The sequence below is a fragment of the Chelonia mydas genome, chromosome 1, assembly GCF_015237465.2.
Source record: "Chelonia mydas isolate rCheMyd1 chromosome 1, rCheMyd1.pri.v2, whole genome shotgun sequence".
NCBI lineage: Eukaryota > Metazoa > Chordata > Testudines > Cheloniidae > Chelonia > Chelonia mydas.
In genome coordinates this window covers 38399694-38526995 of record NC_057849.1, presented here as the reverse complement: position 1 = coordinate 38526995, position 127302 = coordinate 38399694, and the positions used below count along the sequence as shown (strand labels likewise).

Below are 127302 nucleotides of genomic sequence, written 5' to 3'. Positions count from 1 at the left end.
TAGAGGGCAGTGGGAGGAGTTGTTAGAGGGGTCACATGACATACCTTGCTTCCAGGCATGTGGCAGCCTTGACCCTGGAAGTAATACCCCCATGGGATGGGACTTCCGGTGAAGGGGGGCAGGGGTCAAGGGGTGGGGTTGGAGGGTCACATGACACACCTTGCTTCCGGTCATGTGGCATCCTTGACCCCTGAAGTAAAATCCCAGATGGGGGCGGGACTTCCGGGCAAGGGGGTGGGGTCAAGGGGTGGGGTTAGGGTTTGATTGACAGTAGGGCCCCCTTGAGCTGGGGCAGGGCTAAAGGGTCAAGGGGTGGGGTTAGGGTTTGATTGACAGCAGGGCCCTTATACTACTTTTATCTATTAACAGTTACTAAAACAGAATACACACACTAAGCACACAAACTCCAAATAAGGCAGATGAATTTTTACTGGTGGTCAGTCAAGATTAGATCGTCTGGGGACTCCAGCTTCTGCAAGATATAGCTGGCAGGACGTTGAGGTCTGGCAGCTCTGATCTTGGGCTGTGTCCTGGAGATAGGTTCCAAAGAACTTCCTTTTGGACCCCAGTTTATATAGTTAAACTTTAATCCTGCTGATATATACCTTAACTGATCATTTTAAATTAAAGTACTAAAAACCAGCATTTTTCATCAACCCCACCACCTTAGTTGATTTAAATCTTGCAAAATTAGTTTTTGCCTGTTGCATAACAATTAAAGAAATAGAGACTATTCAGATAAATAATAGAGAAGTGGGGACAATAAAGACAAAACAATAGCTGTATAGATTTCACAATCACAATTGTTGGTAAGTGATTCCTTGCCAGTCAGAATGCTATGAAACAAAGTTTTCTTTAAAGATCTGTTTCTTTATCTGGTGATGGTGGGTACTGTTAGAACAGGAGAACCTTCTTAACAGCCATCTGACAATCACCATCCCTGTATTTCTGTTGTCTTCTGGAATTTTTTTGAAAGTAATCTTTTTTTCCTTGTGGAAAATATAACCAGGCCAAGGGCCTATTAATTTAAACATTTTATGATTCTTTTAACATTTGAATAAAACACTTTAGTTTTAAAGCATGGCATTGCTAATGGTATTCTAATACTGGTATTGCAATAGTATTACACGACTATGGGTCGATTCCTGCAAATATTAAGCACATTAATAGATCTCTGTATATAAATTTAGTCATGTGGATAAATATTCCCAGGATGAACAGCTAGGACTCCATCTTGCAAATATTCAAGCATATCTGAGACTTTATTCACAGAGTGGCAGGGTCAAGGCCTAAACTATTAACACAGTAAACATTCCCATACTAGCCAAAGGCATAAATCTTGGATAACAGGATAAAATAAACTTGAAATTGTACACAACCATTTTTGAATATGACAAATCTAGGAAACACTACAAAAAGTTTAACCCTTCACAAAAGCAGTCATCTCCAAAATGCTTTATCCAATTTCCCTCATTGAGCCTCAGATCATACAGTAAAATGTCAGATGAATATATTTAGTTTTAGCCATATTAGGTCCCAATTCTGCAATAATCTGCACGGACCAACTGTTATGCTTGAGCAGAACCTCCTTGAAATCACTGGGTCTCTGTATGGGTACAGGGGATCTATACTAGCAGCTCTGATTGGGCAAGAATCCTCCAAATCCACTTTATACAGTCTTTCCACAGTTAAAAACCAAGTGTGTTTCCTATTATCTTTATTGTTCAATTATAGTACAGTAGCTTCTGTTAGTAGTTGTAACGTTATCTTTATAACCTACCTCTTAAGAATTGTGTAATTAGACATATATCTCTGAAAGCTTTCTATAAAAAAAAATAACATGCAGTAACCACAGCCCTTCTAGTAGTTTCACTTCTACCTCTAGGATGAATGCAATCTGACTACATTTCTAATGCATTATTGACTGTAAACTGTTTTGATAGAGATATGAATGCAATTTTACAGCCCTGGAGGGTGGGGGAAGTCACTATCATGTTTACAATGTAGATAAAACTACTTTATATACCTTGTGTATGTTTTATTGAGGGGTAATACAGCTATAAAAATACGTTATGTAATCAGACAGGATGTAAAGTATAATGTAAAATAAAAAAATTATAAACGAGTGTATCTGTTTTTAGAGGAACCTACCACCATCACTCTCTATTAATGCGTGTAATGACCAACTGCAACTAATTCAATACTTGGGGCTGGCTCAATGGGTTACCTGGAAGCAGCATTTGATGCAGTGTCCTGTCTCTACAACAGCCAACAAGAATGAACACACTACACCTGTGTGCTGTTGTCTGTATTGGGTGACAGTCAAATTTTGGTCCAGTTCAAGCTTCTTGCCCCCAAAACCCTGAATATGCTAGGGTCTGGATAGGTAAGATTCCATCTCTTTATGCTCCCCATCATACCTGCTGTACTCAGCAAGGACACTTCAATGGATGGGGGAGTGGGGAGCAGATCTTGTATTGTGGTGATTAAAGATAAGGAAGATTCGTGAAAGGCCAATGATTTTGGACCATGGTTCTGCAGAAGCCCAGTATTACTCTAAATATTAGTGCAGTAATGACATCAGATACTGGAGAAACTGACCACCCTTATTCTTTCACTGTAATGAATTGGCTCCAAAAAAAAAAGGGCGTGGGGGGGGGGCGACAGGAAAGAGACTTCAGCCTTCTAGAGGTAATTTAATGTACTTTTTATAGTGTGAGGGGCTCACATTCTATGGCATTGAGTGCCAGAGACATATCTATACAAAATATGTAATCTAAAATGCCTATTAAAAACTGTGTGGCCTCAACCCTTTTACCACCTGGACTCTACAACATTATTCTCTCACAGAAACTGGATGGAAGAGACCTATTGAACTATCTAATACTGTGGTTCTCAACCATGGTCCCTTGGGGGCCATGAACAGGTTTCAGGGGCTCCACCAAGCAGGACCAGCATTGAACTTGCTGGGGTGCAGGGTAGAAAGCTGAAGTCCCACTGCATAGGGATGAAGCGTGGGGCCCTGAGCCCTGCCACCTAAGGCTGAAGCAGAAACCTGAGCAACTTAGCTTCACGGTGCCCCCTGTGGCATGGGGCCTTGGGCAGTTGCCCTGCTTTCTACCCACCCCTTAACGCCAGCCCCGGCTTTTGTATGCAGAAAACGAGGTATTGTGGCACAGGTGGGCCATGAAGTTTTTATAGCATGTTTGGGGGACCTCAGAAAGGAAAAGGTTGAGAACCACTGATCTAATACAGTGGTTCTCAATCAGAGGTCCATGTACACCTGGGGATACACAGAGATCTTCTAGGAGGTACATCAATTCATCTAGATATTTGGCTAGTTTTAAAACAGGCTATATAAAAAGCTCTAGTGAAGTCAGTACAAACTAAAATTTCATATACACAATGACTTGTTTATATTGCTCTATAAACTATACACTGAAATGTAAGTACAATATTTATATTCCAACTGATTTGTTTTACAATTATATGGTAAAAATGAGAGAGTAAGCAATTTTCCAGTGATAAAGTGCTGTGACATTTTTGTATTTTTATGTCTAATTTTGTAAGCAAGTAGTTTTAAAGTGAGTTGTAACTTGGGGGTACACAAGACAAATCAAACTCCTGAAAGGGGAAAAGTAGTCTGGAATGGTTGAGAGCCACTGATCTAATGCATATCCCTCTCAGCATACAGGAATATTCTTTACATAATAGCTGTTTTGTCCAGACTAACTTTAAATGACTTAAATGATGCGGCTTCCATAACTTCCCTCAGGGAGATTATTCCACATGATTTCACTGTCAGGAAGCAGCTTGCTGCTGCTTCTTTTTTGTTTATTTGGGTTTTTTTGAAAGCTTATTTTTTTTCTTACTACTCTTTGAAGCAGCGGCTTTAATTAGAAATTCCTCTCTGTTCTTCCTCCAACCTTTCTTTCTTTATCAGACAGCCAGAGGTCAAGGTATATTAATAGCTGCTGCATGACTCAGAGTTGTTAACTCAAGTGGATCCCTTCATACAGAGATCTGCTGGTTGGTGTCCCTGGCTATACTGTCGCTCTAGGAGAGAGCACCTTTCCTATCAAACAACCAAAATAAAACAGCAAAACAGAGAAGCAGCTGGGTCTCCCTCAGTATTTTTATTCCCATTTTTCCTCCAGAATTCTCTTTTTGTTGCTACTCCCTCCACCCACCATGGAAGGAGGAATTTTATATGAAGAATAATATTCAAGAATCCACATCCCTACTTGAGGACAGTCTGAGTCTCTCCTCCATACCTCATGAGTGACAGAAAAGTAGTCAGAGCCCGAGCATTCCTTTTCTTCCCCCACACCACAAAAATCCCAGAATGTGTGAAGCAGCATCTTCGCCCCTTTTGCACGTGTGTGTTCACATGTGGCAAGGGAGGGGATAGGAGGACAGAGCCAGTGTGACCTTGGAACTGTAGTGTTCTTAACCTCCGTGTTTGCTTTCTGAACCTTCCCTTTCTCCAAGAGGGATGATGTCCTAGAGCAACCACCTCCTTTTATGGTGGGCAACACTAACCAGACCATGGGGTTAAAGTCCTTATTGGGCCTGTGGGTGCTGGCTGAGGCTAGTGCACTTTGGAGGTAAGGGGATGGCTGCAGTGTAGTGTCAGAATCCTCACACTCGTTATTTAGTCATCAAAATACGTAACTTTCTCTGCCTTGGTCCAGTGAAGCAATTTTTAACAGGAGAAATCTGTGTCAAATGGCTGCCTTCCCTCCCCCCACCCCAAGTAAGTTATTTATAATTAGGGCTCTGTGTCTATCATGCAATCTCCATGATTTCTGCAGCGGCCAGTGTAGCTGACCCCGGGATCAGCTGCTCAGGTGGGCACAGGGACAGCCACACCAGCCACTGCTTAGGCAGACCCCTGCAGCTGGTGCTGCTGGCCCTAGGTACCCCTCCTTCCCCCCCAAGATTTTCTCTGTTATTTTTAGTATAAGTCATGGACAGGTCACGGGCAATGAATTTTTGTTTATTGCCTGTAACCTGTCCATGACTTTTACGAAAAATAACTGAGTAAATCATAGCCTTATTTATAATTCTTTTCTCATCTGTCTATGCTGTCTGTGTAATATGTTTTCTAACAGAAATTATTGGCCTGCCAATTGTCCCCTGGTTTAGGAGGTGTTAACATTCTATTCTTCCCCTGTGCCCTTAAATCTCACTTTCCTTTGTAATCTTCCATGGTCTTGCACAATGCTTACTCAGGATAGTAACCTTGCCTTATTTATATAGTATTTTCATTGTAATTACTCTTTTCAGGTATGGTTACTAGCATGAGTTTCAGTTTAGTGACTAGGAAGAAATTATTTTCTGTTTCAAAACATGTTTCAAACCATTTCATGTTGAACAGAGTCACATGATTTACAGAGGCACACATCATGGCCCTAATTCAGCAAATACTTATGCACGTGCATGACTTTGATGATACTACCCAGGTGAATAAAGTACCATTGGGCCTATGCCTTTTTTAAGGCAGTGACTTCAAATAGATGATGGTGTGAAGTGAAGCTAGAGCTTCCTATGAGAAACTAATCAGGCGTGATTGTTAACAATACATAAAATATGGTGGAAAGAGAAAAATATTAAAATAAGGATATGAAATGTATTTTGTTGAGACCACAATTTTACATTTTTTCTAGAAGCCAAAAGAATTTGCATTCATGTGATCAACGGAATAGCTGTGCCCTACGAAGACTCTCAGGCCTAACTTCATATTGAAATCAATGGGTATATATATACCTGCTACTGTATTTTCCACTCCATGCATCTGATGAAGTGGGTTTTAACCCACGAAAGCTTATGCCCAAATAAATTTGTTAGTCTCTAAGGTGCCACAAGGACTCCTCATTGTTTTTACTCATGAAGTGTGAACCACAAAGGTACTTGAACACCTAGACGCCAGATTTAGTATCTGCTAATGTCCAGTTTTGATCCTCAAAACTCCTGATGAACCCTGTAAGCCCCTAAACTCACTAATGGCCTAATCTTTCAGAGAAAAAGTTCCCTCTAAGCCTGCATTTCTGCCTCTGAGCATGCACACTGCTGCCTATCTCCTGCCTAAGCCCCAGAGCCAGGACCAGCTCCAGGCACCAGCATTCCAAGCAGGTGCTTGGGATGGCACTGTGAAAAGGGCAGCAGTCTGTGTGCCGTCAGAGCGGTGTCTCGTCTTTCCGCGGCAGCAGCAATTCGGCGGCAGCTTCTTTCCTCAGGCTGCTGCAGTGGCAATTCGGTGGCAGCTTTAGTCTGCAGGCTGTGCCGTGGCGGCAATTCGGCGGCCACTTCTGTCTCCAGACGTCCTGCTTGGGGCGGCAAAAACGGTAGAGCCAGCCCTGCCCAGAGAGATCCACAAACCAGGGGAAGACAAGCATTCCGCTGCCTAACTTGTGTGCAGAGCCCAATCTGATAGGTGTGCTCAGAGTGCACCTACAGGATCGACTGCCATTCAAAATCTCCAGCTGGACGAGAGGAGGTAGTGCCCACCTTATAATGTTTAGTCTCGTCTCCTGGCATGTGGGAGACTCATGTTCAAATCCTCTCTCAGCCAGAGGGGGAAGAAAAGATTTGAATAAGGGTCTTCCACCTCTCATGAGGATGTTCTAACCACAGAGTTATGGGCTAGTTTAATGTGGAACTTCTTCTGTTACCTGCACACTCTAGGGCACTCCACCTTTACCCTTCCATGAGTTCAAGGCATAACCCAGTTAATTTACGCACTCCCACCCTTTCCCAGTTCCTAGGGCTCTGGGTGAAGGCACCTACCCATACCCAGTTCTTAGGGCTCAGGGCCAGCCATACTCAGTTCCTAGGGCTCAGACTGTAACCTGGTTAATTTAAGTACCCACATGTACCCATTTCCTAGGGCTCAGAGTGTAATGTTTTGCGGCTTTGCACCACAGGTCCTTTTATCAGTGAAAAAGCCTTACACAGTAATATCCTTAACCGTTATCTATTAACAGTTACCAAAACAGAATACACACGCTAAGCATACAATGCTCACCACTCCCAATAAAGCAGAGGAATTTTTACTCGTGGCCAGTCAGGATCAGGTCATCTGGGGCTCCAGCTTCTGCATTATATAGTTGGCAGAGCATTGAGGTCTGGCAGCTCTGATATTGGGTTGTGTCCTGGAGTTAGGTTCCAAAGCTTCCTTTTGGACCCCAGTTTATATAGTTAAACTTGACTCCTGCTTAGCTATACCTTAATCAATCATTTTCACAATCATAACTGTTGATAAGAGAGGGGGAATTGAATGTGAGTCTCTCATATGCCAGGAGACTGCTCTAACCACTGGGCTAAGTTATAAAATGGGCATCACCTCCGGCTGTTTTGTGTGGAGTAAGGCAGGTACCTTACTCATTCCCACAAGAAATGTTATACCTATTGAAGTCTGGGAGGCAGGCAGGTGTCTGAATGACCCTCCCGCAGCCTAAGGGGAGGAACTACTGAACCTGGGATTCAAATAATTACAGGGGATAATGAAAAAATAACAGGGTCAGGAATGAGGGTCACAGGAAAAAAATCAGGAATCTGGAAGGGGACACTGAGCAGAGAACCTTGGAGAGCACCCACTACTCCTTAAAGGTGTCTAGGGAACCAGTGGACAAGAAATGCTGTAGGCACCTAAGATGTCTGTCTCCGGGTGGTAGGTGCCTGTTCATGGATCACTAAGCCAAAGTATGTGTCTCCCAAGAGCCTGGACTTTTGTCCCTATCTCAGAGAGGGGATGCTCAGACCAAACCCCTGTTTGGTATCTCCCATGGGTGAGCATACTTAGCATAGGTGGTTCCCTGATAGTGAGCTAGATTTTGTGGATCGCTTTCTTAGTCACCTATCTCTCCCATTCATTGTATAGGAGCCTAGGGTTTTGTGGGTTGCAGTGTTGTTCCTGTGATTTTCTAGGTACCTAAAAGTTAGGCCCTATAACACTCAGCTTTGCAACACCTAAGACTCTTTGTGGATTCCACCCACCGTGCTTAAAGATCTGAGTCTTTTAAGAGCAGGGTCTAAGAGTGTTAGCAATGCCCCTCCTGTACAACCCACAGGGATCTTTGGCTTCATACCACCCTCCACAGGTGCTGAATTTCTCATTTCCCCAGGGTTGCTTGACCCCCTCTCCACCCCTTCCTGCCCCCACTCTGCTTCTTCCCACTCCATTCTGCCCCCACCCTCAAGTGCGCCCTGCCCTTGCTCCACCCCCTCCCCCAGCACCTCCTGCCCACCGCTGAACAGCTGATCCATGATAGGTGGGAGGCGCTGGGAGGGAGAGGAAGGAACTGATTGGCAGGGCCCGCTGGCAAGCGGGAGGTGCTGGGGGGGAAGGAGGAGGAGCTGATTGGCAGGGCCCGCCAGTGGGTGCTGAGCACCCACTATTTTTTTCCATGGGTGTTCCAGCCCCAGAGCACCCATGGAGTCGGCACCTATGCCACCCTCTTCTTGAAGTCCCAGCCTTAGAGGCAACAGCCTATGTGACTGAATCAGCTTCCCCAAGTAACTCCAGCTGAAACTCTGCAGAGCCCCATTCCTTTCAAACTGTGTGTGTGTGGAGGGGTGTCTGTCTGCACAGTGCAGGACAGGCATGGGCTCCTAAGGAGTAAAGCAAAGCTGTAGCTCACGAAAGCTTATGCTCAAATAAATTGGTTAGTCTCTAAGGTGCCACAAGTACTCCTTTTCTTTTTGCAAATACAGACTAACACGGCTGCTACTCTGAAACCAACAAAAAATAAAGGGACACTTGTAATAAGCTTTAGTGTGACAGAGTGCTGCCAAATGGAGCACTCAAAAAGATTTCACTAATGAAGCAGGTTTGTCAAGGTGCACCTATTAGAGAGGAAAGGTGGGCAAGATAAGATCTTTCACCGGACTAATCTGTTGGTGAAAGACACAAGCTTTCAAACTACACCAAGTTCTTCTTCAGGGCCCAATAGCTTGAAAGCTTTGTCTCTCTAACCAACAGAAGTTGGTCCAATGAGAGAAATTACCTCCCCCACCTTGTCTCTCTAATATCCAGGGCCAAACGCAGCTCTCGGGAACCACCCATGCAGCCAGTGTATGTATGACAGCTGCAGGCGTGCAGGAAAAATTTGTACAGTCAGGGTGCTCAGGGCCATTCAACCAAACCGTAAACCCTGTATATGAGGGAAACCACTTCAAACCAGGGGGTGTGGCACTGGCAAGTGCCCCAGCACCTCTGGACACGTGCATTAGACGTGAAAAATTAGCCTTACATCACCTATGTGAGCGGCGTCCACACGTGCCAAGAGCCATCTGGATAGACAGGAGGAGAGGAATGAGGGGTCACACTGGGTCTGGTCCCAGCAAGGGCATAACACGCCACCTCCTGCCCTCCCCCCAGCACTACTCTCAGGAGCGAGACCCCCTCCGCCGCTGTGTATTTGCACGCCGGGTCCCTCCGTGCTCCTCACCTCTCTCCCTACGCAGCCCCCAGTCCCTCTTGCCGACAACCCTCCCGCGGACCCTCTTTCACACCGAGGCTCCTCACGGTCGCGCGCTCTTAGCCCCCCGCGGCGGGGAGCTGAGGGCAGCGGCTTCCCGTGGCTAGTGCGCATGCTCCCACCTCTCGCGCATGCTCCGTAACAACGAGGAGGAAAATCTAAACGGCGGCAGCCGCCGCCATATTGCGTAGCTGTCAGCGGCGCTTTGCGCGTCTCCTGCCTTGACCCACCAGTGAACAGCCCAGGGCGGCCCCCAGCGACTGCTGCCTGGCCGCGGAGGGGCCTGCGCGGGGGCCCGGCCACAGCGAACCACCGAGCGCGCATCGGAGACCCGGTGGGAGCGAGTCCCCCGGCAGAGCCCCGCGCCGGGGAGCGGAGCCGCAGGTGAGGGGGACGCGGGGAAGAACTGGGGCGGGGGTTGGTGTCTGCGCCGTGCCGGACCCGCCGCCTACCAGGCCGCATTCGGCCCGCCCCCATCTCCGCTGCTTCCCGCCAGCCTGGGGCCGGGGTCTCGGGAGCGAGTAGCTGTCAGAGCCCGTTATCAGATGACCGGGGGCTGCCTGCCTGGTCCTTCCTCCCCCCTTCCCCGGGGCTGTCTGGCTCGTGTTCCCCTCGGGCCTATGTGTTTGTGCCCCCCCCCGGCTGCTCTGTGTCCCTCCCCCCCCCGTGGCCCCTCAGGGCCGCGTGTGTCCCCCCCGCGGCCCCGCCCCCAGGGCTGTTTCCCCCCCCCCGCCGCGTAATTCCTCTAGAGCCCTGTGTCCCTCCAGCGCTGTGTCTCTCTCCCCCCGGGCTGTGTCCCTCCCTGCCACCGCCACGCTGCCCGCCCCTCTCTCCCGGTGCTGTCCCTTCACCCTGTGCTCCTCTCGGCCCCCTTCTACACGGGGCGGTCCGCCCCCAGCCTCCTCTCTGCCCGCTCCCTTCGGAGACTGCGGGAAGGGGCCGGCTGGTTATGGGGAGAAGGGGTTTGGGGGGCTGCGACGGGGCTCAAGCCGCTGCGAGGCGGGATGGGAGTTGATGCTTTTCTTCTGCTAGCTCCGTCTCGTCCGCTGCCATCTAATCTTGGTTTTCGGTTCCCGGAGCCGGCGCATAAACCCGACTTGCTCGAAGCCCTACGTTGCGGGGAGGGGGTTGAGCGAAAGTGCAACTCGGTAAGGCCCCTCGGCTTCTTGTTGCAACGAGGACGATACTTTGTAACACATTCCTCAGGTCAGAAACAAAACACCCACCCACCCCTCTGCCCTCCGCAGCCCAGGAGCAGGAGGCGGCCGCGGTACCAGCCCGACGAGGATTGCTGAGAGGTTTGCGGGCGCGTCAGGTTCAGCTACATTCCCGCGCCGCCTCCAGGGCTTTTTGAGAGTTGGGGGGAGCTTTGAATTTGTAAATCGCTCCAGCTTGAAACTAGAGCTCGCTCCTCAGTTTGAAAATAAAAGTTGAAAGTGACTTAGTCCGTAAAGCAGTCAGGGGGGGAGCCCACTCTTCACTAACAATATCCTAAGGCTTTTTAACTCTTGATGTTCTTGTAAAACATCAGCTTGGATCAATGAATGTACAGATATGGAAGAATAATAAGGAATTACTTCATAAACAAGTGCAATGAAGCATCTGTTGCTATTGTTTACAACAAATGTACATTTTATAATATCTAAATACTGATCTACATAATGGTTGCAACAGCCTGAGCCATTGTACATTATGTTAAGTTGGATAAATGTCTGATACAGATAATGCAAATCTTTGTTTTCAAACTTACCATTAAAAACTAGCTAAATCAAGGAAATTTAAAACATGAAAATATATTTCTTAGCTAGATAATTCCCTTGCCCTTGTTGGTTTTATCAGCCTGAATGTTTAAAAATACCACTTTGTCTTAGTGCTAATGTAACTTACACTAATTTTATTTAACAAAGTGTAAAGTTGCATTTGTCAGACTATATCGTACTGATGGAGGATTTGATATTACTACTTACAGTACATGTTTGTTGACAGCCATTTATTAGTGTGAATCAACAAGTGCAGGGTTGGGAGACAAAGTCCTGAGGTGTAATGCTGTGTAGCTTTAGGCAAGTCCAGTTCACCTTTCTATGCCTCATTTTCTGTATTGATCAGTTGCAGGTATTTGCCTCCCTACCTGTGTCACAGGAATGCAGTACATGTATTCAAAGTGCTACATAAGGGCAGATCCACAAAGGGGCTTAGACTCAGTCTTGTAATGTCCAACATTCAGGTGCCCTATTGCCTAATGGAATTCATAGCCCCACATTAAGTATACAGACTCCCCTATACAATGCCTGGGGAGAGGTGTCTAAGAATGGGATCCACAAAAATGAGCAAGCTGAGCAGGGAGCCACCTAAGGTAGCCAGTAGCCAGTGGTAGGTCGAGGGAAGTCTCTTTCTGTCAACTTACCTAGCTGCCATCTCTTGGGGAGGTGGGTTACCTACGCCGACAGCATAGGTAGCATAGCATTTTAAGTGTAGACAAACCCTAAGACCTTTCTTACAAAAAACAAGGTGGAGGTGCTCCCCCCCCCTTAAATTTTTAGCCTGACTGATAGAGCACTCACCTTGGGTAGTCATTGGCATGGGCTTGAACTTGGGACTCCCATGTTTTAGGTGAGTCCCCAAACCACTGGTTTATAGTTGTTCTTCTCACTCTTTCCAGAGAGTGTTTATTTATAAGAAGTGGAACAATTTAAACAGGAGAGGTTGAGAGGGAACAGCCCCAGAATATCTTTAGCCCTAACTTCTGGGCTAAATCTCCTGAAAGGTGGAGACAAGGTTTAAATTCCTGCTCCACATCTGGCAGAGGGAGGAACTGAATCTGGGATTCCCACATCCTGAGTGAGTGCTCTAACCACTAGGCTAAAACATACAAAGGGGGCACCACCTCCACTTCTGGCATTTTGTACAGGGCTTGATCTATTAGGAAGCCACTGAGCATGTCTATCAGATCAGGCCACAAAGGTGAGATAGGCAGGGCATTGCATAGTTTGAGGATTCTGCTGGAGTTTAGGTGTGAGTTAGATGCCTGGTTGCCTGGACTGCGGTGGTGGTGTGTATGCCCAGTGGTAGATTTTTAGGGGTCTATAGGATTTTATCGGTTGATACTTAGGTATTTACAGGGTAAAGCAGCAGCTGAGCAGGGGCTTTGGGGATCTAAATTTTGGACTTGGACACCTAAGTCCCTTTCGGGGATTTAGCCCTAAATGCCAAATGTAACCATCAGTCCTTAAATCGTACAATTGGTGCTATAGAAATATGAAATAGAAAATATGCAGTGTAAGCGTGACCAGTGTGGAGCTGAGAATTGAGAATTGCCGGGTCTGGACATAAGTTAGACCTGCTGAGATAATCATGGCTGATAAACAGAGCACTGCAGCCAAGGCCCAGTCTGAGAGTGGGAGAACTGTTTGATTCCACCCTGAGACAGAGGTGACAGCTAGAGGCATGAGACAGACCTGAAGAGGTTACACTCAGAGACCAGGAGGTGGTCAGAGGTGCAGTCCACCCGGTAACTGTGACAGTAAGCAGTATTTCTTTGGGAATGAAGTAAATGAGGTTTCTTCAGATATACAGTCTGACGCCTAGACATTTTTAATGACATGATCTTTTACTGTTCCCCAAGATTTTTTGTTTGTGTGCAGGGATGGCATCTGCTGATTGGGATGAGGAGAGTCTAGCATAGTGTTCAGAGTGGGTGTCAGGCCGAGTGGTCTGATCAGGCATTGGCAACCAAGCAGTAGGGTCAGTAGTCAGAGGTCAAAGCCGAGGGCAGGAACTGGATACCAGAGTCAAGGGTCAAGCCCAGAGTCAGTAATCGGAAGCCAAAGCCAGTGTTCAAACTTGAACGAGCAGGAGAGCAGACAAGGAGGGATTCAAGGCAGTGTCGGGACAGAAGCAAGACTGGGTGCAAGGCAAGGGCAGCAGGAACAAGGTAACACAGGTACAGGCACAGTGGTGTGCATGAGCATACAGCAGACAATGAATTACTGCTACTGCTGGTGGCTTAAGAGCTGGCTTGCTGCCTCGTACAGCCAATCAGGTGGTGTGGCCAATCAGGCAGTCTGCTGCAGGCCAGCTGTACTGATGAGGCTGCCTGGAGATTAGTTCTGCTACAGGCCCTAGTTCCTGACAGTACTGTCCCTTGAGAGTGCCATCTAGAGACCTTGGGGCCTGGTTTCTCAGGGTAAGTATGGTGAAAGATGCACAGGAGATTCAGGCTGTACCCATCCCAGTCATTTAGATATTGTAGTTTCTCTCAGACCTGACTAGAATCTGCCGAACCACATATTCTTCTTGGCCCTGAATATTTATCTGTGAAGGAGGGGGAGTAGTATGGAGTGGGAAGGGATTCTTGATTAATGGCTTTAGAAGAGAGACATGGAAGGCTGGGTGAATCTTGAGGGAATCTGTTAGCTGTAACTTGAGTGTAACCTGGTTAATCTGTTTTGTAATCTGGAAAGGTACTAGATACTTATGGTCCAGATTCATGGGTGGGCGAGTTGATCACAGATTCTGGGTGGACAGCCACACCTTATTCCCTGTCCTGAAGCCAGGTTTTTGCTGGTGGGACCACTGGGCATACTTGTATGTAGGTTGCTTTGGTGCCTTCTAACTGCCTCTAGAGTTCTTGGTGTACCTGCTATATGTGGGCTGTGAGTTTGGTAACAACAGGCATCCAGAGATTGCCTCCAAACAATCAATGAGCATGAACATGGAAACCATAGTTAGTAAAGAAAGGTGTTTTCTTGATGGATGCATGTGTGGCATTTGTTTTAAGAAAACTCAGCATGACAGATCAAGAAAAGCCAATCATCTTGATGATAGTTTAGGAAGCATATGTGCAGGACGCAACAGAGGTGCGTATGGCAGGCCACCAAAAGTCCCTGGAAACTAGGTCTTGGGTCTTAAAATGGCTGATGTGGCTTGCTAGGGGAGCATTATGGCAGGGTTGTCGGACGTGAAGCCAGGTGGCCCCTTTGGGGGCACACATGCATTCCTCATGGTATAGACTTCTGTCCTGCAACATGAAGCCTGCAGCGGTCTTGTCCTCTTTGGGATCTCAGGCTTGATGAGTTTGGATGGCAAAGAGATCTCTAGATAACTGAGAGTGGATGGAGGATAACAGGTCGTGGGCTGTGATGCCAGAAATGAAGTTTGAGGGCTTGAGAATCATGGACATAGTCTCCTCACCAGGTTTGTCGTACTCATTCTTTTGGGACTATGCTTCTGCTTTCCTTATCCTTGTTCCTGGCTGGTAGGTGACCCCAAACTTGAAGTGCACAAGAAGAGGGATCAGCATGTCTTCTGCTGATTCAGGTTCCTGGCCGTTTTTAGGTATTACAAGTTTTTATGATGTCAGAACTTGGAGTGGAGCCTAGGACCTTCCAGAAGATCGTGCCATTCTGCGTAGGCTGCTTTGATATCCAGCAATTCTTTGTCCAGGTTGTCATAATTCATCTCAGCAGGAGTGAGTTTTCATAAGTAAAAAGCACATTGATGAATTCAATCATTGGGAGCAGTAGGTTGGGCAAGAACTGTCCCTAGTGCAAAGTTTGGAGTGTCTGCAAATTTCTGTTTCAAATTATCAAAGGCAGCTTGTGCCTCTGAGGACCATGAGAACCAAATCCCTTTCACAGCTTTGCTGTAAGAGGACTGGTGAGCACAGAAAATCCTGGGATAAATCACCTATAAAACTCAGCAAAACCCAAGAAGCATTGGATTCCGCAGACATCCTTCGGTGCCACCTGATCTGTGATGGTCATCACTTTGCAGGGGTCCACTGCCAGTCCCTTGGATATATCATCTCACCCAAGAAATTTAAGGTCAAACTTGCATTTCTCCAGCTTGGCATATAGATGATTCAGGAGTAGTCTTTCAATAACGTTACACACCTGCTGGTCATGAAAAGCTGGGTATTTGCGGAAAATCAGAATATCAACAAGGTTGATAATGACAAAGTGGTCCAGCATATCTCAAAATATATCATTCAGCACTCTTTCAACACTTTATGAAGCGTTGCATAGGCCAATCAGCATGACTAGATATTCATGGTGGCTGTGTCAAGTATGAAAAGTGGTCATCCACTCGTCTCCTTCATATACGCGCACCAGGTTGTAGGCCCCACACAGATTTAACTTTGTGAAAATACAGACTGTGCCTAGCCAGTCTAAGAGCTCGTTGATAATAGGGAGCAGGTAGCAGTTTCATATGGTCACCTTGTTCAAGGTCAGAGAGACAATACATGGCTGCAGAGAGCCATCCTGCTTCTTGACAAAAAAGATTGGTGCAAACGTTGGGGATGTGGATGGGGAAATGAAACCCTTCTGAAGATCCTCCTGCATGTACAGGTGGAGAACCTGAAATGTGGGTTCAGAGAGGGCACCTCTCCATGTCAGAAACATCTGCAAAGTCTCGGTATTTGTGGGTGATCTTGGCCACAGCAGGAGAAGCTGTGAGGACACTGAGGGTCGGGGGTCTTCCAGTGGCTGATGTGAACTGCAGAGCATACTGGTCTGATCCTTGATGCCTGAGACACTGGATAGTTGACAATACCAGCGAATGTGGGGGTCATGGGTTGCAAGCCAGAGCATACCTAGGATGATGGGAGCCTGAGGGCCTGGATTAATCCAAACTGAAGGTTTTTCTGGTGCCCCTGGAGGGTAACTGTTTCTGCAGGTCTGGTGGGTTACTGGTCCTAAGGAAAGAAGAGGCCCATAAATAGTCTTGACCAGATCTGGTGAGTCCTTGCATATGGTTGGAAACACATGGATCTTAGGAAAGTTCAAGTCCATAAAGTTACTTGAGGCCCCTGGGTTGACTAAGGCTCCTAGATGGATCTTGGCGCTTACCAGTAGTCAAATCAATACAGGTGTTTAGAGTTGCATTGCAAACTGACTTGGGGGTCCTGGTGTGCTCACTATGGCCTGTGGGGAATGAGCGAGGGTGTAGTAGGAACAGGAACTGATACTGGTTCAGAACCCCCCAACACTTCTCATGATTTCTGTCAAATTTGTCAGGCGAAGGAATCTTTGGCTCCAGGAAGAGCTGGGTAGGAGGAGCCAACAGAGAAACCTGCACCTGCAGGACCACATTCTGTGATTGAAGGATGGGTACTTGCACCTGCAGGTTTCTGGACGGTATCTGCCAGTTCCACTGGGACCTTAGAAGGGTCCATGCTTGTGCCAAGGACACCTGGCTCTAATTTTAGGGGTTGCTCAATCTGTCAGACAACTGGTACAAGAGCAATCTAGACTAGTGGTTGGAGCAGGTATCAGGAACCAAGGACTAGGGTCAGAACTGGAGTCGGTAGTTGGAAGCAGGAGCTGAGAGTCAAACCAGAGCCGAGGGTTAAGCCAGAGTCAGAAACTAAAAGTCGAACTGGAGGGTTGTTGCAGGAATGGTGGGTTTCAAAGCAGCGGCAGGACAGAGACAAGCCTGAGTTCAAGACAGGGGAAGCAAGAACAAGATAGTGCAAGAGCAGGTGCAGTGGTGGGCATAAGCATTGAGCAGCCAGCAATGCTTAAGAGCTACTGGCTTAAGAGCTGGTCTGCTGGCCCTGTACTGATGAGGATGTCTGGATATTAGCTCTGCTGCAGGCCCTGATTGCTGACATATCATGGTGGAAGTTGTTCAAGGCATTACTTTTTTGTATTGTACATTTTAAGCACAGAAAAATTGTCTTGCTATCATCTTGGGTTGAAAGTGTGTGGGTGCATGAAGGGGAGGCCTTTCAAGACTGTTTGTATAAACTAAAATATTGTCTGATTGCCACAAGATTTTTGGAAAAACTTCTGATTATTGGAAGGATGCATATGTATCTTAATATAGTCTCTCTTGCAGGCTGAATGAGAATACTTTATATACAAAAAGAAAAGGAGTACTAGTGGCACCTTAGAGACTAACCAATTTATTTGAGCATAAGCTTTCGTGAGCTACACTGAATGCATCCGATGAAGTGAGCTGTAGCTCACGAAAGCTTATGCTCAAATAAATTGGTTAGTCTCTAAGGTGCCACTAGTACTCCTTTTCTTTTTGCGAATACAGACTAACACGGCTGCTACTCTGAAACCTGACTTTATATACAAGTTTCTCTCCAAGCATCTTATTCCTTATCAGTATTGTACCACTGGTTAATTTTATCGTCAATAAGCTCAGGAGTATGAATTTTGTTTCATGATCCAAAACTACTGTTCTCCTTTACAGAGGCTTGGGCTACACTGGGGGGGAGGGGTTCGAACTAAGATACGCAACTTCAGCTACGCTATTCGTGTAGCTGAAGTCGAAGTATCTTAGTTCGACTTACCTGGCTGTCGTCATGGTGGCGAGTTGACTGCGGCGGCTCCCCCGTCGACTCCGTTTACTCCGCTTGCCGAGGTGGCGTACGGGCGCCAATTCGGGGATCGATTTATCGCGTCTAGACAAGATGTGATAAATCGATCCCTGACAGATCGATCACTACCCGCCGATCCGGTGAGTAGTGAAGACATAGCCTTAGAAACTAATTGATCATTTCATGAAGTGAGTCCAAGTTGTTTGTTTGTTTTTTCATTTCTGTCACGATATCCTATAGTACAGGGGGAAAACAAACCATGCATTGGCCTTAGCCTAAAGTGCTATGACTAAAGGGGTAATGAGTGTTCTACACTAACATATTATGATTTAAGAAACCTAACCCATAATATATAGAGATGGATAGAATTGTTATAATGCAGATTAATATTCAGAGGCTTACCATGACTTCAATCCAAGCATATAATAAAGTATTTCTAAAAGACTAAACTGCTATTTGGAAAGGAAAATAATCAGGTCTGAAATGAAATGTATCCAATTTTACAACTTTGTTGTTATCCCTTTAAAAACAGTGTTGGCAATGAACATTGTATCACTTCATACTGAAATGTGAACATTTAGATCAGTCATCTTTGTCAATTTCTACATTTATTTTAAATATTGGCTCTTATATAAGACAAATATATTGTGAGGTTATGTTGCTTTTTGTTCTGCTGTGAAATTTTCAAAAGTTGTAGCTACTCTAAACAAAAAAAACCCAAATTAACACTGGGGTAACTGGTTAACCTTACTAAAATAGACTTTATGCAAAATACATAACACGGCTGTTAAAAAAACAAACAAACAAAAAAACCCCAGAAAATTACATATAAAGCTAAATTGCATTAATGTTCTGCTACCATTATAGTTAATTAGTATTGACTACTTTATTGGTAAGTGGAAATTTATTTTATACCTTCCAGTAACATTAGCTGTAGGTCAGAAGACTCACATTTTCAAATTCTTTCAATGTATATACATAACTACATACAGCACTTAATCTTTTAACGCATAAGAATCTTAATGGTACTATTATAATTATGTATCTTGCATAAAAGTCAGCAACCTTACTCCAAAAAGGGTTTTTGCTTGGGAATTTCTATTTAAAAAAAAAAAAAATTAGAAACTTGAGAGTGACAAATGGGTCACTACATTAAGCTTAATCTGTCTTCATCCACGTTTTAAAGCCAGGAAAGCTACTCTTAGTTGTTTTAAATGAAATCAAAAGTTTTTGGTTCAGTTGCATACAGTCCGTTGTCACCAACTAGGTGTATGTTTTAATTATTACCTGGCTGCAGCTTGGACATCCAGGCACTTCTTGTGAGTTCCCTTACATAAGTCTCTTCTTTGGTTCTCTGATACCATGAGCTGTTGCATGGCCCACTTTTCTCCACATCTCTGGAACAGACATGAATTGTGAATATCTACAGACCTCCTAAAATCTGCAATAGAGGAACTCCTCTGCTGGGATTCAGGAAGTGTGCCATTAGGGAGCCCTTGGCCTTTGCATTTTAGAAGGTGCATTACTGGGGAAGATGATTGCCCTGCTGGACTAATAAGCTTAATTGGAGCAGTGAATCTTCTCCTGCAGAAAGTTAAGGCCACTTAGGCAGGCATCCAACTGTTCTTCAGCCTTTCTAGGGTATGTCTATACTGTAATTAAAAATCTGTGGCTGGCCCACGCTGACTTGCTCAGGCTAAGGGGTTGTTTAACTGTGGTGTAGACATTTGGGTTCAGGCTGGAGCCTCAGTCCTGGGACCATCCCCCCTTGCAGGGTCCCAGAGCTCAGGCTGCCACCTGAGCCCAAACTTCTACACCACAATTAAATAGCCCCTTAGCATGAGCTCTTTAGCCCGAGTCAGCTGGCACATGCTAGCCATGGGTGTTTAATTGCAGTGTAGACATACCCATAAATTCCAAGGCCAGAAGGGACCATTGTGATCTAGTCTGACCTTCTGTATAACACAAGCCATAGAACTTCCCCAAAATAATTCTAGAGCATGTCTTTTAGAATAACATCCAATCTTGATTTCAAAATTTCCAGTGATAGAGAATTTACCATGACCCTTGGTAAACCATTCCAGTGGTTAATTACCCTTATTGTTAAAAATTTACACTTTATTTCCAGTCTAAATTTGTCTAGCTTCAACTTCCAACTATTTAATCCTGTTATACCTTTCTCTGCTACATTGGAGAGCCCATTATTAAATATTCCCCATGTAGATACCTAGAGATGGTAATCAAGTCTCCCCGTAACCTTCTCTTTGTTAAACTAATTAGGTAAAGGTCGATGAGTCCCTCACAATAAGGCATGTTATCTAATCTTCCAAGCAGGCATCCTATTCAAGTCTCCCACTTCTTCTTTCCCCAGGCTTTTAGCTGTGTATATAAAAGTTTCCTTTGGAAACTAGCTGCTGCATAAAATATGTGATGACAGAATTTGGCATCAAGCATTTTATATGCTGCTGTTTTACAAAGAAACCTTTATTCGTCAGCTTTTGATAAATACATTTTTTGTTGGCTACAGTAGGAACTTTGATACATGCTAATAACTTAAAATCTGACTGAGTTGTAATTAGACGTCCTTTCTTAATCAAGAGCCTGCATTCTTGGAGAATTCTCAGATGGTTGATTTTGTGATGTAGACACAGCTGACAATTTTGACAGTTTTGCAGAAGGTCCAAATGACTGGTGTAGAGTATGGTTTTGAAGGACTGAAGGATTAAATAGTCACGGAGCATGAACTATCCCTTCATCTTAAAGGTGCCTCTTTCAAGTCAAGATTGAGAAATGTAGATGATGAGCCTTTTTTGGATTAAGGTAATGAATAGTTTGCGAAGTGCAGGAAATCCAAATAGATAATAATTTGGCCTCTTCTGACCCTTCTCAAGGATTTTGCAATTCAGTGTGACATGGATGTTTAGAGAACTTATAAGCAAGTACATGGAATTAATAAATTGTTCCAAAGCCTAAGTATTTTATTTGATAAAACTGAAATGTTTATTTACACTAAATGTGATATTTTTGGAAACACTTAGAGTAGAAATCCCCTTGTGCCATCTAATATGCTGTATGGCACTGATGCTAAATTTTCTTTGTCCAAATATTTGCATAGTATTTGCTTTATTGTAACAATAATTAGTGTCAGTAATTGGACAAGATGCACTTTATTCAACGACTGCTTATTTGATCACTCTAACACAATTTTAAAGCATAAATATTTCTTAATATTCTACTCAGTTATGAGATCATGGAGTTTGGGTGTCTACGTGTGGGATGGGGAGACTTGGAGATAGAGCAGTGTTTAGAGCCCTTGGCCAATTCCATGGGGAATCTGGTGTGGAAACATTTAGCCTGAGCGTGGAAAACCCCTCCACTTTGGGTGATTGTGGAAAAGGGGATGATTCTCTTAGGGCTGTGTTGCCAGGCTCCAGGAGAAGGAGCCCGGTGCTTCCTGGAGCTTGAGCAGACACACATGGGCAAAAAGGCCGCATGTCTCTGAGCAAGCTCTGAAGTCCCCTGCTGCTCTTGTTCTCAGTGGATCCTTTTGAGATGTTCCTGGGGAGCTCATTGCATTTCAAAGATTAAGTCCCCTACCCGGTTTCTGAAGGAATAACATGTCAGCAACTCTGCAAATGTAACGTTATAGTCTTTTCCTTCTGGTCCATTCCTGTAATAACGTCGGGGTGAAAGTAAGGATGTACAGGCCGATAGGGCATACTGGTAAAAGGTGGCCGCCAGTACCAGCCCCTACCGCCTTACTTAAAAGCGCTGCTGCAGCAGCGCTTTAATGTCGCTGTCGGGTCCCTAGCGGCAGGGCCGCTGACAGGGGAGCGCAAAAGGGGCAGCACTTTATTGTCGCTGCCCCTTTTGCTCCTCCCCTCCCCCCGTAAGGCTGCCAACAGTGGGGAGGGGAGAAAAAGGAGCAGCTGCCCTGGGGCCGGTGATTTAAAAGGGCCCAGGGCTGCGGCCACTGCTGCCACAGCAGCGGCCAGAGCCCCAGGCCCTTTAAATCACCACAGGAGCCCTGGGCGGCACGGGCCAAGCAGCGTGGAAGGGTTGGCTGGGGGACGCTAACCCCCCAGCCCCGCCCCTTCCGGGGGGTGGGGGAGCAGGGAAGGGAGCCGGCCCCCGGAACTGGTAAGTTTTTTAAATGTTACTTTCACCCCTGAATAACTTCCATGAGAAGTGATGATCTGATCCCAAGTTGTTTTGTTGTTTTGTTTTTAAATGTAAAATAAAATACCAGCTAACTACATCATCATGTAGTGTGTGTATGTGCCTTCTTTCTTCCATTATTATGATGGTAATTAGCAAAGGTTAATTGAAACATTTTATGAACATGTTAAAGGAAGAAATGGTCTGATATCAATCTTATAAAAATGAATGTCTAGGTACATGGCCCTTGCCATAGTATCTGAGTTTTACATAGCATTATAATATCGTGGTTATATTACACAGTTACAGAACCACATCTAATTTATTATAGCATGCTATTAAAATGTGGTAATAAATCAGTGGGTTTTCTCGTGGCTTGTGTTGGATTCAAAATCTTTACAAAGGTATGACCCTCATTAAATGTGTAAACATTAATCCAGATCTGGCTTCTTTGTTTTAAGAGAAGGAATTAATACAAAGATTACTTACATGTGGTGCGGTCAGCCAAACATTTCCAGGAAAATATTACTATGACTTACAAAGTACAGGAACCATTAGGGTAAAATTTTCAAAAGTGATTAACTCACTTTGGAAAATGAACTCCTAAGTCATTTAGGCATTTTTGAAAATGTTACCCTGAGGCAAGATCTACGCTAGAAGCATTTTTACTGCGATTACAGCAATACTGGCAATCCGCTGATAGTGTTGTGGATTAATTTGTACTGGCAAAACTATACTTTTGTCAGTATAGCTTATTGCAGCCTGCCCCTCTCCTCCAAATGAAATAAGCTGTATGGACAAAAGCACAGTTTTCTGGTATAACTGCATCTACACTAAGGGCTTAATGGTGGTTAGAGATCACATCTCTTCACACCCCTGATTAACATAGTTATGCTATCAAAAGTTTGTATTGTAGACCTGGTCTCAGTCTCTAATGAAATTTGAAAGAGAAATTTACAATGTAATACAAAGAGTCATTGCAGCCCTCCACAGTTTTATGAAGATATTGAAGCAGATAAAAAAGATTTTAGAAATATTTAATCAAAGTTCTCTTAAGCATATTGTTGACAAAGTTGATTTCAATCTCTGTTGAAGGTATCAAATTTAAAGAAAAACTGCAATGACTAGTTTTGTGACTTTAGATGTTTGCAGTATACTATTTAAAGAAGAAGTGCGTAAAAGAGTTTAACACTGTTTGCCTTTGTCACTTGTGTACTCTGCACAGTTAACCAGGTTCAAAAGCTCTGTGGGGCAGGGACTGTCATTAACCTACAGTTTCCAGCTAGCACAATGGGACCCTGACCTGACTGAAGCCTCTGTGTCCTACTGCAATAGAAACGATTGATAAATAATCACTTTGTTAAATTATGTACTGCTTAGTTATGATTAAGGCTACCTTTTAGTCATGGGTATTTTTGGTACAGGTCATGGGCAGTAAATAAAAATTCATGACCCATGATCTGTCCATGACTTCGTACTATATACTCCTGACTAAATCTTGGGTGCTCTGGGACAGGGAGCAGCTCAGGGGCACCGTGGGTGCTCTGGATGGGGGAGTGTGTGTGTGTGTGTGTGTGTGTGGGGCCCGGTGGTACCACAGCTGCTGATGGGGGTGGGGGGCAGGAGAGCGCCGGGCAGCAGCATGTGGCCTGGGACCCCCGCTGCTGTTGGGGGAGGGTAGTTCGGGGGCTGGCAGGCTCCCTACCTCACTCCACGTGGCTCCCCGGAAGCAGCGACATGTTCCTTGGCTCCTAGGTGGAGGCACAGCCAGGGTTTCTCCATGTGCTGCCCCTGCTCCGAGTGCTGGCTTCGCAACATCTATGGGCGGGCAGTGTGCAAAGCTGCCTGGCCATGCCTCTGCCTAGGAGCCAAGGGACATGTTGCCACTTCTGGGGAGCCCCCTGAGGTAAGTGCCACCCGGAGCCCTCACCCACTCCCATGCCCCAACCTCCTGCCCCAGCCCAGAGCCCTCTCCCACATCCAAATTCCTGCTGCTGCTGGGTCGGGGGGTGAGGTGGCCTGAGACTGCCCCAGCTGCAGATGTCACGGAGGTCCTGGAAAGTCACGGAATCCGTGACTTCCATGACAGACTTGCAGCTTTAATTATGATTGGATGAGATGACAAATTCCAGTGCAAGAGATTCTCTTGGCAGGTCTCCTGTTCAAAACTTTCAATAATCTTTTAGATTATTAGTATGATACAAAGGAGCCTAAAAAGATGTACAGACAAAAAACAAGAGCAAAAATTTAGGCTGTTTATGAGAAAAAACTTGCCAATAGCGAAATGTGTTTTGCTGTGGCATAGTATTTTTAGGGGGAGGTAGTGGAAATCTCATAATTTGGGACTTTAAAAATTGGATTAGATGACTAGTAAACATGGTGTAAGGAACAAACCTTCATTGGCAGGCATTATCATGCATGTCTTCCTTGGAGACCAGGTTAAACTAATATCAGTAATCTTAACTTTTAGTTTTCTTTTTCTCTTTTTTTTCACCATGTATCATACTGAATTCATCTCCCTACTTGGTGTTACTGTGTCTTCTCCTTTTAGATCCCAATTCAGTAAACCATTTAAGCACATTTTAAAGTCTCATTGAAATCAATGGGAGTTAACGCATGTGCGCGTAACTGCTTTTCTGTATCAAGGACTTAGTTGTTGTTTTAGCTAAATATAAAGAGTAAGGTTATTTACTGGTAAATCAGTCCTTTCAGCCCCTTAATTCTTTTGTTGCTCTTATCTGAACTCCCTCAATTTTGTCAACCTCCTAGGGCAGAGTACTTGCGGATGTAGAGCACTGTGAGTTAAACCAGCCCTCGGAGAGCGCAGTAGGGAAAGCACTGCAGTCTGTCCACATTGTCAGCTGCAAGCGCACAGGTGTGGCCACATTTGCAGCACGTGCAGTGGCATTGGGAGCGGTGCATTATGGGCAGCTATCCCACAGAGCACCTCTTCCCATTCTGGCGCTGTGGCTTGTGGGAAGGGTGCAGGGCATTCTGGGTCCTGTCCCAACGCCCTGTGATGCATTGCTTCGCATCCTAGCAATCCCTGTGATTCGGTCCACATTTGCTGCCATCTTTCAACGTTTTTTGTACTGCACGCTCTGTCTTTCCTTTCGTTCTGCGGGAATGGATCCTGAAGTGCTGAGGAATATGCTGATGGGTCTCGCCAGCATGTCACGTTTGGCAGTAGAGTTACTCCTTAAGCTACAAAGTGACAGTGAGGAGTCTGATGATATCGCCTCGCGTAACGCATATGATACGAGATTGCTTGTGGCATTCACAGTCATGCTCAACACCATGGAACGCCGCTTTTGGGCTTGGGAAACAAGCACTGAGTGGTGGGATCACATCGTCATGCAAGTCTGGGATGATGAGCAGTGGCTGCAGAACTTTCGGATGAGAAAATCCACTTTAATGGGAAGGTGTGATGAGCTCGCCCCCACCCTGCAGTGCAAAGACACAAGATTGAGAGCTGCCCTGCCAGTGGAGAAGTGGGTGATTATTGCAGTCTGGAAGCTTGCAACTCCAGACAGCTACCGATTGGTCGCTAACCAGTTTGGAGTGGGAAAGTCGACTGTTGGAATCGTGTTGATGCAAGTTTGCCAAGCCATTAATCACATCCTCCTCAGAAGAACCGTGACTCTGGGTAACGTGTATGACATCGTGGCTGGCTTTGCACAAATGGGTTTCCCTAACTGCTGAGGGGTGATAGATGGGGCGCATATTCCAAATCTGGCACCAGCCCACCTAGCCTCTGAGTACGTTAATTGGAAGGGGTATTTCTCTGTGGTTCTCCAGATGCTTGTGGATCACCGTGGGCATTTGATTGACATTAACGCAGGCTGGCCTGGAAAGGTGCATGACTCACACGTCTTTCAGAACACTGGACTGTTCAGGAAACTGCAAGCCAAGACTTTTTTCCCAGACCAGAAGATCACTGTAGGGCAAGTTGACGTGCCCACTGTGATCTTTGGAGATCCTGCTTACCCTTTAATGCCGTGGCTCATGAAACCCTACACAGGGAGCCTTGACAGCAGCAAGGAGTGGTTCAACAACAGGCTGAGTCGGTGCAGAATGACTATGGGGTGTGCTTTTGGCCGTTTAAAGGGCCACTGGTGCTGCCTGTATGGGAAGCTGGACCTGGCCTATAACAGCATCCCCATGGTTATATCCGCGTGCTGTACCCTCTATAATATTTGTGAAGGGAAGGGTGAATGATTCACTCAGGCATGGAACTCGGAGGCTCAACACATGGAGGCTGAATTTGAACAGCCAGAGAGCAGGGCTATTAGAGGGGCCCAGCGCGAGGCTGCAAGGATTAGGGATGCCTTGAGGGAACAATGAGGCTGAAAGCCACCAGTAATGTTTGGTGCCCTACATAGGAGTGAAGTACAGTGGTTCCGATGTTATTAGGAATCTGTGCTTGCTACACTGGCTTGCGGTGCCTGTTGCTTTCCTGGGCTAAGGTATCTTTTACTTAATGCAATAATAAAGATTGTTTTCAAAGCCAAAAAAGTGATTTATTAAAAGAAAATTAATTTATTGAAAAGAAACACAACTGCTTGGGAAACAGGGCAAGGGGGTGGGATGGGGAACGGTTCAAGATATGCGTATGTCCTGTTCTCATACTCAGCTTTCCTGTGTGGAGTGCTGTGCAATGAGTGCTGCACTTCAGGCTGGCTAAAATGCATGGTGATGGGGGTTAAGTGCAGTGGGTAAGGGTTGTAGTGGTTAATCTATAGATGTTGGAGGCAGCTGGTGGCAATAGGAACCCGGATGTTGGGGAAAGTGGGTTGGAGGTGACATGGGGGCACAAGGGAAAGAGTTTTGGGACAAGGGCTGGGGGGGAAAGGCGTGGTAGTGCTCCGCCTGCATGGTTATGAGCGCCTGGATCGAGTCCGCTTGGCGCTCCATAATGCTTATCAGCCGCTCCGCGCTTTGGTGCCGGCGCTCCGCGCTTTGGTGCCGGCGCTCCGCGCTTTGGTGCCGGCGCTCCGCGCTTTGGTGCCGGCGCTCTGCATTCTGCTGGTGGAACCTCCTTTCACTCCCCCTCCACTCCTGCACTTCTTGATTTTCGTCAAGGGACTGCTGCATTACTTTGTGCAGCATGTCTTCTTTGCTTCTACATGGCCTCTTCCTAATTCTTTGGAGTCTTTTGGCCGGTGATAACACAGACCGCTGAGATCTCAAGGTTGCAGCTGTAAAGGCAAAATGCAGCACTTAACAGAGGCAGCATTGTTCACACCAGACAGAGCAATGATTCGCCCATACTTAAAACAAGCACAGTCTAAACAATAGCAGAATTTGCTTCTCCCAAAGCGAGCACACACAACCAAGAGGAGCCCCAAAATGGTGAATAAGCACAGGATCGAGGGGGACTGATTGTTTCACTGTCTTTTGGGGTTCTGTGCCTTGGGGAGAGCCAACAGCTGCAGGGGCCCCTATATTGAACACTGTCCCCACATTTTCTACAGGAGTTCGTCCTGGAAGGTATCTCGCTGCTGAGGGTGACCTGGGAAGCAAGGGAAGGTCTTCTGGGGGGAGGGATAGCTCAGTGGTTTGATCACTGGCCTGCTAAACCCAGGGTTGTGAGTTCAATCCTTGAGGGGGCCATTTGGAGATCTGGGGCAAAAATTGGGGATTGGTCCTGCTTTGAGCAGGGGGTTGGACTAGATGACCTCCTGAGGTCCCTTCCAACCCTGATATTCTATGATTCTACTATAATGTGGCTTCTGCCGTGGCCCATATGCAGCTTGCCTGTGTGCAGCAATGGTTCCCCCACCCTCACTGCACAGTGGCGCGGACATGTTAGCCTGACTGGGAAAAGGAGTACAGTAGCGCTCCCAAGGAACCTGCACAAGTGCACTGCACAGCTTCTGCATGAGACCTTTGAAGAGATCACTGAGGCCGATTACTGTGATGTGAGAGAGCACATCAACGTCCTATTCCGCATCTAGGCATGCATGGAGCCCTAACCCTCCTTGCCCTAAGAACCCGAACCGAATAACTTCCTTCCCAAAATAAAAGCCACTTACCGGGCACCTCCTCTGGTGTTTGTCCTTCCCCAAGCACTGGCCACTGCGACTGGCTACTGGCTACCTTCCTCTTGGCTTGAGAACAGCTCCTGGCTGCATGCATCTAGGGATGCCGGGGTGTCCTCTTCCTTGTCAGCACCCTCGCTCCCGCTTTCCTCCTTCTCCTCCTCCTCCTGCCTTGTTGAACTGGACTCTGAAGTGTCCATGGTGGTCCTTGGAGTGGAGGTAGGGTCGCCCCCCAGTATTGCATCCAGCTCTTTGAGGAAATGGCAGGTTGCAGGGACAGCACCGGAGTGGCAGTTTGCCTCTAGGGCTTTGCGGTAGGCATTCCACAGCTCCTTCACTTTAACCCTGCACTGCAGTGTGTCCCGGTCGTGGCCCCTTTCCATCATGTCCCTTCATATCTGCCCAAAGATATCATAATTCCTACGGCTGGAGCACAGCTGGGACTAGCTTCCTTCCCCAAACACTGATGAGGTCCAGCACCTTGCCATTGCTCGATGCTGGGGATCGCCTGGCGCGTGGAGGCACTGTCACCTGGAAAGATCCGCTGAGAGTACTCCACCCCTTGATGAGCAAACAGGAAGGGGATTTTCAAAATTCCCAGAGAATTTAAAGGGCGGGTCTGACGGTTGGTCACCTGAGGGGAGGGCAGTAGAGTTCAAAGTGATGACCAGAGTGGCTAGAACAGGCATTGTGGGACACTTCTGGAGGCTGATCAGAGCGCATTAGCAGACCAGGGCATCCACAGTGGTGCTGCGGCGCTCCCGCTAGTGCACACCAAGCTTTATGCCTCTCACGGAGGTGGATTACCAGGAGCGCTCCAGCCGTGGAGTCAGGGTGCTCTACGTACCTTGCCAGTGTGGACGCATTGTGAGTTTGGGCGCACGGGGCTGCTTTAATGTGCTCTAACTCACAGGTGTAGCCATGCCCTTTGATCATGTGAATCTGAGAAATGAATACAATCCACAAGCAATTATTTTTTGCCCCCGTCTTCTGCCCTTTATTTTCTTGCTCCTGTTTCTGATCTGTCTAGGACCTCCATAAATTATTTCTTCATGGTGTTTGCAACTCCACTCAGTCAGCTTGGGGTGAGGAAGTAATTTTCCTTCAGGTCAGACTGGCGGAGATCCTGGGTTTTTTGTCTTCCTCTGGAGCATGGGGCACAGGTCACTTTCTGGTTTGAAGTAGAATAAATGGAGGATTCTTTTTAACGTGAAGTCTTTAAATCAAGATTTGAGGACTTCAGTAGCTCAACCAGAGGTTATGGGCATGCTACAGTTGGGGATTGGTCCTGTTTTGAGCAGGGTGTTGGACTAGATGACCTCCTGAGGTCCCTTCCAACCCTGATATTCTATGATACAGGAGTGTGTAGATCAGGTTCTGTGGTCTGCGATGTTCAGGAGGTCAGACTAGTCAGTGGTTCTCAACCAGCAGCCTGATCAACACACATGCGGCCCATATGACATCCTCAGGGCCATACAAATAGTATATATACTGTGTGGATGTGGCCCACAGGACACACACAACTGCATATGTGGCCCACAGTGGTAAATAGGTTGAGAACCACTGGACTAGATGATCATGATGGTCCCTGGTAGCCTTAAAGTCTATGAACTCTTCTCTGTGATTTTCAGTAATGTGCGGTTGATACCTTCTACCGTATTATAAATGAATATTTTAAATAAGAGTGGTTCCAGCAGTACCACGTTAGAAGCCTTCCTTAGCTTAAAATGAAATAACTTTCTGTTTTATCATTACCAGAACTATCTAAAATTATTCAAATGAGAAATGGGTCTTTTTCCTTTGAAAACTAAAACTTGTATGAAAAAATTGTTTTTATTAATTTTCTGGGGGTTTTATGAAATCTGGAAAAACTTTCATTTTTAGTTTGTCCCTCCTCCTTCCCAACCATCCTGTTGCTGGAACCCTGCCCCTCCCTATACTAGAGTTAAGGGGTACTGGAAATAAAGGGGGTTGTCTCCCTATGTAGAGGATGTTAGGACCCCCAAGCCACGTTCTGGATTCCTGAGGGGATGCCTCCCCCTAAATTCACTTACAATTCCTGTTTATCAGGGACTCTACCTTTTCTGTAATGAGTATGTGCATTGGACATGTGACAAGCCTGCTACCTTCTTAATTGCGACATCTTAATCTAACCTCCTTACCTACTTCACTGGGTCCATGACCTGCTGTATCATAGAATCATAGAATATCAGGGTTGGAAGGGACCCCAGAAGGTCATCTAGTCCAACCCCCTGCTCGAAGCAGGACCAAGTCCCAGTTAAATCATCCCAGCCAGGGCTTTGTCAAGCCTGACCTTAAAAACCTCTAAGGAAGGAGATTCTACCACCTCCCTAGGTAACGCATTCCAGTGTTTCACCACCCTCTTAGTGAAAAAGTTTTTCCGAATATCCAATCTAAACCTCCCCCATTGCAACTTGAGACCATTACTCCTCGTTCTGTCATCTGCTACCATTGAGAACAGTCTAGAGCCATCCTCTTTGGAACCCCCTTTCAGGTAGTTGAAAGCGGCTATCAAATCCCCCCTCATTCTTCTCTTCTGCAGACTAAACAATCCCAGCTCCCTCAGCCTCTCCTCATAAGTCATGTGCTCTAGACCCCTAATCATTTTTGTTGCCCTTCGCTGGACTCTCTCTCCAATTTATCCACATCCTTCTTGTAGTGTGGGGCCCAAAACTGGACACAGTACTCCAGATGAGGCCTCACCAGTGTCGAATAGAGGGGAACGATCACGTCCCTCGATCTGCTCGCTATGCCCCTACTTATACATCCCAAAATGCCATTGGCCTTCTTGGCAACAAGGGCACACTGCTGACTCATATCCAGCTTCTCGTCCACTGTCACCCCTAGGTCCTTTTCCGCAGAACTGCTGCCTAGCCATTCGGTCCCTAGTCTGTAGCGGTGCATGGGATTCTTCCATCCTAAGTGCAGGACCCTGCACTTATCCTTATTGAACCTCATCAGATTTCTTTTGGCCCAATCCTCCAATTTGTCTAGGTCCTTCTGTATCCTATCCCTCCCCTCCAGCATATCTACCACTCCTCCCAGTTTAGTATCATCCGCAAATTTGCTGAGAGTGCAATCCACACCATCCTCCAGATCATTTATGAAGATATTGAACAAAACCGGCCCCAGGACCGACCCCTGGGGCACTCCACTTGACACCGGCTGCCAACTAGACATGGAGCCATTGATCACTACCCGTTGAGCCCGACAATCTAGCCAGCTTTCTACCCACCTTATAGTGCATTCATCCAGCCCATACTTCCTTAACTTGCTGACAAGAATACTGTGGGAGACCGTGTCAAAAGCTTTGCTAAAGTCAAGAAACAATACATCCACTGCTTTCCCTTCATCCACAGAACCAGTAATCTCATTATAAAAGGCGATTAGAGTAGTCAGGCATGACCTTCCCTTGGTGAATCCATGCTGACTGTTCCTGATCACTTTCCTCTCATGTAAGTGCTTCAGGATTGATTCTTTGAGGACCTGCTCCATGATTTTTCCAGGGACTGAAGTGAGGCTGACTGGCCTGTAGTTCCCAGGATCCTCCTTCTTCCCTTTTTTAAAGATTGGCACTACATTAGCCTTTTTCCAGTCATCCGGGATTTCCCCCGTTCGCCACGAGTTTTCAAAGATAATGGCCAAGGGCTCTGCAATCACAGCCGCCAATTCCTTCAGCACTCTCGGATGCAACTCGTCCGGCCCCATGGACTTGTGCACGTCCAGCTTTTCTAAATAGTCCCTAACCACCTCTATCTCCACAGAGGGCTGGCCATCTCTTCCCCATTTTGTGATGCCCAGCGCAGCAGTCTGGGAGTTGACCTTGTTCGTGAAGACAGAGGCAAAAAAAGCATTGAGTACATTAGCTTTTTCCACATCCTCTGTCACTAGGTTGCCTCCCTCATTCAGTAAGGGGCCCACACTTTCCTTGGCTTTCTTCTTGTTGCCAACATACCTGAAGAAACCCTTCTTGTTACTCTTGACATCTCTTGCTAGCTGCAGCTCCAGGTGCGATTTGGCCCTCCTGATATCTTTCCTACATGCCCGAGCAATATTTTTATACTCTTCCCTGGTCATATATCCAACCTTCCACTTCTTGTAAGCTTCTTTTTTATGTTTAAGATCCGCTAGGATTTCACCATTAAGCCAAGCTGGTCGCCTGCCATATTTACTATTCTTTCGACTCATCGGGATGGTTTGTCCCTGTAACCTCAACAGGGATTCCTTGAAATACAGCCAGCTCTCCTGGACTCCCTTCCCCTTCATGTTTAGTCCCCCAGGGGATCCTGGCCATCAGTTCCCTGAGGGAGTCGAAGTCTGCTTTCCTGAAGTCCAGGGTTCGTATCCTGCTGCTTACCTTTCTTCCCTGCGTCAGGATCCTGAACTCAACCAACTCATGGTCACTGCCTCCCAGATTCCCATCCACTTTTGCTTCCCCCACTAATTCTACCCGGTTTGTGAGCAGCAGGTCAAGAAAAGCGCCCCCCTCTAGTTGGCTCCCCTAGCACTTGCACCAGGAAATTGTCCCCTACGCTTTCCAAAAACTTCCTGGATTGTCTATGCACCGCTGTATTGCTGTAGAGAAGGCAAAAACCCCAACCCTCCTCAACCAGTTTGGGAGTGAGGGAAATATTCTTTCCCAGCCTCCTCCCGTCCCCCCGTCCCCCCCAAGGTGACTAGCGCAAACCGACAGCAGATCATAAAACCTGGTTCTACTCTGCTCCCATGTGTGGGAGGGAGAGCTGCTGATCCGTGTTTGAGAGAGAGTTCCTTTTGGTGCATATGGTGGGTCAGTGTCCCTCCCTGGTCCAGCCATGTCCTATTCCACTCCACTCAGGTAAGTCCATTGCACTTCTGCCTCCCTTGCACCCCAGATGCAGTAGGGACCTTTAAAGGAACCTTGTCCTCTTTTTTTTTTTTTTTTTTTTTTTTTTTTTTCTCCTGCTGCCCAGACAAGTCACTGCATTCAGTTCTGATGGAGCACATTCTTAGTCACTTTTCAGAGTACGACTGCACTGAAAATGAATGTTGTTTTTGTGGATGATGCCTTACTCCCTGGCAACCTGTACAAAACGGTCATAGCAACGACTAACTTTAACAAATGATGCTATATCCAAAGGGGAGAAGGTGACTAGATAATAATGCTATCTGATCTAATGCTATAATGCAGGCAAGTTTCTTGTGGTACAGAAGAATTAAATTTAAATTCTAGAACACAGTAAAAGTAAATCTTTTTGCAGTTATGTCTATACGAGAGTGAAAAGCTTTTTTGTTTTTTTTTTGTTTGTTTTTTTTAAGCAAGTGGCACTATTCATTACTTCGATGCTTTGAAGTAAAATTCAGAGAGCAGATTTTGCTTGCTCTGCATTATTTCACTTTTTACCTCAACTTATGTACATTTCATTTTGTTTGGAAAAAGGGAATCCCTGAATTAGTGCACCTGATTGGTTACAAAATTAACAGGGTACTCCTCCTTAAATAGATTTTAAAAGGATATCTTAATTTTAAAGATCCTGTTTGGCTCTCTTCATGTTTGTGTACTGTTAAAGCTTGATTAGGGTGAACAAATTAAATTATAGCATAGGAATTCAGTGTGCAAATTTTGGTGGCCCAGGTATACTTAACTCTTATGCAGCACTCTTCAACTTTAAAGAAATTTTTAAATAGTGGCTAATCTTTAGAATCCTTAGTATTAAAAAGTCTGTGATATCAAAGTTGTTAAAGGAGTGCTAAAGCATTTTAGATCACTGTTGTCTCTTTATTCATTTAAAGTGCAGCTGCAGAAAACTAATAAAATGAATCTAATTTGCTTGCACTCTGCTCTTTTAGTTCTGGTAAAAGGACATTGCTGCTTTTACCAGATGTCCCAATTGCTTTTATGCAACCATGGAGTGAAGTGTGTTTTGGGCAGGTAGACTACTTATTTGTTTACCTCGGTTGGAATTTGTACTATTTGCTATGATGTACATGAACTCTACTATGATTAATTGCAAAACAACTGTACTATATTTCTTTGTCTTTGTCTTTAACAGAAGGGGACAAAATAATTTGCAGAAGATTTTTGACTGAACAAGATATTCAAGGAAGGAGAGAAAAATGCCGAAACCAGTAAGTGGATGCCTCCTTGCTCTTCTAGAATTTGACGTAATAGCCATAACGCTCCCTGGGCTAGGAGTACTTGTGGCACCTTAGAGACTAACAAATTTATTTGGGCATAAGATTTCGTGGGCTAAAACCCACTTCACTGGATGCTTGTGATGGAAAATACAGTAGGAAGATACATACACAGAGAACCTTGGCCAAACCGGACGGTCTCTACGCAAAAGAATAAATGGACACAAATCATATGTCAAGATTTATAACATTCAAAAACCAGTCTGAGAACACTTCAACCTCCCTGGTCACTCAATTACAGACCTAAAAGTTGGTTTCAGAGTAACAGCCGTGTTAGTCTGTATTCGCAAAAAGAAAAGAAGTACTTGTGGCACCTTAGAGACTAACCAATTTATTTGAGCATGAGCTTTCGTGAGCTACAGCTCACTTCATCGGATGCATACTGTGGAAACTGCAGAAGACATTATATCTAAAAAATTATATCTAAAATTATATAAAAAATTATATCTAAAATATATCTATATATTATATATAGACCTAAAAGTTGCAATTCTTCAACAAAAAAAAACTTCAAAAACAGACTCCAACCAGAGACTGCTGAATTGGAATTAATTTGCAAACTGGATACAATTAACTTAGGCTTGAATAGAGACTGGGAGTGGATGGGTCATTACACAAAGTAAAAACTATTTCCCCATGCTAATTTTTTCCCCTACTGTTACTCACACCTTCTTGTCAACTGTTCGAAATGGGCCATCCTGATTATCCATACAAAAGTTATTTTTCTCCTGCTGCTAATAGCTCACCTTAATTGATCACTCTCATTATAGTGTGTATGGCAACAACCATTTTTTTCATGTTCTGTGTGTGTGTGTGTGTGTGTGTGTATAATATATATATCTTTCTGCTGTATTTTCCACCGCATGCATTCAATGAAGTGGGTTTTAGCCTATGAAATTTGTTAGCCCAAATAAATTTGTTAGTCTCTAAGGTGCCACAAGTCCTCCTTGTTCTTTTTGCTGATACAGACTAACACAGCTACCACTCTAAAACCTGCTCCCTGGACTGTGATCTTGTCAGATCTCATAAGCTAATAATCAAGGTTGGGTCTGTTTAATACTTGTATATGGGCAAGTGTCCAAGATAAAAAAATCTAGGTACTTCAAAAAGTGGTGATTAGCATTTAATTTTGGGAGGCCCTACTCTCTGACAATACTGAACTAACATTGCAGCACCGTGTTAGGGGGAATTGTGCTTCTGGAGTTTCTATATTTCAGGTGAAACATAATGGTGAAAAGTGGCTGCAGAGATGCACTTCATGCATCTGATTCATTGCCTGTTTAAGTCAGTGGAAGTACTTCCACTGTCTTAATGTGTATTGGATTGACCCTGTGTGGGGGCTTGCAGGGAAAGGCTTGCTTAGCTGAGCAGTGATAACAGTCCCTGTGGTCGGGGTTGAGGGGAGTGATGAGTAACAATGTAATGAAACTTACGTGTCAATTTAGAATGCCATGGCCTCCACTGCACCATGGGACTGGCCTGGATGTCTTTTGGCTTGACTTCTTGGTGGAAATAACTTGGATCTTATTTGTGGTTTGGGACTGTAAATGCTAGAGGAAGACAAAGCACACACTTTTCATAGTCTGATTAGCGCCTCATTTGCATTGAGGCCAGGTCTCATCCATGTTCCTGCTGAGATGAGGGACACAAACTGGTTAACCCTTAAACTTCTGCTTCCAGAAAGGTTCCAATATTATTTGAAGAGAATATTATTGGGAGAATATTACTAAGCCACTGAATCACTCTGCCAGAGCTTTAGTAGGACTGTAAGACTCTCCTCTACCATCCATAAAGTGGCTTCTAGTTGTCCCTTCATCCTCCAAGTTTCATTGACATGTAATGGCATGTTTGCTTATTCTCTGTATTTAATGGGAGCTTGAATGCTATTTCTGCCTTGTACTCAGCCATTGGAATAAATGATTTTGGTAATACCTAGTCCTTATGTATCTCTGTTCAGTAGCTCTATAAGAAATTTTGCTGTTGGTTCAGACTTGTCAGTATAAGGAGATTGTTTTCTTTTACGGCTACACCCTTTCCATTGGAAGCTGTGTGTTAAATGTAGGAAAATGCCACAACGCACGGACTTGTGACCCAGTGAGGCTTGATTCTCTTAATAGGGCTTTCAGCAGAGCTTCCCAACTGGGTGGTGGGGGTTTTACTGGTCCTTTAAGACTGAGGAGGGAAGTCTCTGGGGCCATCCTACTGCATTACAGGGATTTTTATGCAAACCCAGATCCATGGAACAACTAAAGCAACTGGGAGGAAAGTGGCTTGAGGAGAAGCCAGGCTGCTACCTCTGTCTGGGGCCTGAGACCAGAACCTTGAAGTTTGGGTGGGCAAGGCTCCCTTCTACCTTGGCTAGCCAGAGAGAATCCTGGGCAGTATAGTCCCAGGGCTGCTGGGAAGAAGGGAGGAAGTAGGCTAGAAACTGCTTTCTTCCCTCATAGCTGAGACTGGAGGGAGTTAGAAGTGCTGGCACTCTCTCTTGGAGACCAGGAAAATTTGAATACCAGATCGCAGAGAAGAATCTGGACTCCTGTTAGGGAGGGGTGCAATTGTTTTACGGGAACTTTTATACAAAACTTCTCAATTTATTGTCTTGGCCTTTGCCAGCTGACCTCTGGGGAGAATGTGAAATCCATGGAGGAATACCAAGTGAAATAAACACATTAGGGAAGGGAGTTACAGTAACTCCTTGCTTAACGTTGTAGTTATGTTCCTGAAAAATGCTACTTTAGGTGAAATGATGTTAAGTGAATCCAGTTTCCCCATAAGAATTAATGTAAATAGGGGAGGGTTAGGCTCCATGGAAATCTTTTTTGCCAGACAAAAGACTATATATATATATATATATATATATAGTGTGTGTGTGTGTATGTATGTGTGAGTATATATATATATATATATTAAAAAAAAAAAGCAGTGATGATTGGGAAGCTTGGTTGAGGTGGTCAAGTCAGGGTGGAAGAGGGTGGGATATTTTCCAGGGAATGCCTTACTGCTAGATGATGAACTAGCCCTCGGCTGAGCCGTCAAGGGTTAACACGTTGTTAATGTAGCCTCATGCTCTACAAGGCAGCACGGATGGAGGGAGGGGAGACAGCATGGCAGAGAGAGACAGACATACACACCGAGTATGTGGGAGAGAGACGCGCATTGCCCCTTAAAGTACGCTGACCCCACTCTAAGTACACTGCCTTTTTAAGTAGATCAGCAAGTTGAGACAGCAGCTGCTGCCAGCAAGCTCCCTCCTTTGTGAGCCCTGTCCTGTTTTCCCCCTCTCCCCCCACCCACTCTGTAGAGATGGGGTAAAGGAACGGGGATAGGGGAACACCCTGATATTAGCACCCCTCTTCCCCCACCCCCTTGCACAGCAAGCAGGAGGCTCCCAGGATCAGCTCCAAGGCAGAGGGCAGGAGCAGCATATGGCCGTGAGGGGAAGGACAGCTGAACTCCCTGGCAGTTGATGGCCTGCTGGGTGGCTGCTGAACAGGGAACTTAGGGGGGCTGCAGGTCCACCCTGGTTCCAAGCCCCCACCAGCTAGCTCCAATGGGTTGCTCTTCCTGTAAGCAGTGGACATAACAGGCGGCTGCCAAACAACATTATAAGGGAGCATTGCACAACTTTAAACGAGCATGTTCTCTAATTGATCAGCAACATAACAATGAAACAACATTAACTGGGATGACTTTAAGTGAGGAGTTACTGTATATGATTGTATTTTGGAGAAATCCACTGGCATTACCTTCTATAAATGCCATCAACTGCACCTACTGTTAATAAGTAATGCAGAATGCAGGACCATACTTTCACACAGCATTGAGCAGCATTATGAGACTTATACTATCTTCCCTCAGGCTTTTCACTGGCTGCTTTTGAAGTGGTGGATGGACTTCTTTTTAGTTAGGCCGTTTTAAAAAAAAAAAAAAAAAAGACCGACTGGCCTAAACAGTGGTTATGTTCAAGACTTGTCTTTATGAAAATATATACTGTGACATCTGCTTCCTTCTAGGAGTCCTACTGTTGTGCCTGGGGTTAGAATGTGATTTGTGTGTTTCCCTGTGGCCAGTCCTAAGCAGTGGAGGGTCTGTCTGTCTCTCTCTCTCTCTCTCCCCGGGCATCTGCCTCATCTCAATTTAAAAACAGCCAACTAACAGCCAAATAACTCTTTTTTCCCAAGTTCATTGTGAATTAAATCCTTGTATGGACCTCTTTTTTTCATGTAATGGCTACTCTAACTTTTTATCGGTTCTGTATTTGTTGATTTTTAGTTGTAATGTATTTTAGACTTAACTCTAAGCTGTGACTGGTGCCTTAATTACTGTAGAGCAGGGATCTCAAAATCAAATCACCATGAGGGCCACATGAGGACTAGTACATTGGCCCTAGGGCTGCATCACTGACCCCTTTTAATACAAAGATACAAAAGCCCCCCCTCTGCCCCCGGCCCCACTCCCACTCCACCCCTTCCATGAGGCCCCACCTCTTCCCCACCCCCATTACAACCCCTTCCTGAAAGTCTCTGCCCCCTCCCTGCCCCTATTCCAACCCCTTCCCCAAATCCCTGTCCTGGCTCCGCCTCCTCCCCTGAGCATGCCAAGGCCCCGCTTCTACCCCTTCCCTCCTGGAAAGTCCTAAGCACCGCCAAACAGCTGTTTGGCGGTAGGAAGTGCTGGGAGGTAGGCGGATAAGCGGGGATGTGGTGCGGTCAGGTGGGGGGTGAGGGGCGGGGGGGAAGTCGGGGCCTGTGGCGGGCCACAGGAAATAGCATGCGGGCCGCATGTTTGAGACCCCTGCTGTAGCGCATCTCATGGGTTGGCACTTAATGTTATAATGAGAGAGCACTTTGATAATACGATGCTATAGCTCTCTTTTTACCTGTATTACTATGACTGTTCTAGCTGTTGTCTTTTTTATAATGTCTTGGTTGGAATGTGAGTGGTCTAATGTGTAGAATTCAGATGATCTAACAAATTCTTGTAAAGTGTGAGCCTGGGCAATATAACACATTCATTGATTTCCTTTTTTTAGGTGAACCTTCATACCAGTGTAGAATAAATTTTACCTTTTGATCTTGGAATCATCATGAAGCTCATATACATTGTTTCAACTTTGAAAGACTTAGTAACAAAGACCTCTGCCAAACTGTGTTTGGCTTCAGTGTATTAGCCTGCTATAAAGAAGTATTTTATATTTCACTGCTACCTCTAACACAGCTGCAGATCACAGTGAAATCGAGAGAGGATCTCAGTTTCACTATTTGTGTTTAGATGGAAAATAGATCAAGTTGGCTGAAATGTTGAACACAGAATCCAGTTGGCAGTTTTGTATCACAGATGAATTTAATAACAAAACCTAACTTCATAATTCTTAAGACTTTCTCAATACTAAGTCTCCTTCTGGGATCATGTTCATGCGACTGTGAATGAGATCTTTTGAGTGGTAATTGAAAGCCATTATTTAAAAGGTGGGAGTGTTTGATCACTTATACATTATTAGGCGAAATAGTTGGAATGAAAAATTGGAGTTAGGACTTTTAAAGATATTAAAGTGATGAGTACTCTAGAAATATCTAGGATTGATAATTAATGTAGCATACTTTTTCCACTAAGGCTATATTTGGGATCCATTTAGGCTATTTCTCATAGGCTATTTATTTAGCATTGCCTGTACTCTTCTACACTCTCAACTCTATTGGGCATCATGGAATTTAGCTCCAGATCCAGTTTCCATTGTAATCTTCTAGTGATTTCAATGGGAGTTGCATCAGGCCCTTAACTCTGATCACAAAAGATAATTATTATCAATGGATGTATGACCATTGAAAGGTTTAGTTACCTCAACAGCCTGAAAGAGTAGAATATTTGTTTAATGTTTTTTCCAGCATGATTCTTCCCAAAAAACTGAATCAACATCATTTTTAACTGTATGCCATTTTCCCAGATCTTCACCTAAACTAGAAGCATTGAGACTAAAATTAGATATAGTTACATAACTGTTAATCATTTCATAGCCTAAGAAGATTAGGTTTAATTGACTGTAGCATTTACAGAGAGTAAGAGGGCTTCTACAATTTTTTTCCCCACCAGCTATTTTTGGTCAGACTTTGGAGTATGTGCAAAGCCCTAGAAGAGAGAGGATGACACTACATAGGACACCTATTGACGGTAAATAGTGTAGATGCAACAAAATAAAAATCTACGCTGGAAGGGAGTGTAATTTAGCATATCTTTTTTCGATCTTTTCAGGTACAGAATACCTGAAAAGCAGTAGACTTCAGATTGTAGAACAATGTTGACATCCTAACATTTTCTTAATTATCTTAAATTTTGGAAGATTATAGTGAATTTTAATAATTAGTATTTAAATTTGACGCTTGAATTGAATATACTGCAAGTTTACTTTTTTTGTCTATATAAGGTTTAGTTATATCACTTTCATAGGAAAACCTTTCACATTTACTTTCCTGTTATGTGGTAGGCCTTGTGATCTCAGGACCACCCTGCAAGTGGCCCCTCAGCTCAGGTTTCCTTTGTGAGTAACCTAAAGGACTCCACTTTAGGCTCTTACTTAAATATCTCCCCTCCCGGGGTCCAATTTATTACAAAATATTGTGCAATAATCTCTAACAAGTCCCAACACATCATCCATATCCCCTCCGAACATACACTCCTTGCTGTCACCATACCCTAGTGTCTTCCATCACAGCAAGGTTCCTTATCTGTCCTCTTCCATCCATCTTCCAGGACAGCCATCCACAGTCCTTCCACCTGGGGTTGCAACCCAGCTGTTCCCGGTGGGAACTCCCACTGCCTCTCTGCCAGGACGATTCTTACGAGGAAAGCATTCCTCAAACACCCCCTGGCCCTTCTCACTGTTCCTTGGGGTCCAACTCTCAAGCAAGGAGATGTCAGTGGATAAGCCCCTCCACTGCTGCTCCTTCCTTTTGCCTTCTCTGTCCCTGGGCTCTGGTGCTCCAGCATAGAGCCAGCAGGCATCTCCCTCTGCTCTCTGGCTTGGGGGACATCAGCCAGTAAAATCCCTTTTTCTGCTCTCCTGCCTTCAGCCTTCTCGCAGGAACCACTTTGTCTCTGGTAGTTCTTATCTCCTAGGGCCCTTCTTCTGACTGACCTTTTCTAGCCCCCAGGTGCTGCCCTGTCTGACTAATTGGTTCAGCTGAGAGCACCTGGACTGGAAAAGGAGAATTGAGACCAGTTCCATTTAATGGGCCAGCTACTCTGTTATGGGTAGCTAAATTACAATTCAAATAGATTTATTTGGCATTTATTTTCACAGTATAAATGGATATACAGGTGGCCAACAGACGGTATGGTGTACACTGCAGTGTAAGCCAGGGGTTAGGGAGATTTGAGTCCACAAACCCTGGGTTTGCAAGCCCAGTGCTTTAAGCTTCCACACTGCATATTGACCATAGGTTTGGAATTTCCGGCCCAGAGCCTTTAGCCCAAGGCTTCAGCATCCACACTGCAGTACGCAGACTGAATCAAAGCAGTTTATGTCAGGCTTCCTAGTGCCTTCCACAGCTGTGGTTGCTCTAGCCCCTGGTTCGTGGTGCAGTGTGGGGAAAATTTGACTGTCCACCCTGCATGTTACAGGAAGTTATCACAGCCTGCCAGGTTCTCAACAGATCCTGCCGAGCTGTATTTTGGGTCTGCACGCTCCCAGCAATTGGAGCAAGCATCAGGGAGGAGTCACCATTTGAAGAGCTTCTTTTGCTTGCACTTTTACTCCAGCAAATGGGCAGAGCAGCCATGAGATGAGGCGGACATTCCTGCAGCAGTTTCTGACCTACCGAAGGCACCTGTTGGAGGAGGAGGGAGATACAGGATACTGAAAAATGGAGCTGACTGATGCTGCTCATGACTCTTTTTGTGTAGCCTCTGATGCCACCTATGTAGACCAGCACTTCTGGTGCAGGGTCACAAACACATAGTGGACCTGGGATGGCCAGCAGTGAATCCCAGACTTTCCCATGAAGAAAACTACATTTCTGGAGCTTTGTGAGCAGCATGCCCCAACCCTCCAGCATTATATGACATTCATGAGGGCATCCCAAATGGCCAGAAGCAGGTTGCTATAACTGTGTGTAAACTGGCTACCTCAAACGTCTACAGGTCCGTTGCAAACTCGTTTGGCGCTGGAAAGTCAATCAAGGGTAAAATGGTTGTGGAGGTTTCTAAGGCAGTCAGGCATGTGATTACCACAAAAGTCGTGGGCATAAACAATGTCCCTGAAGTAACTGCTGGGTTTTGAGGAATGGGGTTTCCAAATGATACTGGGGCCATTGATAGGATTCGTGCTCATAGTTTGGCCACTTCTTGCCCGAGAGTACATAAACTGCAAAGGGTACTACTCCTTTACTGTGTAGACCCTTGTGGACCACACAGGCAGATTTATGGACACCAACGTGGGCTGCACTGGAAAAGTCCATGATGCCAAGGTTTTCTGATGATTGGGAGTCTACATTCATGGACAGGCTGGGACACTATTCCCACTAAATGATATTGTTATAAATGGAGATACTGTTCACACTGTTAACATGGGGGACCCTGCATGCTCCCTTTTGCCTTGGCTACTGACACACATACTGATCGCAGCAGGCCTGGCAAAAGAAGGTTCAATTAGGCTTTCAGCAGGTGCATAATGGTGATTGAATGTCCTGCTGGAGGAGATGGGTTGAGGAGATTGCCTACAATGACACATGGCCCATCTGCAGCTGGTAGTAGCAAATATCCACAATAGCCAGAGATGGGAAAGTCTCTGAGCTATTACAGTTAATTCTTTCACAGGTATCTGACTGGTGGGTTTTGCCGACACGCTCAGGATCTAACTGAGCATCATATTTGGGATCAGAAAGGAGTTTTCCCCAGGTCAGAGAGGCAGAGACCCTGGGTTTTTTTCCTCCTTCTGCAGCATGGGGCACAGGTCACTAAGCTGGTTTAAACTAGAGTAAATGGTGGATGGCCTTGAAGTCTGTAAATCATGATTTGAGGACTTCTGAACTCAGCCAGAGGTTATAGGTCTATCACAGGAGTGAGTCAATGAGGTTCTGTGGCCTGTGATGTGCACAGAAAGTCAAACTCAATTATCACAATGGTCCCTTCTTTCTGACCTTAAAGTCTGTGTCTGTGGTGCTGTTTACAGTGTTTGGATGCCTATGTCATCAATGCCATTATTGTGGTTTGCTGGGCTCTTCATAATCTGTGAAGCCAAAGGTGAACCATTTGCCCCTGAATGGAGAGCTGTGACAGTAATGGATTGCTGAACTTGTACACTCAGACAGAAAGTGCACCTGCCACAGCTAGGGCAGGATGCATCTGGGCAATATAAGTCAGGAATGCTCTGTACTCCTATATTATGGATTTTCATGGGCCAATGAAATAGGGAGAATAGTACATTTGAGTGTGATTGTACAGTCCTTACAGTAAATGAGGTGCGATCACATCATGCAGTGAAATGTTGGGGAAGGGGTAGATTGCTATGCGTTGTAATTATGAATGACATGAGTGCTTCTAAACTGACAGGGACTGGATTTACGGGAGGATGTAGAGAAATATATTGAGAAATAGTGTTTGCATATAACTTCCCAGTTGTCTCTCATCATGTGTTTACCTTAATTATTTGAAGCACACATTACGTAATGTGATGCATTGATAGCAATAAAATTTCTTAGCAAAATAAAAACCTTATTTTTTAACATATATTAGAAAAGTACAGTATTAAGTCATTGCCAGGTAGGTCAGGTGCCATTAGCACATGAAAACAATAGTAATAAACCAAAACCAACACCAAAACCCTTAACAAAGTGCATGAAGAGGGCAAACCGTTTCATACAATAAACCCCCTTACTGTTGTGTGTCTCCTGGCCACCTGTTTGTGTTCCTTCCTATTTGGTGCCGCTTCCAGGGGTTGGAGTTGTTCACGAGGTGGAGCTTTGTCTGCACAGGAGTGGAAGCTTGCAGGGGAAGGGAGATCAGCATGGGGTTGGAGGACTGCATGGGACAGATTTGCCATGTCCAGCTGCTGCTAAGTCCCAATTGCACAGGCAGCCCAACCATAGAATTGATCTGCAGGATATCGAACCATGGAGGGGACTCAGGACAGGTTCAGCAGGAGCCTGTAGTACTCTGGGGGCTTTAGGCATTATCAGCATCTTGAACAGGTCTTTCTCCTGGGTTCCTCCTTGAGCTGATGTTCCTGCTCCAGAAACTGTGCTGGAAGCCTCTCCTCAAATGCTGAAACTCTGTCCTCTTGCTCTGCAGCCAGTGTCTTGCCTTCCACTTGCGCTCAGTTTTTCTTCCTCTGGTACTATACCTGCTTGTTGGCCCCATCCAGAATTTCCACCATCATGGAAACACTTCTGCTTGGACCTGTCCATGACCGTTCTGCATTCCAGGGTCCTGCTGGAGTGGGCCCACTTTACCAAGGTTGAAGGACCAGCAAGAGCTCGAAGGGACTAAAAGCAGAAATTAAACAGTACATTATTGTTTCAGTGCTTCACAATAGGTTCAGTGCCATCCACAGGCAAATGTGCCTTGTGGAATCTCAAGGCCAAAAAATGATACTTTGTAAAATTGAGCTTCAGTATATTCTGAGAGGAATGCCTCAGCTCAGTTAATCACAGTGAAAATACTGCACAGTCAATGGCAAGTTAGCTTACAGTTTTTTTTAATTGCTGAGCTCCTTGAGAGGCATGGGGGGAGCTTACTACAGAAACCTTCTCTGTACTTTCAGACATTGTACTTTCTTGAGGACATTACAATCCCAGAGGTTCCAGAATGGCAAAGGGAAATTTTATTTCAAGCTGCTTATTTCAAACTATTATGTTTGCAGCTATCAATGCCCGGGATTGGGTCAAAATTCATGGGGGAATCAACAGAATGCTGTGTTAGTGTTCACAAGAACAGAATTGTCAGACACATAGGTGAACATAATTTGTTGGGAAAGACTAAACATGGTTTTTGTAAAGGGAAATCATGTCTCACCAATCTTCTAGAATTCTTTGAGGGGGTCAACAAGCATGTGGACAAGGGGGGTTCAGGGAATATAGTGTACTTAGATTTTCAGAAAGCCTTTGACAAGGTCCCTCACCAAAGGCTCTTAAGCAAAGTAAACTATCATGGGATAAGAGGAAGGTCCTCTCATGAATCGGTAACTGGTTAAAAATAGGAAAGAGGGTAGGAATAAATGGTCAGTTTTCAGAATGGAGAGACAGTGGTATTCCCCAGGGGTCTGTACGGGGACCAGTGCTGTTCAACATATTCATAAATGATCTGGAAAAAGGGGTAAACAGTGAGGTGGCAAAATTTGCAGATGATACAAAACTATTCAAGATAGTTAAGTCCAAAGTAGACTTTGAAGAGTTACAAACGGATCTCACAACACTGGGTGACTGCGCAACAAAATGGTAGATGAAATTCAACGTTGATAAATGCAAAGAAATGCACATTGGAAAACATAATCCCAACTATCCATATAAAATGATGGGGTCTAAATTAGCTGTTACCACTCGAGAAAGAGATCTTGGAGTCATTGTGGATAGTTCTCTGAAAACATCCACTCAATGTGCAGTGGCAATCAAAACAGCTAACAATGTTAGGAATAATTAAGAAAGGGCTAAATAATAAGACAGAAAATATCCTATTGCCTCTATAAATCCAGGGTACACTCACATCTTGAATACTGTGTGCAGATGTGGTGCCCCATCACAAAAAAGATATATTAGAATTGGAAAAGGTACAGAAAAGGTCAACAAAAATCATGAGGGGTCTGGAACAGCTTCCATATGAGGAGAGATTAATAAGACTGGGACTTTTCATCTTGGAAAAGAAATGACTGAGGGGGGCATATGATAGAGGTCTATAAAATCATGACTGGTGTGGAGAAAGTAAGGAAGTGTTATTTACTCCTTCTTGTAACAGAAGAACTAGGGGTCACCAAATTAAATTAATAAGCAGTAGGTTTAAAACAAACAAAGGAAGTATTTCTTCACACAACGCACAGTCAACCTGTGGAACTCTTTACCAGAGGATGTTGTGAAGGTCAAGACTATAACCAGGTTCTAAAAAGAACTAGATAAATTCATGGAGGATAGGTCCATCAATGGCTGTTAGCCAGGATGGGCAGGAATGGTGTCCCTAGCCTCTGCTTGCCAGAAGCTGGGAATGAATCACTTGATGATTACCCGTTCTGTTCATTCCCTCTGGGACACCTGGCATTGGCCACTGTCAGAAGACAAGATACTGGACAAGATGGACCTTTTGTCCAACTCAGTATGGCTGTTCTTATGTTAAGTCTCGGTGTCACAGGCTCAAGTTGCATCCGTACTACAAAATGATGGAGTTTGGGTTGGAGCTCCATGAGACTTGGGCTCTCAAACACTCCATGCATGTGAGGTCAGGGGCTGGGCCTGAGTTAGAATTGTGTGTAGATGGAAAGGGGTTTGGGGCTTGAATCTGAGCATGGGTTTACATGCAGAGTAGACATACCCAGAGAGGACTGATTTATTCTTTAAAATGTGCACGCAGTGACTTTGTATAACCATAGTGTTGCTATTGTTGTTTACTGTGTCATGCTTTCCTTACCTTATTCTGTCAGCTTTTGTTACAACCACTTATGTGTTGTCTTTAGTTATATTGGTACAGAGGCTGCCCCTGGGTACTACTGTAATTCAGATAATTTAAAATGCACAATACAGTTTATAGGCAGTTGGCATTTGACCTAGAATGATGGAATGACTGGACGAAACTATAACTTTTAATATGTCTAGCTTAATCATGATTTGTTATCGGGTTTATACAGTTATGATTGCATCTTCAGTATTTAATTTTGCTTTGTAGTATTATATGCCAAACTTTGAGTCCTTGGAGCCTTCGGTAAAATAAATTTTAAAGAATGCATGTTTGGAATTTCAAATGTTAATAGAGATGAGAATATACTGTCCCACCTGTGTGCCCTCGTTTCTTGTCTCTCCTCCCTCCCCCACAAAAATCTCTCCATCTTCTTTTTCAGTTGAACGTAATCAGCCCTGTTTTCAGACTAATGTACCTGACTTCCAAAACAAACAAGTGCATGAAGAAAGATATTATTAAATGAACATACTAATAAATGCAAAGTAAAGCTGTTCAAAAGATTATTTCATTTTTTCATGTTTTATTCAAAGAAGGCAAATAGAAAATGGTCCAAAACATGTTTCAAAATTAGGTGTGGCACACAGTGGGATTTGGTCTACACATGGAACCTATGTTGCTATTTTGACATCACTCGAGGGAAAATCCACACCACTGAGTGATGTAGTTATACTGACCTAACCCCCAGTGGAAGCAGCACTATGTCTCCTGTTGACATAGCTACTGCCTTTTGGCAAGATGGAGTATCTGCACCAATGGGAGAAGTTCTCCTATTTGGCCTAAGTAGTGTCTTCACTAAGTGCTGAAGTGGCACAGCTGTGTCGCTGCAATGCTGTAGGTGTAGAAAGCCCTAAGTTTACTGCTTTCTCTAGTTATATTAAAATTAACAGGTGAGATGAGCCCAGTGGTATTTACTGTATATCAGCAGGTCCATTATCTATTCCCCACACTTCCTGTATTTTTTGGCTTTTGCAAGCTAGCTGTACTTATAAGTAAATCCTGATTATGCTAGATTACTGTGTTAGCATTTGGGGGGAAAAAAGTTATTTTGTGCTTAGTTTATATGAGCAGAGCAGTGAGATACTGCAATTTAGGGCAGACAGGTAAGCCAAGCCTGTTAGGTTATTATTTTAAAGGCTAAGTGATAAGTGACAAAAGAACCATGAGTTAACTTGAAAATAATTGAATTGCAATTATTTATTGCTATTTTAAGATATACACAAGATTTTATGCTATGGGAAACTTCAGTGCGCATAGAAGTTTCATTGTTGATGGGTAATTATTGTCTAACGTTTATCAGGTGTTCTAAATCTATTTGTCCATTCATTGTTGCAATACATTGACAAAAAGCATTTTTTAGAAATAAAAAAGAAAACTGATAAGTGCTGGGTAAGAGAGAAGATACAGTGCTGAGGGACCTCTCCTTGTCAGAGCCCTGATTTATTTTTTTAAACTTAATTTCCTTCCCTGGTTGCCTCTCCACCTTAGCTTCCATCAAGTCCCAGAATTGGTAAATACCCCCTTTTCTCTCTCAGGACTGGTTTACACTAGGAATTTACATCAGTATAATATCTCTCAGGGGGTGTGAAAAATCCAGGGAGTTACAGACCAGTCATCTTAACTTCAATACCCAGTCAGCTTAACTTCATTACCAAATAATGAAGCAATGAATTTGCAAACACCTAGAAGGTAATAAGGTGATAAGTAACAGTCAGCATGGATTTGTCAAGAAAAAATTGTGTCAAACCAACCTAATAGCTTTCTTTGACAGGGTAATAAGTCTTGTTGATAGGAGGGAAGCAGAAGATGTGGTATATCTTGACTTTAGTAAGGCTTTTGATATTGTCTCACATGATCTTCTCATAAACAGAATGGAGAAATACAGCCTAGATGAAGCTACTATAAAGAGGGTGCATAACTGGTTGGAAAACAGTTCCCAGAGAGTAATATAAGTGATTCACAATCAAGCTGGAAGGGCATATCAAGTGGGGTCCCACAGGGGTCAGTTCTGTTCAATATCTTCATCAGTGATTTAGATAATGGCATAGAGAGTACACTTACAAAGTTTGTGGACGATACCAAGCTAGTGCTTTGGAGGATAGGATGAAAATTCAAAATGATCTGGACAAATTGGAGAAATGGTCTGAAGTAAATAGGATGAAATTCAATCAGGACAAATGCAAAGTACTCCATTTAGGAAGGACAATCAGTTGCACACATACAGGGCTGGATTAAGACTTTTATAGGCCCTAAGCACTGAAAAGATTATGGTGCCCCCCCATATGCAATTCAAAATAAAAACAATACTACAGTGTAAAATAAAATTTTATTTTTCGAAATGACACAAAACTTGCATGTATGCTGAAATTAAAATAGCTTCTTTCTAGATTTTCTGATTGCAAAATTCTGGATAAGTTCATTGAAGCTGACTCAACGAAGCATGTCCGCTTCCATACGCAATAGGGAAAGTGAATCAAGTCTGTCCTGACACACTGATGTTCTCTGAGGGTTTTTTATTCTTTTCAGCTGAGAGAGAGAGCATTCTGCAGAGCAGTTAGTAATTATCAATGTTAGAAAAATACATAGTGAGATCTCTACATTTGGAAATACACATTGTATTTCGTCTTTCAGTATTGTGTCATGAAGATCAATGTGACTGAATTTCATTTTTCCTGTTTCATTAAACTTTGCGTGCATATAACAGTGGAACTGCTGTACTTCTCCACAGAGATTCATGTTCAAGTCAACAGGGTATGAGTCAACTAGCTTTTGGGAACCTTGTGAATATTGTTAGTCAGATAAGTCCATATCGTTTAGAAAAGAAAATCTTTTTCTTTAGAAAAGAAAATCTACTTGATACTTCTTTGTACACTTCACCTCTCTTCATATGAGCTTCAAGTGTATCAATTATAGCATAGTAAGTAGATACGTGAAATTTGTCTCTAGGATTCAGTGCTGTTTCTGTTGCACTGCTGTCATTTGCTTGTTTTTTTCCTGATTCGCTTGCAGGACTGGGCTTCTTTGTGGTTAGTATCAAGCAAGATATCTTTTGATATGTCTTCAAATCATTCCTCAAAGTGTGTAAGTGGTCTGCACATGTTTTCAAATCCAATTCTTTTTCTTGGAGAGCTTGACTTGTGTGGTAAAAGTGTTGTAAAATTTCATTCCATATGGTCAACATGAATACAAACTCTAGTTCTTGCATCTTGTTTGCAATGTTTTCTGCCTCTCGTATAGTTTTTTCCTTTTGTGATTGGTCTTCAGCTATACTTTCTAATGCATCCACAATCTTTGAGTAGGACTCCAGAATTGCACTTGTTGCCACTGCATGTGCCTGCCAGCGAGTATTAGAAAGAGATTTCAACACACGATCATTGCCCAAATATGTTTTAAGAACTGCCCATCGGTGTGTTGAGGCAGAGAAAAATGTATAAAGTAACTGGACTGTTGAGAAAAAACTTACTGCCACCAGACAACAATCAACAGCACTGCAGCCAACAAGATTGAGAGATTTCAGAGTAGCAGCCGTGTTAGTCTGTATTCGCAAAAAGAAAAGCAGTACTTGTGGCACCTTAGAGACTAACAAATTTATTTGAGCATAAGCTTTCGTGAGCTACAGCTCACTGCATCAGATGCATTCAGTGGAAAATACAGATTGAGAGTGTGTGCAGCACATGGTCTGAATATGGCATATTTGTTCTGTTCTAAAAGCTTCTTCTGCATTCCTTGATAATGCCCTGATGTGTTAGCAGTGTTTTCATAAGAAAGAAGAAAAAAAAAACGAATCAAGTACGTATAACTCAGAAGAATATATCAATAATAAAACATAAGTTTATTGCAATACATGACAGGATCTGATGTCCTTGCATTATTTTGATCTATGTTAGTAGGATGCCCCCCTGGTTTAGGTGGGGATAAGTAATAAAAAGAGAACAGAAAAATGGGGAAAGTGTGTAGTGGAGTGTAAGGAAGTCTAACAAAGTTCTGATTTTTCCCATGATGACTACTTTGATGCTTTTTTTTTTTTTTTTTTTTAATATCAAATTTTTTTCAAAAAAAATCTTGGTTTTTTGGGTGCCCCCTGCTTTGCTGGTGCCCTAAGCACGTGCTTAGTCTGCCTATTGGGTAATCCAGCTCTGCACACATACAAAATAGGAAATGACTGCCTAGGAAGGAGTACTGCGGAAAGGGATCTGGGGGCCATAGTGGATCACAAGTGAAATGTGAGTCAACATTGTAACACTGTTGCGCCAAAAAAAAAAAAAAAGCAAACATCATTCTGGGATGTATTAGCAGGGGTATTGTAAGCAAGATATTCTACTATGTGCTGATTAGGCCTCAACTGGAGTACAGTGTCCAGTTCTGGGTGCCACATTTCGGGAAAGATGTGGAGAAATTGGAGAAAGTCCAGAGAAGAGCATCAAAAATGATTAAAGGTCTAGAAAACAAGACCTATGGGGGAAGATTGAAAAATTTTGGTTTGTTTATTCTGGAGAACAGAAGACTGAGGGGGAACATAACAGTTTTCAAGTACGTAAAAAGTTGTTACAGGGAGGAGGGAGAAAACTTGTTGTTCTTAACCTTGGAGAATAGGATAAGAAGCAATGGGCTTAAATTGTAGCAAGCGTGGTTTAGGTTGGACATTAAGAAAAACTTCCTAACTATCAGGGTAATTAAGTACTGGAATAAGTTGCCTAGGAAGGTTGTGGAATCTCCATTATTGGATATTTTTAAGAGCAGGTTAGACAAACACCTGTCAGGGATAGTCTAGATAATACTTAGTCCTTCCATGAGTGCAGGGGACTGGCCTAGATGAACTCCCGAGGTCCCTTCCAGTCCTACGATTTTATGATTCTACAAACCTAAAGAATTGCATTTTGTAGGTATACACCTTTAAAAGCTGTTATGTTTTTTTTTTTTTTTTTTTTAGCAATAGAATTATTTGGAAGGCATTCAAAGCAACCCAGCTGCCAGCAGGCTTAAAATAGAAAACATTTTAACAATGAACTCCTTTTCTTATTCCTCTTCTTTTATTAAAAAAAAATTATTTTAAGAAAGGGAACATGTCTTCCCACTCAACATGAATCTCCTGTTAACAGAGGCAAGCACATAAATGTTAAATGTAGCTGGCTGATTCTTTTTCTTTGACTGTTGCTATAACAAAATAGCTGAAGACTATGTTGGTTAGTGTAATGTGTCTAAGGGTATGTCTACACTGCAGTTAGACACCTGTGACTGGCCCATGTTAGCTGACTTGGGTTCACAGGGCTCAGGCTAAGATGTTGAATTGTGGTGTAGATGTTCGGGCTCAGGCTGCAGTCTGAGTTCTGTGACCCTCCCATCTCGCAGGATTCTAGAGCCTGGGCACCAGCCCAAGCCCAAACATCTACACCGCAGTTAAACAGCTCCAAGCCCCGTGAGCCCAACTCAGCTACCACAGGCCAGCTACAGGTGTCTAATTGCGGTGTAGATATACCCTAATTGACCTAGTACTGCTAATATGTGTGTTTGTGTCTCTCCCAGTTGTACGTGTCAGATACTGTTTCAACACACCTCCCGTATCTGGACCTCTATCAATCAGAAACTTTTTTCTGAATTAGAAAACTTGCTCTTGTACAAATAGAAGATGCAAGTTAGATGTTCAGTTTGTATATTTTCCCCTTTTTTTAATGTCCCTTTGATTGTTTATATCTGGTAGATGATGCACGCTGTTGACTAATGACTTCTTGATTTGTGTCAGGTGGTTGTCACAACAGAGGATTTCTGTATACAGATCAGTACTATTACTCCAGAGAGCTTCTAGAATCATTTTAGAAATCTGATCACTTAACAGTATAACCTACTGCATTTTATGATGTTTTTGTGACACTTTTTGTTTGGTAATAATGGTGGTGTTTCATATTAAATGTCAGTGTATTTGTTATGTGCTAAAATCTGATCCAGCTTTATTCCTTCTGAGTCCAACTGATAAAAGGTCTATTAACTTAAATTGTTAGGTAGACTTCTTAGTATTTAATTTGAAAAATAAAGCAGTTTAGGAAAGGTTTAAATTTTAACTTAAAATTGATGAATGTGTCCTGCTGAGAGTTCAGCAGCCTTTTTTTTTTTTTTTTTTTTTTTTTTAAACGGATTTGTTCACTTTTACTTTTAACCTCCCTCCAGAAGAAGGAAATTTTTTTAAGCCAATCAAAAATCCACTCCACTGGTTGAGTTTACAATAAAAACTCTTTTCTCCAAAATCCTCTTCACTCCCTCTAATCTATCACTGTTGACAAAAAAACACCATAGAATCATAGAATATCAGGGTTGGACGGGACCTCAGGAGGTCATTTAGTCCAACCCCCTGCTCAAAGCAGGACCAATCCCCAATTTTTGCCCCAGATCCCTAAATAGCCCCCTCAAGGATTGAGCTCACAACCCTGGGTTTAGCAGGCCAATGCTTAAACCACTGAGAGATGCGCTCCCTCCCCACCTTTTCACCCAAGCCTATAACCTAGAGGTCATCTGTGCTTCCTCCCTCTCTGTCTTGCCTCACACATCCAGGCTGTGTCCAGATTTTCTTCCTGCATATCATTTAAGATTTGTCTGTACAGAAAAGAAAGAAGTAGACAAACAAAACTCTCATCGAGGCCATTATTTGCTCTCCTGATTATGGTAACCTCCTTCATGATACCCACATCTCTCTTCCAAATAAATCAAAACGCAGCTGCTAAAATAACTTTCCCTTGTTCATCACTGTAACCATGTCAGCCCCCTTGGAATCCTTTTATTGGTTCCCGCACTTTCCCTTAGTCAAGCTCAAACGACTTGTCTTCAGCTTCATGTCTCTTCACAACTCCTACCCCTTACTACTTGTCCAGCTTTCTCTTACTGCATTTCACCTAACCCCCTGACTCTTCCAGTCTACCAGCAATGCCTTGACTGCTGCCCATCTGTCAGTGTTTATAAAACAAATGTGTAGGTGTGTTCTTCCATACTATACTTCATGCATAGAACTATATTCCTGAGCTCCATAAGACTGTCTCCTTCAGATTCTTCCTGTAGACCCAACTATACTTTAGTATGTGTTAGGAAATTTAGCCAATTAATGATGGTGTCTGGTGAGATAGAGGGCAAAGAGGGACAGCTAACGCATTGTTTTACCTGCTCCTCTTTTCTCACCATTCATATATTGTCTTACATTTTACTCGGGGTAGGAACCTTGTCGTATGATTTTGTACAGCACCTAGCACAATGGAACCCCTATCCTGGTTGGGGCCTATGGGCACTACTGCAGTACAGATGTTAAACAATGATATATTAGGTTACCAGGACTTGACTTATTTCCTTCTCAGAGTACTCCATCTAGTGGCAAAACTAGAGTAATGTGTCATGGAAGTGGGTTTATATAGGAATTAGTGGAGTGGCAGGATTTCTATTCCAGGAGCTCATCAAAAAAATTGTAAATTTTGTGAAGGACAGGGAAACTTTTATGCCTTAAGTATGGTAAAACACACAATCAGAAATAATTCTGCTTCGTCTGCTATTTATAGCAAAATATAGTTGATCTCTCAAACTGTTTAAGCTTTTTCAGGTTTTAATTTTATTTCTTTTAATATCCACTATTTTTCCAAACCCATACTTGGTTTTATTTCTCACAAGTTACATCATTTAACACCTGTAATTCAGAGCTGCTACTCCTTTTAGATATAGTTTTTAATGATACTAGAAGAAATATAGGATTTTTTCATTTCCTTTTCATAGTGCGTGTAAGTGCTTCTAGAAAATGTCAGATAAATAAATGAGAGTGGTGTTAGTCTCTAGACAAGTATAATATGAATAGTGGTGGTGCCAGCTTCTGCACACTGCTGTGCTAATTCTAGGAGCAAGACCAGTTCTTGGAGTGAGACGGCAGTACTGTCTCTGTACCCATTCAGTTCTTGGCTTCTCTCATCAAAGGTCCCAACTGCGGGTGCATCAGTACAAGATATATTGAATACAGGCTGCCAACTCACCTAATGTAGGCCACCAAACATCCATCAAATGGTGCTATTTGACTGCTAACATCCCGAGCAAACTGAAATGGTGACCAGTAGCTGACTGGCTCCATATTCTATTTCAAGTTACTTTAGCTGTGCAGTTGCATAATTTTTAAACTTTGTTATACCCTTTGATTTTCAAATCCTGACTTAAATATTACACCATATATAGTTTAACACTGAATGAATGTAAATCTTTTTATACTGTAGGTTCACTTTTGGCCATTTGTATATCTGCTATGTCTTGTGTACAAGTAAGATGAAAGTGATATTTGCAATATGGTAAATGACTCCAGTATAGTAACATTTTTTCTTATAAACTTGTCATTAGTTGTATGAAAGCACTGTACAACACATACTGTCTAAGAATTTTGTTTTCTTCTCCATAGATCAATGTAAGAGTTACCACAATGGATGCAGAGTTGGAGTTTGCCATCCAACCCAACACAACTGGCAAACAGCTCTTTGACCAGGTAACCCTTTATGATATGTAATAATCATGGCTAAAATGGATAACATTATAGTGTTATAGATTTCTGTTCATGCTTTCCAATTAATATCTTATATTGATCTAAGCCATACTAATAATCCGCTTGAGCCACCTCTCCTCAATTTAGAAGGAAAGCATTAAATACAAGGACAACTTTCCAAGAGTGGATAAGCAGCCAGGCTTCAGTTGAATTACATATTAATTTCAAGATGGTTTGATATACTATGTTTTATAGATATTCTCAATCATATACTCAAAGAACACAGGAATTACTAAGTGTATTCATTGTATGTTTATATAACTTTAAATATCCTTTAATAATAAATCTAAGGTAGAAAATGTAACATTGAAAAATAACTAGACTACCTTCCTTTCTATCGAAGTAAGGAAGCAGGAGTATGACACAATTCTTTTGAGGAATGGAATCTAATTAGCCACTTTTAAATAAAAATGATTGCATGCTTTCTTTTCTTTTCCCTCCTCCGACAACCAAGACAGCTCAAAAAGTGGTATGTCTTTATTCACAAAGCAGCAAGTAGGTTAAAGACTGTCATTTATGGTAGGTGTATAAGCAAGCACCTTCCTTTCCTCCTAATCTGTTGGGTTTTTTTACTTATGTTTTTGCCTACTTGTACTGGAATTTGTGGAGTCATACTTCAACCTTCATGCTCTCTTTTTCTTCCAGTTCACAAATAGAGAATCAGGGAAACAAGACTTCTAGAAAAAAGAAAAAATGGAATTAAAAAGTGATTTAAAATGGTCTCTTCAATAGTTCACAAGTGTTTCGGGGCAGAAAAGTTTTGGGGACAGGGCAGTCATCTGGCCTCCTCCCCAAGATGTATGGGTGAGTTGCCAACAAGAACTCAACAAGTAAAAATTGTGCCATCTTCTGGTATGCGAAGGCAGCTGCGACTTCTCTTCTGCCAATCTCTGCTACCTCTTGACATGTGGTATTGGGTGGAGGTGATCTGCTGCTGCATAAAGTCTTGTGCCCAGATAATCAGTTTCACACATTCTGTAGCTTCTCTGAACAAGGGATAAAATATATAGATGCAAATTCTCTCAATACCTACTAGATTCTCTCCATCGAGCTGCCTCAGTTCCTTGCATGGCTTTCAGGTGGCCTCGGCAGTTCTTACAATTAGCCTGTAGATGTTTAAATTGAGAAATTGTTAGCTTGAGTCCCTTGGTTCATTTGCCATGCCTGTACATGAGGGGAGAAATCATTTGGACAGATCCGAAACCCACACATGGCTTCATAGACCCAAATCAATAGCTGAATTGCGCTGTGAAACAAATATGAAGTTTTCAGAGAAAAGGTGTAAAATTTCTCTGTGAATATTACTGCCAACAAAGTGAAGTGACACATTCTAAACTAACGGTAGCTTGATTAGTCATCATGGTTATCTCCATGTGGTGTACGCTGCAGTAAATTTTGTCCTTTGTAGTTATTGCTCAAAGCAAGTTACCTTGTCACAGCGTTATTTCTTGTCCGAGGATCCTGAGGGTGTTTGGATGTCAGCAAACCCCTTTCTTAGTCAATGGTGGGAAGATTTAATGTGGAAGGCTTTGTTTCCCACTTCAGTATGATGCTTTCTCCAAGCTGCTCTTTGTTTCCAGACTAGGGCATTTCCCTTCACTCTCCCTATCTGCTGGTAAATGGGAAGTCCAAGAACTCAGCATCTATGGCTTTCTCCCTGCTGTCACAAAGCTCAGTGAAGTCCTCCCTTATCCCACCAACATGATTCTGTTTTAACAGGCATCTCTCCATCACCACAAATTTTTTGTCTCATCCATTTGGAGGCCAGACTGGAGGTGAAAGGCTAATTTTGTGGGCCTTAACTAACCTGCTTTTCCTCCACTTCTTACTTCATAGGCGACACCGAACAGCATGAAGTATGTTTGTTAGCCACAAACTGATTTTTGTCAAGTTCTCAGAATTTAACGCTGAAGCCCCTGGACAATTCCTGTATTCCCAATTCAGGAAAAATTTGCGGTTTTACTCACCCCCATCTCCTCAAGTTATAGCCTCATCCTCCTTGCCAAATATCTCAAAAGTCCTCTACTAAGTTTCCCAGGGAAGACCCAGTGAAATCTATTTATTTGGTTGCCTAATAGAGAATTCTTGTTCTGAAACTTTGTGTATTGATTTGTTGAAGTATGAGTCCATAGCTCTGAGCAGCTTTTTTTAAACACTTGTTAAATATGCATTATAAAAGTCAAAATATGTAATAGTGTCCCTACAGCCTGAAATAAAAATTAGCTGAAACCACAGTAATAATTGTAAAAGCCCTATGTTATAGGGGGATCTGGCATCGATCTCTGTACTTAGGGCTTGTCTACATTACCCGCTGGATCAGCGATGGTCGATTTATCGCATCTAGACTAGATGCGATAAATCGACCGCCAAGCGCTCTTCCGTCGACTCCAATACTCCACCAGGGCGAGAGGCGCAGGCAGAGTTGACGGGAGAGCATCAGCTGTCGACTTACCGTGGTGTCCTCACTGCGGTAAGTACATCTAAGTACGTCCACTTCAGCCACATTATTCATGTAGCTGAATTTGCGTAACTTAGATTCCACCCATGCACCCCCCAGTGTAGACCAGGCCTTAGATTCCTAAATGCTTCCCATTATTAAAAGATTCTTATGATATTTTCTATTTTTTGAGAAGGTCTAGCATCCAATTTTTGCAGCAGGGCTTTGTTCTTCTGCAAGGGAAAGCCATGGGGCCAGGGAGGTGCCTCCAGCTTCATCCCATGAAATTCCACTGAGATTTATTTGAGTTACTAGCTGATGAAAATCACCATTTCTTTGCTATGGCATGTATTGTTACTGCTTAATTTTAACAGAATGTATAAAGCTTTGGGCAGCTGGAAGAACACATGCACTGGGCTGTCTGAAATAATCTCTCGTTGAATACTACTCAGTGAGGGAAAACTTATGGTACTTAACAAAACAGAGGACATGTAAAGGGTGTCCCAGAATAGAGAGGGATGGCAGAGCCTTGTTTGTGCCCTTAGAGACATCTGATGGAGCAGGAAGGATTCAGATGGCTAAAACCCTGAACATTCTCAGAATAGGCCCCCACAACAGTGACAGCATGCGCTGCAGTTGGAACCCCTGGGAACAGAGACTTAGTCTGACTGCTGCCAGTCTGACAGCTGTGCTGGTGGTGGGGAATGGGTGAGAACCGGGCCAGGTTTCCCCCGACTCAGTGCATGGACCCACTTACCCATCACTCTTGTGAAGCCATCATCTGGGGTAGTAGCCGATCTCTCAAGGTGTAGAGTGCCAGGCTGGGCTACCCTGGCAGCGTCCATGGCCCAGCACAGCCCCAACAATCCATCAATCCCATTGGGGGCATCACATATAGCAGGAGCCCCTGACTTCCTGGAGCAGGTCAGCAACTCCTGGGGTAGAGGTGAGTACAAATACCTGGAAATCAGGACAGCCTGAGTTCTAGACTTAAATCTTCTGCTGACTGATGTTAATAAGTCTGTATTATGCATAATGCTTATTATTAACCATGTCTGATAACCAACTGAGAGATTACACTAGCTGGGACTAAAGTGCAGATCTCTAACATTGCAGACCTGTATCTCATCCACTTAGCCACAGTTCCTTTCAGAAAAAGCCTGCCAAACCTTTATTCTTGGCTGTGTGGTCTGGAATATAGGGATACTCATGCATACGTAATCTACTGAGAGAAGTATTATTAACCGCATTTTACAGATGGGGAAACTGAGCGACTTGCCTGAGGCCACACCGTTGAATCAGTAGCAGGGCCAGGATTAGAACTCAACCTCCTGCATCCCAACTCTACTCATTTGTCCAGACCACAGTGCTTTACTAGCACAGGTGCTGAGTATAATTTCCATTGACTTCAGCTGCAGTTGTGAGTGCTTATCAGCACTTCTTAAAATCAGGACAAAAGGGTTCAGGTTTGGCACCCAGAAAGTGAAGAACACACAAATAGGGGCCATCTACCAAAACTTTAAGTTACTTGCTCAGCAGCATATTGGAAATCTATAGCAGAGGAAGGGATAGAACTGAGTTATCACTTGTGGCATTCAACCCTTACAAGACCATGCTTCTTTTTTCTTGCATACCCTGCTTCATTCTTTACACACCTCGCAACTTCTAGAGCAAATGAGACAAGGGTCCAACAGACACCAGCTTTGATTACTACAGAACTCTGATTCTGTTCCCTGAGCACTGGCCATCCTGTGTGCTGACCAGGGTCAGATAGAAAAAAATGGTATGGTGATAATTAGACTTATCAGAGTGCATGTGCAGAGGGGAGCAGAAGTAAGGTTGCACGGGCATCCTTAATTATGGAATTATCTCACTGTTAAGTGTTTTATTTTGCAACTTAAACAACATTCTTTGAATGTGGGCTTTTTGTGTATATGTATGTAATTCTATTTACCTCAGACGGATCTGAACACTTCCTTAAAACATAGGCTCCTGCAGTAGATTGGCTGCTACCAGAGTCCCATCTGGGTATTTTTTATTTGAACTTACTGATTTGATCCTTTGGCAATAGGGTCAAAAATATCTCCAGATGTTGAGGAAGGAGAGTTGTGTTAAACATTGTACTCCTCTCCCTAGTACATGAGGAACCAGATAGAACAGAGCAGAAGACTTTATGGGGAGAATGTCCAAAATCACTAGTTGATTTTTCAAGCTTCAGAGCTCTGGCTTAGATTTGTCACAGCTACAAGTGAGACTGGATCTTTTCTTTGCCTAGAGAGGGAGAAGTTCAGACTTCTAGCAGCATAAATATATGACAGCCCAATAGTGTGTGCAAGGATCTGCAACTAGCATGTATCTCAGATTTGTGAATCTTCAGTAATGAGATATGATCGGGGAGTTGTGACATGAATGCAAAATGAATAATATCTCATATCTTGGTGAAATAGGTTTCTCTTTACCACTGCCAAAACTTGAATCTTTACTGTCTCTGCATTTCAATAAACCACCTAATCAAGAATGCTGGAGATTACTGTTGTCCTTACAAGTCCTTACATCTATGTGGGCCAGCCTTTAAATTAGCTTATAGGAAGTTGATTGTGGTTCCCCTGTTGCACTGATTTGAAAAGCTGTCCCATAGTAAGTTTGTTCTAAACTATTTCCCAATTGAGGTTAATGAACCTGCGGGGTTATCCTTACACTCAGAGGATGAACTTGGATCAAGGTAACTTAATTCTTTAGGCCAATCATAGAATCATAAACAATTAGGGTTGGAAGAGACCTCAGGAGGCCATCTAATCCAACCTCCTGCTCAAAACAGGACCAACCCCTCCCCTTTGTCAAGCCGGGCCTTAAAAGGACTTTCCACCACCTCCCTAGGTAACCCATTCCAGTGCTTCACCACCCTCCTAGTGAAATAGTGTTTCCTAATATCCAACCTAGACCTCCCCCACTGCAACTTGAGACCATTGTTCCTTGTTCTGTCATCTGCCACCACTGAGAATAGCTGAGCTCCATCCTCTTTGGGAACCCCCCTTCAGGTAGTCGATGGCTGCTATCAAATCCCCCCTCACTCTCCTCTTCTGCAGACTAAACAAGCCCAGTTCCCTCACCCTCTCTTTGTAAGTCATGTGCCCCAGCCCCCTAATCATTTTCGTTGCCCTCTGGTGGACTCTCTCCAATTTGTTCACATCCTTTCTGTAGTGGGGGGCCCAAAACTGGATGCAGTACTCCAGATGTGGCCTCACCAGTGCCGAATAGAGGAGAATAATCACTTCCCTCGGTCTGCTGGCAATACTCCTATGAATGCAGCCCAATATGCCATTAGCCTTCTTGCCAACAAGGGCACACTGCTGACTCATATCCAGCTTCTCATCCACTGTAATCGCCAGGTCCTTTTCTGCAGAACTGCTGCTTAGCCAGTCGGTCCCCAGCCTCTAGCAATGCATGGAATTCTTCTGTCCTAAGTGCAGGACTCTGCACTTGTCCTTGTTGAACCTCATCAGATGTCTTTTGGCCCAATCCTCCAGTTTGTCTAGGTCACTCTGGACCCTATCCCTACCCTCCAAGCAAAGCTTCTGACATCTAAAATTTTCAGAAAGCAATCAGTTGTATTTGTCTCTAGATAAATGGATGATTCCATTGTGTAGCTTCTAAAAGGCTGGTATTAGTCTTGTGGTTTAGTTAAAATTAAGACATTCTACTTCTTGCATTTTTGGCTAGGGCATCAGCAGAGATCTGGGAAGTGGCCAGTAAGACAATGCCACTGACATCACTTGGAGCGCTCTCCTCCAACACTAGTACTGCTAGCCATATCCATTGGTTATAGGATGCAGGAAGAGGAGACATTAAACAATGAATTACTTACCAATAATCATGTCTGTTGTCATCTTTCCTCCCCATCCTAATCCCATTGTCTTCTTCTCTTGTTGTTTGGATTGTCTTGCACTAAAAGAAAGCAGTTGTTTGGCCTACATGTTCTTAACTTGAGTGAGAGACATATCACTTCATGCTGACTGGTTGTGTATGGAGGAAGATATTACTATAATTAAGAGTAAGCTATTCCTTCTTGCTCTGTCTTGTATACAAATCTTTTATGGGTTTATTTGCCTAAGCTGGTTGCTCACAAAATCTTGCTGTATATTGTATCCGAGTCTGAACTTGTGTTTTGAACCATTACACCCAAATCCAGGTGCCCTTCAGGTGATTGATTTAATGACTCTTTTACTTTTAGGTGGTGAAAACAGTTGGTCTGCGTGAAGTCTGGTTTTTTGGGCTGCAGTATGTGGACAGCAAAGGCTATTCAACTTGGTTGAAGCTGAATAAAAAGGTAAAATATTCTTGATTGTTCAGATGAACTTTCAATTTGAAATAGTTTCTATGCAGACTTGCTAAATATTATATTACAAATTGTAATCTAATTAATGGACAGATTTCTTTAAAGGTTAGTTCAGCTCAACTTTTTATAAACCAGTGGAATCTTACTGCACAATTGTATCGGCATTTTATTTGACTCAGATGAAGATGTGTTTTACTGTACTTCAGTTACTGTGGTGATTTGTACATTAAAAAATCTCTCTCATATTTCATTATCCTTGATCACAAACGAGCTTTCTTCCTCTGTCCCTTTCATGCAGCAGAATTTATTTTTGGGGAAGAAAAGTTAGGAATAAGTTTTAAAAAGCAATGCAGTATGAATATGGCTATGGAATTTCCCATTTATATTGATACCTGTGTTAGGCCAGGATTTTCAAAAATGGGTTCCATCAGAGGTGCTATTTCAAACAGAGGCAAATGCCTTTTGGTATTAATTTTAGCCTAGAATGCTTTTCATTTCATGTTTTAGAGAAACTGCCAGCCCTGCACGGCGCAGTGATTCTGGTTTTTTTAGGAGCAATCCTCAGATGTAGAGCTGGGTGGGAAATGATTTGCTCATCTCATGAAAACTTTTTTGAGATTTCAAAAATTTTCCTAGTTCACATCAGAATTAAAAAGACCTTTCCAGTTTCTTTTCTGCGGGTGGTGGAGTGGGAAAGACAGATATCCACCCCAGAATAACCAGTAACCTGGTGATTAGATGCCGGCCAAAGACTTACACTCACTTGGGATGTGGGAGATTCAGCTGTAAGGGACTGGGGTGCAGGAGGTCTGGCTGGGCTGGATAATCCCTAATGTGTGGTAGTAGGTGAGCAGGGGTTGGAGGAGTCGCTAGAATCAGGCTGAATAAACAAGAGTTAGGGTCAAAGTCAGGCCTGGGTTGGAGACTGGAGATCAGAGGTAGGATCAGGCTAGTGTCAGGAGGAAAGAGTCAGGGTCAGAATCAGGCTGGGATCAGAGGCCAGAGATCAGAAGACGAGGTAAGCTCTGTAGTCACAGCAGGCCTGAAGTCTGTGGTGTTGCCTAGACAGCTTCCTGAGGCACCCTTCAAGGTTAAATAGGGTGGTCGGCCAATCAGAGGACGCAGGGTAATGTCGCTCTGGCTCCCTTGGGCAGTACTTGTGGCACTTACTCTCCATGGTGCTCCCTGGCTGTGTTTCTGCATGGCACTGTGGGAATGTCAGCTGTGCTAGGCTCTACAGACCTGGGTTCTAGTGCTCACATCCTTACAGTGAGTGTCCTAACCACTAGCCTATTGGCTATTCTGCGTGACTTTCTCTTCATATCTCCTGTCGTATAAATAAATATTCATTGAGCCAAAATTGATTCCATTGGGGCACTCACCTGCTATGTGGGAGACTCAAGTTCAAGTCCCTGCTCTGGCTATTCTGGAATGGCTTTCTCTTTATGGTTTTGTCCAGTAATTCCCTCCTGAACCTTGAGGGCATATCTATACTGCAATGAAACACCCATGGCTCCATATCTCAGAGCCCGGGTCAATTGACTCAAGCTCATAGTGCACATGCTAGGGACTTGGGTTCTGAGACCCGTTCTCCTTGTGGAGTTTCAGAGTCAGGGATCCAGCCTGAGACTGAATGTATACACTGCAATTTTTAGCCCTGCAGCCAGAGCCCTACAACCCTGAGTTAGCTGACCCAGGGCAGCCATGATCTTTTATTTCAATGTAGATGTTCCGTGAGAAACCTTTAGTCAGATCTGGCATGTTCCTGTGAAAAGTCATGGGTTTGACAAGTGTGCATTTTCCAACACAAAATTGTTAAGTTGAAAAATTTTTCCAACTAGCTGTACTCAGAGGTTGCCATTTATTCAGCCTTTGCCCCACATTCTGATAGGCATGATGAACTGAATCTGTTCACCTGGAAGGTTATCTAGGAGATTTCAAACTCCCAGAAGCTCAGTTTCATATAAATAATTGTTTTAAAGCCTACAATTCTTTTTGGTTCGTTCTGGTAGCTTTCTTCCAATGCTTGAGGAATCTAGGACTTAATGGATAACTTGGCAGCAACGTTCCATTTTTGTCTCTAGGTAGGAACTAAGCAAAATATAGTCTTGGGAGGCAACTTACCTTTTGGAATAGGCAATTTACTAGAATTTTCTCTTGTCAGCTCACTTGATGAGAAGTAAATACTCTAGATAACCCATGTCATGGTGGTTCTTTCTGAACTTTCAGTTTGTAGTGGACATAACATTTTAAGAATGGAGTACTTTTCAGGTCTGTCTTCATTAGAAGCACGTATTCAGTGCCTTTTGCTTTGTCTTAAAAGTTGAAGAAGAGAACTGCAGCTGAAGGATGGATTTCTGATACAATGATGAAATAATTGCCTTTATACGGTCCTGCTATCTCCCTTGATTCTGAGAGCACTTTAGAAAGCAAGACCTATTGAGTCATTTAGGCACTATCATACTACAAATAATAAATAATGTTGTGACTCTCCTTGATCATTGTGTTCCCCAGCCCCAGCTGGCTCTGGTTCATCAGTAAAATATAAAAATATATTTGAAAATTGCCTATATCTTTGAATGGACATAATATTATTATGTTGGAAATTTAAATTTGTCATATGTTAATTAGGCAGATTCTACTGCAAAGTAGTAGAACTAGAACTTTTTTTCTTTTATAAAACAGTGTCCATACAGATTCTTCGGGGGGGGGGGGGGAAGAGGTGGGACTACATATTTCCTTAACCATTGGGTACTCTTTACTTTTAAGCCAGTTTGCACACACTTTTGGGCAACCTCCAGTTTACTGAACTTTAGCTAAGAACTTGTAGGGTGACAATTGGTCTTTACAAATGAAATCTAGGGTATTTTATTGTAAATATTTTTAAATTACTACATATATATTTGAGTTAAATGTGGATGGGGTTGATTGGATGTAGGTGTAAATAATAATAATTAATAAGAACAATAATAAAATAAAAATGCAAAAATCATAATTTTAGCTTAAAATAAAAGTTTTCACCATGACGTACTATTTTAATTATGTGCATTTTTAATTAAAAATGTTAACATCTAGTAAAACACCAAATCAGAGCCAAATATAGATAGTAATGAATGTCTTGCTCGAGAGCAGGCAGGCCAGGATGAAAAAGACCATGAGTGAAATCCTGGCTCTATTTCAGTCAATAGCAAAAGTTCTACAGATTACAATCCATAACTTTTGTGGACAAAAAATGTCTCAAGCATGGTTCTTGTCACAGAAATCGTAGACATAACAAGCATCTGGCCTTAGACATACATAATGCAGTCATCTTTTGGATCCATAGTTCTCAATAATTTAGGTATTTCCTTATTTACATTCCTCAGAAAAGGACTGTAAAACATAAACCCCAATATTTTTAAAATTTGGGATGAATTTTATTGAGATGAGAAGGGGAAAATCTACATATTTGTCTCGTGTCCTGCAAGCTGTTAAGCACATTTAACTTTTATGCAGTAAGAGTAGTTCCATAGAGCTCAGTAGGACTACTCACAATGCATAAAGTTAAGCATGTGCTTACACGTGAAGGACTGGGGCTTTTGACAGTGTTTTTTCTGAACATTTCTATTACCATTTGCTACATCTGCAAATTTTACTTTACATTAATTTTAACCTGTTTGTCTCAGCAATGGTTAGTATTGAAATGTAAATAGGACTAAGGAAAATAAGTAAAATCAGTTTATTCATGTCATATTGGTGATGAAAGCAAAATTTTCTTATGCCTTCTCAATCCATTGCTAGCTTCAAGCACTCAGCAGCTGACCTCTCAGTGATCTGCTGCATACTATATATCCATCTTCTCTCTGGTCATCCCCTGCTATGCTGACCTACCACCATTCTTCCATGATAACTTTCTCGGGTTATTTTCATCTCTACACCTGATGTGACCAAAGTACATAAGCTTGCGCCTGTTGATTTCTGAGAGCAAATTCTGCGTCTCTCCAACAATACTTTTGACATAAGCATTCATCATCTTTTCCATGCAGGAGATACACAAGAGTCTTTGCCAGCACCCTATCTCAAAAGCTTCAGGGTTTTTTTTTTTTGTCGGTCGCCTTAATGTTCAATGATTCCCGTCCATAAGTCACTATGGAAAAAGTTAAGCTTTTCACCAATCAACCTTCATACATTTTGAGATGCCACATTATTTCCAAACTTTTGTAAGGGAGGTGATGGCTGAGCAAACCATTCTTAGTCATTTTCCAATTTCTTTGGACAGCCTCTTTGGTGGGATATGTATGATCCCAGATAACTGAATTAATCTGTTGCCTCTGTCACTTGATTGTTAATTGTGATATCCACTGGCATCCTTTTTTGTTAATAATGTCAAAGTGGATGGATTTACATTTCACCTCATTCAGGGATAGTCCATGATTCTCACTATTTTTACAGACTCCCAACTTTTGTTGCATTGCATTGATAGTTGTGGCGAAGAGCGTCCTGTCATCAGTGTATCTGAGGTTAGTTAAGAGGTGTTGATCAATGGAAATCCCAGCTCCATCCACTTTGTCAAAATCTTCCAGGGCTTGTCTCAGAATAAATTCTGCATACATGTTGAAGAGGCTTAGGGATGGAATACACTCTTGGCTCATACCCTGCCTGTCACATGACCAGGATGTGGACAGTAATGCCTAGTGGTTGGAGCAGGAGTCAGGCTTAATGATCAGAACAGGAGTCACATCTGGTGGTTAGATCAGGAGTCGGCAGCCAGGAATTGGAGCCCATGGTTAGAGCAGGAGCTGGAGCCAAGGGGTCAGAACTGGGAGTGGGATTCCAGATGTCAGACTTGAGGAATTTGAGCTGAGGATCAGAATTCAGTTACTTGGAGTGAGGCAAGGCAGGGGGAAGGCTGAGGTTGAGCCCAAGGTGGGAGCAAGGCTGGGAATAAGTGGGCAAAGGGGCTATCATAACCACCAATGAATCTTTCAGGAGCCACCTAACTACTGCAGCTGCTGGGCTTAAGAGCTGGTCTGCTGCCTCCTCAAACCAATCGGGTGGTGTAGCCACTTAGGCAGCTTACTGCAGGCTAGTTGGTCTCATTAGGTTGCCTGGATACTGGCTCTGCTGCAGCCTCTGATTCCTGACACGGTCCAGTGGAAAACAACTAGTTGTTCCCTGCTGCTGCTTTCACCATAGTCTATTGTTGATGGTACAGACTTTCCAGGAGTTCAGTAAGGTGCTTTGGAATCCCCATGTCTGCCAGTATCCTCCAAAGATGGTCATGTTGGATGGAATCAATTGCTTTTGAGTAGTCAGTGAAACACATGATCAGTGAGTGACTGTACTCCCTGTATTTTTCAGTGACGTGACAGATGTTTGCGATTTGATCATGCATGCCTCATCCTTCTCTGAAACCAACTTGTCGTGGTTGTAATTCTGCTCCTATCATTCATTTCATGCGATTCTGGATTACGTAGAGCAGAGCTTAGCTTACATGCAATATCAGGGAGATAATATGATTGTTACTACACTGTTATGTCACCTTTTTTGGTAGGGCCAAAGGATTCCCTTCATCCAGACATCCAACCAATTTCTAGTCATCCATACATCACTGCAGATTTAACAGCTCTGCTGGTATGTTATCTACCCCTGGTTCTTTCTTTCCCAACCTTCATTTTCATGATAGTGTACAGCATTTCCTCTTGTAGGATTGATGGCACTAGCTCTGTACTCTCCTTTCTGTTGCTCTGTATTGTAAGAGGCATACAGATGGACACAGTAATCTCCATTAGCATTTGACATCATCTTCACCTAGGACTCTGCCTTCATGCTCATTTGTTATGTTCAATTGTAGGGGAAACTTTTTGTTAATAAGTCTGACCAATGTAAATATACCTTTTATATTGTTACTCTTTGTAACTTTCATGTTCCATGCATTTTGCCCTTACGTATTTGCTGTTGTCTCATCTAGTCTGCTTTTGGATCTGTCTGCTTAGTTCCTTACGCTCTCTCTGATGTTCTTCTGTCTCCAAGCCATTCTCTTTCACTCGGCATCATTTTTTCATCAGCTCAAATGCCTTCTCGGTTAACTATGGTGTAGTCTGACATAGATTTTTCAGAATGTGTGCTGTGGATGCTTTGAGCATGATAGTTTTCATTTTATTCCAAAGTTCATTTGGGTTGTTCTTTCACCTGTGACATGCCTCAAACCCATTCTGGACAGAAGTCATGTATTTTAGTTGATTTTAGACAAGTCCAGATGTATCAGAGCGGCTGAATGTCTTAAATGTTAATGTAATGTTTGAGGCTAATGTTGATGATCTGACCCTCAGTCTGCACTAGGGAAAGTCTTTGTCCATTACTCACTCTCCAGCATTGCTGTATCATTATATAGTCAGTTTGGTTCTTTGTCATGCCCTCTGTTGGCTTCCATGTATATCAACTTCTAGGATGTTGGGTGAAAATAGAGTTTGTAATGACCAGGCAATTAGAGCAGCACAGTTCAACTAGATGTCCTCCTCTCATTTTATAGACCACCAAAACATTGTTTCCTATTACTTCTTTGAGATCCTACACTTCCAACTTTCGCATTCAGGTCCCCGATTACAAGGGTAATATCTTTGCTTGGTCTATTAATAAGTATCTCTTCCAGCCATTTGTAGAATTCAGCAATCTGCAGCAGCAGCTGTGATAGGAACTTAAACCTGTATAATCAACATACTGACTGCCTTTGCTTGAAGGTGAATAGTGATGATTCTGTCGCTGATTGGGTTGTATCCAAGCACAAACTTTGTCTCCTTAGATAAGTTAAGTGCCACTCCATATTCTCTCGTTTTCTCAGATTCTGACTGTAGTACACTGTGTATCTATCCATAGTCGTGAAATTACCCATACCATTCCATGAGAGCTCTGAGATTCCACATATATCTATCTTACATTTTTCAAGTGATTTGGCCAAAGTGGTGAGATTGCCTTCATGCATACTCCTCACATTCCATGTTCCATTCCATCATTCTGATGATTTATCTATGAAGGTTCAGGTCATTCTTTTCCTTAGTGTAAATATCAGGCACTATACATCCCAAAGGAAGTACAGTGCTTGACCACGAAGGTCAGGCTGCATTGATGCTTGCCACCATGACAGTAGACAGTGCCACCTGTGATTGGCCGGTGACAGGTGTTAAGTGACATTCAGGTAACTTGGCAAACCTTAGGAAGTCCAATGGCTTCGGATGGATGAGCACTGGAGGTGGGTAGTGGGAGCAGCACTGGAGGAAACATCATCAGAAAGTGGAAGAGTTAAATCTATAGATTTAACCAAAGCAGCCATAGACTGGAGGGAAACCTACTTTCTCCCACAAGAACTATGATGATAGATCAATGTTTTGCCTTTGTTCTACGTATGGAGCTGGGTAGTGAGACCTCCCAGGCCAGAAGGCATGATAGATTATACTGGGAAGGAGGTTCCAGCCATTAAGTGTACAGATTTTGATTATGATGGTGATGTATTGAATCCTTTGGGGATTCCTGATGTTTGCACCAAGTAGAGCCAAGTGGAGCGGAAAACTCTGCACAGAAATACAGCTTTTGCCAAAATGCTAAGTAGGCATCTATTAATTGAGTTTATAAAGTAAATCTGTGTAGAAACGAAAGGTGGTATTATATATAGTATGTTAATGACTTGTAGCAAAATGAAGTGATTGCTGGAATCAGATTATACCCTCGGACATCAGGAACAAGCATTTTTGGCACATTTATAGCAGTAGACTAAAGGTTTTAAAAAGAACCTGACTCTCTATGCCATAAAAAAGAGTAGATTCAAGAGTGAATGTGCCACAATTCTTCTTTGAGTGATGGCCCTGTAGGTGCTCCACTTCAAGTGTTGGTGCATTCCTGTGCCTTTGATTGGAGAATTTCAGCAGCAGTGCCCGTCCAGGTCATGCATGTGCAGTCCCTGTCTTGTGGCGCTGTTGGCAACTCACCTAGCGCGTGCACAACCCGACCCCCTCAGTTCTTTTTCAACTGTGCTCTGCCTGAAATAGGGCTCCCAGTAGTGTCACAAAGTTAGCTCATTTCACGTTAAAATAGTTTACTTAGCATAGTTTTTAAGCTTAGCAGTTCAGTTACTTACCTTTTTCCCCATTTTTCTTCCTAGTTTTAAAAAAAAAATTGTTTTTCCTAGACTGGCTAAGTTCACACATGGGGTGAACCACCATCTTTTCAGTTATGCCTGGTTCACCAGGCTTTAAGTGCTGCCTGTCATGTCAAGATGCCATGCCGGTATCAGACGGATACTCGCAGTATGTCCGCTGCTTGGGTGAGTTGCACATCCCTCAGAAATGCGCTCACTGCAGCATCCTAAAGGCTCAAGCTCGGAGGGACAGGGATCTGTGCTTCAAGCTCATCTTAATGGAGAAGTCTCTGCACCCAGCTTCAGACCTCAGCCAGCAGTCTACCTCTGGAAAAATATTTCCAGAGACTTCACCCTCTTCTCAGAGGAAGGCTCATTCCTCTAAAAAATCAACGAGCAAACAAGCAGCAACTTCTCCTCAGAGAGACCGGACCAAAAAGAAGTGATCTCCAGCTCGGTCTCTCTCCTTGATACCGACCGCACCACGGCTGAGTACCTATGAAGCACTGGGATCCTCCAGCAGTGCCTGCACAGTGGCCTTTGCCAATCCCCAGCGATCCTGTGCAGAGGCAAGAGCAAGCCTACCTCCTCCACCGTCGACACCGCTGAAGATGACACCAAGACCTCCAACACAGGCTATGCCTGCTCCACCAGCTTCCTCAGGACTGATGAGTGCATCGACAATGATGCCATTGGTACCAGCAACTCTACCACCAAAACCATCAGCACAGTCGACTGTGATACCGAAATTGTCGGCACCAAGATCTTCAGTGCTGAAGCCATGGCACCACCCCACTTCCTTCATCAGAAAGACCTATTAGTATTGGTGATGCTGGACTCACCATTTTTCGGCACCAGCGGCTCTGTGGTGCACACAGTACTGAAACAACCCATCTGTCCAATAGTCCCTCCATTTTCCAGCATGGAGGAAGAGGATTTTTTTTCCTCACACCACTCCTCACCTATAGAACCGGACCCAACCCCTTGACCTCTGTGATTGAGGTCTCATTATAGGCATGACATACAGCCATGGTACGGGCACTTTTGGATGGCCTCACCCATGCCATTCCTCACACAATGGCCTTACTGGGACCCCTAGGCCACCTATGGAAGGCAGTACAGCAGGCTCCCCATTTCCTATAGGAAGGGGATTAGATTGACGTTGCAGGCATCTAGGGTGGTGGGGGCAGAGTTCAACGAGGCAGTTGTCAGTGGGAGGAGAACATAGAGCCACCTACTGTCAATTCCTCCTCTTCCCTGGACGAGGATTATACCAACACCGGAACTCCGTTCACAGGAGGTTCGTCAGGTTTATCCTGGGAACAGACCATTATTAATACGAGGTCCTACCTTTCGGCCTTTCCACAGCGCCTCAAGTTTTCTTTAAAATTCTTGCAGTAGTAGTGGCATACCTGCGCAAGCAAGGAGTAATAATATTCCCCCTACCTGGACGGCTGTTTACTAAAAGCAACCAACCCAGCAGATGCTGTCGACATTACTTACAGGGCGATTGATTTTCCAGAATCTGGCGTTACAGATAAACACACAAAAATTGACTTTAAAACCCGTTCACCAGCTAGACTTCGTCAGGGCCCATCTCGACACCCTGAAAGCCAAAGCGTCATTACCAACTAACAGGTTTATTATTATGACCAACCTCATCTCTTCAGTAATGAACAGTCCACACATATCAGCACACACTTGCCTTCAACTCTTAGATCACATGGCTGCAACCACATTTGTGGTACGACATGCGCATCTCCACATGCGCGATCTTCAAGGCTGGCTCAGAACCATCTACATGCCACACAAACATGGCCTAAACAGACATCTTACGATGCCAACCAAACTCAAAGATTCTTTACACTGGTGGACATAACCCAACAACTTGTGCATGGGGATTCCTTTTACTCGGGATCCACTCTCTATGATACTCACTCCTTGATAGGCTGGGGAGTTCATCTGCAACACCATACAATTCAAGACAGGTGGTCTCCCTCCGAAACATAGTTACACATAAATCTATTAAAACACTGTGCAGTTTGCAATGCGTGCCTCCCCTTCCTGCCGTTGATAACGAGACTATACAAGTAAAGACCGACAACATTGCTTGCATGTTTTTTATATAAATCGACAGAGAACAGCCTGATCCCACTCCCTATGCATCGAAGGCATGTCACTGTGGAATTGGTGTATCTGACACAATATCAGTTTCTCAGCCTCCTACCTGCCAGGCTGTCAGAACATTAGAGTGGATACATTAAGCAGGGAATTTTCTCACAATCACAAATGGGAACTAAACGATGTGGTCCTGCTGAACCTATTTCAACAGAGGGGACCCCCATCTATCCACTTCTTTGCAACATTGCAGATCTACAAGTGCCCACGGTTCTGCTCGAGAACAGTTTGGGATCCCAGTCACTGGGGGATGCCTTCCTCCTCAAATGGGAGGTGCCACTGCTATACGTGTTCCCACCAATACCATATTATTGAGGGTAGTAAACAAGATATGAGTGGACAAAGCCAAAGTCATACTGATAGCCCCAACGTGGCGCAGACAGACTTGGTGCTCCTACCTGTTGCAGATGGCACTACGTGCACCACGCACTCTCCCGCTCCAGCCGGACCTTCTATCGAAGAATGATTGGCAGGTCCACTCGGAAATACTTCACCTGAAGGCATGGCTCCTACATGGTTCCATCATGACAAACTAACCTGTTTAGTAATACTTTTTTAGCCTGTTCTGAACAGAAGGAGGTCAACCACACACCAGACTTACCTTCAGGAATGGAAGAGGTTTGCTATATGGTGCCAAGCCAAGCAAGACAGTTTCCGTAACTCTGCCCATGATATTGGACTACATCTTGGAGTTAAAAAAAACTTGGGACTATCCACTAGTTTGATCAAAGTCCATCTTGTGATGGAAGGCTATTAACGCCTTCCATCACAAGATTGATGGGATGTCATTGTTTGAGCACCTGATTACCAAACACTTTCTTATGGGCATACAGAACATTTACCCTGAAGTACGCACACCCACAGTGCCATGGGCCTTGAACCTGGTATAATGCTGCCTCACTGGAGACCCATTCGAACCCTTGAGGCATGCTATCTGATACATCTGTCAATGAAGGTAGCATTTTTAGTAGCCATTACATCAGCCTGCCATGTGGGTGACTTAGGGGCTCTCATGGCTTACCTACCTTCTACCGTTTTTTTTCTCCAAGGACAAGGTCACCCTAAGACCACATCTTATTTATACCTAAAATATCTTCATCCTTCCACATAAATCAACCAATCCACCTTCCTGTATTCTTTCCCAGGCCTCACGAGAACACATAGGACTACATACCCAGGGCATTAGACTTGCACTAGCGTTCTACCTCAATAGAATTGAGCCTTTCAGAAAATCCCCAAGGCTATTTGTCTCCACTACCAAACGCTCTAAACACTATGCAATCACCCAGAGCTCAAGATTGAATGCACTACTCGAGCTAACATGATTTTTTTCAGATTATCACGGTGAGAAACTAAAATTACCACAAGCCTTCAGTAAATTTAATGAGGCCTTAAGTAGTCTTTGAAAGTTGTCATGTTTCCCTAATTAAATTGAAATTATTCATAGTGCTGTGTGACTCAAGTCATTGCTACGGCTATGTTTAGTCACAGGTATTTTTAGTAAAAGTCATGGACAGGTCATGGGCAGTAAACAAAAATTCACAGCCCGTGACCTGTCCATGACTTTTACTATATATCCCTGACTCAAACTGGCGGGGAGGGGGGAGTTGGCTCGGGGGGTGCCGTGGGTATTCAGGTAGGGAACGCGGGTGCTGGGAGGACGGGTTGCTGGGACTGGTGCTGGTTCCCTAAGCAGCTCCTTGGAAGCGGTGAGCTCCAGCTCCTAGCTCCACGTGCTGCCTGTGCTCCATCCCAAGCCCTGGTTCTGCAGCTCCCATTGGCTGGGAGCCACGGCCAATGGGAGCTGCGGGGGTGGTGCCTGCGGGCGGAGGCAGCATGTGGAGCTAGGAGCTGAGGGAGGGGAGTTCCTGTTGCCCTTCCGGGGAGCCCCCCCAAGTAAGCACCGCCCTGCACCTCCAGCCCTGAGCCCTCCCACCCCCAAACTCCTGTTGCTGGGGGGCGGGAGAGCCCGAGCTGCTCAGGTGGTTCCCGGGCCAGCCACGTGGGTTGCTGCAGAATTCACGGAGGTCATGGAAGGTCACAGAATCTGTGACCTCCTGGACAAACACGGAGCCTTAGTCATTGCTAATAACTGGCTTGCCAGGGAGAGTTGGATTAGTCTGTTATTGCCAGTTAATTGATTGTTACTGAAGTAAATACACTAAACATAATATAGAGCTTCTTTAAAGTCTTTAATTTATATTTTCAGGTAACACAGCAAGATGTAAGGAAAGAAAATCCTCTGCAGTTTAAGTTCAGGGCTAAGTTTTTTCCTGAGGATGTATCTGAGGAGTTAATTCAGGAAATAACTCAGAGACTGTTCTTCCTGCAAGTCAAAGAAGCCATTTTAAATGATGAAATCTATTGTCCACCAGAAACTGCAGTTCTACTGGCTTCCTATGCTGTCCAAGCTAAGTATGGAGATTACAATAAGGAGATTCATAAACTAGGCTACTTGGCCAATGACAGACTTCTCCCTCAGCGGTAAGTGGGAAACTGCAGCTGCTTTATGGATGCTGCAGAATTGTAAACTTGCTAATGAAACATTTTTTTAGCTTTTAAAATCCGAGTATCAGTTTCTTCAATAATATAATTCATCTTCTCTTTAATGTTAGGCCATATGGTGGTGGTAGTTCTCTGAAGTGAGTGTTTGTTTTATTGGTAAAATTTAGGAGTAAAGGAGGAGATCATTTTGGCTTTGAGTAGTGAAGAGTAGGCATCAGAATTGTACAATTCTTGTGAGAACTGAATTTTTTGTAACTCTTCAGCTATGTCTTGAGGTAACTGCACATATTTAGTCGAGCAACTTCCTCTGTGTTCCAATGAGTTTATATTAAAGTGATATATAATTCACTTTCCTACCTCTTCTCTGGAATCAATTCCTTCTGTGAATAAATATTGGAAACATCCAGTTTGCAAATCAATGGGGATTTCTTAATAGAGCTGGGCAAAATATTTTGAATAGTTTATTTGCCAAAATATTCAGTTTTGGTAGACCTGAAACTACTAGTGAATTTGACATGAATGTGCCAAAAAATGTTGATGGGGCACTAGTGGTGGTGATGCCTTCCTTATAACTATTAGCCCAATTGTTAGGGCACTAACCTGGGATGTAGGAGACCTGTGTTCAGCTCCAACTGTACGGGGAGATGTCAGCAAACCAGTAAAGTGCCTGAAACCACTATGGTTTATTGCTAAAAGCAGCCAAGTCAGCAGGCCATAAAGTGGCCATGTAGCAAACTCAGCTTGACCAAGGCAAGAGGGGAGGGGGTTTCGAGTGCCACAGAAAGGGCAGCTTGACCCCATGTCCTTCCTGATAAGAATTGTGTTGAAGTTGCTGATCCATGCATTTTAGAAGAGCAGGATGTGCCCCAGGAATGTCTATTGGGGCCTCAAGGTTGCAAACTCTGGAAAAACCCACACCTGGTTAATCAGTAATCAGAAGGAGCCTCTTGCTCACCCATTGGAACTGCTTGCTTAACAAGTTTTCTTTAAGGGATATGTCATTCTATTACTAATATATAAATAAGGGGGAAAAGTTTGAGGTAGTGTGACTCTTCAGGACTGGACTTTCCCTCTGGATGCATCTTGTGTTCCCCATCTGCCACTGTGCCACTCGAGAGCCACACTCAGCTTCGGTAATTATCGCGGTTTGGGGGTGTTTTACTAACCTGTTGTGGATGTGTGTAAGTGCTTGAGACTAAGAAAAGTTTAGCTTTAAGAGAAAGCACTCGTGTTGTCCTGTTTGTGCCAGCCATCTATCGGTCGGATGGCTGTGGCTTCCCTGATTTGTTTCCTGACACCACCTCACACAGTAAAAGTTATCAAGAACTTTGGGTTGAAAGAACCCCGGGTAACACCCCCTCTGCCTGATGTGGAGAAGGGATATGAACTTGGGTATCTACATTGTAGGAGTGTGCTCTAGCCGCTGAGCTATGGAATATGCTAGCATTGGTCTCTTTGCCTCTCCTGATCAAGCTTCTTCACTTTCTAAAAATAATTAAGTAGTTCTTGAAGCAGCGATGTGAACTTCTCTCTCACATCCTTGGTGAGTGCCTTAACCATGAGCTTACAGATATTCTGACCCTTTCCCTAGCCCAGTGACTGTATTGTTGTTCATATACTCCTGGAGGAATTTTGTGCCACTGCGCATGCGCAGAATTTGTGTCTCCCACAGATTTCTTTGCTTGCCCACAGAAAAATGACTTTCTCGCAGGAAAGCAAAGGGAAGCCACAAGAGCGGTCATGTGACCCTCCCCAGCAGTATGTTTTCAGGTGCCCAGGGCAGCTGGCAGAGGCAAATCACTGTGGGGCAGGGGGTGGGACTGGGGAAGACCCAGCTGGTGGCTCCTACCCTTGCGCTGGGCTGGGCTGGTGAGGACGGAACTTCCTCTTTCTCTGCACAGCATCCAGGGCCGGGTCAGACCCACCCCCAGATTTCTCCCCCAGCTGCAGGATGCTCTGCAAACTCTTCCCTGCTTCCTGCACCCATCGCTCCTCAGCTGCAGGGGGAGGGATCCCTGTACAGGGAGCTGCTCCCCCATCAACCTGACCCCTTCATACCCAGACCGTCCTGCCGAGCCTCACCCCCCTGCATTCAGAACCTCCTCCCGATAAGCCCTGCTCCCCCTGCACCTGGAGCACCCTAACAAGCCACCCGGATCCCCACCCCACTTCCCCAGTATCTGGACCCCACCCCCCACTGAGCCCCAACCACCTTCACCTGTACTCCCCTGCAGAGTCCCATTACTGTTGCACCCAGAACCTCCCAACTAGTACCTGTGCATCCAGATGCCCCCCCACACCTGGATCCCCCTCTAAGCCACCTGCACCCAGATTGCCCCGCACAGAACCATTTTAACCCACACTTGGATCCCCCCCCACGCTAAGCCCCTCCACACTTGGATCCTACCTTGCTGAGCCTGCCTGTCTACACCTGGTGCATCTGGTGTGGGCGGGCAGCCTCACCGCTGAGTCTGTGTCCTGGAGGAGAGCTGCATAGTGATCTCCTACCTCTGCGTGGCCTGTGCTCCCCAGTGCCATGGTGGAGCCTCCACATTTATTTGACAAATAAAATTTGCAGAATTTTAAAATAATTCTGTGCAAAATTTTTAATTTTTTGGCGCAGAATGCCCTCAGGAGTAATTCATAGTGGTACCTCGTAGTTATTCAGAATGACAATGTTTCAGATTCATCAAAATTTTCCAGTGTGTGTTTGATTGTTTGAGCTGAACAGAATACTTGTTCTCATTTTTCAGAACTACCAGTGAACTGAAAAATCAGTTATTTGCCTGACTCTATTCCTTATTTCACATTTATTTTTCATCTCTTGAAATTTTGGATTTTTTCTGGTACTTCTTCCCCTTTTTTGTAACTTACGTTAAGTTACTTAACATTTTTATAAAAACATATTTTTCCAAAGAAATCTAAACGCTTTCTAATAAAAACACAAGGCTAAACAAAGTTTAGCCATCTAAAAAAAGAGAGCTTCTCCTGGCATCCTACCTAAAAACTTACAGCCTGTTAAGATTGAGATTATAATATGGTTTCTGAGCATGTCTGTAGCATTGTGTTTTCCTGTACATATTAGCAATCAAAAAGTATTAGAACACTAATGCCTATAACCATAATATATAGTTATGCTAGTGCTCTTTGTGTGGGTAGCACAGGAAGATTCTTACTACTGCTACTTAAAACAATGCAGTAAACAAGTGTATACTTGGAGGTAATGTTCCTGTTCATGCCACCGAATTGGAGGACAGGAGAGTGCTACAAGCTGTAAGGTGAATAAAAATCTGAGTTCAGTTGGCTAATCAACAAACAACCCACGGTTTATTTTCAGTTACATGTTTGTGTGACGTTATCACTGGTACATGTATTTCTCAATATCCCTCTACTCTGCCCGCTTTGTTCTCTTGAGCAGCCAGTTTCAAATGGTATTTACATGAATTCTATGATTAAAATTTGTGGAAACTTTAAACTCTGGTAGAGCAAGCAACAGAAGTATGGTATGAGAGGGCAGTGCAAAATGGGCCTGTGAAACAAAACCAAGCATGTCTGTCTAATTTTAGGCTTTCTACTCTTAATAAATTGTAGTTTCAACCTAGAAAATATGGAGCTACTAGGACTGCTCACGTATAAGATTTCAGTGATTACCCAGGATATTTTTGGCCAGATTGGCACAGTCAAGGCATTTCATGCTGCTTCTCTGTATGTATGTACTATAATGTGTTTCTCTAGTTTTTGTGTTAAGTTCAGGGCCAGACTTAAGGACAATGACAAGGGACTGCTCATCTCCCTGTACTTTTTAGACTCTTAAGATATATAAAGCATTTATGGCTTCAGATCATTTTAAAGGACAAAAAAACAAAAAACAAACCCTCCACCTCTGTGGGCCTCGCTTACATTTTGAAACGGTAGGGATACGAAGGCTGTTGGAGAGCTGTAGGTTGAGAGATAGTAAGTAGAAATATCAGACTGCTGCCATCTTAAGTAGATTTGAAAAGTGTACGTTTTAAATAGTTGTGTACAATGCATCCAATTGTTCATCTCTTGACCTAATAAAAATATATTGTACCTGCTCAGAATTCAGTTTTCAAATGCTCCGAACTATTTTCCAAATCAAGTTTTCCCCTCCCAGCCCCAACTCAAAGAAGTAAAAGGATCGTTTTTAAGTAGCTAAAGTTGCTTTCAGTTTCCCATAATTCAAAATCAGGTGGCTGCATTTTGCTTTAATTTTTATGAACAAATTTATTTTGGGGAAGAGATCACTGTGATGGAAAACTTGTGAACTAAACATGAAATTCTAGTGTTGATGTCAGCAAGTGAAAACCAGAAACTTAACAGAAAGTGTCTTGCAGGCTTAATAAGAATGGCCATGACTGGTGCTCACTATAGTAAGATCTGTTACTTAAATTGAAAGCTCTTTGGGCAGAGATAATCTTTTTTGCGTGCGTGTGTGTGTGTGTGGTGCCTTGCACAGTAGAGGCCTGGAGTGTATGTATTGCAGTATTACCTGAGTCCCAGCCACATACTTATTTAACAGTTTTAAATATTCTAATATTGAAAGCCTTTCTCAAAAAGAAAAGCAAGTTTAAGTATGTTGAAGTTTATTTTATACAAGATTAAAGCTTGGACAAGCTTACTACTCAGACTCCAAAGTGTGGTCTTTTTTTGAAAAGTAACTGTGATAATTGGGTTGTTTGGTCAGTTTTGTCTGTAGGTGAGCTCCAGCTGAAATATGCTTAATTTAAAATTCAGACATCCTGTTTGTCTTCAGTTCAGATGTACTTTTTAACAGCCAGCACTGGAAACTCTGCCCTGGGTATGATGGTCAAGTTCTGTTTTATTCTAACATCTGTATTGTCACCAGCAACAGTCAGTACTTGAATTGTATTGTATGAATTGAATTATTGGTGTATGAGGCAAAACAGAATCCAGTTCACTGACCCATCGTTGAATGGTGCTAGAAAGAGGAAAAAAAGTAGGTTTCAGAGTAACAGCCATGTTAGTCTGTATTCGCAAAAAGAAAAGGAGTACTTGTGGCACCTTAGAGTTAGTCTTAGTTAGGTTAGTCTCTAAGGTGCCACAAGTACTCCTTTTCTTTTTGAGAAAAAAAGTAGTAAATGTTACTTTTGTCAATAACAAGGAAGAGCTGGAACTCAATTGAGCCGATCTCTTCAGTAAGATTACTTCTGCACTCTCTCTTCTGACCAGTCACCCTTTAAAACAGTTTCTACAGGAATGTTAAAAAAGTTAGCAATGTGGACTAAAAGTGAGAGAGAACTTTCTGTGGTTTAACTTTTAAGAAGACATACAAAGACTTTTAATCTTAGTAACTAACTAACATAAATAAACAACAGTTCCTTATATTGTGCACTTGGTTTCTGCTGTTGCTGTGCCAGGCCATGTTGCTGTATTATGCTTATATGTTCTAAGAGGTTGAAACACATGTCCATGACTGTAGCTAACATGAACAACCCTTAAGTTTAAAAACTGCTTGTGACATTATTAGTTTAAGTCCTGAAACCTAGTCTTGTTTCTTTTGCAAGTACTCCCACGTTCTCTTCCAGCTAACAGCAGAACTGGTGGTTTAGTTCTAGGAATAAACTGAAAAGTTTGGGTGTATTTGTGGGTGTATAGGAGTTCTTTAATTCATGCTATAAGAGTTGGAAAGTTTTCTGTTCTGTATTTTGTCTAGTTCATATTCAAACCCGGTATCTGTATCCCACAGATTTAAATTGCTGAAGCTGTGAATTAAAATTATGCATGGATATGCTTGTGTCACAGTGAAAGTTTAAACAATTGTTAAAACTGAAACTGGGGTGGTTTTTTTCCCCCTCAGATGATTTATTTCATGCTTTTAGACATCTTGGAGTACTTTGAAAATCAAATTTTATAAAGTGTGTATTAATGAAAATGCCAGTTAAATATTTTACCCTGACTCTGTTAACCTTTTTTATTTGGCATAAATATTATGTATTAAGTTCAGGTATAGAGCTATAATTATCTGTGTATTTATGGATCAGATCATTTGTCCGTTTCATTTCATAGCAGCCTCTTTTATTGACAGTGTTCTAGAACAGCACAAACTGACAAAAGAACAGTGGGAAGAAAGAATACAGAACTGGCATGAAGAACACAGAGGGATGTTAAGGTAATTATGCAGAAATTGTCCCATGTAGCTTAAGTTTTGGGGGTGGGGAGGTATTTCAAATTATTTTGGTTTTGTTTAACACTCCTTTCTTTCTTCCCCCACCCCAATCCAGGTCAGACAGGAAGGATGACCTAGTTGATAGGGCACTAGACTTGGGTTGTGATGTTGGGCAAGTTAGTTATCTATCCTGTGCCTCCATTCCCCATCTGTAAAATGGATGTAATACTTCCCTAGCTCACAGTGGTGTTTGAGGATAAAATTTAATGATTGTGAGGAACTCAATACTATGGTGATGACAGCTGTATAAGTACCCAGATAGAATTCCAGGTGAATTCCTCAAGAGGAATTAAATAAAATTATTAACTTGAAGTGTCAAATGTAGGCATTCTTTAGTTTCTCCACTCATATACATCATTTATTTTCGTTTGTCTTAGTTACCCTATCTTCTCTCATCAGGGAAGATTCTATGATGGAATACCTCAAGATTGCACAAGATCTGGAAATGTATGGAGTCAACTACTTCGAAATAAAGAATAAAAAGGGTACTGAATTGTGGCTAGGTGTTGATGCTTTGGGTCTGAATATTTATGAGCATGATGACAAGTAAGTTGTTTTTATTATGTGTATTATTATAATAGTGTCCCAACAGAAATTAGGACCCCATTGTGTTAGGCACTGTACATACATGTAATAAGAGACAATTATTTTGTCCCAAATATGGAGGTTTTTGAATTCCTCTCAAATTAAAGGGGAATTTACTCCCACTTTGTGGGTTTCAATTTGGACTTCCACATTTTGAAGATTGAGTGGCTTACAAAGTGTTTTTTTGTATGGATGCTCTCTGTGCTTCCCACTCTCTTCAGTGAGAGTAACAACAAGGACGATATCTTGTTAGTATGGCGGAAGTGGAAGTACTCTTTTAAAATAGGAAGCATTTTATTTGTAATAGCTACAATTAAAAGGAGAGCTTGTAGAACAAAGCTGCACTGGTATAAAGTGTAATTTTTTTATTCAAAGAAAACTGTTAATAGATTGAAACATCTTGTTCTGTTTAGGAGGTCAGAGAAGCTTTCTGTCCACCCATTCCTCCTTTGTTCTCTTTCCCCATCATTTCAGATATAGAAAGAATATATAATAAAGCAACTCTTTAGAATCATGATACTAGCAAACAAAGTCATCATGAATTTTCTGAATTAAACATTGTGAGCTCAACATCACATAGCCAATACCATCTACATTCAAAATATCTGCCTTCAAACTAATAAATGTAGTCCCTGAGAGTATCCCTGACAAACCTAAATTGCCATTAGATGGCACTGTAGCTTCTAAGAGTTGGAGGAAATATTCATTTAGGGAGATGAAATAGAAAGAAATACCTCTTTCTGATCTGAAATACATCTTCAGTTGCTAACTGCTGCTCGTGTTTGTAATTGTGATACTGTAATGTAAATGGAAAAGACTTCTAGTCCAATTGAGAAAAATATTCATCGTTGATGTAATGTAATGCAATGCATAACATGTTCCAACTATTTCTGGTAAAAATTATATCCGAATGTTTAACTGAAAACAATGCAGGGGATGAAGTTTAAGTTGAATTATGGGAATCAGTGTAACAACTCAAATTGCACAACTAACTTTAATCAAAATGCAAAATTACTTAAGGAAGATGATTTGACTTCTGTCTTTGTTATAGTGACAGACTTTTGAGTGTTTCTTTTGTGAAAACAGTCACTCATTTTATAACAGGTATACTTCTAATTGTTTATAAAGGGGCAATAAATTATTGATTTTTGTACCAGTCTTATAACATGAATAGTATGTGTTAAAGATTAAAGGATATGAGCACATCAGTAGAAGGTGCTATAGTTAGCTATAAGGAAGCTTTTGATTCCATACGCTGTATAACTAACTATCTGTAACAATTAAACATTAATTAAAACATCTGTCAACTATTTATCATTGCTTCATTAACTGTTTGGTAATGTAACCATAACATATAAAGTGTGACTGAAAAAACAATACAAAGTTAATAAAGATGGATTTAAATATTTGGTGGAAATGCATATTTTTGTGCCTTTGATTTAAAAATAGTGTTTTGGTTTTGTTTTGTTTTTTGAAGGTTGACACCCAAGATTGGTTTCCCTTGGAGTGAAATCAGAAACATCTCATTTAATGACAAAAAGTTTGTCATAAAGCCGATTGACAAAAAGGCCCCTGTAAGTAAAGTCTGTGGGATATTTTTCTTTATGTATGAGGATTTTAAATATGATCTAACATGCTCGGACACTTTTGCATACGCACTAGCTCTTCTCTGCTGTGTAAATGGCACCAAGAGCCCCTCTCAATTACTTAGACTTCTCAGTTGTGGAATAACGCATAATCAAAAGGAAATGTTCATTTTAAAGTATAGAGAGAATATGCTATTTTTATCTTGTTCTTGTCCTATCCACATTTTGGATATTGTTTGGATGATTTTTGGATATTTTTCCACTAATACATTATTAGTGCAGGTTGGACAGCTGCTGTACAGTATCCCTTAAAGTTATACTTCTGCTTTTTCCCAGTTTTCTTACAACTTTTTGCTGCTGTCCACCACTGCAGCATCTTCCTTCTGAAGTATAGGTTGGGGCACAAAATTAAACTTCATGAATTAGCCAAAATATTAAAGTAAACAGTGAATATTCTCCCACTGTTTTCATAACATTGATAGTTCTTTCAGCTGGTAGTCCTGTAGATCAGTGGTTCCCAAACTTTTTACTAAGGTGACCCATGAACTGCTTTTTTAATCTTTTTTGTGTGTGAGAGATTCACCTAGGGTCCAAATTTGGGGGTTGGGGTTCCAAAATCATAGGCCAGCATCCTTCTCCTTGTCCCTCTGAAGGGGCACCACAACCCTAATCCCAGCTCAGTGCAGAGGGGAGGCACATGGGGTTTGAGTTGGAAAGTAGGCCCAACCCGCATTCAGTTCACAGTGGAGGGGTGACTGGACCAAACTGAGTGGCTCTGTGACCCTGTAGACCAGGTTGCAATGCCCCGAGCGGGGAGCTTGGCCCAGCCATGTAGGACAAGAGCTTCCACTATAGGGTGAGTGCAGTGTAGGCTCGCTTCCCCTCATTCCCTGGGCCTCCTTTCCATGCCAGGCTCATGGCCCATTTTACAGTCTTTCTTCAACTCATTGTGGGGATCAGGACCCATCATTTGGGGAACACTGCTATAGATTTCTGCGATTGGACTGGCAAGAGATAAAATGTCAAGATTGCTGTAAAATTATATTTAATCTTACAAATCCAAACATATAATGCATTGATTTTAGCTTAAATTCTAGATTTTTAGACTGTAAGAGCTGCACTTAAATTAAACTTAAAATATTTTGTTGCTAGGATTTTGTTTTTTATGCACCTCGTCTGAGAATTAATAAGCGGATTTTGGCATTGTGTATGGGAAATCATGAACTGTACATGAGGAGGAGAAAGCCTGATACAATTGAAGTGCAACAGATGAAGGCCCAAGCTAGAGAGGAGAAACATCAGAAACAGTTGGAAAGGTATGACATTAACAATTTTCTGTGAACCAGAATAAAATACATCTAAAGCATTTTGCGAGAACAGGCCATGGAATCACAAAGTACCTGGGGTCCCAGAAGGTAAAACTCTACCTGTCCACTTCTGAATATGTAAATTAGATCATGGATTGGTAAGGGTCATCTGGCTTTACTAGAAAACCTTGTCTTCGTCAAGTAGTGTTTCTTATGGGTGCTCTGTTCTACGTGCGCTTGCGCCTCAGATAGGAGATTTTACAGTATGCTGAGGGTATGCCTGATTCTCCTGCGTTTAAAAGTTCCCTTTCGTGCCGAGAGGCTGTCCCAGTCAGTGACAGACGCTCCCGGTGTGTCCGTTGCCTTGGGGAGTCACATGTTCCCCAAAAGTGTAATTTCTGTCTGAAATTGAAGTTGAGGGCCAGAAAGAACCAGGAACTTAAACTATGTCTCCTTATGATGGAGGGTTTGCTCCAGCCAGGGGCCACCCCACCGTACAACGGTCTTCGAACAGGTCTATCACTTAAACCTTGGCACAGCACGCCTCTAGAGTACTGAAGAGGAAATCTATGGGATCCTCTCAAAAAGACTCTAGAAAGTGGTCTTCTGGATAGAGAATCCACCTCAAAGAGATGGTATCAGATTCAGACACTCACTTTGGCACCTACTGATTGAGCAGGGGGTTGGACTAGATGACCTCCTGAGGTCCCTTCCAACCCTGATATTCTATGATTTCTGACGAGGCTGCAGGTTCCTCAGGTACTGTGACCACCAGCAAGCCTAAGGACTCTAAGGATTCCAGCTCGGGAAGATCAGTACCATCAGGTGATAGGAGTGGCAGAGAGTAGATGACCTGCTCTTCTAAATTGGTACTGACAGAGTCTTCTAGGTCCTCAGTATCCAGCACGTCAGCTCCACAAAAGACCAGACCGACACCTACTGGTCATTCATCGGAGAGCATGAGAGCTTTGGTACTGTCTGTGCCTTCTGCCACAGTTACCCCTGCCCAACTTGCCTCTTTGATACCGTACACTGTTCAGTACTGCAAGAGTTTTGATTTTCTTGGGACTTGGCAGTAACAAACACCTGAATCTCCCCTATTTGGCACCGACCCATTCTTGGTACCAACCACTTCTCGTTCACAGAGATTGCCCAGTACCGACGGAGTCTATGCCTATCTCTACCAAGTGAGGAGGAGGAGGATGATGGGGACTTTTCATCATTTTCTCACATTTCTGTCTGAGGCTTTCCCTTCCATTATCAAGGAACTTTCTATCCCGAGACCTGTAAGGTGTCGGACTATCCTTGTGAGAGATGTGCTCCACCATGCTGGTATGGACACACTTGGGTGCCTGCACCCATGCCTTATGTACCACCTCAGTAGCCATACTGGGACCCTTGAACCCTTACAGCAATTCTCCAGGGCCCTAGTTTTTCTTACCAGGAGAAGAGCAGACAGTTCCCACCAGCCTCTCTTTCTAAGGTTCCTGATCCACAAGTGGAGATCTTTGAGGGGCAGGAAGCAAGATTGGACAGATTGCCCTTTCTCCTCCTCAGATGAAGCTGAAACGCCTTCTCCATTGTCCATGGCTGATGATTTTAAACTGTTCCAGGTCCTCATTAAAAGGATAGTGGACCCCTTGCAAATTCCACTGGTGGAGGTTAAGGAATTGCACATAAATTACTTGATACTCTGCACACTTCATCATCTGCCGGCATTGCACTACCTGTTAGTGAGGCCTTCTTAGACCCTGCAAAAATAATTTGGCATACTCCAACCACAGTACCATCCACCCGTAAGAGGGCAGACAAAAAATTACATTCCCTCCAAGGTCTCTGAATTTTTATTTTTCGCACCCATCCCCCAACTCTCTTGTAGTTGGTGCTGTGAATGAACATGGTTGACAGCACCATGCTAAATTGATATGATACAGATTTAACACATCTTGATTTATTTGGCTGTACGTCATACACACTGGCTACCTTACGATTTAGGATTGCCTGTTATCAAGCCATCATGGTGAAATACAGCCATACTAACCATTCAAAGTTAAATGCCTTTTTTGAGCATCTTCCAACAGACCAGAAGGAGCAATTCCAGGTGATCATCACAGCAGGCTGACTACGCTCTAGAGCCACCTTGTGCTCTCTGGGAATTTACACCCCTGCACAAAAAAGAAAGTTCAGTAGGTCCGAAATGGCACAGAGATCTGATTCCTCCCAGAATCGTTACGAACCTCAATGTAAGGGACAGCGGTTCAGAAGAAGGGACCAACTACTTTTCAGGCATTGACCTCACAACCCACAATTTTGAAACACCAGATTTGACTGATTAAAACATAAGTACAGTCATACTGGGCCAGACCAATGGTCCATATAGCCCAGTGTCCTGTCTTCTGACAGTGGCCGATGCCAGGTGCTTCAGAGGGAATGAACAGAACAGGTAATCATCAAGTGATCCATCCCCCACCACCTATTCCCTGCTTCTGGCAAACAGAGGTTAGGAACACTTCAGAGCATGGTTTTGCATGGATTGGTCAAGGTGCTGAGTTACCATCCCCATTCTTATCTGCTGCAAGAATCTGCAAGTCTCCCTCACTTCGGTGACTGCCTTTCTCATTTCTGTCAGAACTGGGAACATACTGCTACGGACTAGTGAGTGTTGGAGATTATTTCAACAAAATACTCCATCCACCTTACTTCCCTCCCCGCAACCCATCCCCCTTGCTGTCCCTGTTCAGGGCCCCTCTCATGAGCACCTTTTGTGACAGGAAATCGACTCTTCTGAATCTGGGTGCTCTAGAACCAGTTATTTTTCTTGCTCATGACCATTCTATTGTAGGAGTGTGTGCTCGTCACATGCACTGGTGCTGGAAGTTTTTCCCTCAGTGGTATCCGTAGGGGATCAACTCTGGTGCCCTCTGGAGTGGTGCACGTATGCACCGGTATAAGGGGCACCACTTACCACCAGTGACGGTGCTGGAATGTCTCCTTACTTCAGCAAGCTTACTCTTCTCAACTGTGTCTAGTTGTGAAATTTTTGTATTTAGTTAAAAATTTGTTAGTTTTATAGTTCCCTTAGTGTGGACTTAGTGATAGTTTGTTAGTCGCAAACGGGACTTAGCCTAGGGATGGGGCATGCCCCGGATTTCAAATCTTGTGGCTGTTGCAAGAAACCCATGCAAGTCAGTGATCCCCCACAGAAGCTGTCTGAAGTACTTAGGGGAAACCCACATTAGCAACAAGTGTCTTATTTGCAAGAATTTCAGACCATGGACCAAAAAGGAGCAGGACATTTGTCTCCGAGCACTCCTTTATGGAGTCGACTCTTGCACCAGCCTCAGAGTCAACCAAATTGGACTCTGCTCCTAGCACCGTGGCCTTGGTGCAGAGCATGCTGCCGACACCAGTCTCAGACTGGCGCCGATCCCCATCCCCATTACCAGCTAAAAAGCAAAGAAAGGCCAGGAGGGGGCATTCTCCTATGTCCTGTAAAGGGAAGGAGAGAGCCGGAGGAGAGCAAAGACCCATGTGGGGCAGCTCTTCCCCTCCAGATGGAGGTCGGGCCCCGATTCCCGCTGAGTGGTTGAGCACACTCCAAGACCCGCCTGCCATCTCGGGGAGCAGCAGAGGCACTTGGCACTTGGCGGTGCCATCCATACCTGAGGCCTTTCAGGCCACTAAGAACATTCTGTCCCTCCCAGTGCCATCCACAGCAGCCAGTGAGGTGCTCTGTTCACGGGGTAAACCTGCGTTGGGACCCTTTCAACGGTCCCCATCAATGTGGCACTGCTTCCCGCCACAGGGGGTGCCCCCTCAGCACACGCCTGAACATCGCCACCAGTCCCCAGCCAAGGGGTTGGCTTGCCTGCCAGAGTTCCCAGCGTTGGTCCCTGGACTCCAGGCAGCATTCCTCGGGCTTGAGGCATCGATTGCCAGTGGGTTGGTGCAGACCCGCAGAGGCGTGGCACTGGTCCACAGAGCCCTGGTGCCAGAAACGCCCAAGCTGCTCTCCCATCTCATGCAACACTCCGGAGAGTTGACACGCCAGTCACCATCGCCAGAATGCCAGCATGGTTCACCGCGGGCGCATCTGCGGTCTCAGACACGTCGGTCTACTCGCCACCACTCAATGGAGTAGCGTCACTCGCTAAGTGTAAGGCATCTATTGCAAGGGTACCGTCCATGATCCACCGAACGCTGCAACTGGTTACTGGGATCGTGGCACAGAAAGCCATCAGTGAGGTCCAGGGCCAGAGCCAACGGGATCGGGGTAGACAGGCTGCCTCGTCATCATCCTGGTCCCCCAGATAAGTATCGCCCTCCTTGGGCTCCAACAGCAAGGAGGAGATCCTGCCTGCAGGCCAGGGCCATCTGTCGGGGGCAGCGACATTCCCTGCTGGGCCACCAGTGGCAGCATGGCCCCAGAGTCTGTGGCCTGCCCCCTGTCAACTCTGGAACCCCTGGAGATTTCCCCAACTGTCACAGGGGCATAGGTCGGCCTCACGGGCATCCGACAGATGATCAGCGACAGTCTCCCGCCCGCCCCTTGACTTAGACGTGGAATGAGAATGGGCTTCCCAGGGCGAGCCAGCCTCGGCTGAGGCTCCCCTGGCAGAAGTGGTGGAGTTGGCAGACCCATCTGTACCTGCCTCCTTGTCCTCTTCACCTCATGAGGTGATAGTGGGGCCCTCTCACCCGGTTCTCCAGGACGATGCCAAAGCTCACCAGGCGCTCTTGAAGAGGGTCGCCTCAAACCTGGGTCTGGAAGCTGAGGAGCTGGCGGAGCCCTCGGATTCCCTGTTTAATGTATGGAGTGCAGCAGCCCCCTCCAGGGTGGCATTGCCAGTGCACGAGGGAGTGGTAAAAATTACTAAGGCCCTGTGGCAGCCACTCTCCTCACTGCCCCCCATCTCCAAGAAGGCAGAATGAAAATACTATGTCCCCGCTAAGGGGTATGAGTATCTTTATACCCACCCTGCCCCAAGCTCACTGGTTGTGTTGGCAGCCAATGAGCACAATAGGCAGGGCCAACCGAGATTAATGCCTAAGAACAAGGAGGCAAAGAGGCTTGATCTCTTTGGTAGAAACATTTATTCTACATCCAGCCTCCAGCTGAAGGTAACCAACCATCAGGCCTTGCTTGGCAATTACAATTTTAATATTTGGCAGTCTATGGCCAAGTTCATGGACTCGCTGCCAGAGGAGCCTAGGAAGAAATTCCTGACTATCCTCAATGAGGATAGGGCAGTGGCCAGGGCAGTCCTCCAAGTGGCATCAAAAGCAGCAGTCTCTGTGGCGTTGACCATGGCCTCGGTCATTTCATGAGGCAGGTGTCCTGGGTGCAGTCATCAGGCCTTTTGACGGGGGTTCAACAATCCATCCAGGACCTCCCGTTCAGTGGCCTGCCACTGTTTTCCGAACAAACAGACAGTAAATTGTATGGCCTAAAAGAATCGAGGGCTACCTTGCACATCCTAGGGCTGTACACGCTGGGGCTGGCAAAGAATCAGTTTAAGCCACAACAGATCCAAAGGTTTGGGAACCAACCTCAGCTGGAGTCCTTCTGTAAGAATGACAAGGGCTATAAGCGCCGGCAAAGCCATCAGCCGGCATCCTCTGCTCACTCAAGCTCCACCTGTAATCAGCTGGGTGGTAAGCATGCATTTTGAGGGTGTGCTTGAGGGCAACCTTCTAGCCTGTGTCCTGGATCCTGCTCCCCTGTTATTTTCCAACCTCCTGTCCCTCCTTGAAAGGCTCTTTCCTCTGATCCGGGATCTGGTTCCCCAATGGGATCTCAACCTAGTCCTCTCCAGGCTCACGGGTCCGCCCTTCAAGCCCATGGCTTCTTGTTCCCTTTCCCACCTGTCATCGAAGGTTGCATTCCTGGTAGTGATTACCTTGACGAGACGAGTCTCAAAGATTAAAGCCCTCACTTCAGAGCCCCCATACACGGTATTCTACAAAGACAAGGTCCAGCTTCCTGCCTAAGGTGTTGTCGCACTTCCATGTCAACCCAAGATATCTTGCTCTCGGTGTTCTGTCCAAAGCCTCACATGACCAGTGAGGAGAGGCGGCTGCACACTCTAGATGTCAGGCGCGCCCTGGTGTTCTACCTGGAGTGCACCAAGCTCTTCCGCAGATCAACGCAGCTCTTTATCCCAATAGCTGACAGGATGAAGGGCCTTTCAGTGTCCTCTCAGAGAATTTCGAATTTGATCACCACCTGCATCTGTACTTGTTACAAGTTTGCGCAAGCTGTGCCTCCACCGGTAGCGAAGGCCCATTTGACAAGGGCACAGGCGTCTTCGGGTGCCTTCCTGGCACATGTCCCCTATCCAGGATATATGCAGGGCCATGACATGGTCTTCAGTACACACATTCACGACGCATCATGCCATCACTCAGCAGGCCAGAGATGATGATGGCTTTGACAGAGCTGTGTTGCAATCGACATGTCCATTAACTCCTCCCTCCCTCCGGTGGTACTGCTTAGGAGTCACCTACAATGGAATGGACATGAGCAAGCACTTGAAGAAAAGATAATTACCTTTTTGTAACTGTTCTTCGAGATGTGTTGCTCATGTCCATTTCATGACCCTCCCTCCTTCCCCGCTGTTGTAGTTTCTGGCAAGAAGGAACTGAGAGTGGGGTGAGCTGGGGGCACCCTTTATACTGGTGCATATACGTGCTTCTCCCCTACGGATAGCACTCAAGGAAAAACTTCCAGCACCAGTGAATGTGGCAAGTACACACACCTACAATGGAATGGACATGAGCAACACATCTCAAAGAACAACAGTTATGAAAAGGTAACTCTATTTTCCCACACAACACAGAGGGAGGAGATTGTATTCCAGGTAGTTCCTGATTCCAAAAAAGAATGGCAGTTGGAGACCTCTTCTAGAGCTAAGATTACTCAACAGATTTGTAAAGATTCAGAGGTTCAAAATGGTAACTCTTGCAGCAATAATTCAATCATTGGACCAAGGGGACTGGTCCTCAGTCTTCAAGATTTTACTTTCATATAGCAATCCAGCACTCCCACAGAAGGTTGCTATGCATCACTCTGGGTCAAGAGCATTTTCAATACATGGTGCTCCCGTTTGGTCTCTAGTCTGTGACCAGAGTGTTCTCAAAAGTTCTTTCTCTGGTAATGGCTCATCTTCGCAAACAAGGAACTCTCATTTTCCCATATTTCAGTGATTGCTTGCTCAAAGGGCAGTCCTTCAACGAAGCTTCGATGGCCACTCAGAGGGCTGTAGACCTATTTCTCAGACTGGGACTACAATTAAACATAGAAAAGTTCACCTTAACCCTAGTACAACGACTGGAGTTCGTAGGAGCTTACCTCGATGCAGCAACAGCCAAAGCATTTCTCCCTTCTTACAGGTTCATAGCCCTAGCCACTTTAGTCACTACAGTTCAAGTTAACCCTCAAACGTTGGCCAGAAATTGTCTTCAGCTATTGGGACATATGGCGGCTGGCAACTTTATAATAAATCATGGGAGACTTCACATGTGCTGCATCCAGGGGTAGCTCAGAACTGTGTTTACTCACCAAGCAAACTACTCTCCATGCCTTCGGTAGTCAAAAAAGCCTTGACTGGTGGAAGAACCCTCACAATGTTTTCACAAGGGTCCTCTTTGCTCAGCCATCTCCAACATCAGTAATGAGAGGCATCCTTACTGGGATGGGGAGCTCATCTAGACACTAACACTGTTCAAGGCAGATGGCGGTCTCCTGAGTCCACCCCCCCACACCCTACATCAACTTGTTGGAATTCAAAGCAGTCAGAAATGCCTGTATCCATTTCCTCCCACTGATTGGGGCAAATACATAAAGATCCCGATGGACAACATGTTATGCATGTTTTATATAAACCGCCAAGAGGGAGTGAGATCACCTTCCCTCTGCCCCAAAGCAGTGGGACTTTGGAATTGGTGCATACAAAACCAGATCAGCATCTTAGCAGCTTACCTTTTGGGCATTCAAAACACCACAGTGGATGCCCTCAGCAGACATTTCTCACAAGATCACGAATGGGAGATAGATCCCACTATACTCCACATATTTCAATGTTGTGGCATCCCACAGATAGACCTTTTTGCCAAGAAGTGGTCCCAGTTCTGCTCAAGAAGTGATCTGGGTCACGTTGTTGAAGTCCAGGCATTCTGTATGCATTTCCTCCAGTTCCACTGATATCCAAAGTGCTGTTCAAGATAAAGAAAGCCAAGGTTATTCTCATAGTTTCAACATGGCTGTGACAAACATGGTTTCCTTACCTCACTCAGCTTGCTGTTTCCAGACCATCCCCTATCTCCTCTCTTGGATGGTCAAATCATTCACCCCAACCTCCGAGTTCTCCAGCTGAAGGTATAGCTAATTAGATGGTTTGTGTGGTTGGAAACAACTCGTTCTGAGCCATGAAGAAAGTGTTGTTTCATAGCAGGAAACAATCTACTTATTACACATACACCAAAAACTGGATGAGATTCAAACACTGGTGTGACCTAAAACATCTTTCATCTACATACTCTCCTTTATCATTTGAACTAGATTACGTTTTAAAGCTAAAAATTACAGGTTTATCTTTAAGCTCTGTAAAAGTGCATTTGGCAGCTGTTACTCATGAGGGCATTCTGTACCAAAAAATTTAAAATTCTGCACACACTATTTTAAAATTCTGCAAGTTTTATTTGTCAATAAATAAATGCAGAGGCTCTAGCATGGCAGTGGGGAGCACAGGCCATTGACTGCACGAAGGTGGGAGATCGTCTTGCAGCCCCCCAATCCCCCATGCCTGGAACACAGACTCAGCGGTGAGGCTGCACCCAACCCTGACACAGCACAAGGCCTGGGCCTGCCCCAGAAACACCCTGGGACCCTTCTCCTCTGTGCCAGGCACACCAGGTGTGGGGCAGGCTGGCTCAACCAGGTAGGATACAAGTGTGGAGGGGCTCAGTGTGGGGGGATCCAGGTATGAGGTGAGAGGATTCTGTGTGGGAAAATCTGGGTGCAGGCAGCTCAGTGTGGGGGTCTAGGTATGGGTGGATCTGGATGCACAGAGGCTCATGCGGGGGGCAGTTCCAGGTGCAGGGGCAATGGGAGTCTGCAGGGGCTTCCAGGTGAATCTGGTTGGGGCTCAGCGGAGGGATGTGGGTGTCTCAGTGGCGGGGGCAGGGTGCTGGGGGAGCGGGGCTTAGTGGGGTGGCGGCCTCGATAAAGCTATTTGGGGGTCAGTGGTAGGGGGGTCTGGATGTCCGGGCTCAGGCTATTGCAGAGGGTAGGGCATCAGAGTGGGGGTTTGAGTGCAGGGATCTCAGTGGGGGTGCAGGGATAGGGGTCCGGAAGCAGGGGGGCTCCAGATGCAAGGTTTGAAGTTCAGTGGGGTGGGGTTTGGGTATGGAGGGCTAGGGGGCTTCTGGATGTACCGGGTGAAGCTTGGCAGGGGTGTTTTAGGTATGGGAGGTCCCGATGCACGGGGGTTGAGTGGCTGGGGGAGCAGCTCACTGTACAGCGACCCCTCCCCTCACAGCTGAGGAGCAATGAGGGCAGGAAGCAGGGGAGGATGCTGAGCTTCCTGCAGCTGCGGGGAGTCTCTGGGAGTGGGTCTGACACCAACCACAGCCACTCCTTGCAGGGGAAGAGGAAGTACCGTCCTCTCCTGCTTCCAGCCCAGCCAGGACTATCAGCTGATCCCGGCTCAGGGTAGGAGCCACTGGCTGGGGTGTCCCCAGCCCCACAGTGATTTACCTCTCCACTGGCTGCTCCAGGTGCCTGAAATGATGTACCTGCCCTGCTAGGGAGTAGTGCATGACTGCTCTTACAGCTTCCCTTTGCTTCCCTGTCAGAAAGTCTTTTTTTCTGTGGGGAAGCAAAGAAATCTGTGGGGAACATAAATTCTGCACACACACAATGGTGCAGAATTCCCTGAGCAGTAAGCTGTAACAGCCTTCCAGGGTTTTTTTTTGTCTTCGCTCATCCTCTAACAAGGAGGTTTCTCAAGGGACTGGACAACCTCTTCCCTCAAGTCAGGTGCCCTACACTGGCATGGGACCTCAACTTGATACTCAAATGTCTTACAAGGCCTCACTATGGCCACCTGCTCCCTTCTATACCTGTCTCTGAAAACTGAATTTCTAGTAGCCATTTCTTCTAATCAAAGAGTGGGTGAGATAGGGGCTCTGATGCTATTTACACAGCCTTCTTTAAAAATAAGGTCACGCTGCAACCTCATCCCAAGTTTCTGCCAATGTTATCTTCAGACTTCCATATAAATCAACCCTATCCACCTTCCAGTTTTCTTCTCTAAGCCACACCAGGATAAAGGAGATGTGGCAGTACGTACGCTCAATGTCAGGAGGACATTAATCTTTTACTTGGACAGAGCTAAGCCTTTAGGAAATCTCCCAGATTATTTCTCTCCATTGCAGACAGAAGTAGGGGATTTCCAATTTCCAAGCAAAGGCTTTGTAGATGGATATCTGTCTGCATTACCTACTGCTATCAATCTCATGATTTTCAATCTCCCTCTAGAGTATGAACTCATTTAACAAGAACATTCCCATTGCAGAAATATGTAGAGCCATGACATGGAGAGCTATTCATACATTTGTTGAACACTATGTAATCACTCATGCCTCAGTTTCTGATGCCGTATTTGGCCCTTCTGTTCTGTCTTCAATCCTAGACTCAACTGTGAACCCCACCCCTTCGTAGAGGATACTGCTTGATAGTCCTCTAGAGTTGAGCACCCATAGGGACACTACCTGAAGAAGAAGAGAAGGCTACTCACTCTATGCTGTAACTGTGGTTCTTCGAGATGTATGTCCCTATGGGTGCTCCATTACCCACCCTCCTCCCATTTGCTTCAGAGTTCTTTTCAGCGAGTTCTGTGGTAGAGAAGGAACTGAGGGTGGTTTGCGTGTACAGCTCTATATAGCATCGGTGCATGGCATGAAGGTGCAGGGCACGAGGCTGTGGGGGATGCGTGCATGGGCCAAACAGACGCTGCTACCCTAAAATCTCCAATCTGAGGTGCATGGACACAAGCACACCTAGGGTGGCACTCCCAGAGGGGCACACATCTCGAAGAACCACAGTTACTGCACAGGGTGAGTAAGCTTCTCTTTTCAACATGCAAACGTTGTCTTTGTGGAAAGCTCAATAATTTCTCAAAGCTATTCCTGTTGCTAAATATCTTTATTCTCTTTTGCTTAATTCTTTAAAACTTGTCTCTCTAAGGGCCCTTGACAATACAAGTTCAACCCAGTTACAACGTGGCTTTTCTCTGACCTTTTAAAAATCACAGTTGTGATTTTCAGCAAAGATTAAACCGGAACCTTGGCCATAACAGCACTAAACCCTTGGACGTAACTTGGCCAAGCCTTGACCCAGGTTCTGTAGCTCTATTGTGTTAAGAGTCTTTCTACATTCCAGATTGCAATAATGTTATAACAGTTATTGACACTTATCTGTAGGATAAACTGAATCTGAAACACTTAGTACTAAATTCTGCTCTTGCTTACACATCTTCGTGAACTGAGAATAAGTTCCTTGACTTCAATTGAGTTTGACTGGTGTAAATGAAAGCAGATTTTAGTCCTTTTGCACTCATGCACAGCTGTGTAATATATTTCTTTTTTGTTTTTAGAGCACAATTAGAAAATGAGAAGAAAAAAAGGGAAATAGCGGAAAAGGAAAAGGAAAGAATAGAACGTGAAAAAGAAGAATTAATGGAGCGCTTAAGACAAATTGAAGAACAGACAATGAAGGCCCAAAAAGGTAAACTCTCATTCATCATGTAATCCCTTTTATTTCAATCCTTGCAGAAGTGTTGAATAGTTTTAGTTCCACAATTTAGGATTGTTTATAAAAATTACAAAACTTAATGACTTTTTTACTAATGGACACTTTTGTATACAATTTTGATTTTAACATTCACTGACACTTGTAGTTCAAACACTGCAGCATTTTTTAGAAGTTGAATTATATGCTACTTTAATTGTGTGCCACTGAATTGTTTAAAACAATGTATAATTTCGTTTAAAAAGACGTATAATTCTCTGTGTTCTTAGCTTCAAATTTGTAGAAGCTTTGTGTCATGCACTTCAGAACCCTTTTAGTTCCTCTCAAGGACACCCCTTTGCAGATAGGTTTCGCTACCTTCACCCCATCTAGGTGCAACCATGCAGTCCTACCACTTTTAGTTTGGTTCTCTGGGCTGCAGTCCCCTGTTTACTAACCACATAAGCTCTTTTTCTCTGAGAGCCTATGACAGCAGCTGATTAAAGTAACTCAAACAGCCTAATGAAACAAAGCATTATTTATGCACCCAAAGGTACCTAACACGCAGAGCAAAGGGATAGAACAAAGTTCTGTACACAAGTTTCCCCTTACCTAAACACTAACCTTTCCTTGAAAACTTTAATAAGCTCTATTCTGCCCAGCTACTCCATCTCTAAGCTGGGAGAGGCAGCCTGCTTGCTGCAGTTTGTGTCTCTTTCTTAGTGTCTCTGTCACTGTCTTCTCTGGGCTGCAGCTGACAAGTTGCTCAGCCCCACAGTCTTTCCTAGGCCAGCATCTTTAAGGTTTTATCCTGAAACTAGTCTCAAGTCTGAGAAGAATAAACCCTACCAGCCTGGACGAAGCCTTATCTCGCTGAATGAGCCATTTTTCAATATTTTGTTTTATTCTCATGGATAAAAGAGTGTGGCCCTTAGCCGTATTTTCTGCACATGATTCAAACCCTGTTCTGAAGACAGATTTATTAATTTTTTCATAGGCTTTTCTGTGATGCTCACTACTATTGTATGTGTGCGCTTCACAAACATTAATCTCCACAAGACCTGTTAAGGGGTGGTATTATCTCAATTTTACAGGTTGGGAACTGAGGCAGAGAGAAAGTTAAGGTCAAATGTATGTACTAAATTGGGGTGTCCAATTTCAGGTGCCTAGGACCTGATTTTTCAGAATACTTACCATTACCTTTTATATGCTGAAAGCACAGCACCTATTGATTTCCGTTTCAGCTCAGAGTACTCAGTACTTTTGCAAATCAGACCCCTCACATCTCAGTTGGGGCACCCAGATAATGAGGAACACAATTACCACCACGTGTGACATGTTTAGTTTAAGTGACTTGTCCAGTACCACACTGGGACTCTGTGGCAGAAGCAAAGATAGAATCCAGTTTTCCAGGATAGCATTCAACTACCTTAACTGTGACACCATCTTTTCTCTTCCTGCAATCCCCTGCCTGATTCACTACATACCCTTCAAATTCTGCACCATCTGAGGCCTAGACAACAGTCTCCTTCATTACACTATCCTGATTTACTCATCCATCCTCTGCACTGAATGAGACAAGGTCCTGTGATCATATAATTAAAGACTGTATCATAGTGCATTGCATACCAGGGATCTGAATTACAGTTACACAGACAACCTTAATTCTGGCATGTCTTCATTTTTGAGTGCTCAAATTTAAACCTTAATGTTCCTTTAATGTAGGATTTTGTGTGTAATTATACCTAGGTTTTTAAAAAAGCAAATTGAAAAAACAAATGCATCATATACACCCAGCTGGTTGATCTGCAGGGTTAGAACCTTTAGAACCACCACACAGAGCTCAGCCACTTGAGCTAAAGCGGTAACTGATAGTAGTAGGCTATCATCCTCTACATAACCAGTGTTCAAGATGGATGAGATGCTGCCAGTGGGTTTCATAGGTATTGCTGACAGCAGAGGAATGGTGAGATTCAGAAATCTTGGGTTTCATTGTTGGTTCTGGAGGAGACTGTGCTCCAGTGTCACAGATTCTTCTGCCCCAGTTCCCTCAAAGCCTGCCTCTTCCACCTTGTCCCTTACAACCTGTCCTTGTCCCAGTACTGTCTGTTCCCCACCTCTCTTCCTTATCCCAGTCTCTTTGCCCAGTCAGTTCTAGTCTACCCCACTGGGCTCGCCACTCCCAGTCTCTTAGTCTGATCTGTGTGTAATCTTACCCTCTTTCCTGCTTCCAGTCATCCCTCCTTGGTTTATTTCTCCCTGTGCTAGTCCCCAGTCTCGCTGTCTGAGTTTTCTCAACAATCTCAGCCTCCTCGTCCTCAGCTCCGTGTCTCTTTGCCCACCTAGTCACAGTTCTCCGCCTGTATTCTGTCTCCTTGGCAGATCTGGCCCCTAGTGTCCTCTGCACCCCCTTCCTCCTCGCCCCCAGTTCCAACCCTTTTGCCCAACTAGTCCCAGCTCACCCACTCTGGCTGCCAGTCTTTTAGCCTAGCCAGTCCGAATCTCTCCCCACCCAATCTCCAAAGTCCCAGTCTCATTTTCTCTCTTCTTTCCCTATACTAGGTCTGATTCTTGTCCTTTCTGGATTCAGTTTGCACAGCCTCCTTCATCATGGTGCCTGAGCCCAGCTAAGGGAGCACTGAGAGTTCAGCGAATACAATCTCCCTGCTTTCAGTTCCAAACTGGCCCGAAGCAGCCACAAGCAGCAGTTGCAGGGAGAGTCCTGCTTTGCCCTTGCATCCCTAGACTGGAACATGAACAGTGTGGTTGGAATCTTTGGAGAATTTAGTTGTGAAGCTGTAATAATTGTCTACTGAGCATGTGCAAACTGCAATTTTTCAAAGACTGAAACGTTGGCCAAATTTGGGTGAAACTTCACCAGGATGGCAAAAAACACATCCCTGACAAAACAGCTAGCCCCCTGGCAAACTTCAAATCCCCTCTCCAAATCATGGGGACTCTAGAATGTCTCTTATAGAAGTTCACTGCAATTTTTTAATATGGCCGCTAACATCGTTCTCAGAAATGGCTGAACCATTTTGGCTCTAACTCTCCAAAGACTTCAGCCTTAAGGCAGATACTAGGCGTGGAAAATTTTGCTAGAACAGTTAAAATTTGTCAGTTGCATATAACTTTGACAACAGGATCTTATAATGGGAAGCATCAGGCACCTTAATAATAGGCAGTGCTGCTATCCCCACCTTCTAATTTTGTGATAATTTACTGAATGATCTTACTACAAGGAGTGTACACAAGAGTGTGTATTAGGGCATAAGAACATTAAGTTTTAGAGGTGAGTTATGTGACTGAAAAGGACTGTTGAAACACTGTAAAATTAAAATATAATTTTAATTGGAATTAAATAGTATAAAAGCACTTAGCTTTGTACTGTAGTAGATTTTTAAAAATTATATAATCTGCTAGAAATAAGTTTTTTACCCTGGAACCATTGTGCCAAACTGTGTCTTGCTTCTATTCTAATATTATTCCCAATGGCTGTTGTTCCCAGTTTTCTTTTAAAGAATTGATTCTTCATAATCCTTAAATTATTTGGAACTAAAAATTTCATTCAGGTAGGCCAAATAATAAAAATAGTAATAAATATTTATCTATAGAAATCTACCATAAAGGAAAGAAAATAGAAAGGAGAAACTGATTAAGAAGTTAGCAAAAGAAAAGTGAAAGAGAAACTATACAAATAAAAGAAGTATGTCCTCACTTCAAACTTCCCTACTGCCAGCAAGTCATTACAAGTTCCAACAACCTTCTGAAACAATACATTCAGTTTTTATTTTTGAAATTTTTAATATGAAATAAAATGTTCACATATTACTAAGTTCTGCATGTTTCTTTCAGTTTGTTTTAAGTAATCACATATATACAGCGATTTCTGCCATATATATATATATATGCTATATATCAATCTTTTATAGCTGGAACTGTAATTTTTGTCCATTTTCACAAAGGAAGCCTCTTTGTGTTTGATAGAACACATTTTTAAATATCTTATTTTTGAAATTGGTGAAAATACATAACTATTTTGGAGTTTCTTAGTAACTTGCTGCTCCATATTCTTAAGTTATGTAAATCCCTAGTCCTCTTATTGCTTGTCTGCCAAATCACAAAAGACATTACCGCTAGCTCCACCGCACTTCCAATAATTGTCAGTTTTGCACCTTGCCAACTAAGACAAGAAGGTGTCCAATAAATGTTATGGAATTTTAAAATGTGTAACTTTAAGTTTTGCTGCTTGTCATTTTTCTCAAAATCTAAGAATCTGTTCTATTGTCTAATATTAAAGTGGGCATTGAGATCTCTATCAGTTTAATAATAAATTGAGAAAAGTGGACACGCACCCTCCTGAGAGAGCATTGCCACATTTGGAATTATTCCCTCAGTACAATGAGCTAGTATTTACGCATGCATTTTCAGTTCCCTTTAAGTAAAAAGATTAGGCACCCTTTCTGTTTGTATAAATTCCTGCCCTTTTCAATATTGGAGATCCAAGATTTCTTGAGATTTCTCTCAGTATGTTCACTGCCCTCCACACAAAATAATGGTTTGTTGGTTTCATAACTGCCTGTCTATCCTGAGAGAGCTGAAGGCAAATGGGGACTGACTTACCCAAAAATGGATAAAGTATAAAACATTTTAAACTTTTACCACAAGACATGGCATGACATGATGTTCTTTCGTAGATGACTGTTTAAAATATTCTGCTGAATTAATGGGATTGGCAGATTCAGTTATCAATTCCTTTGTATTTCACGTCTATCACAATTCTGCCCTCCCACTCACAGTACTTTGATAAACTGGTGGTTAAATGACTTTTAAAAAAATATAGCTTTTTTGATTAAAATTCTCCTATCCACTCCCTTTTGAAATTGAAGTTATTTGGCTTCTCTGGATAGTAAATTAATTTCTTGCAGAGAAGCAATATCAAAGTTTTTTGGATCTAAGGTTCATAAAATATCTTTTTACATTGTTAGAAAAACTGACACTAGTCACATTTAGAGAGACTATACAATTTGACTTCATTTAGTCATACTGAAAATGTAAGATTGTATAACTTTTCTTGAAAGTTCAACGTAATAGAAAAAAGAAATTCACAAATGTAACCTAAAGGAAAAGGCAAAACTAATTGCAGATGCCCAGATTAAACCCAGACACTTACACCATGGTAATGAAAGAGTATAATTACCTAAATACGCACTTTGTGGCATAAATTCTGTTAAAACACTGTTTTCCAGGGACTAGCTCTCTGAACCTTACTGCTCTTATCTTCTAGTAGTAGAGATGCTTACTTAAAATGGCCAGCAGATTCCTCTGTGGATAAGGAATGGTTGCTACCCATTTTAGTGGGATATAATGGCTTTTCGCTTATCTTTTGTATTAAAATGGTTATGTGAAATGCCGTGGCAAAATATTTAACATATACGCCTTTCCTTTCCAAAGAGATGAAAGTATCTTTAAGCCTTATTTTATTAATAAGGAGATAAAGAATTTTCAGAGGTGCTGAGCCACCCCACCTCTTATTCTCTGCAAATTGTGTTGTAAACTGCCAGGGCTTCTGAAAATCAAGTCCTATGTGATGAACAGTTAAAGATAATGGCCAAGATTTAAAAACAACAGGAGCCTAACTTTAGGCACCTTAAAAATGTGTCCTGAATGTCAAAAGTGCTGAATGCTCAGCAACTTCCATTGGCTTTAATCAGACCACTTATTTAGGTGCTTAAATATGGACTTTAGGAGCCTAACCTTAGTCACCCTAAAATCTTGGCCAACTTTTTAAATAACTTACAGTTTGGGTAATTTATTGACTTAATAGAGAATATAAAATTTGATACATTTATATTTATCAGTACAAAAACCAACGAACGGTGTATTTTGTGAACCTTCCTTTGGACAGAGCTGGAAGAACAGACAAGAAAAGCTCTAGAACTGGATCAAGAACGAAAGCGAGCAAAAGAAGAAGCAGAGCGCCTGGAAAAAGACCGTCGAGCTGCAGAAGAGGCTAAAGCTGCTCTAGCCAAACAGGCTGCTGATCAGATGAAGAATCAGGAGCAGCTAGTAAGTAGTTGAAATCAAGTTACAGTTATTTCAATAAGTTGAAAATACAGCCTTTTGGGGTTTGACATTAATTACCTTTTTGTTGAAAGAAACAGATACTCTTCCTTGATGGAACATATGTACCTGTAAGTTACCTTGACCATTAGATTCCAGCTTTGATAAGCAGATTGATACCTTTTACATAAGTGGCAATCACAATAGTTTGACCTGTTCATTATTAATAATAAATTTAAAATGCCAAAAGTACATGGAATTTATACTGAAATATCTTACTCATAGCATGTAGTGACATCCTTTGTAGGTTTTCCCACAGTCACCTCCAGGAGCCATTGCAGTCCTTTAGTGTCTGGTAACATGCTGTGCTCGATTGCTCATTATGGGACCATATTACACTAATATACTTGTATTATTTAAAGAAATTGTACATTAAAATTTTAGGGTGAGTTTTCAGGAAAATTCAGTGTTGCCTAATTCTGCTTCCAATGAAATCAATCATAAAATTCCTGCTGACTTCTTTTGGGAGGAGAGTTGGCCAGTGCTGAGCGCTTTTGAAAATCCCACCCAGAATGTAGAAGTATTTTTTCATAATAACTAAAGTTCCCTGTATAGGTGGCATACATCAGCATACTCTGCTATCATAGAGATCACTGTTGAGAAGTTGCCAGAATATGGCTATCTCCCACTGTATTGCTACCCACAGCAGAAAATAAGATTTGGCGGCGGACACAGGGAAGCCATAGTATGCTTCCCTCACAGATACGTCCTATATAGCCACTCTGAAACAAACCCCTGCCTAATTTTCAGGTTCATCTGGTTGAGAACCAGAATGGCTTCCCTTAGTTTCTTTCACTGTAAGATAGCCAGTCATTTTCATCCCATTGAGAGGCTGATCTTTCTGTTAAATGGGAAAAAATTAAGCTTAAGAAAATATTATGTTTGACCTCAACTATATAAGTTTTTCCCTTTTCCATCACTGAGGGTAGAAAGTAAGAAAATATAGTAGGTTGATTCCAGGCCCTGGCCTGTACACACTATATTATAAAGGCACCATAGTTATCCAGGGAGAATTTCCTCCAGTGTAGGAGCAGCCCTACCCTGACCCCCTGCAGTCCCCATCTGTAACAGATAGGCCTGAGAGTGAGAAGGAGAGTTACCATAGCACTGAGGGCTGGTCAGTGTGGGCCCCTTACTGAATGAGGGAGGCAACCTAGTGACAGAGGATGTGGAAAAAGCTAATGTACTCAATGCTTTTTTTGCCTCTGTCTTCACGAACAAGGTCAGCTCCCAGACTGCTGCGCTGGGCATCACAAAATGGGGAAGAGATGGCCAGCCCTCTGTGGAGATAGATGTGGTTAGGGACTATTTAGAAAAGCTGGACGTGCACAAGTCCATGGGGCCGGACGAGTTGCATCCGAGAGTGCTGAAGGAATTGGCGGCTGTGATTGCAGAGCCCTTGGCCATTATCTTTGAAAACTCGTGGCGAACGGGGGAAGTCCCGGATGACTGGAAAAAGGCTAATGTAGTGCCAATCTTTAAAAAAGGGAAGAAGGAGGATCCTGGGAACTACAGGCCAGTCAGCCTCACCTCAGTCCCTGGAAAAATCATGGAGCAGGTCCTCAAAGAATCAATCCTGAAGCACTTACATGAGAGGAAAGTGATCAGGAACAGTCAGCATGGATTCACCAAGGGAAGGTCATGCCTGACTAATCTAATCGCCTTTTATGATGAGATTACTGGTTCTGTGGATGAAGGGAAAGCAGTGGATGTATTGTTTCTTGACTTTAGCAAAGCTTTTGACACGGTCTCCCACAGTATTCTTGTCAGCAAGTTAAGGAAGTATGGGCTGGATGAATGCACTATAAGGTGGGTAGAAAGCTGGCTAGATTGTCGGGCTCAACGGGTAGTGATCAATGGCTCCATGTCTAGTTGGCAGCCGGTGTCAAGTGGAGTGCCCCAGGGGTCGGTCCTGGGGCCGGTTTTGTTCAATATCTTCATAAATGATCTGGAGGGTGGTGTGGATTGCACTCTCAGCAAATTTGCGGATGATACTAAACTGGGGGGAGTGGTAGATACGCTGGAGTGGAGGGATAGGATACAGAAGGACCTAGACAAATTGGAGGATTGGGCCAAAAGAAATCTGATGAGGTTCAATAAGGATAAGTGCAGGGTCCTGCACTTAGGATGGAAGAATCCAATGCACCGCTACAGACTAGGGACCGAATGGCTAGGCAGCAGTTCTGCGGAAAAGGACCTAGGGGTGACAGTGGACGAGAAGCTGGATATGAGTCAGCAGTGTGCCCTTGTTGCCAAGAAGGCCAATGGCATTTTGGGATGTATAAGTAGGGGCATAGCGAGCAGATCGAGGGACGTGATCGTTCCCCTCTATTCGACACTGGTGAGGCCTCATCTGGAGTACTGTGTCCAGTTTTGGGCCCCACACTACAAGAAGGATGTGGATAAATTGGAGAGAGTCCAGCGAAGGGCAACAAAAATGATTAGGGGTCTAGAGCACATGACTTATGAGGAGAGGCTGAGGGAGCTGGGATTGTTTAGTCTGCAGAAGAGAAGAATGAGGGGGGATTTGATAGCTGCTTTCAACTACCTGAAAGGGGGTTCCAAAGAGGATGGCTCTAGACTGTTCTCAATGGTAGCAGATGACAGAACAAGGAGTAATGGTCTCAAGTTGCAATGGGGGAGGTTTAGATTGGATATTAGGAAAAACTTTTTCACTAAGAGGGTGGTGAAACACTGGAATGCGTTACCTAGGGAGGTGGTAGAATCTCCTTCCTTAGAAGTTTTTAAGGTCAGGCTTGACAAAGCCCTGGCTGGGATGATTTAACTGGGACTTGGTCCTGCTTCGAGCAGGGGGTTGGACTAGATGACCTTCTGGGGTCCCTTCCAACCCTGATATTCTGTGATTCTATGATTCTATGGTCTTCACTATCGGGAGATTTAGATTTGATTTAGTTGGGATTGGTCCTGCTTTTGAGCAGGGGATTGGACTAGATGACCTCCTGAGGTCCCTTCCAACCCTAATCTTCTATGATTCTGAGATCAGCGCTGCTGCAATCGATGCAGCAGGGGTCAGTTTAGTTGGTCTAGTGAAGACCTGCTAAATCAACGGCAGAGCGCTCTCCGGTCAACCCCGGTACTCCAACTCCCTGAGAGGATTAAGGTAAATCAACAGGAGAGCGTCTCCCGTCGATGCAACACAGTGAAGACACTGCGGTAAGTCGATCTAAGCTATGTCATCTTCAGCTATGTTATTCATGTAGCTGGAGTAGCGTAATTTAGGTCATCTTACCCCAGTAGTGAAGACAAACCCTGAGATTTTGTGCTGTGGTGCCAGCATGTAGGTAGCCCAGATAAGGCTTCTGTAAATGTTAGGAGCTCCTGGGGCTGTTCTAATTCACACCTGGGGCTGTATCAGCCCCCAGCCAGCTCAGAATCTGGGACGTACAAAGGTGACTTAAAGCCCTCCTCACTAGGCAGTGCTTCCTGTGAGGTGCAGCATAGAATTTCTCCTAGCTCATTTATATTTTTTGTACCTTTTAAAATAGTACTTTTAGTGATTGAGCTCCTAGTTAGTTAATTCTTCTAGCCCAAAGCATAGCAAAAGCTTTGCCCCTTCTACGCATAGCCAAAAATGAGTAGCAAATTAATCTTTCTGCTTGTTTAATTCTCTTGTTTTTAGGCAGCAGAACTTGCTGAATTCACTGCCAAGATTGCACTTCTAGAGGAGGCCAAGAAGAAGAAGGAAGAGGAAGCCTCAGAATGGCAGCACAAAGTAATAAACTCTCATTGTGTATTAAGTTGGGATTTTCAAAGGAGGGAGTTAGGTGCACAATTCCCATTGAAATTTAGTGAGGTTGGGTACATGTCTGCCTTTGGCTCCTTTGAAAATCCCACCCCAAAAGACCTAGTCCTCCAACTTCTTCAAACCATACAAAATATCTATTTAATTTCAGAATACTGAGCGATAAATCAATGTGGAGAAAAATACTCTCATCAGAACTCCTTTCCACTCTGGCTTATATCCTCACAGGTTTCAGTCTATAAATGACTCTGCTAGTGTACAGAAGGAGTGGTTACCATATATGTAGACATTTAAACTATTTTCTTTTTAATTCTTGGATTATTTTTAGATCACTTTGAAGGTGAAACTATATAAATGCTAAGTACTAGTATTATTATTTAGGCTTTTGCAGCCCAAGAGGATTTGGAAAAGACCAAAGAAGAACTGAAGACTGTAATGTCTGCTCCTCCACCACCACCACCACCTCCTCCACCACCAGTTATTCCTCCAACAGAGAATGAGCATGATGAACATGATGAGAACAATGCTGAAGCTAGTGCAGAACTGTCTTCTGATGGTGTCATGAACCACAGAAGTGAGGAAGAACGGGTAACAGAGACACAGAAAAATGAACGTGTTAAGAAACAGCTCCAGGTAATGAAGGTTGTGGTTGCATTAATGGTATAATTAAGCCTTCAGTTTTTTATTCCTTAATTGCTGAAAATCTTGTGTATTTAAGCAGCACATTTAAGTGAAACTGTAATGTGTAGTTTCCTTCGCATGTTTTATCACTTACTAGATTTGTAACTAAACTGCATAAAACTGAGTAAATAAGACTCGGAGTAGAATAACATACTCTGTGTATAGTTTAAAAAGTGTACATATCAATGTGATGCTGCACTACCACAAATATTTACAATCAAATATTAAAAATGTAAATTCCCCTGTAGTACACTATAATCTTTAAAACTTAATCCTTTAATTTCTGAACCAAAAATTGTTGTACCATACTAACTGGTGTTTTGTTCAGTGAGTATTATTTGCGTTTCTCAGCAGCAGCTCACAGTATCTAGAAATGTAAAAAGCAAAGTAAAAACATAAACCTGTTAGGAGAGAATTTTATCTCCATTCAAACAGTTAGACTCTAGAAGATAATGTTTCATTTTTTTCTGTCCTTTTTTTAAAAAGTAATCTGTCATTGGACAATTTACTAATACAACATAAAGGTACCATTTTTCTATGAAGATACTAAAACGAACGTGAGCTCCTGTTTTTTCTCAGTGTCAGTATTTTACCAACAAACAATATTTTCTGAATTGTGTAAATATGCTCCTGCTGTGATGGTCATGGTACTCAAGCAGAGAGGTAAATAGTTGCTACCTTTCAGTTAAGTAGAAACTAGAGTAAAGTCAAGCCCTAGCTTCTCCTACCAGACTATGTTCCCTTGCTCTTATTAGAATTTTCCTCCTGGATATTAGAATGTGAAGACCCTTTGTCTCCAGGTTTGTTAACCTCTCAGTCTGCATGATGTATCTAACAGCTTCAGCACAGTCAGGTATTTTCACTTCTTTCTTGAGCATAGCAGGAAGCATTCCTATAGTTGGCATTTAGCAAATCCCTGTCCAAGACTGTAGATCATATGTTGTCAGGAAATCCTAAGTTTTGGTGCCGAGGAGTGAAAATGCTGAAACTCAAATATTTTATTCCCACAGACACTAAGTTCTGAGTTGGCCCAAGCCAGAGATGAAACCAAGAAAACACAAAATGATGTCCTCCATGCTGAGAACGTTAAAGCAGGTCGTGACAAGTACAAGACTCTTCGACAAATCCGACAAGGGAATACAAAGCAGCGTATTGATGAGTTTGAGGCAATGTGAGAGCTGCTGTTTTGCATATATGTTCTTCGTAAAGCTGAACCACCAACAGAGAAAAAAGCAGGCCTTTGCAGATTTGAAGATTGTACCCCACTTTGCCAAAGCACTTATACCAGTTTGACTGTGGTGGTAAAAAGACAAATTTAGGGGAACCCATTCAACAATAAGGCAGTCTGTCATCTTTGGCTTTGTCAGGAGGGAGAGAGGAATGGGGGCAGAAGGTTTCCATTGTCTTACATTTTATTTTCCATTTTCATAGTTTGTGCCGCTTGTTCTCTTGAAGACTGGCACTTACTATTATCATGACTGTCAAGTGTGTATGTATTACCAAAACACAAAGTCAGAAAGGAGATTAGATCTGAACCTAAAACTGATGGATACTATTTCAGTGTGATGCAGTTTGAAATTACATTTTCCCATGTAGCCACATCTCCTTAGGAGTTTGATATTGCTGACTTTATCATTTTTTCACAGAGCTGAATTCTCTGGGTGTTTCATGTCCTGTCATCATTGATGGTTTTCTTTGCCTACCTGTTCACAAAGGTCTAGATGGCAGGTAGTAGGTTCCAGCAGAGATTTTAAAATGGAACACTACCTGTAGGCAGCAGTTGTCTGCGATTGGCCTAAATAAGTATTACTTTTTCACTTTAGATGTGTAGAAATGTTCTAATTAAGCAAAGAAAAGAAAAACAAAATACAAGAATCTTGTATCCTGTTTTTTTTATTATTATTATAATTGCAATCAGAAAAACCTGGACCTTTCTGGCAAGGGAGCATATGAAAACATCAGTCCCAAGGAGGGGACAGTATCCTACCTCACTACTATATACATGATGACTGGTCCTTCAAACACCAAGTAAACTTGAGTGTGCAAATTGACTTTCATCTTATGATACTATAGAAAGATAGGAATCTTTACTTTTAAGATTTTGTTTTACTTCAAGAAGGATTTATAGTGCTAAATACTGCTTAACTGCCTTTTTGTTGAGTTAAATTATAAAATGATATGATATACATTAAAACTGTAACCTGTCACTGGTATACTATCTTACGGGAGGGGTGTGGAATTTGTTTGTGTTTATGGGTTTCTCTGTACCAAATGAAAATACCCATAATTGGGGGAAAAAAAGAGGCTTGTAGCTTCATTTCTCAATGATGCCAGTGTGTAATTGTTATTGTATCTGATGTCTGATCATTGTTGCTCAGTTGTCTCAAACTCTGGAAAAGGAGGTTTAAACAAGAGAATTTTCTTAATTTTAGAGGGTCAAATAGTTCATAGAAAGTGAGTCTTTCCTTTAAGAAATTTATAAATTAAGAAATTATTTTACAACTAACATGGACTGCAATTATTCTTCACTTTATAGTACCCTGGTTAGTGTCTAGCTGGAAAAAGCCCTGCTTTCTCTGAGGATGGTTCAGCAATCTTCCATTTGGTATTATGCACTCATAAATTTACACTTATCTATTAAAATATGCCATTTTATTAAACATTTTTTCAGACACAATAGGTTCAAGTTATTTATGAACAGTTCAACTGAGCTTTTTTTGATTTTGCTGAGTTAAAGACACACTGTGGGATGATATCATGGAAAAGGGTATAAAGTTGATTTAATATATTTTGGGTTGTGGGGCTAAAAATAGCTGGTTAACCTTGAAAAGACTGGTGTGCAAATGTTGTGCCCATACTTCAAAACGGGTTGGTGGAAGTCTACTGTTTCTACTTGCAGTGCATTGAAAGAACAGTTTGTGTATCTCAGGCTTCCTGCATGAGCATTTGAATTTCCAAAGTGTTAGAACCATTTGCCATAGCAGGTGAAATACTGTGCTATCAGTGGGTTTTTATGGTTTTTCCTGAAATGTGTGCACTAACATTACTGCATCAGTTTATCAATGTTGAAAAATACCAGTTAAATTTGTTGTTCATAAATCTACAATATATAGATTAGAATTAAAATGGATCTAATCCATTTATAAAGCTGTGTGAATTTTTCTAAATAACCAGGAACAACTATTTGAAATGTAGATTTTCACAATGATCCAGAGTGGTTATTACCAATAGTTGGGAACACTTATTGATACAGAGCTATTATGAATGCATTTAATGAGTACTTGGTGAAGTAAATTTCAACATGTTTTCCCCTTAGCATCATGTTTTGTGTTGTACAATTAAGCTACAATTACATCTACTATTTTGGATAACATGAATTGGTTAACAATAAAGAGATACAGTTAATTTCTTTGAGGTCCACTGTTGTTATTTAATGTACTTTACCCTGGCAAATCTGTTAAACTCATTGCAATAGCTTTTTTCATAGCAGTGAATAACTTCTGGATCATCATCAGTCTTAAAATTTCACATTGTGGTCAAAGTAAAATAAAAATGGTTTTAAATTAAATCCCCAAAGAATAATAGTCTGCTTCAGAAATTACCGCCTACAACTGGGAGGAAAAACTGGTGATTGCTGATTCAAGAGGATATGAATCATCAGAGTAAATTGGCTCTTTTGAGACAAGAAGATCAAATTTGGCCACATAAGAGCTGCAGGGTAATGTAAGAACTTTCAATCACTGCCTGAACTGTACTTAGCCTCAGGCAAAGTAAAGTTTAGTTTAATTGGTCACTGGCTTGTCTTTAACATTTTTATTATTTTTAATGTTATTTATTAACATGGCATATATTATCTGGATAGTTCTTTCAAATACAGAGATGCTTAAAGATGCTTTTTATTTATAAGCAAGCTTGCCTTTTCTACCGTCCTCTTCACTAATGTGGAGCACATGCACTGCTTCTGGCTTCTTCCACAAAAACGGCTAGACAAAGTAATCTGCTAAAGAATTTGCACATGAATCGGGCTTCCTCTCAGTTGACATACAGCTCAGACTCACATTTCTCTTTGGCCTTGCATGGGTTCGAACACAGAGCCCTCCATTCTGTTAGATATGTCAGAGTTGTTAAAATAAATGAAAGGACATATAATAATATATGCTTTTGTTTTTCTACCATACATGTAGATTGATTTTGTCCTTTCCCCTAACTAGAGCCCTTTCTGATGAAATGTTGGATTCCAAATGCCCCATTGTTAGAGTGCTCCCGCATAGGTATGCCAACCTCAGAGAATATTTTGGTTGCATTGGGAGGCAAATGCTTTGAAGGTATTTTTCTTTCATAGGGAGGAGAGAAAAGGAGGCTAGAAACATTCCCATACTCCCTGTTCACTATATGCGCCGACTTTCTAATGTGCCGGGGGATGCTCTCCTCCAGGTCCGCCCAAGGCCCCTCCCCTCCCCTCCCCTGCCCTGCCTCTTCCCACTGCTGCTCTGCTCCCTCCCCCCGAGTGCCTTGCCCTCGCTCCTCCCCTCTCCCCCCCAGTGCCTCCTGAATGCCGCGGAACAGCTGATCTGCAGTGGGTGGGAGGCGCTGATCAGCAGGGCTGGCAGAAGGCACTGTGGGGAGGGGGAGGTGCTGAGAGGGTGGCTGCTGATGGGTGCTCTCTACCAATCTTCTTTTTTTTTTCCCTGTGGTGCTCCAGCCCCCTGGAGCACCCACAGTGTCGGCACCTGTGCAGTGCACCGAGTTAATTTACTTAATAGGGACTTAATAGATTCCCAGTTGGGTGGAGAGGGAAATTCAGCTTATTCAGAAGTATTCTCCCCTTCATAGTTATATTTCCAAAACATAAATTTTCTTTTGTTGACAGGTTCTCCAGATACACATTCATGCATTTTTGTTCATTTTATCCAAAATGGAATTACGGCAGAAATCCAAGACCATATCATTCTATAGCTCATGCCTCTGCATATTTAGACCCCAGTTCGGAAAAGTACTTAAGCATTGCGCTGAAGTAAGTTCCCGTTTCAGGAAAGTGCTTAGGTGCTTTCCTGGATAGGGATAGTACCCTGAAACAGCAGCTTAAAAGCTGGTTTCTCCTCATTCTCAAAGTATGGTCTCCAGAGTCATTTAAAATAATTTGCTCAAACCCATCCATGAAAGAAAGAAAACTGTTTCCTGATTCTGAATGTCTTGTTTCAAAGTAATTGAAAGCTTCTAAGGAGGAGAAACTCTATTTTCTAAAAATCATATTTAAAGTATTGGACTTAAAATCAACAAAATCATCAGCAAAACCTGTTTTCTAAAGGAAAAACACGAACATTTTTCCACATCAATTCAAATTTGGAGAAGCTAAATTCCTGGTCTCTTCTGAATGCTAAAGCAGTTTTGTTCATATTTCATTTATGGAGGACTTCACCAAAAAACATAACTGAGCCTTAGCCCCTAAAGCTGTTTCTAGCCTTCATAAAGAAGTAATCTATCCTTGGGACAGTATCTCTTTAAAATGTGATAGAAAAATTAAAACTTCCTTACAAGAGGCCTGATCAAAGGCTCCTTGAAGTAAATGGAAATAGCCCAATCCATATAGTTGAATATCTTTACAAACATCTTTTAGAAACATGGGACTTTTCATGATGAATGAGATCTATAGTCTAAGTGCTTTTGTGGCATCTCTAATCATGGTATCTAAGGCGAGTATCTTATATTCAACAGTAATCAATGACTGATGCCTCAGGGAAGTAAAACCCCCATAATGCATATAATCTATAGGGAAGGGGAGAGAAATATTTCTTCCTGACACCAGTTGTGGATCAGCTTATAACATGAATCATGATTAATACTGAATAATAAAACACTGATTTACAGTTCATAGTTTAATTTCCACTGTTAATTTGACTTTCCAGAGGAACCAACAAAACAATTTGCCCAGTTTTATTTTTCCAATGATATATTTAGGCTGGACTTCTTTGTGAGAGGAATTGTGGCTCAGCTGACTTTGTTTCAGCTGAAGAAATTTGTCAGATAATTGGTGATTTCTATTGACTGATTTGCCTCTTGATCTGGCTATGTTTAAGGAATACATCATAGGTGGATAGGGTGACCAGACAGCAAATGTGAAAAATCGGGACGGGGTGGGAGATAATAGGAGCCTATATAAGAAGAAGACCCAAAAATCGGGACTGTCCCTATATAATCGGGACATCTGGTCACCCTATAGGTGGAGTAATTCAAAAGAACTATGTTTAGGACTTCTTTTCAGCTTCTTCACTCCCCTTTCTTTTTTAGTATTAAAGCCCAAGCCCAGGTGTTATGTAGGTAGTAGTGAAGAAAGAAATGTGTAGTTTATTGGTATTGAGAGTCCGATCCAATAATTAGGCTTATTTGTTTATGTAGCACCTACAATGTGCCAGGCACTTTCCAGATAGGAAGATACAGTTTATACTCAAGTTGCTCACATTCTAAAGACAGACAGACAGAAATTAGGAAAAACGGGAACAGTTAACAGGGAATTTTATCCACTAATCCAGAGAATCCCTTGTGGAGTTTATATTAGCTTTATTAAATAACATGTCACTGAGTGTTTTTGTGCATAGGAATAGTGTTTAGATACTAGAGAAGAAACAAGTGGAGATGGAAGTGTACATCAATAGAGGAGACCTGGTTAGTGCAAAAGCTCCTAGCACAGACTGGTCATTGTGTGTGAGAGCCAGCAAAGAGTTTGGAACAATCCCTGTTTTCTGAATGGGTGGCTCAGATGTGAAGACTTGAAATTTACAGGTAGGATAACCATTCTGCCTTTTCTTTTAAACATGCTTTTCCAGTTATACCTCAGCTCTCACTGGGATCTGAGCTTTCAGACGCTAGGCTCTATGAAAGCCTACAGCCCACTTTTCAACAGATACTAGGATCCTTCATGATGCATTTTGGATATAATGAACAAATTTCTTTTCATTTATGAAAGATTTCCTTCTCTGTTGCAAAGGTGAAATGAGGTTAAAATTCAACTAACACTTTAGTATTCCCTCCATAAAGTGCATCCAAATACATGGTCCTCTCTTCTGAAATATTTAGCTCCTGATGTGCTGTAGCTTAGGGTGCTTTTCAAACTATTCCAGCCTGTTCTATTTCAGATTGTGCTCTGAGCTACCCAGGGTCCTAATCCTTCATGAGCTCTAGCCAGGCAGACCCTTGCACCTACATGCAGCACCACTGACATAGATGTGACTCAAGCAGGTACAGCAATGCATGCATGCAGAACTCTTTGCAAGATCTGAGACCAAGTCTGCTACCTCCTGTGTTCTTGACCTTTATGCTTCCTTCCATTGCTTCATTTCTTCCTTCTTGTTAAGAACAGAAGAGCGTCCGTATTGGATCAGACCATGGTCCATTTTCCCCATAACAGTGCTTCGGGGCAGTGCAACAGGGCAATTATGGAGTGATTCACCCCTCTTTTCCACTCCCAGCTTCTGGTAGTCAGAGGTTTAGAGTTGCCCTGAGCATGGGCTTGTGTCCCTTGCTTACTTGAATAATAGCCATTGATGGACCTATCCTCTACGAACTTATGCAGTTCTTTTTTGAACCCAATTATACTTATGGCCATCACAACATCCCATGGCAATAAGTTCAATAGGTTAGCTGTGCATTGTGTGAAAAAGTACTTCCTCTTGTTTGTATTAAACCTGCTGACCATTAATTTCATCGGGTGACCCCTGGTTTTTGTATTGTGTGAAAGGGTAAACAACACTTCTTCACTTTTTCCATACTAGTCATGATTTTACAAAATTCAACATTAATTATTTGTGAAATCTGGACAAAATGCAATATTCAGTAGCAGAGAGCTCTTTGTGTATGAGGGAGGAAATGCAGATATCCATTTTCTCAAAATAAATCTTATAGCCACTGAAATAGTTACTGCAATCTATTTTTTAATGTTAACTGGTAATACCAACTAATCCAGCACTCTTAAAATACACAAGCTTCAGAAGGAAAGATAGCAACACTTAGTGTTTGAGAGAGCACAGAATACGGTGTTCCAGAACACATGGTTGGTGGGGAGGAGGTTTGGGTTTGGTTTGGTTTTTGGGTTTGGTTTTTTTTGGACAGGCATAGAGGATATGTGAAAAGTTGGCATGTGACTGTTTGCATTTCCGCCATTAACTCTGTTGTCAGTCTACCCTTAAACATTCTGGAATCCAGTAGTACCTTTTTAATATCTTGTTCTGGAAGAATTGCAAGGATAAAGAACTTAAAGTATCATTCACATTAAGCCAGATATCCTCCCAGGTTTCTGTTGTGATAGTAAGGCTGAGGGGGTTTTTTCCCCCTCATTTTTCACTGAGATTGAGAGGATAATGCACAGCATTAAGCCACGTATAAATCATTTTTAAAGTGCCTTTCTTTCCATATTGAGATAAAGGAGTTGAAACAGACCAATTGTCCCTTATCCTTGCATGAATCCTTGAGCGTAGCCGCTAAAAGAAAGGAAACTGTGAGACAGTGGATATTTGTTACACATGTAACTGAAGGAGGCAATTCTATCATCTTGTATTATAGCTTTAATTTTTGTTAATCTTTTTTCTATCCAAATTATTTTAAGCATGGAGTTGGCCTTGATGGTGAGGCACGGGTTATACCATAGTGGCATGGGAAGAGAATGGAAAAGTTCTGATTTGCTAAGTGTGATTATCCTGTTTATATGTATGTATATCTTTGTGTATCTGAAGTTATGAATATTGGCTATGTGCTGGCATCCTACACATATGCTGTATTCCTGGGTAATACCCACCAGTTGGTATTTACATTAAGGACAGACAGCTATGTATCGATGGCCCATCAAGGACACTTAGCTTTCACAATGGGCTATAGAAGAAATTCATTCCACCCAGATAGCTCTTCCTACAGATGCCTCAGACTCCAAGGGGTCAGTGGCCACCCCCTGTGGTTCAGTAAACTATGTAAGGACATGTGATATGGTCATGGGACCCTGGACTCCATCTTGGGCCAGGAGTTTTCCAGGCACCGAGGCTGTGAGCTTTGTTTGGAACAGTAAAATTCTATGCACATGGAGGAGGATATAAAAAGGCACGTGAGATATCTCCATTTTGTCTTCATTTCCTGCTTCATTTCTCTAGACTGGATTTCTTACAAGGAAGCTGTAAACAAGAACTGATGACCCCCAACCTGTTTGTGTAATTCCAGAGAAGCTTTTGCAAGCTAGCAGTTTATTCCATCACTGCTTCAAACGTGATATAAGGACTTTGCAATCACTTGTATGTATATGATCTATTAACCATTTATAACTCTCTTCCTCTCTCCTTTTATTATTAAACCTTTAGTTTTTAGTTACTAAAGGATTGGCATCAGCGTGATTGTTGGGTAAGATGAGAGTTATATATGGACCTGGCTAAGTGATGGTGGTTGTTCAAATGCTTGCTCATGTCCATTCCATTGTAGGTGTGTGCAATCGCCACATGCACCAGTGCTGGAAGTTTTTCCCTCAGTGGTGTCCGAGGGGATGAGCTTTGGTGCCCTCTGGTATGCACCAGTATAAGGGCACTGCCGGCTCCACCCTCAGTTCCTTTTTACCACCAGTGACGGTGCTGGAACATCTCCTTGACTCGGCAAGCTTTCCTATCTCAACTGTGCCTAATAGCAAATTCATTGTATATAGTTGTTAAAAGTTCCCTTAGTGTTGCTAGAAGTAGTTAGTTAGTCCCATACAGCCTAGGGGTGGGGTATGCCCCGGTCCTGGGGCTTCAAGCCTTGTGACTGCTGCAAAAAACCTGTTAGTCAGTGAACCCCATAAAAGCTGCCTGAAGTGTTTAGGGGAAACCCACGTGAGTGACAAGTGTCACATTTGCAAGAACTTCAGGCTGCAGACCAAAAAGGAACAGGACATTTGTCTTTGAGCTTTCCTTGTGGAGTTGGCCCTGACACCGGCCTTGGAGCCGACGAGATCAGACTCCGTTCCAAGCGCCGCAACCTCCATGTGGAGCGTGCCACTGGCACCAACCTCCAACTGGCGCTGATCCCCATCCCCGGTACCAGCTAAACAGCAATGGCACCAAGGGTGTTTACAAAGTGCATGTCCATAGTGGCAGCCTACCTTAGATGTCGGCAAATCCAGATCAACCCATACCTCAACGGCTGGCTCATAAAGGGCTGCTCCAGAGTACAGGTCCAGCGCAGCATCGCGACAGTGCAAACTGTCAAGCTCTGGGCCTGTTGATAAACAAACAAAAATCAACATTGGTTCCTATTCAAAGGATCAAGTTTATCAGGGCGGTCCTTCACTCTACCCGAGCCAGAGCCTTCCTGCCAGAGCTCAGATTCAGGGCAAAGTCAGATCTGATTGTCAGCGTCACTGCCACCCGCTCCCCACTGCCTGGGTATGCCTCAGACTATTGGGGCACGTGGCCGCAAGCACATACGTTGTTCGGCACACGAGACTAAAACTACATCCCCTCCAGATGTGGCTGGCATCGGTCTGCTCCCTGGCCAGACATCACCTGGACAAGCTCCTCATGATCCCGCCATGGGTACTTACTTCCCTACAATGGTGGACCGACCCAAGGTTGGTGTTGGAAGGAGTGCCATTTGTGAGCCTGCAACCCGTAATCTCCCTGATATTGGAAACGTCCAACCTTGGATGGGGAGCACTTCTCGGTACACTGCGAACACAAGGGCTATGGTCGAGAGAGCAGCTCACACTTCATATAAATGTCAGGGAGCTCAGAGCCATCCATCTACCTTGCGCGGTGTTCCTTCCCCACCTATCCGGTAGGGTAGTGCAGGTGTTGACAGACAACATGGCCTCCATATTCTGTGTCAACAGGTTGGGGGAGCTCGTTCGTCAGCTCTGTGCCAGGAAGCCCTTCACTTGTGGGACTTCTGCGTCCGACAAGCGATCCACCTGGAAGCCTCACACCTTCCTGGCATCCAGAACAACTAGAAGATTGCCTCAGCAGGTCCTTATTCACTCACCACAAGTGGTCCCTTCACTCGGAGGTTGTCAGGATGCTCTTCCAGAAGTGGGGAACTTCCCAAGTGGATCTGTTCACCACCGGACAGAACAGAAAGTGTCATCAGTTCTGCTCCCTGCAAGGCTCAAGAGAGGCTCATTTTCAGATGCCTTTCTCCTGCCTTGGTCAGGAGATCTGATGTACGCCTTCCCACGCATCCCACTCATCAGCAAAGTCTTCTTAAAAATCAAGAGGAACAAGGCACAGATCATTATGATTGCCCCAACATGGCCTCGCCAGCATTGGTTCAGCATGCTCATGGACCTGGCTGTAGTAGACCCATGGGCACTTCCCAGCTGCCCAGACCTGCTCTTGCAGGATCACAGTCGGCTGCTGCACCTGAACTTCACCTCACTCCATCTCACATCTTGGATGCTGCATGGTTGAATCCAGAGGAACAAGCCTGCTGTAGTCATGTGCAGCAGGCTCTCTTGGAGAGCAGGAAGTCTTTCACCTGAGCAACTTAACTGGCAAAATGGAAGCATTTCTCCTGCTGGGCAGTGGAGCGGAGTATCTCCCCGACCCAGTTGTCTCTGCAATCCATTCTGGGTTACCGCTTCACTTAAAGCACCAGGGTCTCACCTTCTCTTTGATCAAGATTCACCAGGCGGCTATATCAGCCTTCCATCCTCGCATCAGGGTAGATCAGTATTCTCACATGACATGACGATTAAGTTCCTGAAAGGCCTTGAAAGACTCTTTCCGCCAGCCTGGGACCCAGTCCCCCAGTGGGACCTCAACCTAGTCCTCTCCAGGCTCACAGGTCTGCACTTTGAGCCTTTGGCTTCTTGTTCCCTTTCCCATCTATCACAGAATCATAGAAGATTAGTGTTGGTATTAGTGTTAGTATTAGCCAGGAGGTCATCTATTCCAACCCCAACCTGTCGTGGAAGGTTGCATTCCTTGTAGCTATTACCTCAGCGAGATGAGTCTCCGAGATTAGAGCTGTTACTTCGGAGCCCGCATACACCGTGTTCTATAAAGACAAAGAGCAGCTGCAGCCCCACCTAACCGTTCTGCCAAAGGTGGTACTGCACTTCCATATCAGCCAGGAATTTTCCTTCCGGTGTTCTGTCCAAAGCCTCATGCAACCAGCAAGGAGAGGTGTTTGCATATGCTAGATGTCAGACATGCACTGGCTTTCTACTTAGAGCACACCAAGCCCTTCTGCAGGTTGACTCAGCTCTCTGTTGCGATAGCTGACAGGAGGAAGGGCCTTGCTGGTGGTCCTCACAGAGGATTTCAACCTGGATCACCGCCTGCATCCGTACTTGTTACAAGATAGTGCAGACTCTGCCTCCTCCGATAGTGAAGGCTCATTTGACAAGGGCGCAGGCGTCTTCGGCTGCTTTCCTGGCACAAGTCCCTGTCCAGGACATATGCAGGGCTGCAACGTGGTCCTCGGTGTACACGTTCATGTCTCATTCTGCCATGACTCAGCAGGCCAGAGATGATGCTGGGTTTGGAAGAGCTGTGTTGCAATCAATACATCCATGAACTCCTACGTGCCTCCAGTACCGCTTGGAAGTCACCTACAATGGAATGGACATAAGCAAGCACTCGAAGAAGAAAAGACAATTATCTTACGTAACTGTTACGTAACATGACCCGCCCTCCTTCCCCACTGTCGGAGTTTGCGGCAAGAAGAAACTGAGGGAGGGAGGAGCCAGCGGCGTCCCTTATACTGGTGCATACATGCGCCACTTTGGAGGGTGCCAGAGCCAGTCCCCTACAGATAGCACTTAGGGAAAAACTTCCGGCATCGGTGCATATGGTGAGCGCACACACCTACAATGGAATTGACATGAGCAACACATCTCAAAGAACACCAGTTACGGAAAGTAGCTGTCTTATCCCTTGGGATTAGAAGGACCCTATATTTGATGAAATTGTTTTTCAGTAACCATTCATCATGAAGTCTAGTGTCTGCATGGTGAGCCAAGGGCTGGAATGCCTAAGGAGACTGCATTTTGACTTCTTGTTAACCAGTGTGGTGAGAGAGAAGTTCAGTTTTGTTACTGGCTTGGTATAATCTTTTGATAGAATAACCACCAGTTTGGGGTGAATCTGCCCTAGTTCTCAGCAGTCTCAGCATATTCAGGATATGTCATCCTCAGCTGTGACCCACCGAGGCATGGTGACAACATGTCAGTAGTATTGAGGGAAATATTCCAAGGGACTTATGGATCCATCAGAGGCAAAGCTAGTGAAAAGATTCTGTCTAGCAATGCAAGTTGTGATGCTTAGTGCAAAACATCCAGGGAAAGATGATCTGTTTAAACTGCACCCTAGGTGCTAAACTTTTTTTTTTAAAAAGATGCATTTAAATGACATTTGTAATTAATAATTGATCTCCAACAACATGATGACAGTGATTCCAGAAAAAGTTTTAGATAAGTCTGGGTTGAAGCTGACTTTCCCCTACTACAGGGGTGGGCAAACTTATTGACCCGAGGGCCACATCGGGGTGCGAAACTGTATGGGGGGCCAGGTAGGGAAGGCTGTGCCTCCCCAGGCAGCCTGGCCCCCGCCCCCTCCCACTTCCTGCCCCCTAACTGTCCCCCTCAGAACCCGCAACCCATCAACACCCCCTGCTCCCTGTCCCCTGACCACCCCCTCCCAAGACCCCCACCCTTAACCGCCCCCCAGGACCCCATCCCCCTCCTGCTTCCCCCGTTCCCCATCCCCTGCCCCCTCCAGAACCTCTGCCCTATCCAACCGTCCCCTGTTCCCCGTCCCCTGACCGCCCCTCCCGCCCAAACCTCCAACTCATCCAACCGCCCCCTGTCCCCTGACCAGGGCCAGCTCTAGGCACCAACAAAACAAGCAGGTACTTGGGGCGGCACATTTCTAGGGGCAGCATTCCGCCGGCCAGGCTGCCCCTACAAATGTGCCCCTGCCACCCCAGCTCGCCTCCCCTCCACCTGTCCCCCGGCTTCTCCCCCCCTCCCTCCTCCCAGGTTTGCCATGCGCCAAACAGCTGTTTGGCGCGGCAAGCCAGGGAGGGAGGAGAAGCCGAGCGGCAGCGCGCTCCGGGGAGGTGGCGGTGGTTGAGCGGAGGCGAGCTGGGGCGGGGAGCCATTCCTCTACCTCCTCACCCCCGTTACTTCCTGTGCTCCCCTCCCTTGCTCCCCTCCACTCCCCCTGCTCCCCTGAACGCGCTGCCTCTCCCTCGCCTGAGAGAGAGGGGGGAGAAGCAGAGCAGCGGCGTGTTCAGGGGAGCAGGTGGAGCGGAGATGAGCTAGGGTGGGGGAGGGTTACGGGGGAGCCGCAGGAAGCAATGGGTGGGGGAGGGCAGAATGCGGCACGCCCGGGGGAGGAGGCTGGGCCCAGGGGAGGAGTGCCCCTTCCCCAAACCTTCTCCTGCCCCCCACAGACCTTGAGCGCAGCCCCCCTGCCCCTGCAGAGGCCTGGGGCCAGCCGCCTCCCCCGCCCCCCTGCCACGGGAGGGCTGCATAGGGTACCACAATGTCTAGAGATGGCCCTGAGAGCTGGAGTAGCTCACTTTCACCCATGGAGCAATGTGGGATCAGAGAAAATTGCACCTTTTGAGAGTCACAATTCTCCTCACTTGGGTAGGACTATGAAGTGTCAATACACACCCAGAGAGAGAAAGGAGGTCCAATCTTGAATCAGTGCAGATAACTTTGAGGGATCATCAAGTAGCCCCACCAGGCCATTCTCTATTTTAAAACGTGGTGTCTGGTGTGGGGAAAAGAGTCCTTCTAGCTATCTGATTCCGGTTCATTTTGAAACCTGTACAGTGAACCTACAACTGTGAGGAATCTTCTCTTAACAGCACGCCATGCACTAGAGCCAGAAGATTTCTGTAGCCGTGTCTGTTGACCTGCACGTGCATCGTTCGTTGCCTTGTGTTCCAGGTGAGGTTATATGAGGCTGTGCAGGACTACACAGTTCCCTCTTGCCATCACGTGGTGGGTGTCAGAACCCTCATTCCTCCATGCTTGTAGCTTGGCTGCGAGAGCGTTCTCGTCTATTCTACATAGTTCATTGTTCTTGTTTTCTTGTAGTTAGTCTCCGCTCACCCCGCTCGGGGCCCGCCCCCCCCAGTTCCCAGGGAACTATGCCACACATTCCGGGCTTCAAAAACTGTGTGTTGTACCCTCACTCGTTATCAGTGAGCAACGAGCACCAATGTTGCTTTTACTCCCTCAGGGAAGTATATCTCGCTGCGAGATTTGTAGATCCTTCCCACCGCAGACCCGCAAGGCTTGTCCGCTCCACCTCCGTAAATTCCTCATGGAGTGGGCTTTCTGGCTGCATGTACAGTCCATCCAGGACCATCACCCTTCACAGGTGGTGAGTACCCCGCTTAGCACATCCCATGCCCCAGATCCAGTGATACCCCCAGTGCAGGACAAGCCCAAACATGGGAGCCACAAACACTTTCATGAGCATAGCCGCAACTGCCGCCAAGTGCAGCGTTCCATTCCTGAGCCGCACCAGGTCAGGCGAGACATCACGTGCGGACCCTGCTGCGCTGCTGCCTAAGCTTCCCTATTCTGAGGGTAAACCTAAGAGGAAGAGAGATGTGACGATACCACCGCCCAACACACCAGCCTTCCACTGGGACCGATTCAGGGTACGCGTCGCCAGTGTCTCCACACTCAGCACACAGACACCACCGTGCTCCCCCAGCTGTCCTAGAGACTTCCCCTGAATGCGTTGACCCCTCCTTCCTTCAGCACACCTAGACCTACCCCTACCTGCCTTCTCCATGGTCGCATTACCAGAACCCCCCAATCTAGTGGACACACTGCTTCTCCTGGTGCACTGCTCCTCCTGGCTCTCAGTCAAAGACCACCCATACCAAGGGCTCCCTTGCTACTGGACCTCAGACTTTGATGCCTTCTCAGAGACAGAATCATCCTTCTCTACCATTTCCAGGCAAATCTCGGGCTCCCCTGCACGGACATTGGACTCACCAGGGAATACCCCCGCACCACCATCTTGGTACCAATACCCTTCAGGCCCAGAAGACCCCCAGGGCCCTGAGCCCCTGGCTGCACTGACTGACCTGGGACCTTTACCTCAGGTCATACCTGGCTTCTCAGGCCTTACACCCTTCTGTCCTGGCCCCTGCACCAGAATTGTTGAGTTCCGACCCTGAAGCGGAGCTGGTACTGATGATTCTACCAGTTCCTATGGCCGCCGCCTCTTCTCTGGGTGACACCTGAGTCCTGCCTGCCCTCTTGCCTCCGGATAATCAGAAGCAATACCAGGAGCTGCTGCAGAGGGTTGGTATTGACTTGGGCGTAATCCTGGAGGCGGTACAGGACCAACACCACCAGTTGTTGAATATCCTCTAGCCCCTTGGGCCATCTCACATTACGCTACCCATTAACAATGCTATTCTGCAGCCTGCGCAAGCAGTCTGCCATACGCTGGCCTCCTGTGCCCCCATGCCCAAAAGGGCGGAATGCCGGTATTGTGTCCCCTCAACGAGGGTAGATTTTCTCTTCTCCCACCTGCTCCCTCCTCCCCTCACTTTCTTGGTGGTGCTCCTGGCTACCCTGCGGGCGCGACACCACTTGCACAGCTCTACCCCTCTGGATCGGGCGCCCAAACTCCTAGACCTCCTGGGCCATAAGGTCTACTCCTCCGCAGCGCTGCAGTTTCAGATTGCCAACTACCAGGTTCTGCTGGCAAAATATGACTTCAACAACTATGCCAAGCTAGCAGAGTTACTGGGCAACCTGCTGCAGGACAAACGGCTATGTTTCCAAGCCCTTGTGGAGGAAGGCCACCTGGCGGCCAAGTTGAGCCTCCAAGCTGCTGTTGATGCCGCAGACACGACTTCCGGCTCCCTTGCCACAAGGTGTCATCATGAGCCAGGTGTTCGTGGCTGCAGTCTTTCGGCTTACCACGGGAGGTCCACACCCTATCCGGGACCTCCCCTTTGTTGAGGACAAGCTCTTCTCAGTGAAGACTAATTGAGTCCCTTCACTACCTGAAGGACTCGAGGGTGATGCTTCAGTCTCTCGGGATATACACCCCGATGCCCCATTGGAAACAGCAGCAATCCTTCCATACCTGGTCACATGCACCATATCAGGTCACCTATCACCAATACCAGGAACCCCTGCAGAAGCATTATCAGTCTCAGTGGGCCCCCTTTGGCCCCTGCCACAGCCACCTCTTCCTCTTTGGCCTGGCAGTAACCCAAGGCCCAGTTTTGATGTGCAAGTCAAAAGCTGCAAGCCTCCGAACACGTCGTCATCCCTGGCCACCCTGTCACCTTTGAGGACCGTCTTGCCCCATTTGCCCACAACTGGGGCAAGATCACCATGGACCGTTGGGTCCTGGAGATCATACAGCATGGTTACTCTGTCAATTTCTCACCTTCCCTCCACACTGGGGACCCCACCCCCTGGATGCTTATTGGGGGATTCTCTCATCACAAACTCCTACAACATGAGGTGAATGCCCTCCTTGCAGAGGGCACAGTAGAACCGCTGCTCGACTTCTTAGTTGGCAGGGGACTCTACTGTCCGTACTTCATCTCGAAAAAGGGAAGAGGAGCCCTATACTTGATCTCCACCTCCTCAACACCTTCATCAGAAAGGCCACATTCCTTATGGTGACACTTGCATCGATAATTCCCTCCCTTCCCCAGGGAGCCTGGTGTGCAGCTCTCGATATGAAAACTTTCCACCCAGACCACCACAAGTTTCTTCATTTTCACATGAGCGACAACCACTACCAGTTCAGAGTTCTCCCCTTCGGCATCACAACGGCCCCATGGGCTTTCACAGAAGTATTCATGGTCGAGGCAGCACAGTTGAGGCATCTGGGGTACTCGGTGTTCCCTTATTTGGATACTGGCTTAAGGTTGAGCCCTCCCAAGCCGAGATTATGTCTGCCATTTGAGCACTCCACTCTCTCCTCACCACTCTTGATTTCTGTATCACTGAGGAGAAATAATACTTGTCCCAACGCAGACAATCAACTTCATCAGCGTGTCCCTGGATTACATGGCAGCTCTTGCCTTTCTCCTGGCAGACCTCTTTGCTGCCCTGACAGCTATGGTGGTGGACTTACGCTGCAACCCACGCACCATGGTGCATTGTTGTTTCTGCCTCCTCGGGCAGATGGTGGCCTTCACCTATGTGATGCTGCATGCCTGCTTGCACCTGCGCTGCCTCCAGATATGGCTCCTGTTGGTATTCAGACCCCATAATGCTCACCTGGACTCCACGTTGCTTGTCCTCCACTCGGTTCTGGCCTCCCTTGGCCGGTGGATCGACCCTTCCAAGGTGCTGATTGGCACCCCCTTTGCCATTCCTGTCCTGACCGCCACTTGGCCCACGGACCTCTCCCTTGCCAGTTGGGGTGATCACCTGAACGAGCACACACCTAGGGGGTTTGGACTCAGCTCCAGGCCCACATGCACATCAATGTCTTGGAGCTGCAGGTGGTTCGCTTGGCCCGCCCCACATTCCTACTGCTCATCCATGCCTGTCATGTTCAGCTTCTCTCCGACCATATGACAGTGGTGGCCTACATCAACAGGCAGGGGCACCAAATCCCTGTTACTCTATGCACAGTCCATCTGCCTCTGGAACGGGTGTATCCACCACCATGTCACACTCAACACAGCATACTTCCCGGGCACACAAAACTCCCTGGCCACTGTGCTCAGCCTGACCTGGTACCTTAATCATAAGTGAGAGCTCCATAATCCCGCTCTCCGCTCCATCTGCAGTACCTGGGGTACCCCGCACTGGGACCTTTTTGTCACACACAACAAGGGCAAGTTCCCACTCTACTGTTCCCGGAGGATCAAGGGGCATGACTTGGTGGGGCAAACTCCATTACACCTTCCCCCCAATTCTCCAGGTCCTCTGGAAGATCTGCTGGGACTGGGCCACGGTCATCCTGGTAGCTCTGTTCTGGCCCCATCAGTTTGGGTTGCAGATCTCCTCAGACTCTCTGCCTGCTGCCCACTTTGCCTCTGAGTGGTCCTGGACCTCCTCAACCAGAACAGAGTCCACCATTCCTGGCCCTCTTTGCCTCACATCCTGGTTTTTGAACGGGGATCGCATGTAGACAACGCCTGTTCAACACCAATGCACCACATCCTTATGCACAGTAAATAGGCCTCCACAAGAACATGCTGAGTGGAGAAATGGAAACATTTCACCTCCTGGTCTCAGCACCATCACCCCGTCCTTAACACCATCTCCATCCCTACCGTCCTGGACTACTTCCTGGAGCTTAAGACTTCAGGTCTTACCCTCAGCTCTGTCTTGGGCCCCTGTCAGTGCTTAGTTCCTTCCTCCCCCCTGTGGACGGCTGCTTGGTATTTATTCACCCCACCACTGTCCGCTTCCCGAAGGGGCTGCCAAACAGCTTCCCAACGTTGGTCAACCCCCACCCTCCTCAGAATCTCAATCTTGTCTCCACCCTCATCAGACTCCCCTTCAAGCCTCTGACCAATTGCTTTCTCTCCCCACCCCTCCATGAAGGTCATCTTGCTCGTAGCTATCACTTCTGCTTGGCAGATCAACAAATTGACAGTCATGATGATCCCCCACCCCCACCCCATACATACCTTCACGCCAAATTCCTCCTGAAAGTAGTCTCAGAGTTCTACTTCAACCAGTCAATTCACCTCCCGATCTCCCATCCTAAGCTGCACGCCACTCCTGCAGACAGGACCCTGCACACTCTCGACATCCACCACACACTTTTGTGTTTTACCTTGATGGAACCCGTGTCTTTCATGCCTCTCCATCCCTATTCATGTCCATTGCAGATGGATCTTGAGGTCAGGTCCTCTCCTCCCATTGTATCTCGAAGTGGGTCTCTGCCTGCATCTGTGCATGGTACAAGTTGTCCCAACAACACACCGCCTGGTCAGATTACGGCACACTCAATGCAGGTGCAGCCAGCCACCTCTGCCTCCCTGGTGGTTGTATCCTGGCACAACATCTGCTGGGTGGCGTAGTGGCATTCCGGGCATACCTTCAGCGTCCATTACGCCATCGCCCAGGGGGGTGGCAGAAGAGAGGTCCTGCAGACTTTGATACTTCTTGCATCCTTGCACCCCTCTCAGTGCTGCTTGCTACTTACTAGCGTTTGGATACATCTAGGGACTAGCACTCGAAGGAGAAGAGGAGGTTATTTACTTGTAAATGGCGGTTCTTTGAGATGTGTGGTCCCTATTTGTATTCCAGTATCCATCCTCCGTCCCCTCTGCTGCAGACTGCACTGCTCAGCAGTAAGAGGGTGACTGAGTGG

General features: G+C 44.1%; 1 protein-coding gene across 1 annotated transcript; it reads left to right on the top strand.

Annotated features, from left to right (window-relative positions):
• Positions 1-9633: 9633 nt before the first annotated feature.
• On the top strand, positions 9634-110423 carry RDX (radixin). The gene is made up of 14 exons (XM_037890479.2): positions 9634-9866; positions 34064-34139; positions 55264-55347; positions 62073-62168; positions 74675-74949; positions 81038-81121; positions 81578-81724; positions 83241-83337; positions 84502-84665; positions 96314-96444; positions 102356-102516; positions 106211-106303; positions 106715-106966; positions 108025-110423. The coding sequence occupies exons 2-14, from the start codon at positions 34128-34130 to the stop codon at positions 108187-108189; spliced, it is 1761 nt and encodes a 586-aa protein (XP_037746407.1). The 5' UTR covers positions 9634-9866; positions 34064-34127; the 3' UTR covers positions 108190-110423.
• The last annotated feature ends 16879 nt before the right edge of the window (positions 110424-127302 follow it).

What these genes read in the sequence shown, in the direction of transcription:
- RDX (XM_037890479.2), top strand. An exon ending in GCAAACAGCTCTTTGACCAG is followed by an intron (nt 55,348 to 62,072) that starts GTAACCCTTTAT and finishes TTTTACTTTTAG; the next exon opens with GTGGTGAAAACAGTTGGTCT. An exon ending in TGAAGAATCAGGAGCAGCTA is followed by an intron (nt 102,517 to 106,210) that starts GTAAGTAGTTGA and finishes TCTTGTTTTTAG; the next exon opens with GCAGCAGAACTTGCTGAATT.